Source organism: Cydia splendana, chromosome 11, assembly GCF_910591565.1.
Source record: "Cydia splendana chromosome 11, ilCydSple1.2, whole genome shotgun sequence".
Lineage (NCBI taxonomy): Eukaryota > Metazoa > Arthropoda > Insecta > Lepidoptera > Tortricidae > Cydia > Cydia splendana.
Genome location: NC_085970.1, coordinates 12,783,997 through 12,902,810, shown reverse-complemented (window position 1 = coordinate 12,902,810; position 118,814 = coordinate 12,783,997). Strand labels below are relative to the sequence as shown.

At 39.6% G+C, this 118,814-nt stretch overlaps 7 protein-coding genes across 7 annotated transcripts; 3 read left to right on the top strand and 4 right to left on the bottom strand.

The window, feature by feature from the left end:
• Nucleotides 1–6,680: 6,680 nt before the first annotated feature.
• LOC134795141 (acidic mammalian chitinase-like) lies at nt 6,681–18,654 on the bottom strand. The gene is made up of 10 exons (XM_063766973.1): nt 18,600–18,654; nt 18,107–18,289; nt 17,454–17,554; nt 17,075–17,206; nt 14,824–14,951; nt 13,684–13,799; nt 13,162–13,346; nt 12,891–13,076; nt 12,632–12,757; nt 6,681–6,817 (listed from the first exon to the last, which is right to left on the bottom strand). The coding sequence occupies exons 1-10, from the start codon at nt 18,652–18,654 to the stop codon at nt 6,686–6,688; spliced, it is 1,344 nt and encodes a 447-aa protein (XP_063623043.1). The 3' UTR covers nt 6,681–6,685.
• A 16,289-nt stretch (nt 18,655–34,943) lies between these two features.
• Nucleotides 34,944–40,566, top strand: LOC134795140 (acidic mammalian chitinase-like). Its single transcript, XM_063766971.1, has 5 exons — nt 34,944–35,080; nt 35,550–35,670; nt 36,195–36,380; nt 37,307–37,392; nt 40,479–40,566. Exons 1-5 carry the CDS (start codon nt 34,944–34,946, stop codon nt 40,564–40,566), a joined length of 618 nt encoding a protein of 205 aa, XP_063623041.1.
• A 12,535-nt stretch (nt 40,567–53,101) lies between these two features.
• On the bottom strand, nt 53,102–61,005 carry LOC134795139 (acidic mammalian chitinase-like). Its single transcript, XM_063766970.1, has 10 exons — nt 60,890–61,005; nt 59,121–59,215; nt 57,272–57,454; nt 56,604–56,704; nt 56,197–56,328; nt 55,788–55,915; nt 55,092–55,212; nt 54,528–54,713; nt 54,276–54,401; nt 53,102–53,230 (listed from the first exon to the last, which is right to left on the bottom strand). The coding sequence occupies exons 1-10, from the start codon at nt 61,003–61,005 to the stop codon at nt 53,102–53,104; spliced, it is 1,317 nt and encodes a 438-aa protein (XP_063623040.1).
• Nucleotides 61,006–66,730: 5,725 nt separating this feature from the next.
• Nucleotides 66,731–71,740, bottom strand: LOC134795138 (uncharacterized protein K02A2.6-like). The gene is made up of 2 exons (XM_063766969.1): nt 67,657–71,740; nt 66,731–66,764 (listed from the first exon to the last, which is right to left on the bottom strand). Exons 1-2 carry the CDS (start codon nt 71,586–71,588, stop codon nt 66,731–66,733), a joined length of 3,966 nt encoding a protein of 1,321 aa, XP_063623039.1. The 5' UTR covers nt 71,589–71,740.
• A 13,957-nt stretch (nt 71,741–85,697) lies between these two features.
• Nucleotides 85,698–91,441, bottom strand: LOC134795136 (acidic mammalian chitinase-like). The gene is made up of 9 exons (XM_063766968.1): nt 91,387–91,441; nt 90,890–91,072; nt 90,242–90,342; nt 89,839–89,970; nt 89,433–89,560; nt 88,713–88,833; nt 87,925–88,110; nt 87,652–87,777; nt 85,698–85,826 (listed from the first exon to the last, which is right to left on the bottom strand). The coding sequence occupies exons 1-9, from the start codon at nt 91,439–91,441 to the stop codon at nt 85,698–85,700; spliced, it is 1,161 nt and encodes a 386-aa protein (XP_063623038.1).
• Nucleotides 91,442–94,811: 3,370 nt separating this feature from the next.
• LOC134795135 (acidic mammalian chitinase-like) lies at nt 94,812–101,535 on the top strand. Its single transcript, XM_063766967.1, has 9 exons — nt 94,812–94,896; nt 96,810–96,989; nt 97,563–97,663; nt 98,199–98,330; nt 98,875–99,002; nt 99,503–99,623; nt 100,143–100,328; nt 100,944–101,069; nt 101,329–101,535. Exons 1-9 carry the CDS (start codon nt 94,812–94,814, stop codon nt 101,533–101,535), a joined length of 1,266 nt encoding a protein of 421 aa, XP_063623037.1.
• Nucleotides 101,536–108,295: 6,760 nt separating this feature from the next.
• LOC134794798 (uncharacterized) lies at nt 108,296–110,502 on the top strand. Its single transcript, XM_063766593.1, has 2 exons — nt 108,296–110,232; nt 110,371–110,502. The coding sequence occupies exon 1, from the start codon at nt 108,533–108,535 to the stop codon at nt 110,087–110,089; it is 1,557 nt and encodes a 518-aa protein (XP_063622663.1). The 5' UTR covers nt 108,296–108,532; the 3' UTR covers nt 110,090–110,232; nt 110,371–110,502.
• Nucleotides 110,503–118,814: the final 8,312 nt, after the last annotated feature.

Here is a 118,814-nt window from a genome sequence, read left to right as displayed (position 1 = left end):
CGACGACAGAGTATTAGTTTAAATTACAATTATTAAATTAGCTGTCAAGTTAAATATATAATAATATTTCGTACCTAAAAAAACTTATGTTTACATATCAGTGTTCAAGCCCGAGACGTCCTTATACAACGTACCTACTGCTTAAAAAGGTACAGTCGTCATCAGATATATCGGGGCGGCCGAGGTGCTCAAAAATATCTGAACACGCACTCTAACGCCTTGAAAATAGAGGGGTTCCCCTCATCTGGCATAATATTGTTTGTCAGAAATACACTTCGCATAACATGTATCGCAGAAACACTTTTAGTCGAATGATAATTTTGCATAACTATTACTTGGCATTACTATTACTACGCATACAATACATTCTGCAGCATATTATTTAGCAGAAGACTACTTTCGCCGTCTTTAGTTTAGCATAATTTTATGTACCATAATTATCCTGCAACATACTCTTATTATGGCATAGTGATATTTTCTGCTATTATCAGAAAAGTGGGTTAAGTTAAGTAAGAACCGCGAACCCAACAAAATTGAACCTGTGCCGGAAAAGTAGGTTAGGTTAGGTTAGAACTGCGACCCCTACAAAAACGAATAGCTGCCAGAAAAGTAGGTTAGGTTGGGTTAGAACTGCGACCTCATACAAAAACGAACGGCTGCGAGCAAAGTAGGTTAGGTTAGAACTGCGATCTTAATAAAAACAAACACTTGCCAGAAAATTGATTAGGTTAGAGCATTAAGACAAGTGGAAGGACCATTCCTCGTAGACGAAGACTCAACTTGATAACTTTATGCCACCTAAATATTATGCAATACATTTATCTGCGAAAACAATATTCGTTTAAAATGGTATTTAAGAAGATAGAATGTAGCAATCCAAATTTTATTTAAGTAGATTTAAGCAGTCTAAATTCTTCATAGCTTTAGCATCGTATACAACCAAGTTCGAAGGAAATTCCTGTAAACGAAAATATCCTCGAGAATCCGATTTTTAGAATATCAGAAGGCGCTCTAATGGATGTTGGTTCCATCTTCTTCTGAAATTCAATATTGTATTGAGTTAGGTGCAAATCAATTTCAACTCTAAATAGATACAGTTAAAGTTGTATTGTCATTGCAATATTACTGTTCATTTTAGTTTAAATTTCAAAGATAACTAAAGAGTTTTGCAGTACTTTGAGTGGATGTAGTTATCAATTATAAATGCAATATTTATTTCCATCTTGCCTGGTATGAACATTATGTACTTATACATATACTTTTTTGGGCTGAGTCGAAATTTCATCACTCAATTGATCGCCATTCAAAATAAATATTTCCCAGATTGATGTTATTAAAATTTGGATTCCCTTTACACAATAATAGGTATGTACCTTTATTTCAAACGATAGTTCAATAAAATAAATTAATTAAAAATTAAAAATCATGATTTCGAAAAAGCGAACTGAAAATACAAAAATAATTTATAGTTGTGTTAGTTACCCAGTCACATGATTGATATTTTTCAGTGGCTGTACCTGTGTATTTTATTTCAATTGCAGTCGGGGACCTTGATGTATTGACATTTTCCCGTTTAAAAGGTCCCCGACTGCAATCGAAATAAAATACACAGGTACAGTCACTGAAAAATATCAATCATGTGACTGGGTAACTAACACAACTATAAATTATTTTTGTCTTTTCAGTTCGCTTTTTCGCAGTCGTGATTTTTAATTTTTAATTAATTAATTTTATTTCATACTTTTTAGATTTTTTAAACCAACCATATTTTTTATGATTTGGACCTGGCTTTGGACCGCGTGCAGCGCACCACATATGTCGGGCTACGCCCGACTCTTTTAGTATGAGGACGTCTCGGTTTTGGAACGCGTACAGCGCACCACATACATCGGGCTACGCCCGACGCTTTGAGTATGAGGGCGCCAAAAGCGCCCGGCTTTGCTAAGCTTGCAGCGTGTCACGGACATCGGGCTACGCCCGACTCTTTTAGTATGAGGACGTCTCGGTTTTGGAACGCGTACAGCGCACCACGTACATCGGGCTACGCCCGACGCTTTGAGTATGAGGGCGCCAAAGGCGCCCGGCTTTGGTAAGCGTGCAGCGTGTCACGTACATCGGGCTACGCCCGACACTTTTAGTATGAGGACCCCTCGGTTTTGGAACGCGTACAGCGCATCACGTACGTCGGGCTACGCCCGACGCTTTGAGTATGAGGGCGCCAAAGGCGCCCGGATTTGGTAAGCGTGCAGCGTGTCACGTACATCGGGCTACGCCCGACACTTTTAGTATGAGAAAGTCGAAGGCTCCTGGCTTTGGACCGCGTGCAGCGCGCCACGTACGTCGGGCTATGCCCGACTCTTTTAGTATAAGGGCGCCGAAGGCGCCCGGGTTTGGTAAGCGTGCAGCGCGCCACGTACGTCGCGCTACGCCCGACGCTTTACTATGAGGGCGCCGAAGGCGCCCAGCTATGGTAAGCGTACAACGTGTCACGTACGTCGAGACGCCCGACACTTTTGGTATGAGAAGGTCGAAGGCGCCTGGCTTTGGACCGCGCTCAGCGCGCCACGTACGTCAGGCTACACCCGACGCTTTCAGTATGAGGACGCCGAAGGCGCCCGGTTTTGGTAAGCGTGCAGCGTGTCACGTACGTCGGGCTACGGTCGACACTTTTAGTATGAGAAGGTCGAAGGCGCTTGGCTTTGGACCGCGTGCAGCGCGCCACATACGTCGGGTTACCTACGCCCGACTCTTTTAGTATTCGGGCGGGCGTGGCGCGCTGTACGCTTACCAAAGCGCCCGGTTTTGGAACGCGTACAGCGCGCCACGTACGTCAGGCTACCTACGCCCGACTCTATTAGTATGCGAGCGCCCGGTTTTGGAACGCGTACAGCGCGCCACGTACATCGGGCTACGCCCGACGCTTTGAGTATGAGGACGCCGAAGGCGCCCGGCTTTGGTAAGCGTACAGGGTGTCACACGCCCGACGCTTTTAGTATGAGAAGTTCCAAGGCGCCCGGTATTGGAACGCGTATAGCGCGCAACGTATGTCGGGCGTCCTAGGAAATAATCTATAATTTATTTAGAAGAAATCACTTTATCCAGAAAATACCAAGCTGACTTTGCATAGCATTCGCTAAGACAAAGTGTGAAAATATCATCATCATATATGTTAAAATTAAATAAAAACATACGGTTATTATGACACTTTCAAAATTTGTTCTGCCAAAGTTGGTGCAGAGTTAGCTTAGAGAGACTCTGCATCGTATCGATTAATAAATAGAAGTTATATTTTAAACGTTTCAATTACATTAGCGCAATTTAGAACGTGTATTAAATTCTATGAGTAGTATAACTGTACCTAATATAATAAAATTATACTTTTTTATGATCAGCGGTCAAACCCTTTCTTGTTAATGTCCCATTCAATAATAATAATTGGTTTTATGAGATAAGCTTTTCTTAACATATTTGTCAATTCTTACTTTCTCAAACTTAAACTTAAACCCTCATGTTGCGTATATATTATTAATTGGCTTTCACAGCCCTTCATTTTGATACCCTACTCGATAGGTTTGCACGATATTTTTTTCTAAAGGTTGCGTAATATATATAGGCGTATTTAGTCCGCCATATTGTTTTTATAATGATGTCACATAGCTTATGTCACCCGGGATGACGTAAGGATTCTAATGATGTGTCATATGTCTAAATCGGTTGAGGCTATCAGAAGTTAAGGTGGAATAAAGAAACTCACATACATACATATGTACAACAAACATGAACGTTGAAAACAATACACTCTTCAGTCAGGGCAGTCGTATAAAAATAGAACGTAGTATTTAGTAGTAATCAATGTATTGTACATAACACAGATTTACATAAAATTTACAGAAATAAAGGAAATAAATTAATTAAAAATTAAAAATCACGACTGCGAATAAGCGAACTGAAAAGACATAAATATTAATTTATAGTTGTGTTAGTTACTCAGTCACATGATTGATATTTTTCAGTGACTGTACCTACCCGTGTATTTTATTTCAATTGCAGTCGGGGACCTTGATGTATTGACATTTTCCCATTTAAAAGGTCCCCGACTGCAATCGAAATAAAATACACAGGTACAGTCACTGAAAAATATCAATCATGTGACTGGGTAACTAACACAACTATAAATTATTTATGTCTTTTCAGTTCACTTTTTCGCAGTCGTGATTTTTAATTTTTAATTAATTTATTTTATTTTATACTTTTTAAATTTTTTAAACCAACCATATTTTTTATGATTTGGACCTGGCTTTGGACCGCGTGCAGCGCGCCACATACTTCGGGCTACGCCCGACACTTTTAGTATGAGGACGCCTCGGTTTTGGAACGCGTACAGCGCACCACGTACGTCGGGCTACGCCCGACGCTTTGAGTATGAGGGCGCCAAAGGCGCCCGGCTTTGGTAAGCGTGCAGCGTGTAACGTACATCGGGCTACGTCCGACACTTTTAGTATGAGGACGCCTCGGTTTTGGAACGCGTACAGCGCACCACGTACGTCGGGCTACGCCCGACGCTTTGAGTATGAGGGCGCCAAAGGCGCCCGGCTTTGGTAAGCGTGCAGCGTGTCACGTACATCGGGCTACGCCCGACACTTTTAGTATGAGAATGTCAAAGGCGCCTGGCTTTGGAGCGCGTGCAGCGCGCCACGTACGTCGGGCTATGCCCGACTCTTTTAGTATGAGGGCGACGAAGGCGCCCGGGTTTGGTAAGCATACAGCGCGCCACGTACGTCGCGCTACGCCCGACGCTTTAGTATGTGGGCGCCGAAGGCGCCCACCTTTGGTAAGCGTACAACGTGTCACGTACGTCGAGCTACGCCCGACACTTTTAGTATGAGAATGTCGAAGGCGCCTAACTTTGGAGCGCGTGCAGCGCGCCACGTACGTCGGGCTATGCCCGACTCTTTTAGTATGAGGGCGCCGAAGGCGCCCGGGTTTGGTAAGCATACAGCGCGCCACGTACGTCGCGCTACGCCCGACGCTTTAGTATGTGGGCGCCGAAGGCGTCCAGCTTTGGTAAGCGTACAACGTGTCACGTACGTCGGGCTACCTACGCCCGACTCTTTTAGTATGCGGGCGGGCGTGGCGCGCTGTACGCTTACAAAAGCGCCCGGTTTTGGAACGCGTACAGCGCGCCACGTACGTCGGGCTACCTATGCCCGACTCTATTAGTATGCGGGCGCCCGGTTTTGGAACGCGTACAGCGCGCCACGGACATCGGGCTACGCCCGACGCTTTGAGTATGAGGACGCCGAAGGCGCCCGGGTTTGGTAAGCATACAGCGCGTCACGTACGTCGCGCTACGCCCGACGCTTTAGTATGAGAAGGTCGAAGGCGCCTGGCTTTGGACCGCGTGCAGCGCGCCACGTACATCGGGCTACCTACGCCCGACTCTTTTAGTATGCGGGCGGGCGTGGCGCGCTGTACGCTTACCAAAGCGCCCGGTTTAGGAACGTGTACAGCGCGCCACGTACGTCGGGCTACCTACGCCCGACTCTATTAGTATGCGGGCGCCCGGTTTTGGAACGCGTACAGCGCGCCACGTACATCGGGCTACGCCCGACGCTTTGAGTATGAGGACGCCGAAGGCGCCCGGCTTTGGTAAGCGTACAGCGTGTCATGTACGTCGGGCCACGCCCGACGCGTTTAGTATGAGAAGGTCGAAGGCGCCCGGTATTGGAACGCGTACAGCGCGCAACGTATGTCGGGCGTCCTAGGAAAGAATCTACAATTTTTTTAGAAGAAATCACTTTATCCAGAAAATACCAAGCTGACTTTGCATAGCATTCGCTAAGACAAAGTGTGAAAATATCATCATAATAAATGTCAAAATTAAATAAAAACATACGGTTATTATGATACTTTCACAATTTGTTCTGCCAAAGTTGGTGCAGAGTTAGCTTAGAGAGACTCTGCATCGTATCGATAATAAATAGAAGTTATATTTTAAACTTTTCGATTACATTAGCGCAATTTAGAACGTGTATTAAAATCTATGAGTAGTATAACTGTACCTAATATAATAAAATTATATTTTTTTATGATCAGCGGTCAAACCCCTTCTTTTTAATGTCCCATTCAATAATAATAATTGGTTTTATGAGATAAGCTTTTCTTAACATATTTGTCAATTCTTACTTTCTCAAACTTAAACTTAACCCCGCATGATGCGTATATATTATTAATCGGCTTTCACAGCCCTTTATTTTGATACCCTACTCGATAGGTTTGCACGATATTTTTTTCTAAAGGTTGCGTAATATGGGGTATTAGTCCGCCATATTGTTTAATATAAATAATAATGATGTCACATAGCCTATGTCACCCGGGATGACGTAAGGATTCTAATGATGTATCATATGTCTAAATCGGTTAAGGCTATCAGAAGTTAAGGTGGAATAAAGAAACTCACATACATAGATACATACAAACATGAACGCTGAAAACAATACACTCTTTTTTTGGGCAGTCGTGTAAAAAGGCGAACTTATCTCTATAAGTGGAAGGGGGGAAGGGTAGAACGTTATAAGGATGCATTCGGGGAAGCGCCAAAACAAGGTGCGATAAAACACAAATACAATAAATCGACATATGTAGTTGAAAACCTTTTATTTTTGCAGCAAAACTATTGCTAAAGTTAAGCAGAGTTATACCCAGCAATGCCCGCTGAGATGAGAGGGTACTTGTCTCCGCAGAGGCCACCGAAGTCATCCAAGTCTACGGCCCAGTACATGATGCCTCCTAGGCCCATGGTCTTGGCGTATTGTGCCTGCAAAAACAAAAGTAACTTTATTCTTTTGAAATAAATAGCTGTAAAGGAATCTAAAATGAAGTAAAGTATACGCTTTTCCAGTCAGCTTGATGAGAAAATTATAGTAAAAGTTGCAATTAGATTGCGACATTTGCGACTGCAGTTGCGGTATCAGGCGATTTCACCGTCAATTTATAATTTATTGAGTGTATCGCGAACATACAGAGACTACAGAGAGACAGACGCGGCGGAGGACTTTGTCTTATAAGGTGTAGTGATTTTAGTTGACGAAATATAACTTGCGCCGATTCCTCATAGATTCGAGATATCGGTGCAAGTCATACCCATTCATTTTTACTCCTGAACCTCTATCGGTAAGTATAGTGTGAATTAATCTCACATGATTTTTTTGGGCTCGGGCTCTAATCCGTTAAACAAAAGTCTTTGTTTCTTTTAAGAGCGGTCTAAAACACGTACCAAAGCAACCATGTCGCTTAAAAAGCGACTATGGTGATAGTATTAACGTTCAAATTCCTGTGACAGCTCATTCAGAGAACAATTAGGGTGGTATTGTTTTTGGAGATAACAAAACGTTGTTATCTCCGAACAGGGACTGAAAAGGTACCTTTAAAAACGGTTTTGACCGGTCTGTTGAAAAGGTACCCGACCGTTAAAAGTAGCATTTCGGTACCAATATCAATCGGTACCCGTATCTAAACAAGCTTCCGTTCAAACGGTACCGTTAAATAAAAGTACCTTTACGTGTTTTGTTTATAGGTATCCGACCGTTAAACTGGCATTCCATATTGATATCAATACTTTAGGTATCCAAATAAGCTTTAGTCCAAACGGTACCGTTAAATAAAAGTACCTATACGGATATGTTTAAAGGTCTCCTTTTGTTTTAATAGCATTCAGGTAATGGTATCAATAGTTTAGGTATCCAATCAAGCTTTAGTCCAAACGGTACCGTTAAATAAAAGCTTACGTCCAAACGGTACCTTTAAATAAGAAAACCTTATCGCGTTTGATCTGATACCCTAATTCTAACCGGTCACTCGCGAGAGCGGGGAGGGAACGCGTGTCTCACTTATATTGTATGGAATAAAAAAAAATACAGTTGCCTAAGGACTTCGAAGCAGACCTGGACCTGGACCTGCCAACCCGACCATTTTGGAATCCAAGATGTATGCCGTGCACTTTGTCACAAAAGTCGTCATGGGTGTCGTCAATCATGTAACTAAACCACTTCGTGTTTAGGCTCGTTTGATTCGTCTCGACAAGATCTTTGACACTAGGTGATACTCAGGGTCTAATGATCGAGCTGGAAGGTGGTCACCAGTACCAGTCAACCATGCAACTAAACCACTTCGTGTTTAGGCTCGTTTGATTCGTCTCGACAAGATGTTTGACACTAGGTCATACTCAGGGTCTAATGATCGAGCTGGAAGGTGGTCATCAGTACCAGTCAACCATGCAACTAAACCACTTCGTGTTTAGGCTCGTTTGATTCGTCTCGACAAGATGTTTGACACTAGGTCATACTCAGGGTCTGATGATGGAGCTGGAAGGTGGTCACCAGTACCAGTCAACCATGCAACTAAACCACTTCGTGTTTAGGCTCGTTTGATTCGTCTCGACAAGATCTTTGACACTAGGTGATACTCAGGGTCTAATGATCGAGCTGGAAGGTGGTCACCAGTACCAGTCAACCATGCAACTAAACCACTTCGTGTTTAGGCTCGTTTGATTCGTCTCGACAAGATGTTTGACACTAGGTCATACTCAGGGTCTAATGATCGAGCTGGAAGGTGGTCACCAGTACCAGTCAACCATGCAACTAAACCACTTCGTGTTTAGGCTCGTTTGATTCGTCTTGACAAGATGTTTGACACTAGGTCATACTCAGGGTCTGATGATGGAGCTGGAAGGTGGTCACCAGTACCAGTCAACCATGCAACTAAACCACTTCGTGTTTAGGCTCGTTTGATTCGTCTCGACAAGATCTTTGACACTAGGTGATACTCAGGGTCTAATGATCGAGCTGGAAGGTGGTCACCAGTACCAGTCAACCATACAACTAAACCACTTCGTGTTTAGGCTCGTTTGATTCGTCTCGACAAGATCTTTGACACTAGGTGATACTCAGGGTCTAATGATCGAGCTGGAAGGTGGTCACCAGTACCAGTCAACCATGCAACTAAACCACTTCGTGTTTAGGCTCGTTTGATTCGTCTCGACAAGATGTTTGACACTAGGTCATACTCAGGGTCTAATGATCGAGCTGGAAGGTGGTCACCAGTACCAGTCAACCATGCAACTAAACCACTTCGTGTTTAGGCTCGTTTGATTCGTCTTGACAAGATGTTTGACACTAGGTCATACTCAGGGTCTGATGATGGAGCTGGAAGGTGGTCACCAGTACCAGTCAACCATGCAACTAAACCACTTCGTGTTTAGGCTCGTTTGATTCGTCTCGACAAGATGTTTGACACTACACATGCTACTTACTAGGTTTGGAGGTGTCAAAATCTCCGTTATTTATGCCGATGTTTGAGCAGAGCGGCTACCGTGAAAACCGGAATTCGCAAATTGCAAATTTTACTCCAATGAAGGCGTAATAAGAGTGACAGAAAATAATCCCCGCAATTTGCGAACTTCGATTTTCGCGGTTATAGCCCAGGTGTCTTTGTAATCTATCTATCTATCTATCTATCTATCTAGGCTCGTTTGATTCGTCTCGACAAGATCTTTGACACTAGGTGATACTCAGGGTCTAATGATCGAGCTGGAAGGTGGTCACCAGTACCAGTCAACCATGCAACTAAACCACTTCGTGTTTAGGCTCGTTTGATTCGTCTCGACAAGATGTTTGACACTACACATGCTACTTACTAGGTTTGGAGGTGTCAAAATCTCCGTTATTTATGCCGATGTTTGAGCAGAGCGGCTACCGTGAAAACCGGAATTCGCAAATTGCAAATTTTACTCCAATGAAGGCGTAATAAGAGTGACAGAAAATAATCCCCGCAATTTGCGAACTTCGATTTTCGCGGTTATAGCCCAGGTGTCTTTGTAATCGGGTGAGGACTTACTAGGTGGGAACAAATTAGCGTTGAAAATTTCCAGAACAAATCCCGTTTCTTTAAAACGGCTCGTTTTTTTCGGATTTTTACGGAAAAAAACCATGAGATTTACCGCTTCAATTTTTCCGAATAAAACGAAAAAAGCGATTTAAACAGGTTTCAATCGGTTATTTTTCTCCATGAATCTAGGATATACCTGGATCTGGCATGAGTGGTGGGGGTAACTGACAGAACGAGATAGTCTTATGTATCTTTCAGTAGAAGTAGCAGAGAAAGCGGTATTATTGCTTGTCCTTGTCACAGTCTCACTTTTTGTTTGTTCCCCACCTTTTTATTAGTATGGAGAATGGTGGGCAACAAATGAATTCGACCAATCACAGTGTCGCATTTGCGTATGTTTTGTCCCTCACGGAGGCACGCGTATACCACTTCTATGCGATCCTACCTTCTATGTTTTTCTCAATACTGGTGACATTTGACATCGGATCGGTGACAGTGTCAGTTCAGTTCAGTTGTCACAGTTGTGTCATTATGCTTATCAGTCGGTTGGTTTTTTTCTTTAAAAATCCTAAATAAACGAAAAAAAACGAAAATTTCATAAATTCTCAATAAAATCATTTGATTTTTTCCGACATTTTCAACGATAGTCTAAATAACATTTCATTTCATTTATTTTGTTGTAAAGTCATGTACATAAGTAAATCCAGATGTTACACAATAAAATACAAGTCAGACCATGACACCCTGTAAGGGCACACAACATTAACTTAAGGACTAAAGTTTGGGTTCATTTATAAATCACAATTACATATTAATATTACAAAAAATAGATGTTATAAACTATTGTCATTAAGAAAATCCTTAACCGAATAATAACATTTATCAATTAATAAATTTACTAATTTGTTTTTAAATACCGTGTTTCGAGTTTCTTGCTTAATATAATTGGGAATTTTATTTGTGATTAAAATACATTTATATTGGGGACAATTTTTACACATCTCTAGGTTAGTCTTTGGTAATACCTAGCAGTTTATTTCTATACTGTGATCTAGTGTTTTCCTTGTCTTGTTTTACTGTAAATAAATATGGATGTTCCCTAACAAAAAGAGCAGCCTGTAATATATAAATACAAGGCAAGGTTAACAACCTATATTGAATAAAGTATGGGCGGCAACTGTTTAGTTTGGGATACGCACATTAGCTAAGATACGGACACACTTCTTTTGCATCATAAACAGCTGATCGGCCTCGGTGCTGTCCCCCTACAGCACCACGGCGTAGCGGCGCCATGCGTAGTAAGCAGATAACGCACATTTAAAAGTGGTATTAGTTTTTAATACAAATACATAAAAACAAATTTTGAGAAATTAGTCATTTACTAGGTTTTGATATGGGACAGCCGTATTGTGCGGTTTGTTTTTCGGTCGGGTACCCTTACTTACTTCAAAAGGTTAGCCTTAACGGTACCGTTTCAAAAAGGTACCTGTTAAATTCTATTTATTCGGGTACCGTTACTGTTGGGTACCTATTCAATTGATACCTTTATTTTAGGTACTGGTATTTTGCCATTTTATTCGGGTACCGTTACTGTTGGGTACCTATTCAATTGATACCTTTATTTTAGGTACTGGTATTTTGCCGTTTTATTCGGGTACCGTTACTGTTGGGTACCTATTCAATTGATACCTTTATTTTAGGTACTGGTATTTTGCCGTTTTATTCGGGTACCGTTACTGTTGGGTACCTATTCAATTGATACCTTTATTTTAGATACTGGTATTTTGCCGTTTTATTCGGGTACCGTTACTGTTGGGTACCTATTCAATTGATACCTTTATTTTAGATACTGGTATTTTGCCGTTTTATTCGGGTACCGTTACTGTTGGGTACCTATTCAATTGATACCTTTATTTTAGATACTGGTATTTTGCCGTTTTATTCGGGTACCGTTACTGTTGGGTACCTATTCAATTGATACCTTTATTTTAGGTACTGGTATTTTGCCGTTTTATTCGGGTACCGTTACTGTTGGGTACCTATTCAATTGATACCTTTATTTTAGGTTACCGGTCTTTTGCGGTTTTTCAGTCCTTGTCTCCGAATGGGCTGTTTCATGAATTTTAACCATATAATTAGAATGGTAAATTTGCTTTTTAGATGGGCTTGTTCCCGTAACTCGGGGCTATTAGCAGTGTAACCACTGCATCAAGGAAACAATGCCTTTTTCACCACACCAGCTCGGAAAGGCTTACTTTGCACTTCAAAAACTGATAGCAAAGTTGCATTTTATTCACATGTGAGGCAAAGTATTCAAATGCAAATTTTGAGTTGTTTTCTTATGTTTGCTGGTAGAATTGACTTTTAAATGATGACTTTGGATGATAAATATTTAATAACATTCATTTGGATTTGATTTGGTTTGATTTTGTTTGATATTTTACATTTAATATTTGCTTCGGGTTGGTGTGGTGAAAATTTTTGTGTTTCACTCGGGGGCAAATTTTGTTTAACCTTCGTGCTTTGAAACCCTCGCAACGCTCAAGATTCCATGTTTCGAACCACTCGCTACGCTCGTGGTTCAATTTTGGAATCTTTCGCTTGCTCGGGTATCAATATTAGCACGAGCGGTTAAACAACAACTTTGCCCCCTTGTAAAACAAATAACTATTGTTTAACAGATTAGGGCCCGAGCCCGAAAATGTCCCCTGAGATAATTCATCCTCTATAGCCGCTTTCTACTCACCTTAGCCTTAATAGTGTTGGGGTTGTCGTAGCCGACCCAGAATAGATCCTTATTAGCATACACGTAGTTGCCCTCAACCTCGGTAATGTTCCATTCTGCGGCGTTGTTCACTTGGTCTTCGCAAATCTGAAATTATTGCAAAACTTTTTAATTCAGTATCGTCAACTCGTCAGCCAAGAAACTCTCACATTTGGGGCCATAGTCAAGATGTCAATCGTACATCGACATACGCCAAACGTAAATCCCTGTATGTAAATACCTCATAGTAACTGTAAGTTCCAGCTTCTGCAACATAAGGCCCGGCTGCTCCAGCTCCGGTGACTGGCGCTCCGGTGGAAGTGTTGTTCAGACTGGTCAGGGTAAAGGTCTTGCCATACGCTCCCAGACCCAACACCAGCTTGGAGGGAGTCGCGCCGTTGCTGATCCAGACGTTGACAGAGTTGTTCTATAATAAACAATTTATGTACCTACCATCACGCTCCGCGATTGTTGCGTCATTTAGGGTCCTAGCTAAATTGGTTGTTCAATACTTGCGCTATAGAATTTCCAAGCAAGATCCCTAAATGGCATAACAATCCCGTGTGGTGACTGTACACACACCTTAACCTGAAACGCTTGCTAGGTTTCGTGGAGGAGCTGGGGTGGTTTGAGTAGCGCAGCGCTACCTCGTTTTCACGCAAAATTGTCACAATTTTTGTCGTTTTACGGAAAATACCTAGTAAAACGATGTAGTTATAATAAAGAGAGAACATTTATATTTATGGTTATAAGGAGTTACTAAGAACTTAAAATCCTAACAAATAAACATCGAAGAATTTCTCGGAAGGAATGGAATAATTATGGAGACATAGGCGCCTACAATGTTTGCGAAAATACTCCGACTTTTTGTTTGAAGATCAAAGAAACGCTAAGCTACTTAAAAGAGCAGTTACATTTTGAGACAAGAAAATTAAAAAGTTAAGTCAACATTTATCCATAATTTACCTTTGACTAACGTGTTATTAGATACGTTAGAAGAAGAAATGTTAACGTTAAAGTGATTAATTACTTACAACATTTTAAGGAGGCGTCGTCAGTTAACTGAGCGTAGAGGGGCGCGTTTACTCCAGTCTCAGTATTCCAAGAGCCGTAGAAATCGTACAGCATCAGGTGGAAGTAGTCCAGGTATCTAGAAATAGGTAATAAGTAAGTAAGAAAACCGGACAAGTGCGAGTCGGACTCGGCTACCGAGGGTTCGCACTTTTTAGTATTTGTTGTTATAGCGGCAACAGAAATACATAATCTGTGAAAATTTCAACTGTCTAGCTATCACGGTTCATGAGATACAGCTTGGTGAGAGATAGACAGACAGTGGAGTCTCAGTAATAGGGTCCAGTTTTATGGTACGGAACCCTAAAAAAACCGGCCAAGTGCGAGTTGGACTCGCGCTCAAAGGGTTCCGACCATTACGCAAAAACCGGCCAAGTGCGAGTCGGACTCGCGTTTCTAGGGTTCCGTACATAAGTCCGACTCACGCTTGACTGCACATTTCTAATAGGTTTTCCTGGTATCTACAGGTTAAGAACTATTTTGTGTATTTTTTTCAAAATTTTAGACCCAGTAGTTTCGGAGATAAAAGGGGGGGAATGGTAATTTTTTGGCTATTTTCTTAAATAACTTCGAACCTATGTATTTTAAAATTAAAAAAAAAACATGTTCATCTTTGGGTCACTAATTTACATATACGTACCAAATTTCAACTTAATTGATCCAGTAGTTTCCGAGAAAATAGGCTGTGTCTGACGGACAGACAGACAGACGCACGAGTGATCCTATAAGGATTCCGTTTTTTTTCCTTTTGAGGTACGGAACCCTAACAACGGCAAAAAATCACGTTTGTTATTGTATGGGAGCCCCAAGTTATAGCGGCAACAGATATACATCATCTGTGAAAATTTCAACTGTCTAGCTATCACGGTTTATGAGATACAGCCTGGTGACAGACAGACAGACGGACAGACGAGTCTTAGTAATAGGATCCCGTTTTCCTTCGGGTACGGAACCCTAAAAAGGTAATAAGTAAGTATAAGTGCAGATGTGCAAGTTGCCGAAGGTTTCTAAAAAGTTGGAATAGTTCTGAGAAGGAAAATTTCACAGGAAACGTAATGGAAATACAAGTTTTAAAAGTAAGTAGATTTTCTTTCAACACTTACTCGTTAAGTCCGGTAACGTCGTAGGACAAATCGATGTTTGACTGGGTAACGGCGACGGCGGCGGTCAGCAGATAAGATTTCGCTGCGAATGCTTCCTTCAACTCCTTGACTAAAGTCACGAATTGTTCCTGAAAAATTGACATATTAAACAACTCCTTAATGTATAGCACATTCACTCAGGTCATTCCTGGTACCTAGATGACGAGCAAATTGTTAAGACTAGTCAAAAAGCCGATTACTTAAAAGGAAGAAAGGCTAAAAAAAAGAACGTTAAATTAGTGAAAAAAGGTATCGACTATAATATACTAAAAGAAATGGCGGAAGCAGAACCGACTTGCCATTGTTTCATCAGTAAAAACTGCTATCTCATAACGGAAAAAACCGGTCAAGTGCGAGTCGAACTCGCGTCCCAAGGGTTACGTACTGCACTCATTTTCTAACGAGCGAGCAAAGCGAAGTTCTTACATTCAACTTACTTACAACACACGGCTTGCTAGGGGCACGGCCAGGCATTTCCATGTTTTTTAACTGAGCTGTCAGAGAATAGTTACGCAATAACTTTAGTACATTTGTTCTAATTTAACCAAAATTTTGTTCAAGCATTATGTTAAGCATAGTGCCTATATTGATATTTTTATTATTGAAACAGTTATTTCAAGATAACAGATACCTATACGTCTGAGACAGCAGTTCGGCCTTCTCATTTAGTTACTTAAACCAATTATTTGTTCTATGTTTGAGCACTAACCTCCTACAGCTCATCCGATCTTGCGTGGAGGCGCACCTCTCTCGGATACTTCAGGCCTTTGGCCCCACGCAGAGCTTGGCCTTCGTCCTTCGCACTAGCTGTCCACACCACGTTTCACTTAAACAATTGCGGTCGTGGCCCTGATACAGCCTAATACCAGCAATTTTTAATCTTAAGTCCGACTCACGCTTGACTGCAGACTTTTTATAGATTTTCCAGTAATCTTCCTTCTTCCTCGCGTTATCCCGGCATTTTGCCACGGCTCATGAGAGCCTGGGGGTCCGCTTGACAACTAATCCCATGATTTGACGTAGGCACTAGTTTTTATGAAAGCGACTGCCATCTGACCTTCCAACCCAGAGGGGAAACTAGGCCTTATTAGGATTAGTCCGGTTTCCTCACGATGTTTTCCTTCACCGAAAAGCGACTGGCAAATATCAAATGATATTTCGTACATAAGTTCCGAAAAACTAATTGGTACGAGCCGGGGTTTGAACCCGCAACCTCCGGATTGAAAGTCGCACGCTCTTACCGCTAGGCCACCAGCGCTTTTTCAAATTTTCCAGTAATCTATAGGTAAAGAACAAATTTTCGTGCTTTTTTCCAAAATGTAGGCCTGTAGTTTCAGATGACTGGACACTTAATAAGACACGACCACTTCTTTAAAACTATCCTGGAGGGGCGGATAGGATGCAAGCGGGGTAGAGGAAAACCCAGATGCAGCTTTTTAGAACAAGTGAAAGATAAAGTACCTAAGTACCTAGAGGTCGTGTGGTATCAATAAGTCAAAGAGCTGGCGCAAGATAGGGAAAGCTGGAACATACTCCACCGACAAGAGAATATCTCTTAAGTTAATGATGATGAGTTTCAGATACTTGAAGTAGGTACTAGTTTTGTGCTGTGTTTGAGCACTAACGTCCCGCAACTCGGCCTACGGCCGCGCGTTTCAAAAAGCCTCTGCGGGACGCTTCGGGCCTTCGGCCATACGCGTAGCTCGGCCTTCGGCCTTCGCAATAGCTGTCCACACCTAGTTCCACATAAACCATTACGGCTGTGTCCCTAAAACAGCCCAACCGCGTTTTTGTTCTTAAGTTAAGAGGGGGGGAATGGTAATTTTTTGCCTATTTTCTTAAATAACTTCTAAATTGTTTAATAAAAAATTATAAAAATATATATTTGAGATCCTCAAAATAAGCCCTTTCATTTAATATGTAACACGATATGGTTTGCAAAACTTTGTTTTTAAATTTTTTCATTTTCCCCCCTAATGTGCCCCCTATGTTTCAAATTCTTTTGTTTTCATTATATGGCCGTCTTTGGGTCACAGACTTGCATATATGTACCAAATTTCAACTTAATTGGTCCAGTAGTTTTGGAGCAAATAGGCTGTGACAGACGGACAGACGGACAGACAGACGCACGAGTGATCCTATAAGGGTTCCGTTTTTTTCCTTTTGAGGTACGGAACCCTAAAAAGAAGAGAATTATGAGTACGTTAGGTACCTTGTCAGTGTCTGCTCCACCTCTTTGTGCAGGGTACTCCCAGTCCAAGTCCAAACCATCGAAGCCGTTGGAATCAATATAGTTGTACAAGTTACTGACTAGGGTTGCCCTCAAAGTATCGTCGTTGACAAGCTGCAAAACAAAAAGATACATAATTTTACTCAACCGTCTTATAGTATAAAACTTCAACCTACACACATACACTCGTTTGGATATCTCAAACTTGGAATCTTAGATAAGCTATGAGCTAAATAAAAGAATAAATGAAAAGACTAAAAAGCGACAGAACCAAATGAAGAAGTCTGTGTACTTCAGCAGCTAACTGATGACAAAAATTTTGATTATACTTATAGGATTTTTCAGATACAAGTTTGCTTACCGCTGTGAAGTTAGTTGAGCCTTCATTCCAACCACCAATAGCAGCCATGATTTTCAAATCGGCATTCTTCTCTTTTAACGCAATGAGGTCAGCAACAGAATCTAATCAACACGTAAAATTAATCATTGTGTGTGCGCTTACAAAGCTCAACTTTGCTATCGAGAAATTCACATAAATTGATTTACTTACCTTTAACTACATTTATAAATTGGAGTTACATATTTTCAATCAATCCTAGATAAGAGTCTGTGCGGAAAGAGAAATCGAGAAGAGTCGTGGAATGTATGGGGTTCCACGACTCTTCTCTTTCCGAACAGACTATAAGTATTCAAATTCAAATGTCTATAAAGTTCTTTCTTATTCGTCGATGTGACGTTTGTGTTTGTGAAACCAGTGAATTAATTAACCCTAGTTTGTGATTGATCGTTCGTCGGTTTTCGACAAAGAATAACCAAATGTTAATAAGGACTAGACACCAATATTTGTGATCAAACAGGGGCCCATTTCTCGAACGGTATTAGACTAATATTATTTATTAGTCTACGTACTGTCAAATCGTATAGGTTGCCATAAAAACACACTAATAATATTAGACTAATATCGTTCGAGAAATAGACCCCAGAGGGATAATTATAATAGAACACTTCACTTACTGCCCTTTCCCTCGTAAGTAGTTTCTTCAGGAGCAATAATGCCTCCCGTGGTTCCGTTAGGCAAGAGGAACGAATAGACAATATGCGTGCATAGATCAGTAGGCAGGTCACTCACGCCGAAGCGGCCGACCCCGGGTCTCTCGTTGGCCCATTCTCCGTAGTAACACACCACTACGCCGCTCGCTGCAAATATTTACTTAATTTAGAAAATTCGATTTATTTCTTCATTCGGATTGCCAAATCCCAGGATCCCCTATTGAGCCGACTACGCAGTTTATAAGGAGGAGGTTCTCAATTCGATCGTATGCTTTTAATTTATAACTTTTATTAAATTTACACATGTCATTAGATGTTGCAATTACCAAATGAAATAAACCTGTCACAAAATATACACAAAACAAACAATATACCATGCGAATAAAAAAATTAGAGATTATTCATACAAAGTGAATTGAAGATGATGTACCTATATAGAATCTACTCCTACACTTACCAGCAGCCAGGCTACCGCCGAGGCACAACAACGCGCAAACTACTAAAACCTTCATTGCCAAAGGTTAATAGAGCAAAGGCTACCAATACGGATATTCAAATGCCTTTTATTAATACCTCTATCTTATCTATACAAAATTTGGGATAGCACTTGGGGTTCTGTGGAAAAACTACGCCTTTATATACTCTTGTAATCTATTATATTTCGTGTTTACGCAACTGCTATCTTGATTGATAATTAAGCATATAAAACGCAAATAGTTAAAAACGAGCCAGTCTATATAAATGTAAATGTATATTTATTCTACTCCAAGTTTTACATTTTGGTAATTTACTTACCGTTCGCGTTTAATTGTATTGCCATTGTCATAATTGTATAGTGGTGGAATCTGTTCAAATTTCAACAATTAGCGACGGTAGGTACCTAGTGTAGGCACAGGCACAGGTGCCAAGGAACATGGGAAAAACATATTTATTTACACAAACGGGTCTACCGCGATTTACCTTAAATTCTAACTTAATTCTATTTAATTTTGTTATTTATTAATTAAATATGTGTACAAAACGCGAGAGTTTAAAGTTATATGGGAAAAAGACATCTTAATCTTGCCTTCTCTGCTCTCTCTTTAGTCTTTGATTTCAAAAGAATTGTAAAAACATTCAGGGCCCCTTTTTTTAAGACACCAAACCCCAAAACCGTACGTAAACTAATAGTCTAACCAAGCTGTAATCAAGCTTAAGCTTAGAACACACTGCGATTAATTTCTTGAGGTTTCAGAAACGCAAAAAGTGTAACGTGCGGCATGCTTTATAATTATAAGCGCACGCACTTGCTTGAAACAGCAAGAAATTGGACTGAAAACCCTAGAAATTAATCTCAGTGCGTTCTATGCCTTAGTCTGGTTATAACTAGAAACTAGAGAAACATACGGCAAAATAAAAATTCACGCTTAACCGTTTGGTCCAAAGAAAATTAGAAAAACGTTGTAAACAGTGGTAGGGTACGATGCCCGCGCAACGGGAGTCCGCTTCCCACTTAGCTTAAGCTACCTTTTTCATTCATCTTCGATATTTCACGGAATACCTTAAATTTATTTTTCTCAAAAATGGACGGCAAAGTCGACTTTGCCCTTTAAAAAATAGAGCCTCTACCATCAGTTTTAACATTGACATAACGCTCACGTCTACGTAATTTACTTTCTGTACATCTCGCTTCCACTATTGCTCGCATATGCGAGTACGAGCGAGATGCATAGAAAGTAAGTTACGTAAACGTGAGCGTTATGTCAATGTCAAAACTGGTGGTAGCCGTATAGGTCGCGAAGTGCGGAGTTTATGGTCAGTCAAAAATTAAAAAGTTAAAAACATTGCAGTCTCGATTTTGGGACTGCAATGTTGCATACAAATTCCATTATTTGTCGAGTTCCAAACTTTTTAAAAGTTTAAATGGCCATATCAAATGAAGGCACAGGCCCATTAAACAGCCAAACAGATGATAAGTACTTATTATTATAATGTTGGTATCGCGACTATTTAGCTGTCTCAAATAGGTTGGCGTATTTTCTGCAGAAAAATACACTTCTATTTTAAAATTTAAAAAATAAAAAGGCGGCAAAGCAAACTTTTTCAATTGTTCCTATTATTTTCTGTGAAAATATATACGTAAGAACGTTGCTTTTGTAAAATATTTCTATGATATTTATATTTCTTGCACCATTTTTGAGAAAAGCACTATATATGACTCGGCTGGAAGGCTACTTGCTGGCTTCGGATTCAATTAAACGGACTCCCAAGGTCGTCCGTTTAATACTAATCCTCAGCCTGCAAGTAGCTACTTCCGAGCCTCGACAATAATGTACTATTACTTATATCCTGTTAGTTATACAATTCTACAACGGGACTTAATCACGTATTTAAGTTTTAAGATTTACCTGCGACGTTTCGAGGACGGCGTACAATTTAATAATGTGTAAAAATCGTAAAAGTTTCAATCAGTATCCTGTTAGTTGTTTTATGTATAATTTTAACTTGGTCTTAGAAATATATTGATTGGTCAACTCAACTCATTTCACCCTGAAACTATTAGCGCTCTCATTTTGTTCGAGCAACAAAATGGTGGAGTGGGTCGCTTTACTACTTACTTGGATTCGTCTAGGAATCAAATGTGACTATGTAAATATTCTTCTGCACAATACAGTTAAAAATACACAGAAAATGAAATATGTACAGTTAAATGCTAGGTAACAAAAACATCTTATCGCTATGAAGCGATGTCTTCCAAACTATCTTTGGGTAGCAAGTAACTAAGAATTTAAAACATTGAACGGGTACCTAGTGCCGATATACATTTAATTCAACAAACTGAAGACGTAAACAATTATATACCTACTTTAATATTATACATACAGACCTACCTAATATGTATAATAAATATGTATATACATACATACATAATATATTATACTACCATAATAAAGGCAAGTTAAGGCAGCGAAAGGTAATGAGTTTTCAAAAGATTTATGGACTACAAGTAGGTACCTACTTGTTTATAATTATCAAGCTAGTAAGTATGTACATAAGTACTTGTATCCGGTTCTACGTGTTGCCTAGGTGTCTAATCGATATATGTACCAATTTTAGTTGATTATTATTAGTGGATATAAGCCGGCTGGATCTATTTATGGGTTTTTACCTAATGCTCTATTATCGAATAAGTATTTATCATAATAACTGTTGTTCATTCACGGGTTTCTGTTTAGCGTGATATTAGACGCCCTGTCAGCCAACATCCGAGACTACCATGAGCAGCCACCGTGGCTATTCATGTATGCTGATGATATCGCGCTGACAGACTCTGATAAGGGCCGACTTGTCCAGCGTGTGAACAGATGGAGGGGGTCGCTGGAGAACGGCGGTCTTAAACTAAATGTGGCGAAGACAGAGTACATGGCCTGCAATAGTACAGATCCTCTACCCGTCCGCATAGGCGTGGACATGGTCGAGCGCACGGATCAAGTTAAGTACCTAGGATCTGTACTTAGCACTACCGGGGACATCGACAGCGACGTCAAAGCCCGAATTTCCGCTGCTTGGGTCAAATGGCGGGAGATGACTGGGGTTATTTGTGACCCCAAAATGCCGATTAAGTTGAAGGGACAGGTCTATAAGACCATCATTAGACCTGCCCTTCTGTACGGCAGCGAGACTTGGCCTTTACTAGAGCGGCACAAGCAGGAACTGCGTGTCACGGAAATGAAGATGCTACGGTGGATGTGCGGAGTTTCACGCAAGGATCGCGTCCGAAACGCCCACATTCGGGGTAGTCTTGGCGTCCGTGACATTGCAGACAAACTGCAAGAGTGTCGCCTTCGTTGGTATGGCCACGTCTCGCGCAGACCGGCAAGTTACGTGGGTAACAAATGCCTGGCCATGCCGCCTCCTCCCGGTACGGGAAGAAGAGGCCGGCCCAAGAAGCGATGGCTTGATGTCGTCAACGAGGACATGCGTGCCAACGGACTCACTACCAGGGATGCCGAAGATCGGGCAAAGTGGTCACGAAGGAGTCGGAAGGCGGACCCCGGGTCCTCGCGCCCCGCGCGGGGGCACAGCCGGGATTGACGCCAGGATGATGATGATGATGATTCACGGGATCACGGGACAGGCATTGCCTAGTGTGGAGTTCAGTAAAAACTGTATCCAAGTGAATATCTTTCGGAAATAAACGATTTTCATTATCATTTTTATTTATTTTATTTTTATGTTCCTACCTAATGAGCTGAACAAGTTTGTTCTATCCACCAGCATATCTGTTACAGTTATGAATGTCCGTATATTTTCCTGTGGGTAATTTGCCTTTTAAGTTTTAACAGCATAAGGACTACTCGAAGGAGCTAGATAAAAGATATACTTACTTAATTAAAGTTAGATAAAAGTATCAAATTATTATTTTTAATACGCAGGTCACAAAATAATACCATCTTAATACAAAATGCTAACTGCATGCAGCAGTCATGTGCATGCTGGTGGCTTTATGACCCAATCATGGTCTAATAAAACATGGTCTTCCATTCCCAGAGTGACACGGGCCTACGTCACAATAACATTGCCACTTTATTTCAACATAACATGTTACATGGGTACATTATACCTATGGTTAATAAGTTAAAATAGTTCTTTATAATTTTATAATTTTCATTTATATGTATTTTAGCTTAAATTTTACAATAACACGTCATTTTTAATTACTCGTTAGCAATATCTTCCGATTCACGAAAGAAATTTCAGACTTTACTACTGGCAACACAGGATAGCGCTGTGCACATTTGACAATTCGGTTCTAGATAACTTCATGCCCTGACCGTCATCCTTGTCGAACGCGTGTTAATTGTTATTTCCTTCTCGCTCAGTGTCAGCAGTCCCAAACTTCTCAACAGTTCCAAACTTTTCACGTCGTAAGCTTGGTAATTAATGTGTAACTGTGAATTAGTTTTTCAAACGTTTGTCTTGTATAGATAAATAAAGTTTAATTTAATACATTAGATTTGTTTTATTTTACTATGTTTCTACATGAATAACTTAAAATTAATGCCGTTAAAATAATTTTCACCGTTGGTTAAAATTCTCCCACATTTCAAAGTTTGAGAACCTGTAAACAGCATGATGACGTAGGCGCGTGTCAGTTAGGTCATACGCGAATCTCGGAATGGAGTACCAGGCGGAGTATATTATTATACCATGGACCCAATGAATCGTGAAAATACTTTACATAAAAATATTTCCTTATATTTTTTTTAAAGCATCTTAAGTGCAAATAAAACTGATGATTCAAAAACTTAACAAATGAAGTTGCATCTTTGTGAATTAAATAAGAATAAACGTTAATTTTTTAGTTTGATTATTTTTATTTATTTATTTATTTAAACTTTATTGCACAGTATAAATTGTACAAAAGGCGAACTTAATGCCAGAAGGCATTCTCTACCAGTTAACCCTCGGGCCAAACAGAGAACAAGTCGTAATAGGTGCAAGAAAAATTAAAAGCATGAGAAATTGAATATTAAATTTAATATTAATAAATAAATTATTTTAATATTATATTTAATGATTAACAGCCATCATCTGAATTTAAAAAGCATCGTCGTAGTTGATTTTAATTTAATATGATGGAATATCGTATGAACATTTCGACAACCATTTTCTTGTAGGTTTATTTTTATCAAGACGCACGCGTCTGGTTAATGAATTTGATTTGGTTTTTTCGCAAATCCACATCTGATTGTTTTGACGCATTTGGAATAATTTTATGATATCATTATCTTTCTATTATTGTTGCTTATTGTGATGTCGGGTTTGATTAGGACCCGTGTATGTTATCTCAAAGATAATATTTACATCGGCAAATTAGCAAGCAATAAGATTAGTTACGTGTTAGCAATAGCTTGCAATGACGCGTGTACTCTTTTTGTGTGCGCTGCTGTGTTTTGGCGGCAGCTTGGCTGGCCTAGCTTGGGAAAATCCGCAGAAAATGGTAAGTATATTTCATGTCATTAGTTTTCAATCTCGCCACGCGTCGTCATACAATTGTGTTAGGAATTTTTATTTTATTTCGATGGGTGTACCTAAATACATTGTTTTAAATACTTAACAGATATAGAATAAAGTCTAGTATTTATTTTAAAGAAGACTGACAACTCTTGTATTGTACTCGTACAACGCCGCGAAAATTACCAAAGGTTGTAGACCATGGTATAATAATATACTCCGCCTGGTACTCTCTTCCCGTCTTTTCGTGGTCACGTGACTGACACAAGCCTACGTTATCATGCGACAGTGCTATATGATAATATGCGATAGCGCTATATAAAGTGGCAATGTTATTGTGACGTAGGCTTGTGTCACTCTGGGAAGAGAAGACCATGTTTTATTAGACTAATATTATATGTTGTAGACGACATTTGAAATTAAGCGAAAAAGTTTGAATAATCTTTTTTGTAGGAAATTTTATGTAAATTATTCATGTAATAAAACATTTTTTGCCTTTGGGCATCGATTACGAGTTATTTACGAATTACTAAAAAAGGCGACCTTAGAATTTATTTTCTCGCTTCAATATTTTTTTTTATATTGATCCTAGCGAAAAAAGTAGCACTTATTTTATAAGAAATCTGAAATAGATTATTTACGTAACAGATATTTTTTTGCTCCGGGCTACCGTTTACGAGTTATTTACGAAAAACTAAAAAAAAAACGGTTGTAGAGTCTGTGCGGAAAGAGAAGAGTCGTGGGATTTGAGGGCGCGCCAGTGCTATTTTATGGTTTTTGCTATGCTGACAACACTGGTCACGTGATTATAGTATGACACTAAAGGTCATGATACTTGAATCCCTTTTGTTCCAGTTTTTTACCACGGCTTACTAAACGGACCCTGGTGGTGGTGTCGGCTCGTCAACTCAATCCTCTGATTTAGCGCAGGCACTAGTTTTCTTTTTAAAACACACTCTTGTTTTTATGTCTCAGATACTAAAAAGTGACAGTGCGATTGACAAAACTGCTAAAACTAGTTAAGAATCTGCCCAATACAACTGTAATTTTAGTACCAAACAAGATAGAGTCTCATTTATGTACTGCCTAATCTGTGCAGTCCAACAGTTGTTTTAATACAAAACCGGGTAGATCGGGTAGAAATTGGGCAATAGAACTGTAATTTTACTATCTGGGATATATTTCACCCATTGTAAACTTGACTTGTAATGTATGTGTACATTAGGTTTAAGCAGGCCGTAATTTTAATGGTTGTTCATTATACAATAGAAACTAGTAAGCTACATTCATATTAACCAATAGTTTACTAATTCATTACAAAAAGAGCTTATTCAAAGTTTGACTCATAAAAAACACAAGATTCTCCTCAAGAAGCGTTATGGATCGATAATTTTCAATTAAATACTGTTAATCTTACAAGCACTTATAAACAGAGGAAATTGGCGAAGTGCTAATTAAATATTAGAGCTACACGAGCGACTCAACGGAATTGAATCTTATTAATAAATATGAATATGAATAAAAATAGTGCATAAGTAGGTAGGCCTTATTGGGATATGTCCGGTTCTCTTATCTCACGATATTTTACTTCGCCGAAAAGTCACTGCTAAATATGAAATATAATTTCGTAACTAACAGAACCTAGTAAACGAACTTACAAATAAAGAAATATTTTATAAGAAAACGTTTTATTCTTTGTAATCGAAGTCTGAATTAAAATATTCAATGTCACTTATGTTTGAGCTAGCTTCATAACAACCAGGGACACTCATAGAACTATCTTCATCTGAACTGGATGTGCTTGAATCCGGCACGTAGATTACGAATTCTTGCATATCACCTACTTAGCGGTCTTTTATCGTAGGTAGGTAGGTAGGATTACACAATCCTGAAAATTACATATAAATATGCATAAAATGGCAAGTATCAAGACTATTTGTCAGTTATTTTAAAGATCATGAATGACCTGCATATTTATGAAAATTAATATATTTTGAATGAATATACTTACCGATTATGTACTGGAGACAAGTTACTTAGGGGGCTTATTAAATAGGTAATTATTTAATATTAAATACAACATCAATACCCGTGAATAACGGAAACACGTTCCGCGACTTTTTGTAAGTCGATAGTCGGCTTTTATATGTGGGTAGGATTGCGCCACGGTATTCATCGACTCCGTAAAAATTACTTAAATAAAAATACTTTATAATGCATATTCGCTACAAAACATGTGTAAAGTGATTAAGTTATCAACGAATGTAGTGATACATTGAAGACAATAAAAATTAAGCTGTGTAAAAGTGTAAAAACTTAAAAATGCTAACTCATAACGGACTATGGATTTCTGTGTTTTTCCGCATATGTGAAGCCAAACGGATGATGCTGAACTATTTTAAGGAGTTATAGAGTAAAACCGCAACCAAAAAAAGTGAATTTTATGGACATTTGACCGATATATGTTTTATATGAACTTAATATTGACAACGTGATAGTAAACAAACTTAAGCGCAATCTGGTGTGTAAAGTCCGAACTACAACGTCTTGGATATTTGTGACAAGTTGACAACCACGGGAATATATGAACGCAAATCAAGTGTACATTCAGCGACATCTACCTCGATAAGCAGGAACTACTACGAGATCAACGTTAGAAACAACACTCAGTCAGATCTATCGTAATACGAGCTTACTAATAAAACGGTTCGTCAACAGAGGGCGCTTAACTCAATCCTAAAAGTTCATATAAAAATCACACAAATATGGAAGACATCCTGAACGAGCTGAAAAAGATACAAAAGGAGTTGAACGAGCAAAAAATAACAATTCAAGAAAGCGGGAAAAGCGTAACAGATCAAGTAACCAAGAATGTTAACGCTTTGTTAGAAGAAAAATTCTGTGTATGGGAACAAAAACACGAAAAACTCAAAGAAATAATAGAAAATCAAGAAAAAAGGATATATTTTTTAGAAAAACAGGCGAGAAACAGAAATATAGTATTTTTTGGTATTGAAGAGACCGAGACATCATACGAGACCCTAGAAAAGAATACTATTAGATGGATAGAACAATATTTTTCCATTAAACTAAACTACAGCGACATACAAGAGGCCAAAAGATTGGGAAAGAAAGGCGAAAAACCAAGACCGTTAGTTGTAACTTTCTCAACTTTAGGCTTAAAAATAAAAATATTTAAAGAAAAAATCGCACTTAAAGATACTCAATACTATATGAAAGAAGACTACCCAAAATATGTCCTTGAGAAAAGAAAAGAATTACAAAATCAGCTGAAATTGGAAAGAGAAAAGGGTAACATTGCCATACTAAAATACGATAAGCTATTTATTACCAAAAACAACACAAAAAGAAAACTCCAAACATCACCTATCAACAATAACTCGCCAAAAGAAGCTGTAAATTCCCAAGCGAATAAAAAGAACAAAACACAGTCACATGAATCATCAGTAAAGAGGTCGAATAGCGTCACCAACGGAGTTATAAAGCCGGGAATGCTAAACTTCTTAGTCAATAAAAACACAGAGACAAATAACAACCAAGCTAGTAAAGATAGCAACCCATAGCAATTAAATTCCTCCTCCCACTCACATACTTTATTCGAACATACAAACATAAGAAATATAAATCAACTTCCAAGCCGGCTGGTCACCGTGGAAGTTCACGACCAAAACCCTCCATGCGAACAGATATACGTATGCACATACAATGCAAGATCTCTCTTGTCTCATGAAAGGTTAGTAGATTTCAAGCAAGCCATTTCAAACATAAAGTACGATATTATTGGCTTATCTGAGATAAGAAGAATAGGGTATAACATCGAAGAAGATGATGATCACATATTCTGCAGCTACGGCCAAACTAAAGGCCAATACGGAGTTGGTTTTATCATAAAAAAGAAATATAAACAAAACGTTGAAAGCTTCGTTGGAATATCGGAACGCATATGCGTCTTGAAACTCAATTTTATAAATACAAAACTTTCTCTGATTCAAGTTCATGCACCAACGTCTGATTCGAACGAAGATGAAATAAACAATTTTTATAATCAACTTGTGCAAGCTTACGTGCACTGTCAAGAGCGTCAAGGCCTACAACTTATATTGGGTGATTTCAACGCACGCGTCGGACAGCGTCGTACAGGCGAAGAAAAAATACTAGGAAATTACTGTTATGGAAAAAGAGATAAAAGAGGCCAAACTCTACTGCATTTCTGCCAGCAAAACAATTTAATAATTGCAAACGGCCTATTTAAAAAGAAAACCAAGAACCTCTGGACATGGCTATCTCCAAAAAATAAAAAAAGTCAGATAGATTACATACTAACCAATAACAAAAATAAAATCGCCAACATTGAGATACTCAATAATATTCCGTTTCCCAGCGACCACCGCCTAATAAGGAGTACGGTTTTGCTATCTAAAGTGACCAAGAGTAGAGCCAAATTCAAAAATAAAATAACCAAACTAAATTCACCAGAACAAACCGAACAATTCCTAGTTAACCTATACGAACAACTCAAAAACCTGGAAGTAAGGAACACCGAGGATACAGAGTTTTTCTATAAGACGATAAAAAACTCTATTACAGAAAGCTTGAAAAACACAGACGACAAAGCTCTGAATATTAAACATTATACAATCTCAGATGACATAAAACGCCTTATAGAAAGACGACACGAATTGACAAAGAAGGATAAAATTACAAAAGAAGAAAAGAGAGAGCGCTGTTATCTATACAAACATATTCATAAGCTCATGAAAAAAGAAAATCAAAACCACAGAATAAAAACTATAGAAACCCATCTCAAATCATCAGGCAGCCTGAAAAAAGGATATAAAGCACTAAATAGCACTAAGCATTGGATTCCTTGCCTATACGATAACTCTACATTAGTCAAAACGTACTCTAGATCAAAAATAATTGAGATCGCTACATCATTTTATACATCTCTTTATTCATCAAACACAGAAGAAATAAATGACTGCCAACCAATTCCTCAAAACTCTACCAAAATAGAGCGATTTTCAAGTTCAGAGATCATGAAAAAATTAGAAGAACTGAAAGCAGACAAAAGTCCCGGGCCCGACGGAATCCCGAATGAAGCATTAAAAGCAGGTCGGTTTCTATTAGTATCTCATATTACTGACTTGTTCAATAAAATTCTGGAAACTAGAAAAGTACCAAAAGAATGGGCAAAATCTGACATCACTTTACTATACAAGAAGGGCGATCCAGCAAATATTAGCAACTACAGGCCTATCAGCTTACAACCCAACATCTACAAGCTATTCGCCTCGTGCCTTGAAAATCGTCTTGTAAAATATACGGAAAACTACCAACCCCCTGAACAAGCTGGTTTCAGAAAACACTTCTCTACAACAGATCATATACACACATTAAATCTTATCATAGAGAAATACCAAGAATTTAGAACACCGCTCTACCTGGCGTTCATTGATTACGCCAAAGCTTTCGATACTATATCGCACAATAGCATGTGGAGAGCTTTACACGACTGCAATGTACCAACAGAGACTATAGAGCTTTTACAGGATATTTATAGAAAAAGTGTGTCATGCGTGAAAATGGAAACGAAAGGCCCAGAAATAAAAATATGCCGAGGAGTCAGACAAGGTGATCCCCTCTCACCTAGAATTTTTATTACTGTGCTCGAAAATATAATGAAAAAGCTCAATTGGCAGGGAAAAGGCATATACATAAAAGGCGACTTTTTAACTAATCTTAGATTCGCTGATGATATCATTATTTTCTCAGAATCAGCTAGTCAACTGCAGAAAATGATATGCGAACTCAACACAGTCAGTCTCAACATTGGCCTAAAACTAAACACTACAAAAACAAAAGTAATGACAAATTCTACAAAACTACCCATTAACGTTAACAACACGGCACTAGAATATGTATCAGAATACGTTTATTTGGGAAAACAAATATCATTTCACAAAAATAGACATCAGGACGAATTAAATAGACGAATAAACATAACATGGAATAAATTCTGGAGCTACAAAGAAGTATTGAAATCAAGAATCCCTATAAAACTAAAGAAAAAAGTTCTAGATTCCTGCATACTTCCCTGCCTGTCCTACGGCAGCCAAACATGGATATATGGAAACGACACCAAACACAAAATTCGAACATGTCAAGCAGCTTTAGAGAGAAGCATTTTAAATATTAAAAGAAAAGACAGAATACGCAACGTCCATATCAGGGAAAAAACGAATGTTATAGACGCTCTAGAATACTGTAAGAAACAAAAATGGAAGTGGGCTGGCCATGTTGCCCGTATGAACGCCGACAAATGGACAAAAAAAATCACTACATGGACAGGCCCGCCCAATAAAAGAATGCAAGGAAAGCCGAAAGATAGATGGAACGATGAGATTGTCAGAGTGGCGGGAAAAGACTGGATAAGAAAAGCAAGAGATAGAGACACCTGGAAGAGTATGGAGGAGGCCTTTACTCGAGAAGAGGTCCTTAGAAGATATTTTAACTAACAAAAAACATATATATACTGCATGTTATACATTATTATTATTTTGAATTTTTTATATTTTTAATCGTAAGTTTACAATTTATCGAGATGAAATGCGTTTTAATTATTTACAATTTATTTTAACTTTTTTTTTGGATTTAATAATGCAATACAAACAAAATGTGAACTATTTTTATAATGCAATTATTATTTTTGTTTTGATTAACTTTAAGACTGTGATATAGATATATTATGATTATTTCAATATTTTTAAACGGATTTTAAATAATTTTATACAACAATTTTGCTCATTTATTAAATTAATTATCTTTATTTCACGGTTTATGACCAAAAATAATTTATTATTAGGTATACTTTTTTATTATATTTTATTTTTTATTAAATTTTACAATCTTATTTTTATTCATTCATGACTTCCTAAATGTTGTTATTAAAATTATTTAAATATCTTGACTACTATAAATCAAATATATTTGTTGCTCTAAAAATTAGGTAACCTATTGTTATATAAAATCAGCATAGCATTAAGCATATTTGCAACTTATGATAATGATGAAATGTATTTACTACTTCAAGCTGTAAAAAAAAAAAAAAAAAAAAAATTATGTATATACTTGTAACTAAATGTGAATCTTTTTAAGGAATAATAAAGGCTATAATAATAATAATAATAGTCGGCTTTTAGCCGTTTTCTTCCCGCTGACAAAACCGAACAATGTTAAATATAATTTTCCTTGTGGTTTTATGTACGGTTTTATCGTGTTTTGAAAATATTTTATACGTAAAACTTGCGGTTTTTGTTAATAAAAATATACAATGACAGAAGTTTGTTTACTTTTTACAAGACAGGTGTCAAAGGTTTGATTGCCATATAAAATTTAAAATATTAGTTCCCGTTTCTGCCACGACTCTTCTCTTTCCGCACAGACTCTAGAACAAATTATAAGTAACTTTCCCACCTTAATAATATTTTGTATTGAGATCACTCTGACTCACGCTTTATATTATTTTTTATCTCCCATTTATCAACAGTTTTGTATAATAAACTATATATTTTATTAAATGTAATAAGTGTAGCTTTACGACTGTATTTTTTGTTTTAGATTCCTGCTACACTTAAAAAAAAATTGGTGATTATAAAAAAAATAAAAATACGTTTTTTAGTCTTTTCTACTTTATTCTTTTTTTTGTTAGAAAGTGCATTGTTTTTGTTCTTAAAAAAGATTCTTCATCCTCAATTTATCCGAAAATGATGTATTACATACCCTAATAGGTATAGTTTTAGAGAAATGTTGCTCCAAGTGAAGCGCCGCAGCGTCGATCTGTCCCCCCTCCCCCCACTAAATGAGAGGTGGCTCACGACGGCTCCCGGTCTGTATCTGCTCAAGACCAGCTAACAATCAACTGTGCCAAGTTTCAGCGCATAGTCTCAAAATGCAAGATGTCGTGCACTAACAAACCAGCTACTATGATTTAGAAAAAAAAGCTAAAAGTCAGTTGTCAATTTATGTCATTCATTCAAATTGTTTGCGGTTTATAAGGGGTTTATTTTAAATAATATTAATAATATCTATACTGAATGAGGTTCGCAAACTATTATTTAAGCTCGTAAATAATTACGATAATGTGCGAAGTCGACGTGTAGCGTTGTATAACGAAAAACTGCAATGTTTTAAACTCCTAAACAAATGTAAACAAATTAGGACGTTGGTGCTCTATAAATATTTGGATACTTAGTGTTTTAGCATATTTGGCATAGTACTTATGTATTTTTTTGGCGATGGATTAATATTATTATCGAGCTAGGTCTTATTTACACTAGGTACATTTAATTTTTCGTCTTGTTACAATGGTATATGGTGGGAAAGTGTTAACAAATGTGCTTATCGTTGACTGTACTTTACATAGTGGTAGTAATTATGTGAGCTGACTTTGAGTGCACGTCAACGTATATTTAACTTATATCCTTAGGTGCCTTACGTGTGCACAGAAAATCAAAAATATTTTCTAGTATCAAAACTATAATTCCTACTACACAAAGTGTGACCAGCCCAAGGTTTTTTGAATTTCCCGCCAAACTTTTGTGTAATATTTCAGTAGCCAGACTCTACCTAAATAAATCTTAATCTAATCAAAATCATCCATTACGTAATTTATTGATTTGTAAACTAGATTAAGTAATTATTTTATGTATGTGATCAAGTGTACTACCTACCCATATACCTATAATTATACCTACACATGCTTATTACTTCATGCTTATTACAAAAGGGGAAAAAGAGAAAGTAGGGAGTTGAGAGAGATGGAAAGTGGAACGGAACCCTGACTGATAGAAAAAGTCGCTGTAGATAATTTAGACAAAGTATATACCTACCTATTTTTTTAAATCAGACGGTGTGGTCTTCTGTTACTACGGCGAATGGGCCAATACGAGACCCGGAGCCGGCCGCTTCGGAGTCAGCGACTTACCCACGGATCCCTGCACATACATCGTCTACTCTTTCCTGACGCTAGACGGGCCTACAGGGAATCTGATTTACCCTCTTGAATCAACGCATGAAGAGAAAAGTAGTAAGTGACACTAATCAATCGGTATGGTTTTGGTAATCAATAATCATATTTGTTGTTTATTTTGTAATTATTGGTTACTTTTATTACCTACTTGTAAAAAAATTACATGCAAAAGTATCCCTGTAGCCTATTTGCTGAATATTTGTTAGACGGCTACTTATGACGACGCTTGCTTACCAACGCGAGGCTCAGAGCCGAATGCTTCGGAGTCAGCGACTTACGAGTAAAGTGGACCTTTGGATCTCTGCACTCACATTATCTACCCATTCCTCACGCTTCAAGGAGGCCGTCTTATCAGCGATTCGGTTTCCTGCGATTATCTATAAATAAATACCTATAACATTGTTGTATTGCACCTATAGTCGCTCCAAGCATGACTGTGGCGGCGCCCTAGTGAATGTGGGTCATATTGCTTATTTGACAGTTGGCTACTGCCAAATAGTATGATGATATCGTCTCACAAAAGTTCATATTTTCATCACGTGGTGCGTAGGCCTCGCTTGTTTTTCCGCACCACCAACTTCATAATAATAGTTGGTTATTTGTACATCTGTTTTCAGATTCCGTAGCGGATCTTATAGCCTTGAAACAGTCCAATGCCAATTTAAAAATCTTGGCTGCTATTGGCGGTTGGCTGCTATTGGTTCGGATAACTTTTCACCGGTAATAACATTATGAAATATCCAAGAATTCTGATATGACGATTCAACATAATACCGGATGAAATTTTAACCACCGTTCATACTTTGCGTAGTGATTTTATAGATCTGGCCAAACAAGTTTTATTATGGAACCAATGCCGAAATCACGGAAAAATAATTGGCTGTCCCATAGAAATCAGCGGCATCAACGTCAGCTGGAATCTATGTAATAGCCAATTTTTTCTTGCGATTTCGGCATTGGTCCTATATTAAAAGTTGTTCAGTATGTGACCTATAGATTTACTACGTAGAGTATGAATGGTGGTTAACATTTCACCCTGTATGTTAATATGTCATTAACATGTCATTCGATATAATACCTATCAGCTTCACTTGATTATTATTCCTCTGACCAGGTGGTCAACGACGACGCTCTCAGGGCAACCTTCATCAGAAACTTGTACGAATACATCGACACCAAGGGCTTCGACGGCTTGGATTTGGACTGGGAGTACGAGGAGGCCTAGAGTCCGACAAGGTCAGTTTTGGCAAAATTTAAAGCGCCCATTACTCCTACATTTTGCTCCTAAATTATACTAGAATCGACTAAGTAGAAATTTAATAATCTTGATTTTATTCGCATAACATTTTCCAAGGTCCACACATACACATATATTCTTACAAAACAACTGTAAGTAAATATGTCCAGCTGCTGAGTTTATGACATAAACATTCTTAACCCTTTGAACGCTATACGTTATAAACAAAAACGTCACTGACACGCCAAGGTCCCGGGCGCAAGCGAGCTAATGTAAACCTTACTTGAATGAGTGAAGGTTACTTTGACAGCGTACGCCATAACACCTATAGTTGTCCATGGCACGGTGGGCACGACTAGTAACGACGACTTAAGGTATTCTTGGCGTTCAAAGGGTTGAGCCATATTTTACACCTTTCTACGTTTTATTTGTTCACCTACACTTTGGAATTTGAATTAATCAATAGTATTAATAGTAATGTAAAATAAACAACTACTAATTAGCGTACTATTGCTATGTTTCAGGAAAAGTTCGTTTTGTTGGTAAAGGAGTTGAAGGAAGCGTTCACGCCTAAAGGATACCTACTGACCTCCGCCGTGACCGCCACACAGTATCACATTGACTTGTCTTATGACGTCCCAGAACTCAATAAGTACGGATTTAAACAATACATACTTAAATGCTTGTTGAAATAGAAAGTATTATCTGAGTAATGAGTAATCTAACGTCAAGTTTCACGATTTTTACATTAATTATTTGCTTCTGAACATTTTCATTTGTATTTGTTACTTTATTTTTATTTATTGTTACGATGTCGTATTCGAAACGTAGGAAGTAATTTATTTAGGTATTTTAAAAGCTTATTGTATTTTATATGTATATTCAAAAGTGTATTTTATATGTATATTCAAAAGTAAAGGATACTCTGAGCCTAATTTCTGGTAATCCATATCGGCCAAAACTATTAATACATTTCATCAAATATATGTGCATTCAATTTGAACCTTCAGAAAAAAAGGATAAATAAGTAACAGACTAAAACTTGTGTATTGGCCTAAATAAATTGGACCAAATTGAGAATATGAATTACGGTTAAATACACCTACCTATGTACGTTTTAGTTACTTGGACTTCATAAACCTGATGACGTATGATTATCACGGCACCTGGGACGAGGGGACAGGTGTGAACGCGCCACTTTTTCCCCAGGAAACTGATGACCCCAACCTCAACTTGAATGTGGTAAGCAAAGCTATTATTCTATTAAATGACCCCTTACCACGGTTTCTACTTAACGTGACTTAACACAATTATAGTCCATAGACCAAGCTAACTCAGCACATCTAAATTCAAAAATATCGCCATAGCAGGCGTGGCTCACTCCGCGATCTCGTCGCTTTGCAACAGGTAGCTACAAGAACATCCGTTCCACACCAATTTTGGTGGCTAGCCATGAGCCGCGCGTGGCACTGTCGCCACCTAGCGGCCATATCTGTCCTGATCGTAACAGACGCGTTTTGTTAGAGTGAGTCTTCTGTACCTAGTACTATTATTTATTCTGTGGCCATAGACACGGAAAGTGCTTATTCCCGCACTAGTGAGGGAAAGTAGCACCATACATATAGTAGTACTGTTTAAGAGTATTGTAAACTGCGTGAGTTGTACAATAAAGAGTATTGTATTTATTGTATTGTATTTTATTGTATTGTATTGTACCTACTGTACTCAGTCAGCAGTAGTTATATTAATATCTCTAATACCTACAGAACCACTCTGTCCACGTCTGGATCAATAACGGCGCGTCCCCATCCAAGCTGGTCCTAGGTCTGGGAGCATACGGAAGATCCTTCACCCTGACGAGTTTGGACAACACCGGGATTGGGGCGCCTTTCGACGGGCCGGGAGCAAACGGCCCTTATACTGAGGAGCCCGGGTATTTTGGTTACAATGAGGTACGGTTCTTTTTTAGCCCTGTAGGTAGCTTTGACACCAACATTTGACTACATTGGTGTAACATTAAAGGTAACATTGAAGCTGAAGAATAGCATAGGTGAAGCTTGCCACCAGCCCTGATATGACGACCTCGACCACTCTGACAAGAGTGTGACGACAAAAAAGAAGAAGATAACATTAGTTAATATTTTACGCCAATAGAAATGAGGAATTACAACCACGACACTTTAAATTATTAGTCCAATTCCTTTTTGTTAAATTTCTTTAGGCGCAAACAATTGACGAATTCCTTGATTCCACTATCTATTGACGCCTTGGCTGTCATTTTCTGTAAAAACCGGGCAAGTGCGAGTCGGACTCGCGCACGAAGGGTTCCGTACCATAATGCAAAAAAAAAAAACGAAAAAAAAGCAAAAAAAAAAACGGTCACCCATCCAAGTACTGACCACTCCCGACGTTGCTTAACTTTGGTCAAAAATCACGTTTGTTGTATGGGAGCCCCATTTAAATCTTTATTTTATTCTGTTTTTAGTATTTGTTGTTATAGCGGCAACAGAAATACATCATCTGTGAAAATTTCAACTGTCTAGCTATCACGGTTCGTGAGATACAGCCTGGTGACAGACGGACGGACGGACGGACGGACGGACGGACGGACGGACGGACGGACGGACAGCGAAGTCTTAGTAATAGGGTCCCGTTTTACCCTTTGGGTACGGAACCCTAAAAACAGTCTGTCGATTTTTGCGGGGGCAATACAATAGCCATGTCAGATGAACGTCAGTCCATACAAAAGTTTGCACAATAGGGTATTTGACTGTATTTAAAATAAATTATTTTACACCATGCGTGAAATAAAGCACTAGAATATTAATAGAGAAACATAACTAATATATTTAAATTTATTTATTTCATTTTATTACAGGCACAATACGCCAAGGAAATGGGTCTAGGCGGCATAATGTACTGGGCCGTGGATTTGGATGACTTTAGCGGGATCTGCGGGGACAAGTACCCGCTCATCAGACAGGGCATCGAGGGATTCAGATCATTTGCTTCTATTATCAGTGTCGCAAAGCTATTATTAATAGTATCACTATTTAATTGTATTTTTAGACTTAGGTTTTTGTAATATCAGTAGGTAGCCGACTTATGGATGTAAAAATTAAAATGTGAATAAAACTACTAAATTAATTAAGTTGTTTTTATATCGACCCTTAAATATTACCCTTATGGATGGAAGTCATTTCAGATGTAGTTTATTTTTTAACTTTTTTTTATTACCTTAGTCCTAAGTATGAAAATCCCTTATACTTCAAACTGGCAATCGTACAGCAATCATTCATTAACATAAATTATCCTAGTATTTGATTTAGATCTCAACATTTCGTTACATTTGGTTAAGAGGAGGAGACAGTCGAGTACGAAACCTCGTTTTTACGCAGAATATTTCGCCTAACCTGGCGTTGTCCCTATCGCACTAGTTTTAGGAGCCACTTCCGTTAGCGAGACGGATATATTCACCTAAAATATTTCAATCTCAGCTCCCGTATCCTCTTAAGAATCCAATGTCCTTTTCTTCAAACAAATACGTCACTTTTGACACTGACACATCTAATCCATATCGTTTCTAGATCTATTAATTGACGTATCTTAAAGTTCGATTCCGGCAGATCGTCGTGTCTTGTTATTTTGTCAGTCTCGGTACAAAAAGTATTGAAGTTGACTGAAGTAGCACTCGGAGTGGTCATTAACAGCCATTCCCCTCTGTCGAAAATAGGCGGCCAATGGTCAACCACATGTCAACCACATGTATGGACTAACGTTTATCTGACATGGCTATGTTTACGTTACGTATACATTTGATGTGCCCCTCCCCCGCCAAAAAACGGCAGACTATTTTGTACCGAAAATTATAGACATGGCGTCTCCGTTAAATAGCATGACAAAAACGAACACGTTTCCGCGAAAATACGATGGAAAACAATTACGCACTACCTACATCTGTATCAATAGTTTCAATCCAATGACAGATTTTATGGTTCGAATGCCGCTCACTCAGAACATTAAGGGAATAATGCTCGGGTAATTTCTCGTACCTTATTGCATTTTGAGTGGCTTTTACTATCATAACCGTTAGAAATTACAAAACCTTATTAGTAGGAATTATAATTATATGAGATGTCGGTAAAAATCACGCGGCGCGCTCATTATTTCTTCCATGATAAATATCAAGAGGTGAAAATATTGGGAAAACGGCGCCATCAAAAGATTAGATACCTATCACTTATGTTTGAATGAGCCAACGTTTTTCATTTACCGCGATAGTTACTCATGAAATTGTATTTCTATTTTATATGACTTTAGTGTTTCAATTAATGTATGAATATACATATTAGCAGCAATCATAATATACATATATTAATTAATATATGTAAAAACTTAATTAAAATTTCCAACCCAACTGCCTTTAAGGGAACATTCACACGCGCAATAACGTAATAACGTAACTTAAAATAACTTCTAATTTCAATATTTTAGCGTCAGAAATACGGTTGAAATAATATAACTATATAAGTCTGCAATTATTCAGTTGGTTAAGCGAACGGGATGTTAACAATGCAGAGGTGTGTGATTCACAAAAAGGTAACTTTAACTTCGTCATAGTTAGGCCAGTATAAACCAGCAGCTGGTATCATGGTTGCATTTTTATCACCTGTCATGTCATGCGTCACTTTCGCACTTACGTTATTGTTAGAACGTGACAGGCATGGTGAGAAATGATAAAGAGCCGACCACCTTCATAGGCCTACTGTACGCATATGATGGTCGTTTTTGTCTACGTGACACCGTGATAAAACGGTGTCCGTCTCTTTCTATACCGCAGAGTTAAAAAGTGACAGTTATTTTATCACGTGGATAAATGTGGATAAAGCGATCCATAATACGCTTGCTGGAGGCCAATTCTAACGTACATTTTGATGACAAAATGATATCTTTAATTTGATATCATTCGCTTGTGCGTCTCGCTCGCGCCAATAGACCCGGTTTCACCACGCTGATTGATGTCGCCTGGGGTTGCCAATTCACCGTAATATGCTGGTTCAACACATATGTCTATGTTGGTACCAAATGTACCAATCACCATCATTACTTGCCGACCCAGAAATGTCCATGAATTGCCAGTGTCAGGTGTTAATTGTCAAGTTGGTGAAATAACATCTGAATGATTTGTGACAATTTTCGGGCCCGGGGTCTAGCCTAGCCAATTATTTTATAAAAACGCCAATCTAAAGTGAAATCGTGTATGAAAATTATTACGTGACTTTTCGTTGTATCTGTAATTCCGATACATTTTTTAGTATCGATCGGCATTTGTCGAAGTATGATTTTGATGTTGGCTAAGCCTGAGGGTTACTGGACATGGCTCATAGTCGGGTAGATTTTTTTATGAATATAGAGAGAGTCGTCCCAAATGTTATCGGCCTGGACAGACAGCGATTATTATTTAAGCTTTGGTCTCTCCCGAGGGACTGGCCCTGTTTGCATTTGCAATATAGGAGAATACTACTGTAGTCTGTTTTTAAAGATATGCATTGCACAGATTTAGATATGCAAGTTTCGGAATGTTTCGAAAAAGTTGAATAAGTTCACGGAAATTCCAGGATTTTTTTACAGGATTGTGGAAACGGAAAATTTTGATTCCTATACAAAAATATGAGAAGTTTCCGAAGTTTTTCTAAGTGGAAATTTACGCAAATTTGGAAATCGACTTATTACGGCTGATTTTTCAGTAAATAATGTGAACACATAATAAACTGAAATTACTTAGTTACTTACCATTAATTCCTATACTATACTAAACAAAAATTGCCAAAGCCACTGGGCTGAAGGCACTAATTTTAGTTTAAAATTATCTCATGTTACGAGTAGATACGTTACCTCAGCTTCATTATTTTCAGACTAAATTTAGCTGAGTGAAACTTGTAGTACATTTTACATTGAAAAATATAATATTTTACAATAAAGTTTTACGGAAAGTTAGTTTAATTAAGTTAACCGAATCTTTTGTGTACTGATACTGATACTGATACTAGGGGTTACTCCAGCCAGCAGATCCTGCAGCAAGGACTAGGAAGAGGAGACTACAGGGGGGAGGCGAAGTTGAGGCATATAGCCCTGTAAGCTCGCATGACTCTGCTGATTCAACCGGCAAAGCGGCATCGAGTCAATGGAGGTGTCAGCGTCACCTCACACCGGCTAAGCCTCAAACGCGAAATCAAACAGAGTACGCGCGCAAACCGGCTTATTACGCAACAACCTCTGCCACCCCTCCGTAGGCGCCCGCAGCCTGCCCGAGACACCGGAGCACCCAGTAGATAGGACTGGAGTGTAGGGTTTGCAGTCAGGATAGTAGGAGAGACGGGAAATTTTTAGCCGACCCGAATACAAGGCATCGTGAAGTCAGCATGGGGTAGATAGATACTATACTTGGTGTGAAATAAATACTTGGTTGTGAGGAAATATGACTGCGTTTTTTTCAATCAAAGCGTGCTAGGTCACTTGGGGCTCCGTATTAGATATCCTACCGCTAGTGCCGCCACCGCTTTCGGTTCCTCTGGCTCTGATTCCAAAATACAAAAATACAAAATACAAAATTATTTATTTGTCCAACATAGGTTATAGGGTGTTACAGTTCAGTCAGTTTCACTATGTGGCGCCTTACGGCATACAAATATTACAAATGTTGAGAACATGCATGTCAAAATATAATAGGTATTTACAAGTCCTTATCATCTAAAAAATCTTTTATTGAGTAGTAACTCTTTCGAATCAGTAACAGTTTCAAGGCTTTTTTAAACTGATTGAGCTCTAGTAATTGTATGTCTTGTGGTATTTTATTAAATATTCTTGGGGCCATTCTGACCACATTTTTTTGGAATAGCATCGTTTTGGGTATGGCAGAATGTAATATTTTACCCCGTAATCGTGAGCTTCTAAAGTTTAAGAATAGATGGGAGTTACATTTCACAAAAACACACATTTCAAATATACAACGTGTCCCAAAATTCAACGATAAGCTGGCACCAGAAGATGGACCTGATCATGACTACTCGAGGACTACAGGATTCTTCAAAGCTAATACCACACAAGGATCTTACACACTTTTTCTGAGCTAGAAATGCCATTTCTTGGTCTGTAGAGTTGCCCCAAAATATTATGCCGTATCTTAGAGTGGATGTTACAAAGGCATGGTAAGCAGTAAGCACTGCAGATGGGTTAACCCTTTTTCTTAAATTATACAATGCATATGAATATTGGTTCCGTCTCTGTTTCCGGTTGTTTGTATATTTTTTCCGCTTGTTTCTTTAGGCTGCTTCTGTGTTCCGGTATGTGCTCCTAATAGGATCGGGCTCGGTTAGTATAGTGTCGGATGTCGTGGTTAAGTGAGTCCTCCCACGTAGGTATATATCGGGCGTCCCTCCTTCCTCTTTTTCTCTTTATATTCCAGAGCTGCGTGGAGTAGGTGAGGGTTTTTTCGTCTAAGTGTGTGCCCGTAGTATGAGAGCCGGCGGATTTTAATAATTTTTGTAATTGTTTTCCCTTCCAGGATTTCATTAACTTTTTGCCTCGGGGTGTCCCTGGCTACTAGCAGCATTTCCTTAAGAATGTGTCTTTCGTATCGCGCGGGCTCTGTTAGCTTTGGTCAGGTCGGTTGCATTTAATCTGTACGTCATGGCAGGTGAGATGACCATTTTGTACATTAGCCTAGCTATTTTCCATTTAATTTTCTTATCCTTAATCAATCTTGTTAGTATCTTTGAGCTTCTTACAGCCTGGTCACAGCGAGTCTTTATCGTAGCTCTCCTGTCATGACCTGAGGTGATATAAGTGCCAAGATATTTAATTTCATTTACTGGTTGTATGGATGCATCTCCTAGGTACCTAATCTGTTGGTCGGTTGATGTGACTGTTGTTGGGTCTCTTATTACTAATTTGGTTTTTGTTACGTTTATCATAAGGTCTACGGTGTCTAATAGGATCTTTAACTTCCTTACTATACGGTCGAGGACATCTATACATGGGCCTAGTATAATTAGATCGTCTGCGTAGGACAATATTAATGGCAGCTGGATTTCATTGTCTTGGTCCAGTCTGACAGCTTTGTCTTCTTCTAACGTGCGTAGTACGTCATCCATTAAAATGGTGAACAACCGAGGAGACAGTGGACAGTCCTGTTTCACCCCTTTTCCTTTCTGGACCGCTTCCGAGCACTGTCCGCACTATGATATAAACGTTTTCTCGTTCATGCACGCTTTTACGATCCTATTGGTGAGGGCCGTTCGTGCGAGAGTATATAATGTCCCTGAGTGCGTTTAGATCAACATTGTCAAATGCTTTCTCGATATCCAGTGCTGCGATAAACAGTCTGGTACCTTCCCTCCAGTTTTTATCTAGGACCCGGCGCAGGGTAAAAATATGATCTTCAGTGGATCTATTAGCTAGAAATGCGGCTTGGTAATTGCCTAGTGGTTTTATTGTGGCGTCTAATTTTTATAATAAGAAATTTGCGTAAATTCTGTAACCTACATTACAACTTGATATTTTTCTAAAGTCCCCTATAGCCTTAGGATGTGATTTTTTTGGTATAGGCACCTGTTTAGTGAGTGCCCATTCTGCCGGGACCTTGTTGTTAATCCAGGCATCTCTCATAATATTAGGGAAATAAACTCCGGGAAGCGCTGGTGGCCTAGCGGTAAGAGCGTGCGACTTTCAATCCGGAGGTTGCGGGTTCGAACCCCGGCTCGTACCAATGAGTTTTTCGGAATTTATGTACGAAATATCATTTGATATTTACTAGTCGCTTTTCGGTGAAGGAAAACATCGTCGCATATTCGATCACCAAAAACAGCCACCCAGGGACTATTTTCGAGTGAAATAACACTCAAAAAAAAATTCCAACGAATGATCCATCATTTTTACTGATGAATTGATCCTACGTGATGCTACAAACTTTATGCTGCTCTAATATTGAATATTGTATGTAAGACTGCTACTGTAATGGGAGCTTAAATATACCAGAATAAGGTTGTATTTTTCTTGTAAGTCTAGGTGGAGCCAAATTGACGTTTGCATGTTTGGAGATAAGACCCGAGATGGGAACAAATGTAGCATTTACCTCTTGATATTTTCAGACATGATCAATATGCTTTTTTTCTCTATTTTGTAATAAATAGTAATCATTTAGGTATGAAATTTGTTTGAAAAACAAGCCTTCTGATCGCTATCTAAACTTGAATAACAACTTTTAAAGAAGTTTATAGGCGTGTCTTATAAAGTTAATTTAATAAAATGTACCTAATCAAATATGCTACAAAAAAAATCTACGAAATATGTGCAACTGATGGGTAGGTATATATCTTTGTACCTAGAGTTTATAAATTAAATAAACATAATAGTTTTCATAGCTCTTCCAATAGTGTCAGTAACACAAACTGCTATAAATTCAGCAAGCGTAGGACCATCAATAAATCCCGGGGTCCGGCGATGCGTGAAACAAGGACCCCCGTCAGACGTCTGACCTCGTTCGATGGTACAAAACACAGTTCTAATACATACTTGTAAAAGTACATAATTAGATACTTAATAGGACTGTTAAGTACAGGCGCCATCAGATATATCGGAGCGGTCAAGGTGCTCACAAATATCTGAACACGCACTCTATTGTCAAGGCGTTAGAGTGCGTGTTCAGATATTGTGAACACCTTGGCCGCTCCGATATTTCTGATGGCGACTGTACTTGTCGAACGAGCGAGAAAAGCGATGCGAAGTTCTTAGATTTAACATAGAAAACTGGCTAGGGGCATGTTCCGGCATTTCGAAGTTTTTTGATTTTGATAGTTTGTTCTACGATAACTTCAGTACATTTGTTCTGATTAAAATGAAAATAATTTAAGTTTAAGTTCTAACATATACAGGATCAATCAAGGGGTTATGGTGTTAGAAGGCCCAAAGTGATTTGCAGGGGGGTCTAGGAAACCATGCTATATATTAATCAACATGTAACCTGTCTTTCTCTATCAAATTTCGTACCTAGTTAAAATATATGGTGTACACGACACCCATCAGTAATGTATAATACCATTAGTCGACAAGTAACGTACCATGACGTTAACCCTGTCGCCGCTGCCCTAATTCAGGGCGCTGTAAATCCGTCACGACCGTCACGGAAGCCGTCGCAAATTGAAATTGATGACCAACTGTGGACGTCGCTAAAGATGGTTTTTTTCACTTTTGTACTGGCAGAGGGAAGTTTTCGGCACATATTTAAACAAAGTATTCTAGAACGATAGAAAATATAGAAGAGTCAAAGACTCTTCTATACCGGGTGTCCCTGGCCAAAGCCGAAATGTACATATGCATTAGGGTATTTAGAACCAGTATACAAAGTATCATAACAATCGGTGTAGCGGTTACGAAGAAATTATCAAACTACCACGATTTTTTTTACTTTGGAGCAACATGTATGTGTTATAAGCTCCTGAGGTAATAAATAGTATGAAATCTTCTTCGACCGTTTTGATTATCTTTTTTATTTATCACATTAATAAGATTCTGACTTTTGACAATTAATGTCATCATTGCCGCACATTTTCAAACAAATTGTCAAAAGCACTGCCAATGATTAAAATACAGTATGTTTCTTTTTGTTGTCGATTATTGGAAATAACTTTTGTTTGATAATTTATTTTTTATCTTTTGTTCTAATTAAAAAAAATATTACCGTTAGAGCATTTCTGAGAAGTAACCCTACGTGGGATTTCAGGGTTTGTCCAATGGGTAAGGTCACCCTGTATACTTTGTTTAAGTAGGTATGTGCCGAATGACATCGCCTGTTTTGCGCCACTGTTGTACATGCACCTGTTATGGATCTTTTGTTAGACCAAGACAAGACGGCAACGATTTCGATAACACACGCAGGGCAAGCGTTATTTTAAACGTCAAACTTCTATGAAATTATGACGTATATACAGGGTGTCCCATTAGTGACACGTCAGAGTGACATTGGAGGTAGACCAGGCCAAGAGGACCCAAACCAACTTAACATCACCAGTAAAAGTGGCACGGTTTTCGAGTTATTGCCAAATGAAGGTTTTTCATGAATTTTGACCGTTTTTAACCCTTTAATTCGCAATGTTAAGTATGCTCAACATTAGAATCAAAAAAATATTGCAACGTAATTTTCACTCAAACTCAGTACTTTTTTTAATGAAATGATACTTTAAAACCTAACGCGTCTTCGACGAGTGAGATTATTGCCCAGGCGCACGTATTTTGACAGTTAATGGCAAAATGGTGCCACGACAGCAATTGACCTCAGGACGCAAGTTAATTAAAAAATATTAAAAAATATTTATACCTATAATGTCGATTGAAATACTATTACAATGTGTTCTTGAGGGTGTGTGCTTTGTGTTTTTATGTTTTTATAACACAATAGAAGCCTAATTAACACAGGACTGGGTTCCCATTATGCGTGTTGAGAATGCTCAACATTGCGAGATTCTTAGAAATATACTTAGTGTAACGCATGTTGAGCATTCTTAACACTGCGACGATATGAATAAAGTACATTCTTGTTAGTCTGTTAAGTAATTTTAACAGTGCGAAGATAAGGTTAATATAAAGGAAGATGCAACATCCACGACTTGATGAATTCAAAGGTGGTGGACAGCCAAGATGACCGTTTTGCAGCGAGCTCTTCCCATCCCAACGTGCAGGATCGATATCACACACGTTTAGGTGACGCTTGAGCATGTCCGCCGTGCTTCCGTTTGCCCTCTGCTAATTCTGAGTAGAATATAGCTTTAGGCAGGCGGCGATCGTCCATCCGAAGAACATGCCCACACCACCTGAGCTGACGCTGCATCAATAGTGCCTCCATGCCGTACATCCCGGAACGACGCAGAACCTCAGAGTTTGGAATACGGTCCTGCCATTTAATTCTGAGTACCTAAACATTAGACATCTTAGGTGGTGCGTGTCTAGTCTTTTGATATCTGGCTTGTACAGGTATCGTGTCTCTGCGCCATACAGGACTGGGATTATTACGGCCTTATAGATGCTTATCTTAGTCTCAAACTTGATATCATGGGAGCGGCTTTGGCGATGCGAGATGGTATTTCTGAAGCCAGGGTGTTGTCATGTCGTATAGGGATCCCAAGATATTTAAAATAAGACTTCATCTAGTGGTTTCCCATCTAGATTCAGTGGTTTTGAATCAGATTCAACTCCACAGGGTGGTTGTTGCGGATTTGTGTCTTGGAAATACTTATTACCAGCCCGAATTGTTGGCAAGAGCGGTTTAATGCATCAACGTAGCTTTGGAGATGCGCCATACTGCCAGACATAAGGCATACGTCGTCAGCGTAGAGTATCTCTAATGTGGAGACTCGTCGCACTTTAGACTTCGCCCTGAACCTTTAAGACACCTTTCTCAGGCCCCTCACATTTAGTTGTCTCCACTGCGAAGCATGTATATGGCAAATAGTTAATGTGGGTGTCATGACACATCCCTGCTTCACTCAAACTCAAAGAGTTCGTTTTCCTGTTGAACCTGCTCTTTCATACCATCGTGGAATTGGCGAATGAGGTTTACGAACTTCTTTGGATATCCAGATTTTATAGATAAAAGTAAATAATGTTTGGTTGTTGTATCGGCGACAAGCAGGAGCTACTTTTCAGTAGCTTGTCTTTCCAGACTATGCTACTGAATAAATTAAGACTACAACACAACTAGCAATGGAGCTGCTAAAAAGAAACTAGAAAAGTGCGAGGCGGACTCGCCCACGAGGGTTCCGTACTTTTTAGTATTTGTTGTTACAGCGGCAACAGAAATACATCATCTGCGAAATTTTCAACTGTGTAGCTATAGCTACCACGGTTCATGACTTTCATGAGATACAGCCTGGTGACAGACTGTGGTGGAGTCTTAGTAATAGGGTTCCGTTTTTACCCTTTGGGTATGGAAACCTAAAAACAGGGCTGGGCCCTGTTTTTTGGAAGCTTCAAGATCCAAGACCTCCACATCTTGTAGTTCAGTATATAAAATCAGTGTACACCTTGAACGTATTGCAAAATAGGATACACGAAGATATTCAAAATTGATATTATGTCTCGCCTAGTAGCAAAAACAAATGGTTTCTACTCTTTTCATGACGCTCAATAGAAACTTTTTATTAAAAACTGTAATATATTTATTTCTTCATTATCTCTAAATCATGCGCAATGTTGAGAGTACTCAACATTGGTTGCCAATAGTGATATTGTGAAAGTTGGGCAATGTTGAGTATTCTTAACATATGTTTTCTAGAAGATCATATACAAAATATTTTTTTTATTATTTTTCTGTACTTTATATTACCCCTAAGAACTCATTTATGTGCTTAAAAGCAGAAAAAAATAGTTTTTTTTTGAGCATTAAAGGGTTAAGTAATTTTTTTTCACGACAGGTGGTCAAAGTCGAAATTAATGTTTCGCTGTGAATTTAATTCAAGATTAAATCAGTACTTTTTTGCATTTTACATTGTTTATCGATAAAATACCTATTCTGTTATCTTAATTAACTATTCATGATGCCGTACACATAAAAAAAATAACTTTGAGACCTTTCCGAGTGCACACAGGCACTAACAATGTTAAAAACGGTCAAACTTCATGAAAAACCTTAATTTGGCAATAACTCGAAAACCGTGCCACTTTTACTAGGGTCATGTTAAGTTGGTTTGGGTCCTCTTGGCCTGATCTACCTCCAGTGTCACTGTGACGTGTCACTTATGGGACACCCTGTATAGCACTTGCAGTGCGTATGCTATCGAAATCGGTGCAGACTTCTTGGTCTAACCCTAGCTAGTTTCTACTCGAGTATTTATTCTTAGCAAGTGCTTAAAGTCCTGCTGCTGCATTTTCTAAAATGTACTCCTGTCCCAACCGAAATAAAATTCCTATGTAGCAGCAACAAAATAAAACGGTACCGCGACACACTTTCAATTTGCATCTCCTATTGCGGGATACGTCGCGTTAAACAGGTTTACATATTAAAATAAAAGGGGAAACCTCGTGAATGTCTAGCTTCTCTCAATTTAATTTACATACGCAGTCGCGATGGGAAACGCGACATTCGTCAAATTTAAAGTCGTTTTAATTTTTCTTGGATTGACTGATATCCTTATTTACAGTAGGTACATTAATACAGTAATTTTATACATTTTGCGTTTGCGTCAAATCCGGTAGTTATGATTTTTGCTGACTTGTTTATGATGTTGAAGTTTGAGATCTCGAGCGCCGAACGCAACTGAACCGAACCGTCATGAACCGTGATAGCTCACTGAAATATGAAACCTATGGAAGTGAAACGTCAACGAATAATGCGTGCCACTGTGACGTCATCTTAGGACTAAACATGGCGGTTTTAGTGCTGCCCAGAAGATTTTTACTGTTACTAGGTTTTATCGATACATCGATACCTTTTTAACGTTCTCGGCTCATTTTATTTAAAATACTAAGTATGTATTATTTGTGCAGTTTATGTTTTAATAGGAAGTAAGTAAATAAATAAAAATTCTTTATTAGTATATTGTTATGTGAAAAGATACTTTGATTGAGTAAGATGTGTGGAGTCTAGGACAATTTCGTGCTTCAAATTTGACAGGTAAACGAGATGACGCTGTACTACTCAATACATATTGCGATTTTTGCGGTAACACTGATTTTCAAAAGTTGACGTTTGACAACTTAGTGACCGCAAAACACATGGCGCAGTACAGCGCCATCTGTTTTGGATGTCAGAATAAGTGTACGTGTTTTTCTTGGACTTTACCTCTCTATTACAATCAATTTTGTTGTGTTGCTAACCCTGAAGTCTGTAACACACTACCGCACTGCACCTCGACCTTGGTGCGCCGTGTCTATAAGTGAGAGCGATACAAAATTCAAGCTTATTAAGCGACAGGTGAAAAAAAAACAAAACACCTTCAGAACATTTTTTTATTACAAAAATAAGGAATGACTTCCGCTCTTCAACTTCTTCAACATTTATTCAGCAAATAGGCCACAAGGGCATTTTTATACGTCAACATTGAATTTACATACAAGCAAAAATAATAACAATACATTAACCATTTTATAAATTACAACTATTAAAAATTAAAACCAAAATATTACTTTGCTAATCCGCGAAAAGATAACGCCGTAGTTTCACTACTAGGTATAAAGAGCATGTTGCGTCATATAGACATAACCATCCAGAGAAGTCCAATTTTGCAAAGCACTTATTAGATACAGGTCACACTTTATCTGAGAATCATTCTTTTGATATTTTACATGTTTGCGAAAAGGGATTGCGTTTGGGTGTTCTGGAACAACTGGAAATAATTAGGTACAACAATAGGGGCATGATTCTTAACGAACAATTGAATGTTGCGTCATCGCCGTTATTACGAATTTTTCCATCTCACTCACACTTGCACGGTAGGGGGAGTGGTCAAGGTATAAATATGGCCGACCATTCTAGACAGGTCATTCCGTTGCCGGGCGTCAGACCGTCAACAACTCCTGAGGATGCCTCGTAGAGAGGCGAAACACGTGTCGAGGTTTATTCTTTTGGTGGTGGTTTGTTATATTTATTTGCGTATTTATTTTTGCGGTGGGAGGGTGGGAATATTAATTGCATGTAAAAATACGCAAGTAAGTATAACGGGTTAGCACTGATTGACTAGCACGTTATCTTTTCGCGGATTAGCAAAGTAATATTTTGGTTTTAATTAGTATGGATTTCCGCAAAGTAACGCCTGATTCTATTCACTAATTACAACTATATGTATATGGTCTCTTAATGTCGAATTATATAAAAAAACTTTAATAATGATATAAAAAAGCCCGCAGGGCAGCTTGTGGAGTAACGACCCCACGGACCCGAGTGCTCCTGAGAGTCAGTCAGGGTCTCCATCTCCAGCTCTTTCTTTTTATGTTCATTTCTTGGTAAGCTATAAAAATGATTTCATTATTAAATTAAGATAATTTAGTTGGTTTGAAGCGGGGTAGCATGATAAAATAAGAAAATATAAATAGGCAATCATAATATATCGATATCAAAGTCGATAAATAAAGTACAACCCTAGCTGAAATGTTTACATTATTTAAGCGTAAAAATATAGTTAAATAAATCTAATCACTTCATGATCTATAACTGCACAGAAGAACCTTGCTATTTATAATGTAAAACATCCTTAAATTTCCCAGGAACATTAACAATAACCAATATTTTTCATGTAAATTATAGCGTACCTGTGTATGGTTAAAGATGGCTGATTTGGTGGTTTTCTTATGCCGCACCCTAATACACTACACACTGGCATATTCGCGACGTAATTATTCACATTTGGCTTCAATTATTTTCAATAACAAGCAAAATATTGAAAATAATTAATAATTTTAATTTTCACCACGACTTTTTGACAGGACAAGTACCGGCTGAACTGACAGACAATGACATTTGGGTGACTAAACATGGCGGATTTTCAGCCGCATTAGGTATTTACGTATTTTCATGGAACACTTTATGTCCGTACTGAAATACTGTCACCTTTTTTTGCTATGGGTTACAGTACTGAGTAAAAACGAGATAGATATATATTTATGTGTGTGCCGTCAAAATGGGTGCTATTTCTATAAGCAATTGTACGTATAGAACAATATGTCATGTCCCTATTATATAGGTCTATGTGATAGCTACCTATAATAGACAGTTGAAATTTTCACAGATTATGTATTTCTGTTGGCGCTATAACAACAAATACTAAAAAGTACGGAACCCTCGGTGGGCGATTCCGACTCGCACTTATCCGGTTTTTACAATTTACTATACTTTATTGCGATTTATGCACATAAGTCGATTAAATCACATTTTCTTACAAATCTCCGGTCGATACGGAGTGTTAATTTAAATTACAATTAAAAAATTCGCTGTCGAGTTAAATATAAAATGATATTTCGTAGGTCCCTAAAACAAACTTATGTTTAGGTACATGTCGGGGTTCAAGCCCAAGACGTCCTTATATCTACTGCTTGAGAAGGTATATACAGTCGTCATCAGATATAAAAATATACGAACACGCACTCTTACGCCTTGAAAATAGAGGCGTGTTAAGATAATTGTGAGCACTTTGGCCGCTCCAATATATCTAATATCGCCTGTAAGTACTAGTTTTAACGCATTCACAGAAATACAACTTAAATTATTTTTGTACTTTTTATACATTGTAGGAATCTAAATTTTATTTAGATAGGTACAATAGCCTGTCAAAATTCTTCATAGCTTTAGAATCGTATACAACTAAGATCGAAGGAAATTCCTGTAAATGAAAATATTCTCGCGAATCCGATTTTTAAAATATCAGGAGGCGCTCTAATGGATGTTGGTTGCAATCTTCTATTGAAATCTGGGGGCACGGCCGTGCCCCCGCCAAGACGAGACAAAGGGCAAAAGGCAGTGCATATCTTTTCTCGGCACGTTTCGTCGTATTTTCCAACCCTCATAGTTTCGGCTTGGATAATGCTAGAGAGCTGAATTTTTTTGTATACTATGTAGTTAGTTAGTGGACTTATCAAAAACACCAAGTTTTATTAGGCTACCTATTAAAATTTTAAAGATACTTTAATTTTCACTGTCCGAACCATATGAAATTCGTGTCATAGAAAATACAGACTATACTTCCTGAAGACCTAGAAGGCTGTAATTTGGCATGAAAAGATAGGTCTGTATGCTAACACATATATGGTGATGAGAAATCTGTAACTTTCGCCCTGCAACCCCTTGAAATAGGTGTACCTCAAAATTGCTGTAAACTTGAAACCATTGGTTCCTGAAGTCCTAGAATCGTGAAATTTTGTGTGGTAGCAGTGATTGGAGTGCTAATAAAGAAACAACAATAAAAAAACCAAAAACTTTTCGAAGTGCAGATTTGAACCAGCTTCACGTAAACCAGTCAAGTAGCGCCCTCTATATTGGCACTGTTCTTGTCGTAATCTTTTCGAAACCTTACTACGGTCACAGACCACATAGTAACATAGACCTATGTGCATATGCATAAAGTTCAATTTCAGTTTTGACACTTCGGTGACGTGGCGTCTGAGTGACAGCTTTTGTGTTTGACACGGCGTCGAAAAGGTTAATGTAATTATGTACCATCATAGTTATTTGTTGGTATAGTCAAACATGATAGTGATTACATGAAATTAAAAGGCTCGTTTATTTTATAAATATTTATTGAATTACAATTCATAATGAACTTTGTTGATACGGCGTAGCGAAAGTTCAGTGCATAGGTATGTTTTTGTTAATTTACTTAATGTTGTAGTGAAGTGTAGGTCACTACTTTAGTTTTGTGTTTGTGTATCGAAACAAGATTGCTTTGGTTTAAGGGCCAGTGTTGGAAAGTGTCTTCGTAAACTGAAAGAATCTTGTTTTATAGGTAACTGCATAAACGCACGTGGAACAAGTTTAAATGTTTGAATACTATACAGCTTTTGTTCGCGTGCGTGATGCCGTCACATTCTTTCGACCTTACTGCTGAACAGACTAAATTTTGTATCAGTGCTTATTCTCTAGACAATACATATCTTCACATGAACTTCTCATAGTTTACTTTTACGCCCTGATTTAACTGTTATACCCAGCAATGCCCGCTGAGATGAGAGGGTACTTGTCTCCGCAGATGCCACCGAAGTCATCCAATTCTACGGCCCAGTACATGATGCCTCCCAAGCCCATGGTTTTGGCGTATTGTGCCTGAAAAAACAAAAAATCCCTTAAGTTTTTGAAATAAATAGATGTAAAGGAATCTAAAACGAAGCAAAGTACGCTTTTCCAGTCAGCTTGATGAGAAAATTAAAGTAAAAGTTGCAATTAGATTGCGACATTTACGACTGCAGCTGCGGTATCGGGCAATTTCACTGTCAATTTTGTTGATAAATTGAGTTACTGTTGCCGGATTGCTGTCGTGATCAAAACTTAAATACGCAATTCATTTTAACAAGGAGATTGACAGTGACTTTGTCCGTTTCCAGCAAGAAATAAATAGGTAATATATCCTTTATGAATCCAGTGCGGTACGATAATATAAGCTTTGAGAATAGGCTATTTGACTACCTACTAGTCAAAACAGTTTCTTTTTTCGAACTGGTAAAACGATTTTCCTACTATATGGAATTTATATGAAACACTAGCATGTGACGTCACAATCAAATTACCTACTCTTTAGTAAGTAAGTAAATAATCTTTATTGCACCAATAATTATACATACATTTTACATACATGTAAAACTACGAAGAAATTTTAATAGGGTTTATAGTTTTATTAGGGTTTTAGAATAGAAATTATGTCTAAAAATAACTGCTGTCTACGTTTCTCTATTAATCTTCTGGTGCTTTATTTCATGCGTGGTGTAAAATAATTTATTTTAAATACAGTCAAATAGCCTATACTATATAGACTGTATCTCTAGGTATTTAAAAAAGAGTAAACAAAATCTACCCTCAAATGGCTTTTTAAGCCAGTTGAGGGTAGGTGAAAACATTACATGATCAAATAATGTAGGTTAAAGTCAGGTCGTTCAGTGACAGATCCAGGTGGTTTTATATTTGGTTGTTTAATCAATAAATGTTATAACTACCAGAATGTATAAACTATTTGTTTACTTTTATTTAAGTACCTAAAAATACAGAGTATAGACTAATCATATCCGTCAGTGATATGTTAGGTTATTAACAGATTAGGGCCCGAGCCCGAAAAAATCACCTGAGATAATTCATCCTATAGCCGCTTTGTACTCACCTTCGCCTTAATAGTGTTGGGGTTGTCGTAGCCAACCCAGAATAGATCCTTATTAGCATACACGTAGTTGCCCTCAACCTCGGTAATGTTCCATTCTGCGGCGTTGTTCACTTGGTCTTCGCAAATCTGAAATGATTGCAAAACTTTTTAATTCAGTATCGCCAACTCGTCAGCCAAGAAACTCTCGGGGCATCGTCAAGATGTCAATCGTACATCGACATACGCCAAACGTAAATCCCTGTATGTAAATACCTCATAGTAACTGTAAGTTCCAGCTTCTGCAACATAAGGCCCGGCTGCTCCAGCTCCGGTGACTGGCGCTCCGGTGGAAGTGTTGTTCAGACTGGTCAGGGTAAAGGTCTTGCCATACGCTCCCAGACCCAACACCAGCTTGGAGGGAGTCGCGCCGTTGCTGATCCAGACGTTGACAGAGTTGTTCTATAATAAACAATTTATGTACCATCACGCTCCGCGATTGTTGCGCTATTTAGGGTCCTAGCTAAATTGGTTGTTCTATACTTACGCTATATGTATATTTACGGTTATAAGGAGTTACTAAGAACTTAAAATTCTAACAAATAAACATTGAAGAATTTCACGGAAGGAATGGAATAATTATGAAGACAGGCGCCTACAATGTTTCCGAAAATACTGCGACTTTTTGTTTAAAGATCAAAAAAGCGCTAATCTATTTTTAAAGAGTAGTTACATTTTGAGACAAGAAAATTAAAAAGTTAAGTCAACATTTATCCATAATATACCTTTGACTGTACGTTAGAAGAAGAATTGTTGACTTTAAAGTGATTAATTACTTACAACATTAAAATTTAGGGAGGCGTCGTCAGTTAACTGAGCGTAGAGGGGCGCGTTTACTCCAGTCTCAGTATTCCAAGAGCCGTAGAAATCGTACAGCATCAGGTGGAAGTAGTCCAGGTATCTAGAAATAGGTATTAAGTAAGTAGGAAAACCGCACAAATGCGAGTCGGACTCGGCTATCGAGGGTTCCGTACTTTTTAGTATTTGTTGTTATAGCGGCAACAGAAATACATAATCTGTGAAAATTCACGGTTCATGAGATACAGCCTGGTGACAGATAGACAGACAGTGGAGTCTCAGTAATAGGGTCCCGTTTTATGGTACGGAACCCTAAAAAGCCGAAGTGCGAGTCGGACTCGCGCACGAAGGGTTCCGACCATTACGCGGAAAACGGCAAAAAAATCACGTTTGTTGTATGGGAGCCCCAAGTTATAGCGGCAACAGATATACCTATACATCATCTGTGAAAATTTCAACTGTCTAGCTATCACGGTTCATGAGATACAGCCTGGTGACAGACAGACAGACGGACAGACGAGTCTTAGTAATAGAATCCCGTTTTCCTTCGGGCACGGAACCCTAAAAAGTTGCCGAAGGTTTCCAAAAAGTTGGAATAGATCTAAGGAGGAAAATATCACAGGAAACGTAATGGAAATACAAGTTTTAAAAGTAAGTAGATTTTCTTTCAACACTTACTCGTTAAGTCCGGTAACGTCGTAGGACAAATCGATGTTAGACTGGGTGACGGCGACGGCGGCGGTCAACAGATAAGATTTCGCTGCGAAGGCTTCCTTCAACTCCTTGACAAAAGTCACAAATTGTTCCTGAAAAAAGGACATATTAAACAACTCCTTAATGTATAGCACAGTCAGTCAGGTCATTCCTAGTACCTAGATGACGAGCAAATTGTTAAAATTAGTCAAAAAGCCGATTACTCGAAAGGAAGAAAGGCTAAAGAATAAAAAGAGAACGTTAAATTAATTAAAAAAGTATCGACTATAATATAAGAAATGGCGGAAGCAGAACCGACTTGCCATTGTTTCATCAGTAAAAACTGCTATCCTCGTAACGGAAAAAAGAAGAGAATGATGAGTACGTTAGATACCTTGTCAGTGTCTGCTCCACCTCTTTGTGCAGGGTACTCCCAGTCCAAGTCCAAACCATCGAAGCCGTTGGAATCAATATAGTTGTACAAGTTACTGACTAGGGTTGCCCTCAAAGTATCGTCGTTGACAAGCTGCAATACAAAAAGATACATAATTTGACTCAACCGTCTAATAGTATAAAACTGCAACCTACACACGTACAATCGTTTGGATATCTCAAACTTGGAATCTTTTATATAGGATTAACATTTAGGAGATAAGCTATGAGATAAATAAAATAATAAATAAAAAGACTAAAAAGCGACAGAACCAGGTAAAGAAGTCTGTGTGCTTCAGCAGCTAACTGATCACAAAGAAGTTTTGATTATACTTATATATAGAATTATTCAAATACAAGTTATCTTACCGCTGTGAAGTTAGTTGAGCCTTCATTCCAACCACCAATAGCAACCGTGATTTTCAAATCGGCATTCTTCTCTTTTAACGCAATGAGATCAGCAACAGAATCTAATCAACATGTAAAATTAATAATTGTGTGTGCGCTTACAAAGCTCAACTTTGCTATAGAGAAATTCACATAAATTGAATTACATACCTTTAAATAAGTACATTAATAATTTGGAGTTGCATATTTTCAATCAATCCTAGATAGAGTATGTGCGGAAAGAGAAATCGAGAAGAGTCATGGAATGTATTGGGCCCCATACATTCCACGACTCTTCTCTTTCCGAACTGACTATATTTAAATTCAAATGTCTATAAAGTTCTTTCTTATTCGTCGATTTGACGTTTGTGTTTGTGAAACAAGTGAATTACTTAACCCTAGTTTGTGATTGATCGTTGGTCGGTTTTCGACAAAGAATAACCAAATGTTAATAAGGACTAGACACCAATATTTGTGATCAAACAGGGGCCCATTTCTCGAACGGTATTAGACTAATATGTATTATTTATTAGTCTACGTACTGTCAAATCGTATAGGTTGCCATGACAACACACTAATAAATTTATTAGACTAATATCGTTCGAGAAATGGGCCCCAGAGGGATAAATATGATGGATCACTTCACTTACTGGCCTTTCCCTCGTAAGTAGTTTCTTCAGGAGCAATAATGCCTCCAGTGGTTCCGTTAAGCAAGAGGAACGAATAGACAATATGCGTGCAGAGATCAGTAGGCAGGTCACTCACGCCGAAGCGGCCGACCCCGGGTCTCTCGTTGGCCCATTCTCCGTAGTAACACACCACTACGCCGCTCGCTGCAAATATTTACTTAATTAAGAAAATTCGATTTATTTCTTCATTCGTATTGGCAAATTGGACCCCAGGATCCCCTATTAAGCCGACGGACTACGCAGTTTATAAGGAGGAGGTTCTCAATTCGATCGAATGCTTTTATTTCATAACTTTTATTAAATTTACACATGTCATTAGATGTTGCAATTACAAAATGAAATAAACCTATCACAAAATACACACAAAACAAACAATATACCATGCATATAAAAAGATTAGAGATTATTCATACGAAGTGAATTGAAGATGATGCACCTAATTAGAATATACTCCTACACTTACCAGCAGCCAGGCTACCGCCGAGGCACAACAACGCGCAAACTACTAATACCTTCATTGCTAAAGGTTAATAGAGCAAAGGCTACCAATACGGATATTCAAATGCCTTTTATTAATACCTCTATCTTGTCGATACAAAATTTGAGACAGCAATTGGGGTTCTGTGGAAAAACTACGCCTTTATATACTCTTGTAATCTATTATATTACGTGTTTAAACAACTGCTATCTTGATTGATAATTAAGCATTTAAAACGCAAATATAGTTTAAAACGAGCCAGTCTATATAAATGTAAATGTATATTTATTCTACTCGTAATTTAAAATTTTGGTAATTCACCATTCGCGTTTCATTGTATTGTCATTGTTATAATTGTATAGTGGTGGAATCTGTTCAAATTTCAACAATTATCGACGGTAGGCACCTAGTGTAGGCACAGGCACAGGTGCCAAGGAACATGGGAAAAACATATTTATTTACACAAACAGATCTACCACGATATAATTTCATTGTCTTCACCTTAAATTCTAACTTAATTCTATTTAATTTTGTTATTTATTAATTAAATATCTGTACAAAACGCGAGAGTTGAAAGATATATGGGAAAAAAACATCTTTTTCTCAGCTCTCTCTTTAGTCTTTGATCTCAAAACAATTGTAAAAGAATTCAGGGCCCCTTTTTTTAAGACACCAAACCCCAAAAACCGTACCTAAACTAATAGTCTAACCAAGCTGTAATCAAGCTTAGGCTTAGAACACACTGCGATGAATTTTTTGCGGTTTCAGAAACGCAAAAAGTGTAACGTGCGGGAAGCTTTATAATTATAAGCGCACGCACTTGCTTGAAACCGCAAGAAATTGGACTGAAAACGCAAGAAATTTATCTCAATGCGTTCTAAGCCTTAGTCTGGTTATAACTAGAAACTAGAGAAACATACGGCAAAATAAAAATTCACGCTTCAGCGGTCGATCCAAAGAAAATTAGAAAAACGTTGTAAAAAGTGGCAGGGTACGATGCCCGCGCAACGAGAGTCCTCTTCGCACTTAGCTTATACTCGATATATAGCTACCTTTTTCATTAATCTTCGATATTTCACGGAATACCTTAAATTTATTTTACTTATATCCTGTTAGTTATTAAATTGTACAACGGGACTTAATCGCGTATTTAAGTTTTAAGATTTACCTCCGACGTTTCGAGGACGGCGTACAATTGAATAATGTGTAAAAATCGTGAAAGTTTAAATCAGTATCCTGTTAGTTGTTTTATGTATAATTTTAACTTGGTCTTAGAAATATATTGATTGGTATATGAAAAGTATATTGGTTAACTCGGATGACAGTACTTACCTGCAACTAATTTCACCATGAAACTATTAGCGCTCTCATTTTGTTCGAGCACCAAAATGGTGGAGTGGGTCGCTTTACTACTTACTTGGATTCGTCTAGGAATCAAATGTAACTATGTAAATATTCTTGTGAACAATACAGTTAAAAATACACTGAAAATGAAATACAGTTCAAAGTCTGTTAAATAAAAGACTAGGTGTGGTTCAGTAGATGATCATTTAATGCCAGCTGTCAAACCCTTGCTCAAACTACCTACATACATAACACCTCCACCGTTATTTTAAAGAAACTTTTTTTAAACAATATAACGATAAACAATTGAGTTTATAATAAAGATATTTAATTATGGTCCGTCTAAATAAGTACATGCGTTATTACATTTTAAAACCAGTACTACCACTACCCTTCGCACGACTTGTTTACCTCACTATACAAGTTATAAATCGTTCTTGCCTTACAACAAAAAAAACTTGTAGTGCCAATCAAACGCAGGAAACAAACTTACATAAGAATATTAATGGTCCTTAAGCTGAAAGACAGTAATATACTTACATGTGTTTATGAGCATTATACTAATAAGTACACAATAACAATGCTTTTTTTCCTATAGCATTGCATACTACAATTTATTAGAGTTAATGAAAAGCGGTTAATTCGGTACTTACAGCCAAAAATAACATGTAATGATACAATTAGATGTAATGACACCATAATCTTAAAATTAAATTAACAAGTCTATATGTATACTTAATAGTAGAACAATTTTAGGCATAGCCTTGATTTCAGACCTGAATATACCTAATTACTAATTAGCAGTACAAAAAAAAAAAGAATTACAATGGCAAGTATTCCATACAACTCTTTAAATCACTTAAACTACGGAAACGAAAATGAAATTACTCTAGTTAAAAAAAAATACTTCCTCGAACCCATATCTTATTGGAGGATTTCGATTTCTAGGGGGCTGATACCTCGGAGTCGGGTCGGGCGGTAAAATTTGGGCCCCGCTCGTGCCACCGCGCTCGCCCGGACTGCTCGGACCTGCGGCTCCCGACTGTGCCCCGTCACACGGGAAAAGTACAAAAGTATTTCTTGAACGCCGTTTTATTTGGTCGACATGACGATGTACAATTTCGCCCGTAATAGTTTCTACTGCGTAATCTGAGCTACCTAAACTTTCTTTAATAATTCCTTCGAGCCACCTGTCCGCATTCCTCGAGCTGTAATTTCTGTACCAAATCATATCACCCGCTTGGAAACCCCGATGCGCACCGCCAGCAGCGCGATGTTGCCGCGCCTGCGCTTCGCGCGCGTGCGCGCCTCTCTCCGGTTTTAAACAATCCAGACGTGTGCGTAAATTTCTACCTTGTAAAATGTTGGCTGGACTGTCCCCCGTCAAACTATGTATTGTATTTCTATAAATTAAAAGGAATCTACTCAGAGCTATTTCCGCATCGAGTTTCTGTTTTTGTGCCTTGATCAAAACGTGTTTACATATTTTTACAGCGCTTTCCGCCGCACCGTTGGACGAAGGGTGGTATGGGGCTGTAAATATATGCTCCACGCCGTTACTTTTAATGAAAAACTGAAATTCGTGACTAGCAAAGGGAGGTCCGTTATCTGATACTACCTAGATTTCTCGCAACTTAGCGATGACAGCGGCCGCCGTGGTACTCGCCATTTTTATAACCTCGATCCACTTAGAACACGCGTCTACCATTACTAGGTACATAACTCCTGTGAGGGGTCCTAAAAAATCTAGGTGTAACCTGGTCCATGGGCGCTCCGGCCAGGGCCAGGCGCGCGGGGCCTGTGCTGGCGGCGCACTGGCCGTCGCCGCGCACACGGCGCACGCGCCGCACGCCTGCTCAATCGCTTCATCCATGCCCGGAAACCAGGCATAACTTCTCGCTAATGATTTGGTCTTTACTACTCCCATATGAGTTTCATGAAGTTCCCTAATAACCTTGTCTTGGCAGCCCACCGGTATGACTACTCGGTGTCCCCAAATACTTAATGCATCCCAGTTCTAAATAGAGTTCCTTCCTACGATTAAAATACGGTTTCAATTGTTCTATTTCTATGGAATCTGGCCACCCATCTAAAATAAAGCTTGTTACGCGACACAGTAACGGGTCTTTCCTAGTTTCAGCCTTTAGCACTTTGTAATCTAATAGCAAGATAATTTTTTTTAACTCCGCTACATAATCTTTTACTGCCTGACCTTTGCCCTGACGACATTGGCGGAAGCGAAAACGTTCTGCCAACACAGATGGCGGTGGTTGGAGATGGTTTTCCATTATTTTTACAACCTCTGCATATGTTAACTCCCCTGGTTTTTTAGGGCTACATAGGGTTACCATTAATTCATATGCTGTAACACCGATGGCCGAGATCAACACCGGTAGCTTCATGTCGTCCGCGGTCGAGTTAACCTTAAAGTACATTTCCACTCTGTCCACATATACTCGCCAATTCCCATTACTTATGTCGAATACACTTAACTTGCCGATGGTTGTCATCTTCTCACACGCGAAATACTTCGAAAAACTTGTATTTTTGCCAGCCCGTCGCCACTGTTAAATAAAAGACTAGGTGTGGTTCAGTAGATGATCATTTAATGCCAGCTGTCAAACCCTTGCTCAAACTACCTACATACATAACAAAGTCTAACAACAACATCTTATCGCTATGAAGCGATCTCTTCCAAACAACCTTTGGGTAGCAAGAAACTAAGAATTTAAAACATTGAACGGGTACCTAGTGCCGATATACATTTAATTCAACAAACTGAAGACGCAAACAATTATATACCTACTTTAATATTATACATACAGACCTACCTAATATATATAATAAATATGTATATTATACTACCATAATAAAGGCAAGTTAAGGCAGCGAAAGGTATATAATGAGTTTTCAAAAGATGTATGGACTACAAGTAGGTACCTGCTTGTTTATAATTATCAAGCTAGTATATGTAAATAAGTACTTGTATCCAGTTCCACGTGTTGCCTAGGTGTCTAATCGATATATGTACCAATTTTAGTTGATTATTATCGGTGGATATAAGCCGGCTGGATCTATTTATGGGTTTTACCTAATGCTCTATAATCGAATATTTATCATAATTTACTGTTGTTCATACACGGGTCAGGCATTAATTGTCTAGTGTGGAGTTCAGTAAAAACTGTATCCATGTGAATGTGAATATCCTTCGGAAATAAACGATTTTTATTTTTATTTATTTTATTTTTATGTACTTTATGAGCTGAACAAATGTGTTCTATCCACCAGCATATCTGTTACAATTACGAATGTCCGTATATTTTCCTATGGGTAATTTGCCTTTTAAGTTTTAACAGCATAATGACTTACTCGAAGGAGTTAGATTAAAGATATACCTACTTAATTAAAGTTAGATAAAAGTAAGAAATTTTAACGGATAAATAGATCCAGGTAACAACAGGCGGTGTTGTGACTAGCGATGTGCCGTGTGGAGAAATCTATCGGAAACGTTCTCGGAAATTTCTCGGAAATGTTCTCTGAGAGTCCCTTTCGTCGCAAACGAACGAAACGAGTCAAACTCGCGTCCCAAGGGTTCCGTACTGCACACATTTTCGAACGAGCGAGCAAAGCGAAGTTCTTACAACTTGGAACACACGGCTGGCTAGGGGCACAGCCCATTTCCATGTTTTTTAACTGATCTATCAGACCATATAGTTACGCAATAACTTTAGTAAATTTGTTCTAAACTAACCCTTTTTTTTATTTCGTTCAAGTATTAAGTTAAACATAGTGCCTACATTCTTTTTGCGTTGGTTAGATGTATACCTCTGTTATTTCAAGATAACAGATATATACGTCTGCTGACACAGCAGTTCGGCCTTCTCATTTAGCTACTTAAACCAATTATTTGTTATATGTTTGAGCACTAACCACCTACAGCTCATCATTCGACCTTACGTGGAGGACTGGAGGCGCACCTCTCTCGGATGCTTCAGGCCTTCGGCCCCACGCAAAGCTTGGCCTTCGACCTTCGCACTAGCTGTCCACACCACGTTTCACGTAAACAATTGCGGTTGTAACTTGTGGCCCTGATACAGCCTACCCGCAATTTCTATTCTTAAGTCCGACTCACGCTTGACTGCAGACTTCTTATAGGTTTTCCAGTAATCGAATATAGGTAAAGAACTATTTTTCGTGCTTTTTTCCAAGATTTACGCCCAGCAGTTACGGAGATAAAGCCCCTTCTTTTATCTGGTCATTTTTTTATAGTAGTTTATGTGACTGCTACATAATGAAAGGCATTAAAATACGAGTGTGGGTTTATGAAACGAATGAAATGAGTTTCATAATATTATCACACGAGTGTTTTAATGCCTAATTATGGACAGTTACATCACTACACACTGTTACACTGCTTTATCTACACACATATTATAAACTTTCTATGATATATTCACTAACATCATATTACAACCGACATTGAGGCACTTTCCTCTCTGGCGGAACTCGCGGATATGAGATGGCGTCTCCGAAATATCTTTATCGCACATTTTACACGAAACTTTTGTTATAGTTACTTTAAAAACAACAAAACAAATTATTTTTTACTAAAAACTAATTAAAAGATAAAATGAAAACTTTTTTCACGCATGTCACGCATCCGTAGTTTTTTTTTAATTCAGAGACAAACTAGAGTCGGGGTCGATTACCATATCGTCCGATACCAACTTACAAGCGAGATTTGTCAATATTGTATGCAATTGACATTTGATTTCGAATAAAACGTCATCTCGACTGATATTAGAATAGGGGTCAAATCAAATTGCTTTTTTTTTCAGGGATGTTCGAAATTTGAATTTCATTACCAAATCGATTTTTATAGGGGAGACCGAGGTGAGTTGTGACAGAGGAGAGTTGTGACATCGTCGATTTTTTGGAATCTATTAACTAGAAACTAGGTCGCAACAGTGTACGTTTGTTAGCTCGTAACTTGAACTAACAAACGCGCGCTATTGCGACCTAGTTTCTAGTTAATAGATTCCAAAAAATCGACGATGTCACAACTCTCCTCTGTCACAACGCACCTCGATCTCCCCTATAGTAATGAAGCTATTACCACATTTTCACAGATAAGAAATTTGCTGTAACAAAACAGTTTATCGTAATGTGGGCCATTATTTACGGATTTTGAAGGCATCATAGAGAGTTTATGATATGTGTGTAGATAAAAATTATAAAAACCTTTTTCTCGGGTTCTAGTTTTAACTCAGGATTTACCAAAATGTCCGTTATATAGTGATTCTGTTCTGTTTTCACCTTAATCCTAGAAATTATAACGATTCGTTTCATAATTATATTAAACGTGCGTCCGATTTCATAGAGCGGGCCCAATCGCTTAACAAAAGATAAATAGATAGAACAAAATCGACGATCTTCTTTGCAGGAAGCATGCACATGTCGGAGGCTCCGGGCCTTCAGGGACTTCGACCTTCGCATTCAGACACTTGTATACTATAACTGCAATGTTCTCTGTTTGAGCACTAACCTCCCGCAACTCGGCCTTCGGCCGCGCGTTTCAATGAGCCTCTGCGGGACGCTTCGGGCCTTCGGCCCTACGCGTAGCTCGGCCTTCGGCCTTCGCAATAGCTGTCCACACCACGTTTCACGTAAACCATAACGGCTGTGTACCTAAAACAGCCCAACCGCGTTTTTTTTTCTTAAGTCCGACTCACGCTTGACTGTAGATTTCTAATAGATTTTCCTGTCATCTAGAGGTGAAGAACTATTATGTGTATTTTTTTCAAAATCCCACCCAGTAGTATCGGAGTTAAGAGGGGGGAATGGTCATTTTTTGCCTATATTCTTAAATAACTTCTAAATTATTCATCATGGAATAAAAAAAAATAATATTCGAGATCCTTAAAATAAGCCCTTTCACTTAATATGTAACACGATATGGTTTGCAAAACTTTCTTTTTTAATTTTCTCATTTTGCCCCCAAAAGTGCCCCCTATATTTAAAATTCATTTGTTTTCATTACATGTCCGTCTTTGGATCACAGACTTGCATATGTGTACCAAATTTCAACTTAATTGGTACAGTAGTTTTGGAGAAAATGGGCTGTGACAGACGGACAGACAGACGCACGAGTGATCCTATAAGGGTTCCGTTTTTTCCTTTTGAGGTACGGAACCCTAAAAATGATAACTCTTATAATTTTCCTATATGATAATTTCAGATAAGAATTCTATCTTGTTTCATACTTTTTAGAGCGCGATTTGCAGTAGTCGAGTTTTAGTTTTTGAACTTATTTTTTTATTTATTGTCACGATGTCGTATTCGAAACGTAGGAAGTAATTTATTTAGGTATTTTAAAAGCTTATTATTTTCTTTCTTTAAACGTAGGTAGGTCATACATATACAGGAAAGTGTATTTTCTATGTATATCCAAATGTAAAGGATACACTGAGAGAAAAATCATCACCAGGAATTAAAAAACAGTTCTGTACTGGGGGGAAAAAATGAAGTTTAGTAATAATTATGGACGTTTCACTATTTCTGTAAAGTTTATTTATTTTTACAAACAGCTCAGTAATCCTAAATCTAATTTCAACAAACAGATAATAGAAATTGCAAGAACTAATAGAAATTGCAAAAGTCAATTTGTTCCTATTAGTTGACTCTCCTTGTCCCCGGATTCAGTATATTTTTGTAATTCTAAGTGTGTTTTTGTTATCCTTTTCTCTCAGTGTACTCTGAGCCTAATTTATGGTAATCCACAAGGGTCAAAACTATTAATACATTTCATCAAATATATGTGCATTCAATTTTAACCTTCAGAAAAAAAGGATAAGTAACAGACTAAACTTGTGTATTGGACAAATTGGACCAAATTGAGAATATGAATTACGGTTAAATACACCTACCTATGTACGTTTTAGTTACTTGGACTTCATAAACCTGATGACGTATGATTATCACGGCACCTGGGACGAGGGGACAGGTGCCAACGCGCCCCTTTCTCCCCAAGAAACATGACCCCAACCTCAACTTGAATGTGGTAAGCAAAGCTATTGTTCTATTAAATGACCCCAGTATATACTTATATACTTAACGTGACTTAACACAATTATAGTCCATAGACAAAGCTAACTCAGCACATCTAAATTTAAATTTTCGCCATAGACACGGAAAGTGCTTATTCCCGCACTAGTGAGGGAAAGTAGCACCATAATATGTACTGTTAAGAGTATTGTAAACTGCGTGAGTTGTACGATAAAGAGTATTGTATTTATTGTATTGTATTTTATGGTATTGTATTGTACCTACTGTACTCATCCAGCAGTATATTCATATCTATAATACCTACAGAACCACTCTGTCCACGTCTGGATCAATAACGGCGCGACCCCATCCAAGCTGGTCCTAGGTCTGGGAGCATACGGAAGATCCTACACCCTGACGAGTTTGGACAACACCGGGATTGGGGTGCCTTTCGACGGGCCGGGAGCAACCGGCCCTTATACTGAGAAGCCCGGGTATTTTGGTTACAATGAGGTACGGTTCTTTTTTAGCCCTGTAGGTAGCTTTGACACCAACTACATTGGTGTAACATTAAAGGTAACTTTTAATCTGAAGAATAGCATAGGTGAAGCTTGACACCGGCCGTGATATGACGACCACGACCACTCTGACAAGAGTGTGACGACAAAGAAGAAGAAGAAGATAACATTAGTTAATATTTTACGCCAATAGAAATGAGGAATTACAACCACGACACTATAAATTGTTAGTCCAATACATTTTTTAAAATTTCTTTAGGCGCAAACAATTGACGAATTCCTTGAGCAATCGTAGCCATGATGACAAGCGTTTAACGTCAATAGAAAATTAAAAATATACCGTGAGGGCAGATACAGTCACGCTTCGTAATTGAAGAGCCACTTAGGGTCCTAGCTGAATTGGTTGTTCAATACTGATAAATATAGGGCCGAGGAGACGAGTGATACAAGCGTTGGTTAATAGCACACTGCTTTATTCACGTAAGTAAGATGGGTGGTGGGCGCAGCCACACACACATGCATAGGTAGTTGCATACATATACAACACCCCTCCCTCTATATTACTAATATCCTAAAAATATTTCTTAAAATCTACATTTAATTTTGAACGGCGTCGTAATCTGTTTCGCGCATCTGAGCGCACCGATTGGGCACTTTGTTGCTCAGCCTCAGTGGGGACCATCTCTGTGTCTGTGTCTTCAGAACTGTCCGTAAAAGATTCCGCTTCTTGGAACTCGGCGTCACTTGGCACTGACCCTTTCCCCTCCCGCGAGAGCTCTGGAGTGTCAGCAGACGGAGACGACGGATCTGGAGGGGGAACACTGCCCCCATCGATCGTTGGCGGAGACGGAGTCGGCGAGGCCGGCGACGGCGGCGGCGGCGGCGGCGGCGGAGGCGGCGGCGGCGGCGGCGGAGGCGGCGGCGGCGGCGGCGGCGGCGGCGGCGGCGGCGGCGGAGGCGACGGCGGCGGCGGAGGCGACGGCGGCGGCGGCGGCGGAAGCGACGGCGGCGGCGGCGGAGGAGGGTCTACAGATGGTAAGTACTCATCCACATCTGTTAAACTTAGGTCCCCTGGGCTGTCATTCGTTATGGTACCATTGTATCTGACTATTTGATTTTTATGTTTTTTCACAATACTATCTGTATAATAGTCTTTGATTAAATATAAAACTTTACCAATTCTTTTATCTATTGTCCCTTTGCACCAGTTAAATTGAGATTTGTTTACATACTTTTTGTAAAGTATTAACTCGCCTTTTTTAAAATTACGTGACTCGTATTCTTTACATGGTGAACACTGTTGAGTTTTTACAGGTTTATTAATCGCGGACTCGGCAGATAGTAAGGGCGATAACTCCGAGGATGGATTCGACACATCAAGCCTACATCTTATTTTATGACCGAATACTAATTGTGACGGAGCGCAGCCTGTGGTTGAATGTATTGAATTGCGATAATCCATTAAATATCTTAATAAGAGTAACCGCCTCTGTCTATCATTTTTACCCGTTAACATACTCGACTTAATACCCTTTTTTGTGATCTTAACAAAACTCTCGGCCTGGCCGTTACTGGCGGGGTGGTAGGCCGGTGACGTAACATGTTTTATGTCGTTAAGGTCACAAAATCTAATAAATTCTTGTGAGCAAAAAGCAGTACCATTGTCACTCACTATTGTTTTTGGTAACCCGAATCTGGAAATAAAATCGCATAACTTGTCTACTACGGCCGTGGATGTCGTACTAACCATGGGGTATACCTCGAGCCATTTACTATAAGTATCCACGATTACTAAATACGTATGGCCATATAGCGGTCCGAGGAAATCAATGTGTAACCTTTCAAAACAGCGCGCAGTCTGGGGCCACGGCGCAGGCGGCGCGCGGGGCGGGGACGGCCGCAACTGCTGGCATACCTCACACGAACCCAAAAACATCTCCAAAGCCCTGTCGATACCTGGAAACCAGAATCGAGCCCGAGCCTCAGCTTTGGTTTTAACTATTCCCAGGTGTGACGTATGTAGTTCTGCCAGAACTTTATCGCGTAGCGACTGTGGAACTACCGCTTTGTGACCTCGCATAATAATACCATTTTCTACAGCTAACTGTGTTCTACATAAATGGTAAGGCTTCAGACGCACATCGGTAATTTTATTCGGCCAACCATTGAGGATATACCCAATTACGATATTTAATATTGCATCTGTCTTGGTACCTACTTGTAATTCATTTAGAGTTAATGGTTTAGCCCCGTCTGTAACAAAACAAACATATGCGGCCTTATCACTATCGGCGAGTGCCGGCTCCGCGCCCCGCCCGCGCTCCCCCGGCAGGCTTGCCCGAGACAGAAAGTCTGCACTATTGTCTGCACTACGCACATATTCTATTGTATAATTATAACCGCTGAGAAATAGTGCATACCTTTGTAAACGATTAGCTGAGACCTCGGGGATACCTTTGTAGGGCCCAAATATTGAAGTTAAAGGCTTGTGGTCCGTTCGTAACACAAACGGCTCTGCCCTGCCGTACAGATACTGATGGAAGCGTCGCACTGCATAGATTATTGCGGTTGCTTCCCGCTGTATTTGCGCGTACCTTTTCTCAGCGGGGTTTAGAGTGCGCGAGGCAAATGCGACCGGCCGCTCGACTCCGTCCGAATCCATCTGTGACAAAATAGCCCCAAGGCCACTAGGTGATGCATCACAGGTCAGAAAAAGTTTTGCTTTGGGATTAAAGTGTGTAAGAACCTGATCAGACACCAGATGACTTTTAATTTTGTTAAAAGCGTCGTTATGCAACTCTGACCACTCCCACTTTGTATTTTTTTTAAGTAGGTCATATAGTGGACTGAGTATGGTGGAGGCGCCCGGAACAAAATTTCGGTAGTAGTTACTTAGCCCTAAAAATGATTGTAACTGATTAATGTTTGTTGGCACCGGGGCTTCGACTATAGCTTTAATTTTGTCTGGTGATTTTTTTAAGCCTTCTTTATTTATTATATAGCCTAAATAGCTAATCTCGTCCTTAAAAAACTCACACTTTTCGCGCTGCAATACCAGTCCCGCATCCTGTAGTCTTTGCAACACTACCTTTAACCTGGCCTGGTGTTGGGCGGCGTCGGCGCCCGTGATGAGCACGTCGTCGAGCAGACACAGCACGCCGTCGAGGCCTGCGAGCACACATTCCATGGCTCGCTGAAATATTGCTGGCGCAGAAGCCAGCCCAAAAACGAGACGTGTAAAGCGAAATAATCCACGGTGCGTGTTTATGCAAGTCAACTTTTGTGAATCTTCGTCTAGCTCGAACTGGTTGTATGCCATGGACAGATCTAACTTTGTGAATGTTTTCCCCCCGTGTAACTTTGAAAACAATTCGTTTATCGTTGGCAAGGGATATTGATCGATAAGCAACTGTTTATTTATGCTGACGGAATAATCTGCGCATAAACGCACTGACCCATTTTTCTTTAAAACTGGCACTACAGGTGAGGCATACTCGGAATGATCAATTGGCTTCAGAACCCCTAAATTGACAAGCCTATCAATTTCTTTGCTAACGGTATCACGTAATGCGAACGCTACAGGCCGCGCTCTAAAAAAAACAGGTTTTGCGTCCTCTTTAAGCCTTAAGTTGACTTTATACTTATTGAATAACCCTAATTTACCTGAAAATAGTTTGGGATACTGTTTTTCCAAGTCAGTGCTACCTACAGGTAATTTATCATTACAATAATGCACAGATTGCACAGGTGCAAGTTGCAATTGAAACAAAGCAATAAAATCTCTGCCTAGCAACGGTGGGCCGTCGTCGTTAACAACATACACGTTTAATGCGTGAGTGCTACCCGCGTATTCTACCCTCGACCGTGCATTACCCTTACATTGTAGATGTTGGCCTGAATAAGTGACTAATCTTTTTTTTGTAGGTAACAATGGTACGTCTTTAAAATGCATTTTGTACGTAATGTAAGAAACAACGGTCACCGCGGAACCAGTGTCGATTTCAAATTTCAACTTTCGACCATTGATTTTTACCGTTTCAACCATAGGCTCGCCCCTAAAAGATCGAATGTAATATAACTTACCGTCGTCGTCGTTATCGCCCTGACAATCTGCCGCTACATTAACGTAATTTACGCTAGTGCACATCTTACGGAGATGCCCTTTTTTATTACACTTTTTACATGTAAACTTAGCGAAACGACACTGTGACGCACTATGGTTGGTGTAGCCGCACACCGAACACTTCACCTTTGCACTTCCCTCGTTTTTACCACCACGCGCGATCTTAAATAACTCGGAGGCTGATGATTCCGACGATCCCGGAGTTGCGGCAGCGGCGCCGGCGCCGGCGCCGGCCACGGCCGCGCCTGCCCGCGCGCGACGAATGTTTTCAGCAAGTTCTACCGCCTTCGCTAATGTTAACGCGGATAAATCTTGAGCGTACAATTTTTCTTTTTCCCTGCCCGGCAGCATCCCCATAACGAAACGGTCACGCAATGCTTCTTCTACGTTATTAAACGCACAATGCACTGACAGTCCTCGCAGTCTAGCGGCCCACTGCGGGTATGACTCCTCTCGTTGCTGCGTTGCCGAGTAAAAGTTGTGCCGCTCGCCGAACCCGGTTAACTTGGGAGTGAAGTGGTCGTCCAGTAATTTTAAGATGTCCTCGTACGGCACTTCTTGGACGTCTTTGGGCAGCGCCAAATGCGCTGCGAGCTCGTATGAGCTGTCATTGAGTGCGCTTAACAAAATCGCTCGTCGTTTCTGTCCCTGTGCATCTGTAGCCGCTGTAATATTATTAGCGATGAACCACTGACACACGCGACTTTTATAATTTTTCCAAACTTGCACGTTATGGTCAAAAGTCGGAAGGACACCGAAAACAGCACTCATCTTTTTAAAATGTGGGTAAACGTCGCCACTGATAAATATAGGGCCGAGGAGACGAGTGATACAAGCGTTGGTTAATAGCACACTGCTTTATTCACGTAAGTAAGATGGGTGGTGGGCGCAGCCACACACACATGCATAGGTAGTTGCATACATATACAACAAATACTTACGCTATGGAATGACCAATTCAGCTAGAACCCTAAATCCCTCACCACTATCTGTGATATCGACCACGAATCTGAACCTGAACTTATCAGGTCCAAATACTGCCGAGAGAATGCATTCTAAGTTATAAGAAGATAATATTGAAGTTTTTATGTATTCAAATGTAGTTTTTATATACCTTTTGCATTTTAGCTCTGCGAAGACCAGCAGAACAATCCTTCTGCATGGAACATCACCGAGGTAGAGGGAAACTACGTGTATGCCAACAAGGACCTCTTCTGGGTCGGCTACGACAACCCCAACACTATCTATGCTAAGGTAAGATCTATAGGTACTTATGTCACTAATCTATTCTAGGGCCCCAATGATTGCTATACAGAGATATCAAACTGCATTAATGGGCAACAGTATCAATATCATGGCCCATGGCCCCTAAACTGTACAACAAGCTTCCCATAGAAATAAAAAATGCAAATATGAATAGGTTCAAGGTCATGTTAACAAAACTGCTACAAAATAAATGCTATTATAGTACTAAGGACTATCTCAGTGATACTATTGAAAGTCTACGGGACTATTAATTAATTGATAATTATATGAATGGTTTTTGACATTGGAAATGTCTTTTCGTTCGCTCCAGTATACGGTCCGATTTCACGAAAAAGTGCGATCCCCTTATATCTCGGAAAGTTGTGAAGATATGATATTAAAAAATAGGCTCAAAAGACGCATAATCACGAGAGCTGTAAGGTGCAAACATAATTATTCGAAAAAGTCAAAAACAAAAAAGTTATGGTCGAAATAGTGAAAATAAAATTCAATTTTTTCCGAATTTTTGAATTTGGTGCTCGATAATTTGGAAACGAAGAATGATATCAAAAATTTGAGAAAAACGGCTCTGGACAATTTAGTCAGCTACAATTTGAGCCTAAAACAAAGACGATCGGGTTAAGGGTTTGCCCTGTAGCCTAACCTTAAAATAGTCAAAAAGTCAGAACGACATTTTTCACAGGACATTTATGACTTCATGTTTCGCAGAGTTCGTTATCGGTGTTTGTTGTGAATTATCGGGATTATGACGGCAGAATAACACTTGCACTGCGTGGGCTTTCAAAATCGCTGCAGATTTTTCTTGGTCTAACTCTATCTATCCTGTTTGAGACGGGCGTAGATAACGCACTATTCGACAATCTATGCATTCTTGTGGTGATGGAAATAGAAATAGAAATAGAGATAGAGGTAGAGGTAGAGGTAGAGGTAGAGGGAGAGGGAGAGGGAGAGGGAGAGGGAGAGGGAGAGGGAGAGGTAGAGGGAGAGGGAGAGGGAGAGGGAGAGGGAGAGGGAGAGGGAGAGGGAGAGGGAGAGGGAGAGGGAGAGGGAGAGGGAGAGGGAGAGGGAGAGGGAGAGGGAGAGGGAGAGGGAGAGGGAGAGGGAGAGGGAGAGGGAGAGGGAGAGGGAGAGGGAGAGGGAGAGGGAGAGGGAGAGGGAGAGGGAGAGGGAGAGGGAGAGGGAGAGGGAGAGGGAGAGGGAGAGGGAGAGGGAGAGGGAGAGGGAGAGGGAGAGGGAGAGGGAGAGGGAGAGGGAGAGGGAGAGGGAGAGGGAGAGGGAGAGGGAGAGGGAGAGGGAGAGGGAGAGGGAGAGGGAGAGGGAGAGGGAGAGGGAGAGGGAGAGGGAGAGGGAGAGGGAGAGGGAGAGGGAGAGGGAGAGGGAGAGGGAGAGGGAGAGGGAGAGGGAGAGGGAGAGGGAGAGGGAGAGGGAGAGGGAGAGGGAGAGGGAGAGGGAGAGGGAGAGGGAGAGGGAGAGGGAGAGGGAGAGGGAGAGGGAGAGGGAGAGGGAGAGGGAGAGGGAGAGGGAGAGGGAGAGGGAGAGGGAGAGGGAGAGGGAGAGGGAGAGGGAGAGGGAGAGGGAGAGGGAGAGGGAGAGGGAGAGGGAGAGGGAGAGGGAGAGGGAGAGGGAGAGGGAGAGGGAGAGGGAGAGGGAGAGGGAGAGGGAGAGGGAGAGGGAGAGGGAGAGGGAGAGGGAGAGGGAGAGGGAGAGGGAGAGGGAGAGGGAGAGGGAGAGGGAGAGGGACAAAATAAAAACTTATACAGAGAAACATAAAAAAGAAAAAGTGCCACGAAATGGTCTCACCTCAGCATGTTGCTCGCGGCTGCTAGCAGATAGCTGATGCTGAACCCTGGCAGTACCTAGTGGAGCTCGGGTTTAATACAACATAAACACACGCTGTTTTGGTCATGATGAGCACTTAGGAGAGTAGTACCTACCCAAGATAGAGCTGATGCTGAACCCTGGCTGTACCTAAAGGAACTCAGGTTTGTTGCAACATAGGCACACGCTGTTTTGGTCATCCGACTCGTCTTGATGAGCACTTAGGAGAGTAGTACCCAAGATAGAGCTGATGCTGAACCCTGGTTGTACCTAGCGGAACTCAGGTTTGGTGCAACATAGGCACACGCTGTTTTGGTCATCCGACTCGTCTTGATGAGCACTTAGGAGAGTAGTACCCAAGATAGAGCTGATGCTGAACCCTGGTTGTACCTAGCGGAACTCAGGTTTGGTGCAACATAGGCACACGCTGTTTTGGACACCCGATTCGTCATGATGAGCACATGGTAGAGCATTACCCAAGATAGCTGATGCTGAACCCTGGTAGTACCTATTGGAACTCAGGTTTGGTGCAACATAGACAAACGCTGTTATAGTCATCTCTCGTCGCGTCAAACTGCTGTCAAGAAAATTTCATATCTTGCAGCAAATGGGCCGCTGCCGATCACCACTTCTCGAGTTGACTACGGATTTGCCGTGTAATAATTTTCTTGTACTTTGAACATTAATATATCCTGCTTATTAATCGAAAAATGAAATATGTACCTATACTTATGCGCCACGGCGACAATTATTCAAACTTGGATACGCGTGTGGAAATTTTGCAATTTGTTTGTTCACATGCATTATGTCCAGGATACTTGTGTTAGTCTAAGAATAAAATAATTATCATTCAACGTTGTAGTTTTATTTTGTAACTTTTTCCTTATCCAGACTTTCTCGTCGCTCAGCGACAATATTTTTTCGAATTCCGTAGATTCATTTCCAATGTGCTCGATAGTCGTGTGAGGCACGAAATCTGTGAATTTTTTTATATATTTCTGACATAGTACCTATTCCAATAAATGATTGTTATTATTAACTTTAAACTGAATTGTACATGTTATTTTATAATTTTATTGCATGATTGTAAATATTAGTTAAGGATATTTTTAAGACTTATTTTGTAAGCAATAATTGTACATGCCATTTATGGTGGATTTCAGCGGACACTTTATTTTTTGTGTTACATCCAATTGTTTCTTACCTGAAATCGTGCAAAATAAATATCATTTCATATCATTTCAGCGAAAGCGAAATTTCAGCGAAGCAAAGTTTTTAGATTTAACATAGAATGGTTAATAGATAGGGGTATGTTCCGGCATTTCGAAGTTTTTCGATTTTGATTGTTTGTTCTACGATAACTTCAGTACATTTGTTCTGATTAAAATGAAAATATCACTGCCACTGTTGTACATGCACCTGTAATGGATCTTTTGTTAGACCAAGACAAGACGGCAACGATTTCGATAACACACGCAGGGCAAGCGTTATTTTAAACGTCAAACTTCTATGAAATTATCACGTATATATAACACTTGCAGTGCGTATGCTATCAAAATCGGTGCAGACTTCTTGGTCTAACTCTAGCTAGTTTCTACTCGAGTATTTATTCTTACCAAGTGCTTAAAGTACTGCTGCTGCATTTTCTAAAATGTACTCCTGTCCCAACCGAAATAAAATTCCTATGTAGCAGCAACAAAATAAAACGGTACCGCGACACACTTTCAATTTGCATCTCCAATTGCGGGATACGTCGCGTTAAACGGGTTTACATATTAAAATAAAAGGGGAAACCTCGTGAATGTCTAGCTTCTCTCAATTTAATTTACATATACGCAGTCGCGCGCGTGGAAAACGCTACATTCGTCAAAATTAAAGTGGTTTTAATTTTTCTTGGATTGACTGATATTCTTATTTACAATAGGTACATTAATACAGTAATTTTATACATTTTGCGTTTGCGTCAAATCCGGTAGTTCAGATTTTTTGCTGACTTGTTTATGATGTTGGAATGAATAATCCAAGTTTGAGACCTCGAGCGCCGAACGCAACTGAACCGAACCGTCATGAACCGTGATAGCTACCTATAATAGACAGTTGAAATTTTCACAGATTATGTATTTCTGTTGGCGCTATAACAACAAATACTAATAAAATAAATAAATTAAAAATGAAAAAACACGACTGCGAAAAAGCGAACTGAAAAGACAAAAATAATTTATAGTTGTGTTAGTTAGGGGCTATTCATAAATTACGTCATTTCAAATTAGGGGGGGGGGGGGTCTGGACATCGGATGACGGTAGCATGAAGTAGGAGGAAATGGGGTCATTTGAAGCATGATTTTTGGATGATTATAGGGGGGGGGGGGGGGGGGGTCCAAAATCGTCAAAAATCGATGACGTAATTTATGGACAGCCCCTTACCCAGTCACATGATTGATATTTTTCATTGACTGTACCTGTGTACAGTCAATGAAAAATATCAATCATGTGACTGGGTAACTAACACAACTATAAATTATTTTTGTCTTTTCAGTTCGCTTTTTCGCAGTCGTGTTTTTTAATTTTTAATTAATTTATTTTATTTTATACTTTTTAGATTTTTTAAACCAACCATATGTTTTATGATTTGCACCTGGCTTTGGACCGCGTGCAGCGCGTCACATACGTCGGGCTACGCCCGACTCCTTTAGTATGAGGGCGCCTCCAGCGCCTAGATTTGGTAAGCGTACAACCACGTACGTCGACTCTTTTAGTATGAGGGCGCCGAAGGCGCCTGGCTTTGGAACGCGTGCAGCGCGCCACGTACGTCGGGGTACACCCAACGCTTTAAGTATGAGGGCTCCGAAGGCACCCGGGTTTGGTAAGCGTTCAGCGCGCCACGTGCGTCGCGCTACGCCCGACGCTTTAGTATGAGGGCGCCAAAGGCGCCCAGCTTTGGTAAGCGTACAACGTGTCACGTATGTAGGGCTACGCCCGACACTTTTAGTATGAGAAGGTCGAAGGCGCCTGGCTTTGGACCGCGCGCAGCGCGCCACGTACGTCGGGCTATGCCCGACGCTTTGAGTATGAGGACGCCGAAGGCGCTTGGTTTTGGTAAGCGTGCAGCGTGTCTTGTACGTCGGGCTGCGCCCGACTCTTTTAGTATGAGAAGGTCGAAGGCGCCTGGCTTTGGACCGCGGGCAGCGCGCCACGTACGTCTGGCTACCTACGCCCGACTCTTTTAGTATGCGGGCGCCGAAGGCGCCTGACTTTGGAATGCGTACAGCGCGCCACGTACGTCGCTTTAAGTGTGAAGGCGCCGAAGGCGCCCGGGTTCGGTAAGCGTACAACGCGCCACGGACGTCGGGCTACGCCCGACGCTTTGAGTATGAGAACGCTGAAGGCGCCCGGCTTTGGCAAGCGTACAGCGTGTCACGTACGTCGGGCTACGCCCGACACTTTTAGTATGAGAAGGTCGAAGGCGCCTGGCTTTGGACCGCGCGCAGCGCGCCACGTACGTCTGGCTACCTACGCCCGACTCTTTTAGTATGCGGGCGCCGAAGGCGCCTGACTTTGGAATGCGTACAGCGCGCCACGTACGTCGCTTTAAGTGTGAAGGCGCCGAAGGCGCCCGGGTTCGGTAAGCGTACAACGCGCCACGGACGTCGGGCTACGCCCGACGCTTTGAGTATGAGAACGCTGAAGGCGCCCGGCTTTGGCAAGCGTACAGCGTGTCACGTACGTCGGGCTACGCCCGACACTTTTAGTATGAGAAGGTCGAAGGCGCCTGGCTTTGGACCGCGCGCAGCGCGCCACGTACGTCGGGCTACCTACTACCGACTCTATTAGTATGCGGGCGCCCGGTTTTGGAACGCGTACAGCGCGCCACGTACGTCGCTTTAAGTGTGAGGGCGCCGAAGGCGCCCGGGTTCGGTAAGCGTACAACGCGCCACGTACGTAGCGCTACGCCCGACGCTTTGAGTATGAGGACGCCGAAGGCGCCTGGTTTTGGTAAGCGTGCAGCGTGTCTCGTACGTCGGGCTACGCCCGACACTTTTAGTATGAGAAGGTCGAAGGCGCCTGGCTTTGGACCGCGCGCAGCGCGCCACGTACGTCGGGCTACCTACTACCGACTCTATTAGTATGCGGGCGCCCGGTTTTGGAACGCGTACAGCGCGCCACGTACGTCGCTTTAAGTGTGAGGGCGCCGAAGGCGCCCGGGTTCGGTAAGCGTACAACGCGCCACGTACGTCGCGCTACGCCCGACGCTTTGAGTATGAGGACGCCGAAGGCGCCTGGTTTTGGTAAGCGTGCAGCGTGTCTCGTACGTCGGGCTACGCCCGACACTTTTAGTATGAGAAGGTCGAAGGCGCCTGGCTTTGGACCGCGCGCAGCGCGCCACGTACGTCGGGCTACCTACGCCCGACTCTATTAGTATGCGGGCGCCCGGTTTTGGAACGCGTACAGCGCGCCACGTACGTCGGGCTACGCCCGATGCTTTTAGTATGAGGACACCGAAGGCGCCCGGTTTTGGAACGCGTACAGCGCGCCACGTACGTCGGGCGTCCTAGGAAAGAATCTACAATTTTTTTTAGAAGAAATCATTTATCCAGAAAATACCAAGCTGACTTTGCATAGCATTCGCTAAGACAAAGTGTGAAAATATCATCATCATAAATGTTAAAATTAAATAAAAACATACGGTTATTATGATACTTTCACAATTTGTTCTACCAAAGTTGGTGCAGAGTTAGCTTAGAGAGACTGCATCATATCGATTAATAAATAGAAGCTATATTTTAAACTTTTCGATTCCATTAGCGCAATTTAGAAGGTGTATTAAAATCTATGAGTATACTGTACCTAATATAATAAAATTATATTTTTTTACTAGCTGTGCCCGCGGCTCCGCCCGCGTGTAATTCGGTCTGTGTCAGTAAGCGGCTAATTTCTAATCCTAATTTCTCTCCCCCTCCCCTGGAGGCGGAACTTGAAGTAAAGTTGACATATATGGATATGCTAGAGGACTAAAGTCCAGATTAAATATTTTACAATTAGGTACCACTAAATAAAACTACACACCAAAATCAATAGTTTTATTCGCCCTTATTCAAATTTTACACGTGATTTAAACTTAGAGAATATAACCAAACGGAGTGGTCATTAACAGGCGTTCCCCTCTGTCGAAAATAGGCGGCCAATGGTCAACCGACGTTTATCTGACATGGCTATGTTTACGTTACGTAGGTACACATTTGATGTTGATGACGAAAATTATAGACATGGTGTCTCCGTTGGTTATAATCTCTAAGGATTTAAACGACAGAGTATTAGGTGTATATCGGACGATACAGTAAGGTATACGCGCGCGAGCGTAACCGAAGCGGCCTGCCTGGCTAGAGCGCCACTTACCGTGGTCTTTTTCAGAGTCCTGAGGAAGACCGCGTGCCCCTTGTAATTGTAACCTCAATGCGTTGCGAAACTTTCGCGAATGATTCGATTTTTTTCGGGAAGGCATGGTAATGCATATAAAATGCGAGTCCCAAATCGTTTGAGTCCGCAAACGACCAGTGCCGGATTAAGATATTTTGATGCCCTAAGTATTTCTAGACCATGGTGCCCCCTCTCCCTAGGGTCATCAAGCATTACATTGAATTTTTTTGGTAAATTGAGTGACGTCCATTGCTGCATTTCAGCTGAGAATGAAAAATTTTTCGATATAAAAACGCAATTTGATAGACAGTTGTACATTTTTACTTTTAGTATGGAAATCAGTCACATCATTTTATCACGAAAATTGACAGTGCTGCAGCAGTAACGTTGCAACAGAGTAATGCTGCTGCAGTCCCCACCCGAATGTCACCTTTATCATATCTTAGAAAGTTATTGAAAACGCGAGCGAAGCGAGCGCGAAAATTTTTCGATATAAAAAAAACGCAATTTGATAGACAGTTGTACAATTTTACTTTTAGTACGGAAATCAGTCACATCATTTTATCACGAAAATTGACAGTGCCGCAGCAGTAACGTTGCAACAGAGTATCTAATGCTGCTGCAGTCGCCACCCGAATGACACCTTTATCATATCTCAGAAAGTTATTGAAAACGCGAGCGAAGCGAGCGCGACAATTTTTCGATATAGAAAAACGCAATTCGATAGACAGTTGTACATTTTTACTTTTAGTATGGAAATCAGTCACATCATTATATCACGAAAGTTGAATGTCACCTTTATTAGTTAGAAAGTTATTGAAAACGCGAGCAAAGCGAGCGCGAAAATTTTTCGATATAAAAACGCATTTTGATAGACAGTTGTACATTTTTACTTTTAGTATGGAAATCAGTCACATCATTTTATCACGAAAATTGACAGTGCCGCAGCAGTAACGTTGCAACAGAGTACCTAATGCTGCTGCAGTCGCCACCCGAATGACACCTTTATCATATCTCAGAATGTTATTGAAAACGCGAGCGAAGCGAGCGCGAAAATTTTTGATGTAAAAAACGCATTTTGATAGACAGTTGTACATTTTTACTTTTAGTATGGAAATCAGTCACATCATTTTATCACGAAAATTGACAGTGCCGCAGCAGTAACGTTGCAACAGAGTACCTAATGCTGCTGCAGTCGCCACCCGAATGACACCTTTATCATATCTCAGAATGTTATTGAAAACGCGAGCGAAGCGAGCGCGAAAATTTTTCGATGTAAAAAACGCATTTTGATAGACAGTTGTACATTTTTACTTTTAGTATGGAAATCAGTCACATCATTTTATCACGAAAATTGACAGTGCCGCAGCAGTAACGTTGCAACAGAGTACCTAATGCTGCTGCAGTCGCCACCCATATGTCACCTTTATCATAAACATCCTAGAATGTTTTTGAAAACGCGAGCGAAGCGAGCGCGAAAATTTTTCGATATAAAAACGCAATTTGATAGACAGTTGTACATTTTTACTTTTAGTATGGAAATCAGTCACATCATTTTATCACGAAAATTTACAGTGCTGCAGCAGTAACGTTGTAACAGAGTAATGTTGCTACAGTTCCCACCCGAATATCACCTTTATCATATCGCAGAAAGTTATTGAAAACGCGAGCGAAGCGAGCGCGAAAAGTTTTCGATATAAAAAAAACGCAATTTGATAGACAGTTGTACATTTTTACTTTTAGTACGGAAATCAGTCACATCATTTTATCACGAAAATTGACAGTGCCGCAGCAGCAGTAACGTTGCAACGGAGTACCTAATGCTGCTGCAGTCGCCACCCGAATGACACCTTTATCATATCTCAGAATGTTATTGAAAACGCGAGCGAAGCGAGCGCGAAAATTTTTGATGTAAAAAACGCATTTTGATAGACAGTTGTACATTTTTACTTTTAGTATGGAAATCAGTCACATCATTTTATCACGAAAATTGACAGTGCCGCAGCAGTAACGTTGCAACAGAGTACCTAATGCTGCTGCAGTCGCCACCCGAATGACACCTTTATCATATCTCAGAATGTTATTGAAAACGCGAGCGAAGCGAGCGCGAAAATTTTTCGATGTAAAAAACGCATTTTGATAGACAGTTGTACATTTTTACTTTTAGTATGGAAATCAGTCACATCATTTTATCACGAAAATTGACAGTGCCGCAGCAGTAACGTTGCAACAGAGTACCTAATGCTGCTGCAGTCGCCACCCATATGTCACCTTTATCATAAACATCCTAGAATGTTATTGAAAACGCGAGCGAAGCGAGCGCGAAAATTTTTCGATATAAAAACGCAATTTGATAGACAGTTGTACATTTTTACTTTTAGTATGGAAATCAGTCACATCATTTTATCACGAAAATTTACAGTGCTGCAGCAGTAACGTTGTAACAGAGTAATGTTGCTACAGTTCCCACCCGAATATCACCTTTATCATATCGCAGAAAGTTATTGAAAACGCGAGCGAAGCGAGCGCGAAAATTTTTCGATATAAAAAAACGCAATTTGATAGACAGTTGTACATTTTTACTTTTAGTACGGAAATCAGTCACATCATTTTATCACGAAAATTGACAGTGCCGCAGCAGCAGTAACGTTGCAACGGAGTACCTAATGCTGCTGCAGTCGCCACCCGAATGACACCTTTATCATATCTCAGAATGTTATTGAAAACGCGAGCGAAGCGAGCGCGAAAATTTTTCGATGTAAAAAACGCGTTTTGATAGACAGTTGTACATTTTTACTTTTAGTATGGAAATCAGTCACATCATTTTATCACGAAAATTGACAGTGCCGCAGCAGTAACGTTGCAACAGAGTACCTAATGCTGCTGCAGTCGCCACTCGAATGACACCTTTATCATATCTCAGAATGTTATTGAAAACGCGAGCGAAGCGAGCGCGAAAATTTTTCGATGTAAAAAACGCATTTTGATAGACAGTTGTACATTTTTACTTTTAGTATGGAAATCAGTCACATCATTTTATCACGAAAATTTACAGTGCCGCAGCAGTAACGTTGCAACAGAGTACCTAATGCTGCTGCAGTCGCCACCCGAATGTAACCTTTATCATATCTCAGAAAGTTATTGAAAACGCGAGCGAAGCGAACGCGTAAATTTTTCGATAATTTTTGGTGCCCCCTAGACATGGTGCCCTAAGCAAGTGCTTATTTTGCTTAAAAGGGTTAATCCGGCACTGCAAATGACAGAGGTCAATGTTTTTTTTTTCAAAGTACCCACCTTCGTGGCCATTATTAAGTGCTTAAGGAGGTGATACGTATGAATATTGATTTGATATGGATGCGATATAATTACGATTAGGTATAATTCATGACGGAGAAAATAAATAATTTTATGCAATTATAAGCGTGTTGATGTGTGTTTATTTTACCACTACGTAACTATGTAAACTCATTTTTAGTTTTCTTGGTTACTTAATGTTTACTCAGCTCCCCAAAAGATGGCACTGTGTAATGAGGGGCAATTAATTTACTGTCGTTTAATTTTGTTGTATTATTAAATCAACACAATTATTCAATTAAATTTGTTGATATCCGTACGATTGATTGAAATTTTAGAAGAGGGGTCTTCTAAACTTAGAGTTAATTTGGCAAAATCCTTCCTCGGTGGCTTATTTATGTCACATCGTATTAAATTCAGCGCCATCTGTTAGTTTACCAGGGCACTTTATAGTGTTAGCACATATTTGAAAAAAGTTTGCCCCTCCTTCCTAAGTAGCGCCATACGATTCAGGGGCAAACTTAAGTCAATCGAGTGTTGTGGCTACCCCCCCCTTTTAGGGGTTGAATTTTTATAGCTTATAACCTGGCCGGGGATTTTCTCGACAGATTAGTAAAGTTTTCATCAAAATCCGTTCAGCCGTTTTCACGTGATGCGCGTTCAAATAAACAGACAAACAGATAAACAGATAAACAGACAAACAGACAAAAATTCTAAAAACTGTTGGAACGTGTTCTGTTATCAATTCTAAGTATCCCCAGCCAACTTTTTTTAAAATATCTTCCATGTACAGACTTTCGACCCTCTTCAGCTTTATTATATGTATAGATGATCAGCGGTCAAACCCCTTCTTTTTAATGTCCCATTCAATAATAATATTTGGTTTTATGAGATAAGCTTTTCTTAACATATTTTGTCAATTCTTACTTTCTCAAACTTAAACTTAAACCCACATGTTGCGTATATATTATTAATCGGCTTTCACAGGCCTTCATTTTGATACCCTACTCGATAGGTTTGCACGATATTTTTTTCTAAAGGTTGCGTAATATGGCGTATTAAGTCCGCCATATTGTTTTTATAATGACGTCACATAGCCTATGTCACCCGGGATGACGTAAGGATTCTAATGATGTACTATACGTCTAAATCGGTTAAGGCTATCAGAAGTTAAGGTGGAATAAAGAAACTCACATACATACAAACACTCTTTTTTTTGGGCAGTCGTGTAAAAAGTACGGAACCCTCGGTGGGCGATTCCGACTCGCACTTATCCGGTTTTTACAATTTACTATACTTTATTGCGATTTATGCACATAAGTCGATAAAATCACATTTTCTTACAAATCTCCGGTCGATACGGAGTGTTAATTTAAATTACAATTATTCAATTAGCTGTCGAGTTAAATATAAAATGATATTTCGTAGGTCCCTAAAACAAACTTATGTTTAGGTACATGTCGGGGTTCAAGCCCAAGACGTCCTTATATCTACTGCTTGAGAAGGTACAGTCATCATCAGATATAAAAATATATGAACACGCACTCTTACGCCTTGAAAATAGAGGCGTGTTAAAATAATTGTGAGCACTTTGGCCGCTCCAATATATCTAATATCGCCTGTAAGTACTAGTTTTAACGCATTCACAGAAATACAACTTAAATTATTGTTGTACTTTTTATACATTGTAGGAATCTAAATTTTATTTAGATAGGTACAATAGCCTGTCAAAATTCTTCATAGCTTTAGAATCGTATACAACTAAGATCGAAGGAAATTCCTGTAAATGAAAATATTCTCGCGAATCCGATTTTTAAAATATCAGGAGGCGCTCTAATGGATGTTGGTTGCAATCTTCTATTGAAATCTGGGGGCACGGCCGTGCCCCCGCCAAGACGAGACAAAGGGCAAAAGGCAGTGCATATCTTTTCTCGGCACGTTTCGTCGTATTTTCCAACCCTCATAGTTTCGGCTTGGATAATGCTAGAGAGCTGAATTTTTTTGTATACTATGTAGTTAGTTAGTGGACTTATCAAAAACACCAAGTTTTATTAGGCTACCTATTAAAATTTTAAAGATACTTTAATTTTCACTGTCCGAACCATATGAAATTCGTGTCATAGAAAATACAGACTATACTTCCTGAAGACCTAGAAGGCTGTAATTTGGCATGAAAAGATAGGTCTGTATGCTAACACATATATGGTGATGAGAAATCTGTAACTTTCGCCCTGCAACCCCTTGAAATAGGTGTACCTCAAAATTGCTGTAAACTTGAAACCATTGGTTCCTGAAGTCCTAGAATCGTGAAATTTTGTGTGGTAGCAGTGATTGGAGTGCTAATAAAGAAACAACAATAAAAAAACCAAAAAGTTTTCGAAGTGCAGATTTGAACCAGCTTCACGTAAACCAGTCAAGTAGCGCCCTCTATATTGGCACTGTTCTTGTCGTAATCTTTTCGAAACCTTACTACGGTCACAGACCACATAGTAACATAGACCTATGTGCATATGCATAAAGTTCAATTTCAGTTTTGACACTTCGGTGACGTGGCGTCTGAGTGACAGCTTTTTTGTTTGACACGGCGTCGAAAAGGTTAATGTAATTATGTACCATCATAGGTATTTGTTGGTATAGTCAAACATGATAGTGATTACATGAAATTAAAAGGCTCGTTTATTTTATAAATATTTATTGAATTACAATTCATAATGAACATTGTTGATACGGCGTAGCGAAAGTTCATTGCATAGGTATGTTTTTGTTAATTTACTTAATGTTGTAGTGAAGTGTAGGTCACTACTTTAGTTTTGTGTTTGTGTATCGAAACAAGATTGCTTTGGTTTAAGGGCCAGTGTTGGAAAGTGTCTTCGTAAACTGAAAGAATCTTGTTTTATAGGTAACTGCATAAACGCACGTGGAACAAGTTTAAATGTTTGAATACTATACAGCTTTTGTTCGCGTGCGTGATGCCGTCACATTCTGTCGACCTTACTGCTGAACAGACTAAATTTTGTATCAGTGCTTATTCTCTAGACAATACATATCTTCACATGAACTTCTCATAGTTTACTTTTACGCCCTGGTTTAACTGTTATACCCAGCAATGCCCGCTGAGATGAGAGGGTACTTGTCTCCGCAGATGCCACCGAAGTCATCCAAGTCTACGGCCCAGTACATGATGCCTCCCAGGCCCATGGTTTTGGCGTATTGTGCCTGAAAATACAAAATACCTTAATTTTTTGAAATAAATAGATGTAAAGGAATCTAAAACGAAGCAAAGTACGCTTTTCCAGTCAGCTTGATGAGAAAATTAAAGTAAAAGTTGCAATTAGATTGCGACATTTACGACTGCAGCTGCGGTATCGGGCAATTAACTGTCAATTTCGTTGATAAATTGAGTTACTGTTGCCGGATTGCTGTCGTGATCAAAACTTAAATACGCAATTCATTTTAACAAGGAGATTGACAGTGACATTGTCTGTTTCCTGCAAGAAATAAATAATTCATCCTTTATGAATCCAGTGCGGTACTATAGGTAATATAAGCTTTGAGAATAAGGCTTAGAGGATATAACCAACGGAGACGCCATGTCTAAAATTTTCGGTACACAATAGTCTGCCGTTTTTTGCGGGGGAGGGGCACATCAAATGTATAGGTACGTCATGTCAGATAAACGTCAGTCCATACATATGGTTGACATGTGGTTGACCATTGGCCGCCTATTTTCGACAGAGGGGAACGCCTGTTAATGGCGGCTCCAAGGAATAAGGTATTTGACTACCTACTAGTCAAATCAGTTTCTTTTTTCGAACTGGTATAACGATTTTCCTACTATATGGAATTTATATGAAACACTAGCATGTGACGTCACGATCAAATTACCTACTCTTTTGTAAGTAAGTAAATAATCTTTTCTCAAAAATGGACGGCAAAGTCGACTTTGCCGTTTAAAAAACAGGTTGCGAAGCGCCTAGTTTATGGTCAGTCAAAAATTAAAAAGTTAAAAACATTGCAGTCTCGATTTTGGGACTGCAATGTTGCATACAAATTCCATTTTTTGTCGAGTTCCAAACTTTTTAAAAGTTGAAATGGCCATATCAAATGAAGGCACAGGCCCATTAAACAGCCAAACAGATGATTAGTACCGCGACTATTTAGCTGTCTCAAATAGGTTAGCGTATTTTCGGCAGAAAAATACACTTCTATTTTTTTTATTAAAAAAATAAAAAGGCGGCAAAGCTAATTTTTTCAATTGTTTCTACTTTTTTCTGTGAAAATATATACGTAAGAAAGTTGCTTTTGTAAAATATTTCTATGATATTTATATTTCTTGCACCATTTTTGAGAAAAGCACTATATATGACTCGGCTGGAAGGCTACTTGCTGGCTTCGGATTCAATTAAACGGACTCCCAAGGTCGTCCGTTTAAAACGAATCCTCAGCCTGCAAGTAGCTACTTCCGAGCCTCGACAATAATGTACTATTATTGCACCAATAATTATACATACATTTAACATACATGTAAAACTACGAAGAAATTTTAATAGGGTTTATAGTTTTATTAGGGTTTTAGAAAAGAAATTGTGTCTAAAAATAACTGCTGTCTACGTTTCTCTATTAATATTCTGGTGCTTTATTTCATGCATGGTGTAAAATAATTTATTTTAAATACAGTCAAATAGCCTATACTATATAGACTGTATCTCTAGGTATTTAAAAAAGAGTAAACAAAATCTACCCTCAAATGGCTTCTTAACCCAGTAGAGGGTAGGTGAAAACATTACATGATAAAATAATGTAGGTTAAAGTCAGGTCGATCAGTGACAGATCCAGGTGGTTTTATATTTGGTTGTTTAATCAATAAATGTTGTAACTACCAGAATGTATAAACTATTTGTTTACTTTTATTTAAGTACCTAAAGATACAGAGTATAGACTAATCATATCCCTCAGTGATATGTTAGGTTATTAACAGATTAGGGCCCGAGCCCGAAAAAACCACCTGAGATAATTCATCCTATAGCCGCTTTGTACTCACCTTCGCCTTAATAGTGTTGGGGTTGTCGTAGCCGACCCAGAATAGATCCTTATTAGCATACACGTAGTTGCCCTCAACCTCGGTAATGTTCCATTCTGCGGCGTTGTTCACTTGGTCTTCGCAAATCTGAAATGATTGCAAAACTTTTTAATTCAGTATCGCCAACTCGTCAGCCAAGAAACTCTCAAATTTGGGGGCATAGTCAAGATGTCAATCGTACATTATTATTATTACATCGACATACGCCAAACGTAAATCCCTGTATGTAAATACCTCATAGTAACTGTAAGTTCCAGCTTCTGCAACATAAGGCCCGGCTGCTCCGGCTCCGGTGACTGGCGCTCCGGTTGAAGTGTTGTTCAGACTGGTCAGGGTAAAGGTCTTGCCATACGCTCCCAGACCCAACACCAGCTTGGAGGGAGTCGCGCCGTTGCTGATCCAGACGTTGACAGAGTTGTTCTATAATAAACAATTTATGTACCTACCATCACGCTCCGCGATTGTTGCGCCATTTAGGGTCCTAGCTAAATTGGTTGTTCAATACTTACGCTATAGAATTTCCAAGCAAGATCCCTAAATGGCATAACAATCCCGTGTGGTGACTGTACACACACCTTAACCTGAAACGCTTGCTAGGTTTCGTGGAGGAGCTGGGGTGGTTAGAGTAGCACTACCTCGTTTTCACGCAAAATTGTCACAATTTTTGTCATTTTACGGAAAATACCTAGTAAAACGATGTAGTTATAATAAAGAGAGAACATTTATATTTATGGTTATAAGGAGTTACTAAGAACTTAAAATCCTAACAAATAAACATTGAAGAATTTCACGGAAGGAATTGAATAATTATGGAGACATAGGCGCCTACAATGTTTGCGAAAATACTCCGACTTTTTGTTTAAAGATCAAAGAAACGCTAAGCTACTTTAAAGAGCAGTTACATTTTGAGACAAGAAAATTAAAAAGTTAAGTCAACATGTATCCATAATTTACCTTTGACTAACGTGTTATTAGATATGTTAGAAGAAGAAATGTTAACGTTAAAGTGATTAATTACTTACAACATTAAAATTTAAGTCGGCGTCGTCAGTTAACTGAGCGTAGAGAGGCGCGTTTACTCCAGTCTCAGTATTCCAAGAGCCGTAGAAATCGTACAGCATCAGGTGGAAGTAGTCCAGGTATCTAGAAATAGGTATTAAGGAAGTAGAAAACAGGACCAGTGCGAGTCGAACTCGGCTACCGAGGGTTCCGTACTTTTACAGAAACACGTAATCTGTGAAAATTTCAACTGTCTAGCTATCACGGTTCATGAGATACAGCTTGGTGACAGATAGACAGACAGTGGAGTCTCAGTAATAGGGTCCCGTTTTATGGTACGGAACCCTAAAAAAACCGGCCAAGTGCGAGTTGGACTCGCGCACGAAGGGTTCCGACCATTACGCAAAAAACGGCAAAAAATCACGTTTGTTATTGTATGGGAGCCCCAAGTTATAGCGGCAACAGATATACATCATCTGTGAAAATTTCAACTGTCTAGCTATCACGGTTTATGAGATACAGCCTGGTGACAGACAGACAGACGGACAGACGAGTCTTAGTAATAGGATCCCGTTTTCCGTCGGGTACGAAACCCTAAAAAGGTAATAAGTAAGTATAAGTGCAGATTTGCAAGTTGCCGAAGGTTTCTAAAAAGTTGGAATAGTTCTAAGGAGGAAAAATTCACAGGAAACGTAATGGAAATACAAGTTTTAAAAGTAAGTAGATTTTCTTTCAACACTTACTCGTTAAGTCCGGTAACGTCGTAGGACAAATCGATGTTTGACTGGGTAACGGCGACGGCGGCGGTCAGCAGATAAGATTTCGCTGCGAATGCTTCCTTCAACTCCTTGACTAAAGTCACGAATTGTTCCTGAAAAATGGTCATATTAAACAACTCCTTAATGTATAGCACATTCACTCAGGTCATTCCTGGTACCCAGATGACGAGCAAATTGTTAAGACTAGTCAAAAAGCCGATTACTTAAAAGGAAGAAAGGCTAAAAAAAAGAACGTTAAATTAGTGAAAAAGTATCGACTATAATATACTAACAGAAATGGCGGAAGCAGAACCGACTTGCCATTGTTTCATCAGTAAAAACTGCTATCTCATAACGGAAAAAAGAAGAGAATTATGAGTACGTTAGGTACCTTGTCAGTGTCTGCTCCACCTCTTTGTGCAGGGTACTCCCAGTCCAGGTCCAAACCATCGAAGCCGTTGGAATCAATATAGTTGTACAAGTTACTGACTAGGGTTGCCCTCAAAGTATCGTCGTTGACAAGCTGCAATACAAAAAGATACATAATTTTACTCAACCGTCTTATAGTATAAAACTTCAACCTACACACATACAATCATTTGGATATCTCAAACTTGGAATCTTTTATATAGGATTAACATTTATGAGATAAGCTATGACCTAAATAAAAGAATAAATGAAAAGACTAAAAAGCGACAGAACCAGATAAAGAAGTCTTTGTACTTCAGCAGCTAACTGATGGCAAAAATGTTTTGATTATACTTATAGGATTTTTCAAATACAAGTTTGCTTACCGCTGTGAAGTTAGTTGAGCCTTCATTCCAACCACCAATAGCAGCCATGATTTTCAAATCGGCATTCTTCTCTTTTAACGCAATGAGGTCAGCAACAGAATCTAATCAACACGTAAAATTAATCATTGTGTGTGCGCTTACAAAGCTCAACTTTGCTATCGAGAAATTCACATAAATTGATTTACTTACCTTTAACTACATTAATAAATTGGAGTTACATATTTTCAATCAATCCTAGATAGAGTCTGTGCGGAAAGAGAAATGGAGAAGAGTCGTGGAATGTATGGGGTTCCACGACTCTTCTCTTTCCGAACAGACTATATTCAAATTCAAATGTCTATAAAGTTCTTTCTTATTCGTCGATGTGACGTTTGTGTTTGTGAAACCAGTGAATTAATTAATCCTAGTTTGTGATTGATCGTTCGTCGGTTTTCGACAAAGAATAACCAAATGTTAATAAGGACTAGACACCAATATTTGTGATCAAACAGGTGCCCATTTCTCGAACGGTATTAGACTAATATTATTTATTATTCTACGTACTGTCAAATCGTATAGGTTGCCATAACAACACACTAATAATATTAGACTAATGTCGTTCGAGAAGTAGGCCCCAGAGAAATAATTATGATAGAACACTTCACTTACTGCCCTTTCCCTCGTAAGTAGTTTCTTCAGGAGCAATAATGCCTCCCGTGGTTCCGTTAGGCAAGAGGAATGAATAGACAATATGCGTGCATAGATCAGTAGGCAGGTCACTCACGCCGAAGCGGCCGACCCCGGGTCTCTCGTTGGCCCATTCTCCGTAGTAACACACCACTACGCCGCTCGCTGCAAATATTTACTTAATTTAGAAAATTCGATTTATTTCTTCATTCGGATTGCCAAACCCCAGGATCCCCTATTGAGCCGACGGACTACGCAGTTTATAAGGAGGAGGTTCTCAATTCGATCGTATGCTTTTAATTTATAACTTTTATTACATTTACACATGTCATTAGATGTTGCAATTACCAAATGAAATAAACCTATCACAAAATATACACAAAACAAACAATATACCATGCGAATAAAAAAAATTGAGATTATTCATACAAAGTGAATTGAAGATGATGTACCTATTTAGAATCTACTCCTACACTTACCAGCAGCCAGGCTACCGCCGAGGCACAACAACGCGCAAACTACTAAAACCTTCATTGCCAAAGGTTAATAGAGCAAAGGCTACCAATACGGATATTCAAATGCCTTTTATTAATACCTCTATCTTATCTATACAAAATTTGGGATAGCACTTGGGGTTCTGTGGAAAAACTACGCCTTTATATACTCTTGTAATCTATTATATTTCGTGTTTACGCAACTGCTATCTTGATTGATAATTAAGCATATAAAACGCAAATAGTTAAAAACGAGCCAGTCTATATAAATGTAAATGTATATTTATTCTACTCTTAATTTTAAATTTTGGTAATTTATTTACCGTTCGCGTTTCATTGTATTGCCATTGTCATAATTGTATAGTGGTGGAATCTGTTCAAATTTCAACAATTAGCGACGGTAGGTACCTAGTGTGGGCACAGGCACAGGTGCCAAGGAACATGGGAAAAACATATTTATTTACACAATCGGGTCTACCGCGATTTACCTTAAATTCTAACTTAATTCTATTTAATTTTGTTATTTATTAATTAAATATGTGTACAAAACGCGAGAGTTTAAAGTTATATGGGAAAAAACATCTTAATCTCGCCTTCTCTGCTCTCTCTTTAGTCTTTGATTTCAAAAGAATTGTAAAAACATTCAGGGCCCCTTTTTTTAAGACACCAAACCCCAAAACCGTACGTAAACTAATAGTCTAACCAAGCTGTAATCAAGCTTAGGCTTTTTTCAGTTTCAGTTTCAGAAACGCAAAAATTGTAACGTGCGGCATGCTTTATAATTATAAGCGCACGCACTTGCTTGAAACAGCAAGAAATTGGACTGGAAACCCTAGAAATTAATCTCAGTGCGTTCTATGCCTTAGTCTGGTTATATCTAGAAACTAGAGAAACATACGGCAAAATAAAAATTCACGCTTAACCGTTTGGTCCAAAGAAAATTAGAAAAACGTTGTAAACAGTGGTAGGGTACGATGCCCGCGCAACGGGAGTCCGTTTCCCACTTAGCTTAAGCTACCTTTTTCATTCATCTTCGATATTTCACGGAATACCTTAAATTTATTTTTCTCAAAAATGGACGGCAAAGTCGACTTTGCCGTTTAAAAAATAGGTTGCGAAGCGCGTAGTTTATGGTCAGTCAAAAATTAAAAAGTTAAAAACATTGCAGTCTCGATTTTGGGACTGCAATGTTGCATACAAATTCCATTATTTTTCGAGTTCCAAACTTTTTAAAAGTTGAAATGGCCATATCAAATGAAGGCACAGGCCCATTAAACAGCCAAACAGATGATTAGTACCGCGACTATTTAGCTGTCTCAAATAGGTTGGCGTATTTTCGGCAGAAAAATACACTTCTATTTTTTTATTAAAAAAATAAAAAGGCGGCAAAGCTAATTTTTTCAATTGTTTCTACTTTTTTCTGTGAAAATATATACGTAAGAAAGTTGCTTTTGTAAAATATTTCTATGATATTTATATTTCTTGCACCATTTTTGAGAAAAGCACTATATATGACTCGGCTGGAAGGCTACTTGCTGGCTTCGGATTCAATTAAACGGACTCCCAAGGTCGTCCGTTTAAAACGAATCCTCAGCCTGCAAGTAGCTACTTCCGAGCCTCGACAATAATGTACTATTACTTACATCCTGTTAGTCATACAATTCTACAACGGGACTTAATCACATATTTAAGTTTTAAGATTTACCTCCGACGATTCGAGGACGGCGTACAATTTAATAATGTGTAAAAATCGGTAAAGTTTCAATCAGTATCCTGTTAGTTGTTTTATGTACAATTTTAACTTGGTCTTAGAAATATATTATTGGTCAACTCAACTCATTTCACCCTGAAACTATTAGCGCTCTCATTTTGTTCGAGCAACAAAATGGTGGAGTGGGTCGCTTTACTACTTACTTGGATTCGTCTAGGAATCAAATGTGACTATGTAAATATTCTTGTGCACAATACAGTTAAAAATACACAGAAAATGAAATACAGTTAAAAGCTAGGTAACAAAAACATCTTATCGCTATGAAGCGATGTCTTCCAAACAATCTTTGGGTAGCAAGTAACTAAGAATTTAAAACATTGAACGGGTACCTAGTGCCGATATACATTTAATTCAACAAACTGAAGACGTAAACAATTATATACCTACTTTAATATTATACATACAGACCTACCTAATATGTATAATAAATATGTATATACATACATACATAATATATTATACTACCATAATAAAGGCAAGTTAAGGCAGCGAAAGGTAATGAGTTTTCAAAAGATTTATGGACTACAAGTAGGTACCTACTTGTTTATAATTATCAAGCTAGTAAGTATGTACATAAGTACTTGTATCCGGTTCTACGTGTTGCCTAGGTGTCTAATCGATATATGTACCAATTTTAGTTGATTATTATCGGTGGATATAAGCCGGCTGGATCTATTTATGGGTTTTTACCTAATGCTCTATTATCGAATAAGTATTTATCATAATAACTGTTGTTCATTCACGGGATCACGGGACAGGCATTGCCTAGTGTGGAGTTCTGTAAAAACTGTATCCAAGTGAATATCTTTCGGAAATAAACGATTTTCATTATCATTTTTATTTAATTTATTTTTGTGTACCTACCTAATGAGCTGAACAAGTTTGTTCTATCCACCAGCATATCTGTTACAGTTATGAATGTCCGTATGTTTTCCTGTGGGTAATTTGCCTTTTAAGTTTTAACAGCATAAGGACTTACTCGAAGGAGCTGGATAAAAGATATACTTACTTAATTAAAGTTAGATAAAAGTATCAAATTATTATTTTTAATACGCAGGTCACAAAATAATACCATCTTAATACAAAATGCTAACTGCATGCAGCAGTCATGTGCATGCTGGTGGCTTTATGACCCAATGAATCTTGAAAATACTTTACATAAAAAATATTTCCTTGTATTTTTTTTAAAGCATCTTAAGTGCAAATAAAACTGATGATTCAAAAACTTAACAAATGAAGTTGCATCTTTGTGAATTAAATAAGAATAAACGTTAATTTTTTAGTTTGATTATTTTTAATGATTAACAGCCATCATCTGAATTTAAAAAGCATCGTCGTAGTTGATTTTAATTTAATATGATGGAATTTCGTATGAACATTTCGACAACCATTTTCTTGTAGGTTTATTTTTATCAAGACGCACGCGTCTGGTTAATGAATTTGATTTGGTTTTTTCGCAAATCCACATCTGATTGATTGACGCATTTGGAATAATTTTATGATATCATTATCTTTCTATTATTGTTGCTTATTGTGATGTCGGGTTTGATTAGGACCCGTGTATGTTATCTCAAAGATAATATTTACATCGGCAAATTAGCAAGCAATAAGATTAGTTACGTGTTAGCAATAGCTTGCAATGACGCGTGTACTCTTTTTGTGTGCGTTGCTGTGTTTTGGCGGCAGCTTGGCTTGGCCTAGCTTGGGAAAATCCGCAGAAAATGGTAAGTATATTTCATGTCATTAGTTTTCAATCTCGCCACGCGTCGTCATACAATTGTGTTAGGAATTTTGATTTTATTTCGATGGGTGTACCTAAATACATTGTTTTAAATACTTAACAGATATAGAATAAAGTCTAGTATTTATTTTAAAGAAGACTGACAACTCTTGTATTGTACTCGTACAACGCCGCGAAAATTACCAAAGGTTGTAGACCATGGTATAATAATATACTCCGCCTGGTACTCTCTTCCCGTCTTTTCGTGGTCACGTGACTGACACAAGCCTACGTTATCATGCGACAGCGCTATATGATAATATGCGATAGCGCTATATAAAGTGGCAATGTTATTGTGACGTAGGCTTGTGTCACTCTGGGAAGAGAAGACCATGTTTTATTAGACTAATATGTTGTAGACGACATTTGAAATATATTTTTACATACCTATTAATTATTTGCTTATGAAAACTGCGACTTTACTTATAATTTCAAAACGTAAAATTGGGCTTGACTGATCGCAGTTATTTTCACGAAAGTATAAATATAGAATTAAAGCATAAATAAAGGATTTTGAGCCCTTAGACAAGGTTTCAAAATGTTATAAATAGATTTAGGCTCAGGATTTAGGCTTTTATTGTGCTTATTTGTATTTTTGTGTATATGGCAGTGGCCAGGAAACCTTTCTATGGAAGTTGTCTATGGAAATAGTTAATCCCGAAATCGATAAATAATTGTCTGGCTTCAAACATTTCAGCGATCAGATGTCTTGATTTAAATTAAAGTCCCTTAGCAAAGTACTTGTTAAAATAAACATATAAACACCTTGAATTAATATAATGGACGCTTAATTGTACCTACAGTACCTACATACACCAACATATCTACTTAAACATCTACTTTAGAGTCATAATAATATACATAATTTAATTTTATCATTACGATATAGAGTCTGGCTAGCCAAAAATTGTTGACAGATATTTCGTTGTTGTATCACCAATTGTCTGGTAATTTAAAAAAAAAGCTAAAAGTCAGTTGTCAATTTATGTCATTCATTCAAATTGTTTGCGGTTTATAAGGGGTTTATTTTAAATAATATTAATAATATCTATACTGAATGAGGTTCGCAAACTATTATTTAAGCTCGTAAATAATTACGATAATGTGCGAAGTCGACGTGTAGCGTTGTATAACGAAAAACTACAACTCCTAAACAAATGTAAACAAATTAGGAGGTTGGTGCTCTATAAATATTTTGATACTTAGTGTTTTAGCATATTTGGCATAGTACTTATGTATTTTTTTTTGGCGATGGATTAATATTATTATCGAGCTAGGTCTTATTTACACTACATTTAATTTTTCGTCTTGTTACAATGGTATATGGTGAGAAAGTGTTAACAAATGTGTTTATCGTTGACTGTACTTTACATAGTGGTAGTAATTATGTGAGCTGACTTTGAGTGCACGTCAACGTATATTTAACTTATATCCTTAGGTGCCTTACGTGTGCGCAGAAAATCAAAAATATTTTCTAGTATCAAAACTATAATTCCTACTACACAAAGTGTGACCAGCCCAAGATTTTTAGAATTTCCCGCCAAACTTTTGTGTAATATTTCAGTAGCCAGACTCTACCTAAATAAATCTAAATGTAATCAAAATCATCCATTACGTAATTTATAGATTTGTAAACTAGATTAAGTAATTATTTTATGTATGTGATCAAGTGTACTACCTACCCATATACCTATAATTATACCTACACATGCTTATTACTTCATGCTTATTACAAAAGGGAAAAAGAGAAAGTAGGGAGTTGAGAGAGATGGAAAGTGGAACGGAACCCTGACTGATAGAAAAAGTCGCTGTAGATAATTTAGACAAAGTATATACCTACCTATTTTTTTTAATCAGACGGTGTGGTCTTCTGTTACTACGGCGAATGGGCCAATACGAGACCCGGAGCCGGCCGCTTCGGAGTCAGCGACTTACCCACGGATCTCTGCACACACATCGTCTACTCTTTCCTGACGCTAGACGGGCCTACAGGGAATCTGATTTACCCTCTTGAATCAACGCATGAAGAGAAAAGTAGTAAGTGACACTAATCAATCGGTATGGTTTTGGTAATCAATACTCATATTTGTTGTTTATTTTGTAATTATTGGTTACTTTTATTACCTACTTGTAAAAAATTTAAATATTTAGTATCCCTGTAGCCTATTTGCTGAATATTTGTTAGACGGCTACTTATGACGACGCTTGCTTACCAACGCGAGGCTCAGAGCCGAATGCTTCGGAGTCAGCGACTTACGAGTAAAGTGGACCTTTGGATCTCTGCACTCACATTATCTACCCATTCCTCACGCTTTAAGGAGGCCGTCTTATCCGCGATTCGGTTTCCTGCGATTATCTGTAAATAAATACCTATAACATTGTTGATAGGTATGCATCCATATTCGCTCCGTGCATGACTGTGGCGTGGCGGGGCCCTAGTGGGTGTGGGTCATATTGCTGATTTGACAGTTGGCTGCTGCCAAATAGAATGAACATATCGTCTCACAAAAGTTCATGTTTTCATCACGTCGTGTGTAGGCCTCGCTTGTTTTTCCGCACCACGAACTTCAAAATAATAGCGCCATTAATTGTTTGTACATCTGTTTTCAGATTCCGTAGCGGATCTAATAGCCTTGAAACAGTCCAATGCTAATTTAAAAATCTTGGCTGCTATTGGCGGTTGGGTCGAAGGTTCGGATAACTTTTCACCGGTAAGAACATTATGAAATGTCCAAGAATTCTGATATGACGATTCAGCATATACAGAGTGAAATTTTAACCAATGTTCATACTTTGCGTAGCGACTTTATAGATCTTAACGAACAACTTTTATTACGGGACCAATGCCAAAATCGCAAAAAAATTGTCGGCTGTCCCATAGAAATCAGCGACATCACGTCAGCCGGAATGTATGAAACAGCCAAATTTGTTTCGCGATATCGGCATTGGTCCCATAATAAAAGTTGTTCAGTATGACCTATAAAATCACTACGTAGATAGTATGAACGGTGATGGTTAAAATTTCACCCTGTATTTAGGTACCTTAATAGGTAAATTCTCATTCGATATAATACCTAAATAAATTTAGAAACGATATGGATTAGATGTGTCAGTGTCAAAAGTGACGGTTTTGTTTGAAGAAAAGTCACATTTGACACTGACATATCTAATCCATATCGTTTCTAGATCTATTAAGTGACGTATCTTAAAGTTCGAAACGGGCTATATTATTATTCTTCTGACCAGGTGGTCAACGACGATACTCTGAGGGCAACCTTCATCAGAAACTTGTACGACTACATCGACACCAATGGCTTCGATGGCTTGGATTTGGACTGGGAGTACCCTTCGCAAAGAGGAGGCCTAGAGTCTGACAAGGTCAGTTTTGGCTAATTTAAAGCATCCGGCCACTACCTTTACGCTTTTATTACTCCGAAATTTTACACGAATGGACTATGTAAAATATTAAATAGTAATTTTGAGGTAATTCGCATAACATTTTCCAAGGTCCACACATTCACATATATTCTTACAAAACAGCTGTAAGTAAATATGTCCAGCTGCTGAGTTTATGACATAAACATTCTTAACCCTTTGAACGCTATACGTTAAAATAAACAAAAACGTCACTCACACGCCAAGGTCCCGGGCGCAAGCGAGCTAATGTAAACCTTACTTGAATGAGTGAAGGTTACTTTGAAAGCGTACGCCATAACACCTATAGTTGTCCATGGCGCGGTGGGCACGACTAGCAACGACGACTTTAGGTGTTCTTGGCTTTCAAGGGGTTAAGTAAGCCATATTTTACACCTTTCTACGTTTTATTTTGTTCACCTACACTTTGGAATTTGAATTAATCAATAATATTAACAGTAATGTAAAATAAACAACTACTAATTAGCGTATCATTGCTATGTTTCAGGAAAAGTTCGTTTTGTTGGTAAAGGAGTTGAAGGAAGCGTTCACGCCTAAAGGATACCTACTGACCTCCGCCGTGGCCGTCACACAGTACCACATTGACTTGTCTTATGACGTCCCAGAACTCAATAAGTACGGATTTAAACAATACATAGGTACTTAAATGCTTCTTGAAATAGAAAGTATTATCTGAGTAATCTAACGTCAAGTTTCACGATTACACGATACATTTATTATTTGCTTCTTAACATTTTCATATGTATTTGTTACTTTATATTTATTAATTGTCACGATGTCGTATTCGAAACGTAGGAAGTAATTTATTTAGGTATTTTAAAAGCTTATTATTTTCTTTCTTTAAACGGAGGTAGGTCATACATATACAGGAAAGTGTATTTTCTATGTATATCCAAAAGTAAAGGATACTCCGAGCCTAATCAAACCATATCGGCCATATTGATCCATATCGGCCAAAACTATTATTACATTTCATCAAAATTATGTGCATTCAATTTTAAACTTCAGAAAAAAAGGATAAGTAAGTAACAGACTAAACTTGTGTATTGGACAAATTGGACCAAATTGAGAATATGAATTACGGTTAAATACACCTACCTATATGTACGTTTTAGTTACTTGGACTTCATAAACCTGATGACGTATGATTATCACGGCACCTGGGACGAGGGGACAGGTGTGAACGCGCCACTTTTTCCCCAGGAAACTGATGACCCCAACCTCAACTTGAATGTGGTAAGCAAAGCTATTATTCCATTAAATGACCCCTTACCACGGTTTCTACTTAACGTGACTTAACACAATTATAGTCCATAGACCAAGCTAACTCAGCACATCTAAATTCAAAAATATCGCCATAGCAGGCGTGGTTCACTCCGCGATCTCGTCGCTTTGCAACAGGTAGCTACAAGTACATCCGTTCCACACCAATTTTGGTGGCTAGCCATGAGCCGCGCGTGGCGCTGTCGCCACCTAGCGGCCATATCTGTCCTGATCGTAACAGACGCGTTTTGTTAGAGTGAGTCTTCTGTACCTAGTACTATTATTTATTCTGTGGCCATAGACACGGAAAGTGCTTATTCCCGCACTAGTGAGGGAAAGTAGCACCATAATATGTACTGTTTAAGAGTATTGTAAACTGCGTGAGTTGTACAATAAAGAGTATTGTATTTATTGTATTGTATTTTATTGTATTGTATTGTACCTACTGTACTCAGTCAGCAGTAGTTATATTAATATCTCTAATACCTACAGAACCACTCTGTCCACGTCTGGATCAATAACGGCGCGTCCCCATCCAAGCTGGTCCTAGGTCTGGGAGCATACGGAAGATCCTTCACCCTGACGAGTTTGGACAACACCGGGATTGGGGCGCCTTTCGACGGGCCGGGAGCAAACGGCCCTTATACTGAGGAGCCCGGGTATTTTGGTTACAATGAGGTACGGTTCTTTTTTAGCCCTGTAGGTAGCTTTGACACCAACATTTGACTACATTGGTGTAACATTAAAGGTAACATTGAAGCTGAAGAATAGCATAGGTGAAGCTTGCCACCAGCCCTGATATGACGACCTCGACCACTCTGACAAGAGTGTGACGACAAAAAAGAAGAAGATAACATTAGTTAATATTTTACGCCAATAGAAATGAGGAATTACAACCACGACACTTTAAATTATTAGTCCAATTCCTTTTTGTTAAATTTCTTTAGGCGCAAACAATTGACGAATTCCTTGAGAAATCGTAGCCATGATGACAAGCGTTTAATTTCAATAGAAAATTAAAAATATACCGTGAGGGCAGGTACAGTCACGCTTCGTAATTGAAGAGCCATTTAGGGTCCTAGCTGAATTGGTTGTTCAATATTTACGCTATGGAATGTCCAATTTAGCTAGAACCCTAAATCCCTCACCACTATCTGTGACATCGACCACGAATCTGAACGTGGACTTATCAGGTCCAAATACTGCCGAGATAATGGATTCTAAGTTATAAGAAGATAATATTGAAGTTTTTATGTATTCAAATGTAGTTTTTATATACCTTTTGCATTTTAGCTCTGCAAAGACCAGCAGAACAATCCTTCTGCATGGAACATCACCGAGGTAGAGGGAAACTACGTGTATGCCAACAAGGACCTCTTCTGGGTCGGCTACGACAACCCCAACACTATCTATGCTAAGGTAAGATCTATAGGTATTTATATCACTATCTATTGACGCCTTGGCTGTCATTTTCTGTAAAAAACAGTCTGTCGATTTTTGCGGGGGCAATACAATAGCCATGTCAGATGAACGTCAGTCCATACAAAAGTTTGCACAATAGGGTATTTGACTGTATTTAAAATAAATTATTTTACACCATGCATGAAATAAAGCACTAGACTATTAATAGAGAAACATAACTAATTTATTTAAATTTATTTATTTCATTTTATTACAGGCACAATACGCCAAGGAAATGGGTCTAGGCGGCATAATGTACTGGGCCGTGGATTTGGATGACTTTAGCGGGATCTGCGGGGACAAGTACCCGCTCATCAGACAGGGCATCGAGGGATTCAGATCATCTGCTTCTATTATCAGTGTCGCAAAGCTATTATTAATAGTATCACTATTTAATTGTAGTTTTAGACTTAGGTTTTTGTAATATCAGTAGCCGACTTATGGATGTAAAAATTAAAATGTGAATAAAACTACTAAATTAATTAAGTTGTTTTTATATCGACCCTTAAATATTACCCTTATGGATGGAAGTCATTTCAGATGTAGTTTATTTTTTAACTTTTTTTTATTACCTTAGTCCTAAGTATGAAAATCCCTTATACTTCAAACTGGCAATCGTACAACAATCATTCATTAACATAAATTATCCTAGTATTTGATTTAGATCTCAACATTTCGTTACATTTGGTTAAGAGGAGGAGACAGTCGAGTACGAAACCTCGTTTTTACGCAGGATATTTCGCCTAACCTGGCGTTGTCCCTATCGCACTAGTTTTAGGAGCCACTTCCGTTAGCGAGACGGATATATTCACCTAAAATATTTCAATTTCAGCTCCCGTATCCTCTTAAGAATCCAATGTCCTTTTCTTCAAACAAATACGTCACTTTTGACACTGACACATCTAATCCATATCGTTTCTAGATCTATTAATTGACGTATCTTAAAGTTCGAATCCGGCAGATCGTCGTGTCTTGTTATTTTGTCAGTCTCGGTACAAAAAGTATTGAAGTTGACTGAAGTAGCACTCGGAGTGGTCATTAACAGCCGTTCCCCTCTGTCGAAAATAGGCGGCCAATGGTCAACCACATGTCAACCACATGTATGGACTGACGTTTATCTGACATGGCTATGTTTACGTTACGTATACATTTGATGTGCCCCTCCCCCGCCAAAAAACGGCAGACTATTTTGTACCGAAAATTATAGACATGGCGTCTCCGTTAAGTAGCATGACAAAAACGAACACGTTTCCGCGAAAATACGATGGAAAACAATTACGCACTACCTACATCTGTATCAATAGTTTCAATCCAATGACAGATTTTATGGTTCGAATGCCGCTCACTCAGAACATTAAGGGAATAATGCTCGGGTAATTTCTCGTACCTTATTGCATTTTGAGTGGCTTTTACTATCATAACCGTTAGAAATTACAAAACCTTATTAGTAGGAATTATAATTATATGAGATGTCGGTAAAAATCACGCGGCGCGCTCATTATTTCTTCCATGATAAATATCAAGAGGTGAAAATATTGGGAAAACGGCGCCATCAAAAGATTAGATACCTATCACTTATGTTTGAATGAGCCAACGTTTTTCATTCCTATACAAAAATATAAAATATGAGGAGTTTCCGAAGTTTTTCTAAGTGGAAATTTACGCAAATTTGGAAATCGACTTATTACGGCTGATGTTTCAGTAAATAATGTGCACACATAATAAACTGAAATTACTTAGTTACCATTCCTATACCTACTATACTAAACAAAAATTGCCCAAGCTTTGCCAAAGCCACTGGGCTGAAGGCACTAATTTCAGTTTAAAATTATCTCATGTTACGAGTAGATACGTTACCTCAGCTTCATTATTTTCAGACTTAATTTAGCTGAGTGAAATTTGTAGTACATTTTACATTGAAAAATATAATATTTTACAATAAAGTTTTACGGAAAGTTAGTTTGGTTAAGTTAACCGAATGTTTTGTGTACTGATACTGATACTGATACTAGGGGTAACTCCAGCCAGCAGATTCTGCAGCAAGGACTAGGAAGAGGAGACTACAGGGGGGAGGCGAAGTTGAGGCATATAGCCCTGTAAACTCGCATGACACTGCTGATTCAACCTAAGCGGCATCGAGGCAATGGAGGTGTCAGCGTCACCTCACACCGGTTAAGCCTCAAACGCGAAATCAAACAGAGTACGCGCGCAAACCGGCTTATTACGCAACAACCTCTGCCACCCCTCCGTAGGCGCCCGCAGCCTGCCCGAGACACCGGAGCACCCAGTAGATAGGACTGGAGTGTAGGGTTTGCAGTCAGGATAGTAGGAGAGACGGAAAATTTTTAGCCGACCCGAATACAAGGCATCGTGAAGTCAGCATGGGGTAGATAGATACTATACTTAGTGTGAAATAAATACTTGGTTGTGAGGAAATATGACTGCTTTTTTTTATAATAATACCCCCCCCCCCACTCCTTCTTCATCTTGTCTTTATTACGTAGTCTCTGATCTAATCAAAGCGTGCTAGGTCACTTGGGGCTCCGTATTAGATATCCTACCGCTAGTGCCGCCACCGCTTTCGGTTTCCTCTGGCTCTGATTCCAAAATACAAAAATACAAAATACAAAATTATTTATTTGTCCAACATAGGTTATAGGGTGTTACAGTTCAGTCAGTTTCACTATGTGGCGCCTTACGGCATACACATATTACAAATGTTGAGAACATGCATGTCAAAATATAATAGGTATTTACAAGTCCTTATCATCTAAAAAATCTTTTATTGAGTAGTAACTCTTTCGAATCAGTAACAGTTTCAAGGCTTTTTTAAACTGATGGAGCTCTAGTAATTGTATGTCTTGTGGTATTTTATTAAATATTCTTGGGGCCATTCTGACCACATTTTTTTGGAATAGCATCGTTTTGGGTATGACAGAATGTAATATTTTACCCCGCAATCGTGAGCTTCTAAAGTTTAAGAATAGATGGTAGTTACATTTCACAAAAACACACATTTCAAATATATTTAGGCTAGGAAGAGTTAGAATCTTAAGATTTTGAAAATTAGGCTTACAGGATTCTTCAAAGCTAATACCACACAAGGATCTTACACACTTTTTCTGAGCTAGAAATGCCATTTCATGGTCTGTAGAGTTGCCCCAAAATATTATGCCGTATCTTAGAGTGGATGTTACAAAGGCATGGTAAGCAGTAAGCACTGCAGATGGGTTAACCCTTTTTCTTAAATTATACAATGCATATGAATATTGGTTCCGTGTCTGTTTCCGGTTGTTTGTATATTTTTTCCGCTTGTTTCTTTAGGCTGCTTCTGTTTTCCGATATGTGCTCCCAATAGGATCGGGGTCGGTTAGTATAGTGTCGGATGTCGTGGTTAAGTGAGTCCTCCCACGTAGGTATATATCGGGCGTCCCTCCTTCCTCTTTTTCTCTTTATATTCCAGAGCTGCGTGGAGTAGGTGAGGGTTTTTTCGTCTAAGTGTGTGCCCGTAGTATGAGAGCCGGCGGACTTTAATAATTTTTGTAATTGTTTTCCCTTCCAGGATTTCATTAACTTTTTGCCTCGGGGTGTCCCTGGCTACTAGCAGCATTTCCTTAAGAATGTGTCTTTCGTATCGCCTAAGGCGGGCTCTGTTAGCTTTGGTCAGGGCGGTTGCATTTAATCCGTACGTCATGGCAGGTGAGATGACCATTTTGTACATTTGCATTCAATTTTCTTATCCTTAATAAATCTTGTTAGTATCTTTGAGCTTCTTACAGCCTGGTCACAGCGAGTCTTTATCGTAGCTCTCCTATCATGACCTGCGGGCTCAGCACGGTTCCATTTTTATCGACTATCAGTGCGCTATGCGCGTCCCTTTCGCACTTACATACTTGTTAGAACGTGACAGGCATGGTGACAAGGGATAAAAACGCGACCGTGCTAAGCCGCCTGAGGTGATATAAGTGCCAAGATATTTAATTTCATTTACTGGTTGTATGGGTGCATCTCCTAGGTACCTAATCTGTTGATCGGTTGATGTGACTGTTGTTGGGTCTCTTATTACTAATTTGGTTTTTGTTACGTTTATCATAAGGCCTACGGTGTCTAATAGGATCTTTAACTTCCTTACTATACGGTCGAGGACATCTATATGTCGGCGGCCGATCGTAAGATCAGGTATATCGTGAAATTCCTAGGCATATCGTGAAACGTGAAAATATTTGACTCGTTTTCTGAGTCGATGGAGCCCCGCTACGCGGGGCTCCTATTTCTGGGCAGTTTGCCCTTCGGGCATTTGAAGCAACCTAACGAATCTATCCTACCTATATGGTTTACCCTTGAATTGCCGACAGACATTTCATCGAATGTTATTTCGAAGACAACGTTTCAAGTATTTTCATTTCATCGACAAGTTATGGCGTCGAAGAATCGATACTAGTAAATTTAAATCGGGGACTTTTAATTGGTACTTGAGTTATTTTGTATATAGTTTATATCGTGGTATTTCTTTACGGATTTTCTTATTTCATTTTGGATTGTATTTAATAAAATTTATTACGCGTAAAATTATTTCATTTTGTAATATTTCGTTAACGAAACTAAACGCAATCACGTCAGTCGGCTCACTCTGCGCGATTATAGCTTAGAGGATATAACCAACGGAGACGCCATGTCTAAAATTTTCGGTACAAAATAGTCTGCCGTTTTTTGCGGAGGAGGGGCACATCAAATGTATAGGTACGTCATGTCAGATAAACGTCAGTCCATATGGTTGACATATGGTTGACCATTGGCCGCCTATTTTCGACAGAGGGGAACGCCTGTTAATGGCGGCTCCATTGTTAATTACTCCGAGGATTATAGCTATGTGCTCTAATTTTGAAGATATAATTTTACAAGGCTGCCATTTTCATGTTGGGCAAATTATAAATATATTGGTAACAATAATTTTACTTACTAAGCCGTTCATTTCTGTGTAGGGTCGTAGTTCTAACCTAACCTAAACCTACTTTGATAGCCGTTCGTTTCTGTGTGGGATCGCAGTTCTAACCTAACCTAAACCTACTTTCATAGCCGTTCGTTTCTGTGTGGGATCGCAGTTCTAACCTAACCTAAACCTACTTTGAAAGCCGTTTGTTTCTGTGTGGGGTCGCAGTTCTAACCTAACCTAAACCTACTTTGAAAGCCGTTCGTTTCTGTGTGGGGTCGCAATTCTAACCTAACCTAAACCTACTTTAAAAGCCGTTCGTTTCTGTGTGGGGTCGCAGTTCTAACCTAACCTAAACCTACTTTGAAAGCAGTTCGTTTCTGTGTGGGGTCGCAGTTCTAACCTAACCTAAAGCGACTTTGATAGCCGTTCGTTTCTGTGTGGGGTCGCAGTTCTAACATTAACCTAAATCTAAAATTCTTACAACAGAAAAATGTATAAATGTGTAGTACGACATATAAAAATGTATTAAAGTAATACGTCGAACAAATGAATTGCAATGTTTAGTAGTTGTGCCAATTAAAATAATTTGAAACGAATTAGCGATCAAGTAATATTCGTTGAATAGTATTTCTACGCACTAAGAAAAATTGAAATAAATAGTATATGAAACAAATTAACGCCAAACAATATTACTAGTACTAACGTTTCGATGAATCGTTGTCGATGAAATAATATTCGATGAAAAGTTTGTCGGCAAAACAAGGGTACACCTACCTATATATTGGTTTGATGTGACTATCGTCAAAACATTACACAGGAGCATTACAATCTGCCTGATCGTAAGATCGGCCTACGACATATACATGCGACTAGTATAATTAGATCGTCTGCGTAAGACAATATTAATGGCAGCTGGATTTCATTGTCTTGGTCCAGTCTGACAGCTTTGTCTTCTTCTTCTAACGTGCGTAGTACGTCATCCATTAAAATGGTGAACAACCGAGGAGACAGTGGACAGCCCTGTACCCCTTTTCCTTTCTGGACCGCTTCCGAGCACTGTCCGCACTATGATATAAACGTTGTCTCGTTCATGCACGCTTTTACGACCCTATTGGTGAGGGGGGCGTTCGTTTAGATCAACATTGTCAAATGCTTTCTCGATATCCAGTGCTGCGATAAACAGTACCTTCCCTCCAGTTTTTATCTAGGACCCGGCGCAGGGTAAAAATATGATCTTCAGTGAATTTATTAGCTAGAAACGCGGCTTGGTAATTGCCTAGTGGTTTTATTGTGGCGTCAAATTTTTCTAATAAGAAATTTGCGTAAATTCTGTAACCTACATTACAAATTGATATTTTTCTAAAGTCCCCTATAGCCTTAGGATGTGATTTTTTTGATATTGGCACCTGTTTAGTGAGTGCCCATCCTGCCGGGACCTTGTTGTTAATCCAGGCATCTCTCATAATATTAGTGAATTGGGAAATAAACTCCGGGAAGCGCTGGTGGCCTAGCGGTAAGAGCGTGCGACTTTCAATCCGGAGGTTGCGGGTTCGAACCCCGGCTCGTACCAATGAGTTTTTCGGAATTTATGTACGAAATATCATTTGATATTTACTAGTCGCTTTTCGGTGAAGGAAAACATCGTCGCATATTCGATCTCCAAAAACAGCCACCCAGGGACTATTTTCGAGTGAAATAACACTCAAAAAAATTTTCAACGAATGATCAATCATTTTTACTGATGAATTGATTCTACGTGATGCTACAAACTTTATGCTGCTCTAATATTGAATATTGTATGTAAGGGGTGGAGTGGTGTGATGACCTCCCCGAGCGGGAGACAGGGGGAAGTTTGGGTGGGCTCCGGCCTGCCCAAAGGTCCGTCTGTCACCCCCGGTCCATCCTGGGCAACGTCACTAGCGACTGGCATTCGTGCCTCTTTCTAGTGGCGGCTAACATCCACACTGGTGTTGTCAGTAGGTGTAGGTTACTACTGACGACCTATACATAACCTACCTGTGCTAGGACCTGCACAGTAGAGCGCCGTACGCAAGGATGACGGGATCCTGGGGATTGAGCCATTGCCAACCCGCGTGGTAACACGTCTGCTTCGGCCCTAATTTCGGGCAAAACGGTAGCCCGGGCTACTAGCCACAGTCCGGGAAATGGTCAAGTGAGGAACCGTAGGTGGGCTCACGGCGAGAAGTGAGAGGGCCGCAGAGGCAGTTTCGGCTGCTGATGCGGTGGTGAAAGGCCATGCTGAGGAAGTGCGTTTAGGTGAATCGGGCGGAGGGCGTCTGACCTGGACGACCCTACGTCCCACCTTCACACATTTCCGATGTCGCGCAACTAGCCAACTTCTCACTTCTATACCCGAGTCGGTGTCCTAACGACTGAAAGCACCTTTTATATGTGTGTGTAAGCGTTCCCAAGGTGTGGGCCCTTGTAGGGTGGGAGCCGATGAGGATGAAGTTAATCGTTACGAACTATGGATACCAGGTCTAACGAAAAACCCCAAGCTGATCCAGCAGCGTCCATCGCTAATGGTGAAGCCACACAGGCGAGACAAGCTGTTCCAGTGACAGTGCGTCAGACCGAAACCCCGGCCCGTCCGCAACCCAGTTCATCTGGGGAGCAGACCGGCCCAAACCCCTTCCAGGACTGGCAGGTAGTGGACCGAAGGTCCAAGAAGCGACCCCCTGCTGGGAAGCCTCACCCTGCCAGACCTGTGAATTCTTCTTCCTCTAACCCACCCCCCCCTGTTAAACGTCAAGGTGGGGTGGCTAAGAAGAAGAAGAAAAACAAGAACCAGAGGCGTGCAGCTCGTCTAGCGCGAGAGCAGCAACTGGACAACACACCAACACCGACACACTCTGCAACCGGTGTGGGTGTGCAGGCTTCCCAGAAGCCGGCACCCAAACCGGCGCCGAACAAGCAGGTTGCTGCTGCCAGGCCTCCGCCGAAGGGAAAAGGTTCCACCCTACCCCCTAAGGCTGGAACGTCGGGCGACAGCCCTACGGGTTCGGCCGCAGATCCCTCCAAACGACGACCTGGTAAGCTCGCACGAGCCGCTGCTAAAAGGATGCGAGATGAGTCCTTCTCCCCGCAAGGAGACAACAAAAAGCAGCGACTAGTGAGCCCAAGCCAACCGTTGTCGTACGCACAAGCAGCGGCATCTGACCTGACGATCGTCATTACTGACGCGAAGTCGGGGAAGATCACCGCTGACCACTCCAACGCCATCCTCCGCGGGTTGCACCAAGCAATCGTGGAGGAGGCGAGGAGAAACCTCGTAGGAGCCAGGCCACCCAAATTCAAGGGCAAGCCCATCTTCGCTGAGGGGCAGCTGAGGGTCTTCGCAGAAGACGAATACTCGGCCGCCTGGTCTCAGCGATGTGTCCAGGCCCTAACCCTGCCAGACATCTCCCTTAAGGCGGTTCGCCAGTCGGAGATGGCAAGGAGAATTAAGTGCGGGCTCCTAATACCCAACATTAATAACTCGTCCTGGGAAGACGTCCGTCAGGCAGCTGACGGACTAAGGTACCAGAACGAATGGGCCAAGGTCGGGTCTTGGTCCATTATACAAATACTACGGCAAGACCAGGGGTGGTTTGTCGAGTTCACAATCCCCGAAGACCTCGTCCCCGCCTTCATGGAGAGGGGGAGATCCCTGAACTGTGGGGTGGGCAATGTCTACCTCAGGTTCAGGGGTCCCGGAGGCAAATACCTGGACCAGCCTCCCACCCTGCAAGGTTCCACCCTAAGGGTAACGGGAGTACAGGTCCCCAACGAACAGGCCGCGGGCACCTCCGAGCAGAGCAAGTCTGTCTCCGGGGAGAAAGTTGCCCCCCTGCCTCTACCCAAGCCGACGATACCCGAACTCTCGGAGGATGAGCTCCTTGGCACTGGTGAGGGACCAGCCGGGTCATCATCCGAGGGTGAGGACTTGTCGGCTTGGATAGTGTCGGGGTTGGCCGACATGTTCAAGGAGGGAGGGGAGATGCAAGATGCCGCCCCCACCACCGACAACATGGACACCAACTAGTGTCATCCAAGCAAACCTCCAGCACAGCGTGGCCGCTACGGCCCAACTCAGACGCTGCCTGGTAGGTTTGCCAACAGCCGTTGCCCTCCTACAAGAACCATGGGCGGGCAATGGATACATACGCGGGCTGTCCGACACGAAAGGTAAGCTCTACTACTCCACGGTACATGCCGTCCCTAGGGCATGTATCCTAACTACTAACAATATTATTGCACAACCGCTCACTGAATTCTGTTCCAGAGACCTGTGTGCGATTAAACTACAAGTTCCACTGCCAACAGGCTGTCGCGACCTAGTCCTCGCCTCGGCGTACATGCCCGGAGAGGACGAGCCACCGCCTGCCGAACTACAACGACTGGTCAGCCACTGCGAGAGATCAGGCCTCGCAATAATCATCGGGGCCGACTCCAACGCACACCACCCACTGTGGGGAATGGAGACCAGCAACAACAGAGGTAAGACACTTGTTGAATATCTTGTGACTACTAATCTAAACATTCTAAATATAGGCGCTGAACCAACATTTGTAAACAAACGATGCAGGACGATTATCGACCTGACTCTGGCTTCGGAGGAGGTCAGTGAACTAATTATGGGATGGCAAGTCTCCCAGGAGGCCTCCTGCTCAGACCATAGATGGATTCGCTTCAATCTACTAGCATCTAGAGACACACCAACCGCCCGGAGGAATCCCAGGAAAACGGACCGAGCCACTTTTAGGAAGGTCCTAGGGGAAAGCCTTGACCGGCTTCCACCGAGGGATGACCTTCGGGAACCGGCTCAGATAGAACAGCAGGTAAATATCTTAACTGATACCCTCGTAGACAGCTACCACAAGGCGTGCCCCTTAAAACCACCGGCAAAGACTGCCATAAAGGGTCACCAGTGGTGGGGCCCAGAACTGGAGAGACTCCGGGGGAAAACCAGAAGACTCTTCAACAGGGCCATGAACACAACGGCTGAGGTGGACTGGGATAACTACTACGAAGCCAAGGCCAGGTACAAAAAGAGATTGCGGTACTGGAGATCCCTGTCATGGAGGAACTTCTGCAGCAGCATTGAAACACTTGACCACGCCAACCGGGTAAGGAAAACCTTAGCGCACAAGCCCACATCACAATTGGGCTCACTGCGTAAACCCGATGGCACATACACATCTAGCCCTGCAGAGACCCAACGCCTTCTCCTGGTAACTCACTTTCCAGGATGCGTAAGTCTCGCCGATGCAGATCAGCAGGACGAGGAATACAGTACAACGGACAACAACTGGCAAATGGCGCACAGAGTCGTCACCGCTGAGAAACTCAGGTGGGCCATAGACAGCTTCCATCCCTTCAAGGCGGCTGGTCCGGATGGGATCTTCCCCGCTCTCCTACAGTGGGGTCTAGGACTCATCCAGGAAACCCTGACCGACATCATGGCAGCCTGCCTAGCCTGGGGGTACGTGCCCAGGAGATGGAGAGATGTAAATGTGGTATTCATACCTAAACCAGGTAAGAACGACTACACAGCTGCCAAATCCTTTAGGCCCATCAGTCTCACATCATTCCTGCTGAAGACCTTGGAAAAACTGTGCGACAGGGACCTGAGGGACCGAGCGCTAAAGAACATACCGATGCACAACAACCAGCACGCGTACAGCTCAGGTAAATCTACGGAGTCGGCTCTACACATGGTTGTAAGCCGCATTGAGAGGGCCATCCACGGCAAAGAAATGTGCCTCGGCACTTTCATTGACATAGAGGGCGCTTTTGACAAGACTCACTTTTCCAGTATAGGGAACGCCTTGGAAAGCCACGGCGCTGAACCCGGACTAGTAAAGTGGATCATGAACATGCTAAATCAAAGGACAATAAGGTATGTAGGTGAACCGCAGGCCGTAGCGGCGGTGCGAGGATGCCCTCAAGGGGGAGTTCTGTCACCTCTGTTGTGGAACCTAGTAGTCAACAACCTCATAACCAAACTGAACGAGGAACACTTCTACACAATAGGCTACGCTGATGATCTGGCAATATTAATATCGGGTAAATTTGCCAGTACAGTATGCGACCTCACCCAGGCAGCTCTTCGGATCGTAGAACGCTGGTGTAGAGATTTTGACCTATCAGTTAACCCCACCAAAACAGAAATGGTAATGTTCACCAATAAAAGGGCACTTGGCAACTTTACCAGACCAACACTTTTCCAGACTGAGCTACAGCTGACCGATGAAGTTAAGTACTTAGGGCTAACGCTCGACAGTAAACTCAACTGGAACAATCACATCAACAAACGCATAGACAAGGCGGGAGTAGTCTTCTGGCAGTGCAGAAGGATGATTGGTAGGAGGTGGGGACTCAACCCGAAAATTACCCTTTGGCTCTATAAGACTATAATCCGCCCCCTACTCTGTTACGGTGCTCTGGTTTGGTGGCCAAGAACAAACCTAGGCAACGTACGAGACAAGCTACAAAGACTCCAGAGGCTCGCATGCTCGGCCACCACTGGCTGCACGAGGTCCACTCCGACTGCAGCCATGGAGGTCATGCTAAACCTTTCACCGCTGCACCTACACATACAACAAGAGGCCAGTCTCTCAGCGGTAAGGTTACGAACCCTCAATATATGGTCTAACACCACAGGAGCTCTTCACACAGCATGCCTGGAAAAAGTATACAGCGAATTTCCAGTGCTCATGGCGGGCACGGATCGAATTCACAAACAAGCCATCTTTGACAAAAGGTACAAAATACAATTATTTGAGGACGACAACTACGAAGGACTCAATCCCCGGGAGCTGAGAATCTTCACTGATGGGTCCAAAACAGACAGCGGATCAGGCTCTGGAACCTTTTCAGAAGACCTGAACATGTCAATCACCACTCCGCTAGGAGCCCATAACTCGGTATTCCAGGCTGAGTGCATGGGCATCATTAACGCGGCGGCTGCCATCACTGCAAGGAAGGTAGTAGGATCCTCCATCCGCATACTCTCCGACAGTAGAGCAGTCTTAATGGCCCTAAAAAGCCATATAGTCACATCCAAACTTATACACGAATGCCACGAACGACTAATGGAGGTATGTCAGAACAATAAGATCACCTTACAATGGATCAAAGGACACAGTGGATCCCGAGGTAACGACGCCGCGGACGAGCTCGCCAGACAAGGATCGGGTGCGGGGGCGATTGGCCCGGAACCGATCCTCCCGATACCGTTTAGTAAGGTACGCTCAATGCTGCTGGCACGTACAGGGAAACTACACACAGAACACTGGCTAAACCAAACTGGATGCAGACAGGCCAAGCAAGCCATGCCGAGCATGAACGGTAAGCTCACAAGGGCGCTCCTTCAACTAGGAAAGGTTCGACTGAGTATGGTAACCAGTGTCATAACAGGTCATGGACTTTTTAACAAACATCTTTTTATAACAGGTGTCACAGACAGTCCCCTATGCCGTGGATGCATGGAGGAAGAAGAAACAGCCTCTCACGTGGTGTTGGAATGCAGCGGATTGGCCCCATACAGGGCAAAACATCTCGGATCCCCGAGTGACCTCCCCGAGGTCCTACTCAACATCAAAGGTCTGATAGGATTCCTCGAGGAGCTGGGCTGGCAAGACTAGTCCACCCCCTATCACGCAAAATAGGCGCAAGACGTCGAGTTGCGGAAAATCGCCCGAACTACAATACAATACAATGTAAGACTGCTACTGTAATACGTCCCGCTACCCGCTCGCCGAGCTCGTGAGCGCGCGCCGCGCGCGGCAGCCATAGCAGACGGGTCACAGTATAATGATCTTACGATGGCAGTATTTTAACTAGACCGTGCAAGGGTTTTTAGAGTTTTTATTGTATATGTAGGTATGTATTTTTTGCATTACGTATTTCTGATCATTTCATACATGAAAACGAAGAAGAAGAAGTGATCGAGTTAAAGTACCTAAAGGAAAGTAACAATTTTAAAGGAGACGGTCAATTAAGGTTTCTATAAAGGTTATTAACCTTAATCAATAATTTTACCTGAATATTACTTTACAGATGCCTTTAACTCAATAACGCTGCCATGAAATTAAAACGTTGTTACCGATCACTACAGTGAAATTATTCTAACATCACATATTTGACAGTTACAAATTGACCTTTATATACACCGTGTTTTTTTTTGATTTCCGTTAATTTCAAGGGTGCATTCCTGAGCTTAAATAAAGTAACTTTCTCAAAGACACCGATATTCTAATTAACTCCATTTCGGAGATAACCAATAATTTATTTTTTTCCTATAAGGCATCTACGAGCGTGTACACTGCCGTAGGGCCGGTTTAAATATTGATTAGTGTTTAGAATGAGTTCATACATTTGCTACTAAACTTAAGTACAATCTCGGTCTATCTATGTTCGAAATCACGTTGATATATCACAGATTTCAACTGTTTGATTGAGTTAAATGTAATGCCCGTGTTACAACAACGCTATATGCTACATTTAATTACTTTTTGAACTTAATTTTTTTTTAAAGTAAAACAATATATTTTTTTTGAAAATTAACTATGCCATTTAGTTCTCTTAAACGAACTTAACCATACCCCGAAGTTAACGGAATTCAATAAAAACATGGTGTATATGAATTTAAGGCTATCAGTTAAACGGTAGATCTTAGCATAATATCTATAAGGGTGAATTAATAACTGTGAAATATGTGATGTTAGAATAATTTCACTGTAGTACTTATTTACATATAAACAAATTCAAAGTAAATTAAAAAAAGGAACAGGTGGTAGTGCCCCCGCCAAGACGAGCAAAGCGAAGCGCAAGGGCACTACCTACCTTTTTGCGAAGCTCTTCGTCGTTTTTTTGAACCCTCATAACTTGGGTTTGGATTATACCAGATAAACAAAACTCTCGGGATATGATGTCAATAGTAAACTTATTAAGCATAAATTTTTTTATTGCATAGCTCTTATACTTTAGATTTTATTCATGTCTAAAATACCCCGATTTCGTCACTGACTCACTCACTGTTGATCATCAAAACCGATAGGGTACTTCCTGAAGTCCTAGGAAGCTGAAATTTGGTATGTAAGATAGTATTAGTCCACAAACAACAACGAACATTCAAAACCTTGAAATTTTTAGCTCCTAAGGGGGTGAAAAGGGGGATGGAATTTTTTATGGGAAATCAATAACCGCTGAACCGATTTAGTTGAAATTTGGTATGTACATAGATAGTTTTTGTTATGGGGAAGGATATAGAATAGTTTTCAACCCCATAATCACCCCGTAAGGGTTGAAGTCTGTATGGGGAATCAGTAAAAAGCAGATTGTATAAAAGATGCCCAAGGTACGTATTTCAGGATTTTTTATAGTAAATCACCCGCAACCTTTTAAATTAGGGATGAAAGATTGTCATAAGCAACTTACAAAAACATGTGAAATCCCACCAAAAACATTTTCATGTAAAATGTTGCCAAGACGAAACCATAAGTCTTGCACTGACAAAAAGTTATCAGATCTCTTGTAGAGCCAAGCTTCTAACTCTACAAGCCCTAACTTCACAGACTCTACACCTTAGTCAAAATATGTGGCTTGGTCGTTTCGTTACTACAAGAAATTTCGGTACTACTATTTTATAATAAAAAATAATGAATAGTGAAACATTTTTCACCTAACGGCCAGTGACGAAACGGTCAAGCCACATATTTTGACTAAGGTGTAGAGTCTGTGAAGTTAGGGCTTGTAGAGTTAGAAGCTTGGCTGATCTGATAACTTTTTGTCAGTGCAAGCCATATGGTTTCGTCTTGGCAACATTTTACATGAAAATGTTTTTGGTGGGTCTCATTATCACAATTTCCAATACTTTTATTGCCTAACTTAATAAATTATTGTTTACAATACCTATCGACATTATACCTACTTTAATTATCACACAATTTTAACGAAACAATGTTTTCAAGAAAATAATCCCATTAAGTGTGAGTCAAGCTCGCGCACCGAGGGTTGTGTACCCACATTTTATTAAGTACTTACATTATATTCATTTTTTTTAATTAAGTTGTAACTGACTGAATAACACTAAATATTTATAATCTAATTTTGTTAAATTTACTAAATGTTTTTTTATGATCTTGATCGCACAATAATGTGTAAAATCCAATATATCGTCTGTCCAGAAAGAGAAGAGTTGTTGAATATATGAGCTCCCTTACATTCAACGACTCTTCTCTTTCCGCACGGACTCTATCTACATGAAAGTTAACCCGCATTTGTGAAGGGTGTGACCCATAGGTAAGGGCTACAGGAAAAAAAACCGTATTTTTTCTTTTTCCTTTTTAACTACTTGTCCAATAAAAATTTTACGGGTTTAGGGAAAACTCAGTTAAAGGTCGGACGGAGGAGCGGATGATGGAATTGAATTGACTGGTAGAGTTAGACCAAGATAAGTCTGCAACGATTTTGATAGCATACGCAGTGCAAGTGTTATTTATACGTCATTTCATAGAAGTTTAACGTATAAAATAGCACTTGCACTGCATGTGCTATCAAAATTGTTGCAGACTTATCTTGGTGTAACTCTATAGACTTAGTAATATGGTTCCGTTTGGCACCCACGGCTACAGAAACCTACGAAAGAAAACAAAAAGTAGAGAAACAGTCTAATTATTTAACAATCACTCTAAAAATCTATCACATTTGTGTTCATGAACGAATAATTGTAAAAGATAAAAAAAAAATTCTTCCATATTAAATAATTTATTTTAGCCTAAATTATTAATTAAAATTTTTAATCAGCAGACTATGGTGATGATGATGAAATGGTGATGAATAACCCGTGGAGCGCCCTAAACAGACACGTGTGCTGGTAACTAGTATAGGAGTTCCATACTGGGGCGCTCCAGGGGATAAAGTATAAAATACAACCAAGCGCAAGATGAACTGCCTGTGCCTACCTTGAACTCTCAATTATATTCAATTAATGTCAACTGTGGTCAAATATTCAAATTGGGTGATATTTAGTTATTAATTGTATTGCGATATGCCTATTATGTTATTTTTTTCAATTATTACAATTTGACATTTTATATTTATTAAAATGTATGATTATGATGATGAATTTGCACGCTTGCATGCCAGCTAGGTATATAATCTGTAACACTATATATTGTACCATCCCCATACTGTATCTGATTTTCAAAAGAGTCAAAGAGCACGAATAGACCGGGATACAGTGACACATTTTACTGGGTCATTTGTACCAGTATGGCGGTTCGTCAGGGGTCTAAGTACGTAATGAAGGAAATAAAAATGATGGTCATAGCGCTGGTACCGGCGGCCCAATCGCGGGGGCGTTAGTCGAACGTGTCGGATAAAATATGAGTGTCGAACGATTTGTTCCACAAAAATCCTCGTATTTTCCGATAGTCCATAAAAAAGAAGTAGGCGGTAGCGTAATGCCATACTACTCCGGTGTGACTTACAGCCCGCCATACTGAGGCGAACACATTAATTTAAAAAAAAACAATTCAATTATTTGTGCCAAGCTAATTTTTGCACAGGTGATCATCGTCAAGCAGCCATTCATGGACATCACCATGCCATACTTTTCGGATGGTTCCAAATGGCCGCCATACCGCCGCAAGGGAGTTAATTTTTTTTTGCTAAACGATTTGTACCATCTTGAATTTTTTTTTTCAACACTTTCTGTGTGATCATAAATGGAAATCTCAGAATGCCATACCTGTAGGAGGTGGCAAATGTGTACAATTTTTTTTTTTCAAGTATGGTGCCCATTTTTCCCCCTATTAGAAGTATGGCAAATATAATAATGGTCACATTGCATCATATAATTTCCAAAAATCCAAATGCCATACTGGTACAAATCGTCAAAAAAATTTTTTTTTTCTTAAGTCTTGGCTTAAGTCTCACAGTCGTCCGCCCCGTAGTTATAATCTGGAATAATTTTTTTTAGGTGTAATTGTATCCAAACAAACAGAATATGATGATGCCATGCTGTAAAAAAATATTTTACGTATTGTATAGTCGTATTTTTGAAACGTGTCGATGAAATAAGTTTTCTAGTAATTGAGTACTTTTTCCCCCTACTATAAGTATGGCAATTATAATAACGGTCACATTTTATCAAATACTTTCCAAAAATTTAAATGCAATACTGTACAACTCGTTTAGCAAAAAAAAAAATAACTTGCGGGAATGGAAGGCTACACGGGATAAAGACGTCTACAAAAAGTTTGCAACATTAAGGTCAAAGGTAAAAGAGCTGCTAGCGGTTGCTTATGATAGCTACATAGGGCGTATCCAAAGTACTCTTAAAGTCAATCCTCGCGCTTTCTGGCAGCACGTAGGCAGTCTCAAGACAAATGGTGGTTTTGTTTCCCGAGTTAAGTCTAAAGACGAAGAATTTGTTGGTAAGGAGGTAGCGAGCGCGTTCGCTAACTATTTCATTATAGACGTTTTTCTACCTGACATTCCGCTTCTCGATCCAAACTTGTTAGAAAATGCCGATCGGAAACCTAACGCCAACTGCATTGATATCAAATCAATAACGTTGCAGGAAGTTGAAGCGGGGATAAAACGCCTAAAGGCCAATAGCTCCGTTGGACCTGATAACCTACCAGCGTATATTGTAAAGGGTTGTGCGGAGTTTCTAAAGATTCCGATACAATATATTTTTAACCTGGCGCTCTCTTCTGGGTCATATCCTCGATGTTGGAAGGTGTCTAGAGTGAGGC

Excerpts from the sequence above, each read along its gene's own strand:
- LOC134795141 (XM_063766973.1), bottom strand. The coding sequence starts at position 18,654 with ATGAAGGTTTTAGTAGTTTGCGCGTTGTTGTGCCTCGGCGGTAGCCTG. Across the intron at positions 17,207-17,453 it reads GCTCAACTAACTTCACAGCG|CTTGTCAACGACGATACTTT; the intron begins GTAAGCAAACTT and ends TTTGTTTTGCAG. Across the intron at positions 12,758-12,890 it reads GAACTTACAGTTACTATGAG|ATTTGCGAAGACCAAGTGAA; the intron begins GTATTTACATAC and ends CAATAATTTCAG.
- LOC134795140 (XM_063766971.1), top strand. The coding sequence starts at position 34,944 with ATGTTTCAGGAAAAGTTCGTTTTGTTGGTAAAGGAGTTGAAGGAAGCG. Across the intron at positions 35,081-35,549 it reads GACGTCCCAGAACTCAATAA|TTACTTGGACTTCATAAACC; the intron begins GTACGGATTTAA and ends TGTACGTTTTAG. Across the intron at positions 36,381-37,306 it reads GGTATTTTGGTTACAATGAG|GCACAATACGCCAAGGAAAT; the intron begins GTACGGTTCTTT and ends ATTTTATTACAG.
- LOC134795139 (XM_063766970.1), bottom strand. The coding sequence starts at position 61,005 with ATGGATGAAGCGATTGAGCAGGCGTGCGGCGCGTGCGCCGTGTGCGCG. Across the intron at positions 56,329-56,603 it reads GCTCAACTAACTTCACAGCG|CTTGTCAACGACGATACTTT; the intron begins GTAAGATAACTT and ends TTTGTATTGCAG. Across the intron at positions 53,231-54,275 it reads CCAACACTATTAAGGCGAAG|GCACAATACGCCAAAACCAT; the intron begins GTGAGTACAAAG and ends TTGTTTTTTCAG.
- LOC134795138 (XM_063766969.1), bottom strand. The coding sequence starts at position 71,588 with ATGAGTGCTGTTTTCGGTGTCCTTCCGACTTTTGACCATAACGTGCAA. Across the intron at positions 66,765-67,656 it reads CCGTCGCCTCCGCCGCCGCC|ATTAAAAGTTACCTTTAATG; the intron begins GTCGCCTCCGCC and ends GCTATTCTTCAG.
- LOC134795136 (XM_063766968.1), bottom strand. The coding sequence starts at position 91,441 with ATGAAGGTTTTAGTAGTTTGCGCGTTGTTGTGCCTCGGCGGTAGCCTG. Across the intron at positions 89,561-89,838 it reads GTGGAGCAGACACTGACAAG|GAACAATTCGTGACTTTAGT; the intron begins GTACCTAACGTA and ends ACCATTTTTCAG. Across the intron at positions 88,111-88,712 it reads CCGACTTAAATTTTAATGTT|AACAACTCTGTCAACGTCTG; the intron begins GTAAGTAATTAA and ends TGTTTATTATAG.
- LOC134795135 (XM_063766967.1), top strand. The coding sequence starts at position 94,812 with ATGACGCGTGTACTCTTTTTGTGTGCGTTGCTGTGTTTTGGCGGCAGC. Across the intron at positions 99,003-99,502 it reads GACGTCCCAGAACTCAATAA|TTACTTGGACTTCATAAACC; the intron begins GTACGGATTTAA and ends TGTACGTTTTAG. Across the intron at positions 99,624-100,142 it reads CCAACCTCAACTTGAATGTG|AACCACTCTGTCCACGTCTG; the intron begins GTAAGCAAAGCT and ends TAATACCTACAG.
- LOC134794798 (XM_063766593.1), top strand. The coding sequence starts at position 108,533 with ATGGATACCAGGTCTAACGAAAAACCCCAAGCTGATCCAGCAGCGTCC.